At 42.8% G+C, this 144179-nt stretch overlaps 2 protein-coding genes across 5 annotated transcripts; one reads left to right on the forward strand and one right to left on the reverse strand.

Moving 5' to 3' along the window:
• Positions 1-11055: 11055 nt before the first annotated feature.
• PAMR1 (peptidase domain containing associated with muscle regeneration 1) lies at positions 11056-65765 on the reverse strand. Of its 4 annotated transcripts, none has more exons than XM_041481199.1 (12): positions 65693-65765; positions 55967-56143; positions 55084-55212; positions 49177-49291; positions 44587-44804; positions 39436-39543; positions 20963-21133; positions 18105-18317; positions 16512-16578; positions 14197-14429; positions 12535-12830; positions 11056-11592 (listed from the first exon to the last, which is right to left on the reverse strand). In XM_041481199.1, exons 1-12 carry the CDS (start codon positions 65763-65765, stop codon positions 11056-11058), a joined length of 2337 nt encoding a protein of 778 aa, XP_041337133.1. The 4 variants fall into 4 exon arrangements, with proteins under 4 accessions (XP_041337133.1, XP_041337132.1, XP_041337134.1 ...); XM_041481198.1 differs by having other exon boundaries at positions 20963-21163; XM_041481200.1 differs by lacking the exon at positions 20963-21133.
• A 31132-nt stretch (positions 65766-96897) lies between these two features.
• On the forward strand, positions 96898-98216 carry FJX1 (four-jointed box kinase 1). Its single transcript, XM_041481232.1, has one exon. The coding sequence runs from the start codon at positions 96898-96900 to the stop codon at positions 98176-98178; it is 1281 nt and encodes a 426-aa protein (XP_041337166.1). The 3' UTR covers positions 98179-98216.
• The last annotated feature ends 45963 nt before the right edge of the window (positions 98217-144179 follow it).

Consider the following 144179-nt stretch of genomic DNA (forward strand, 5'->3'; position numbering starts at 1 on the left):
AGCTGGAGGCCAAAACTGTGTGAAACATTGTACTGAGTTGGCAAAAGAGGAGTTTAATTAGTGGATGGACAATTACAGAAATGATGGATTTGACAGATCCAGCCAGTATTTTCAAGAAATCATGCAATTAATTGCTCTAAACAGCAGGCATTATAACACATTCTGCTGGTGAAGGGAATTAAATCCCACAGAAAATGGAAAGGTATTACACGAGAAGGTACTGAAGATGAAGGGTCACTCGTTAGCACTGCGCCCTCACCCCACATCCCTCACATGCACAGACTGCTTTGGAATGGACACAACTCTTCACAGAGACAGCCCAACACTGAGGTTCTTGTTAGTGTGGGATCCATGTCCACACAGAGTCCCAGCATTCCCACTGTCACCTACACCACGAAGGAACCCACATGCCAACCACACTGCCTCTGAAAGATGACAGAGTTTTAATGTTACTCTTCTTAAACTGAAAAACTGTGACCCTTTAAACACTGCTCACAAATTTACAGTTTTTAGCAGTCTTCATTGGGGCAGCCTGTAGATCAAGGGGAAACAGAAAAATGAAGAAAAGAAAATTAAATGTTATAATTTGCTAGTACAGCAATATAGTACTGCTTTGTATGCTGACTTCTTAGTGCATTGTATACAAACATCTACATGTATGTCCACGGAGAAGGCTGTACATACACGTATATACACATACATACCTTTATCTCACAGAAACCTATGGTAAGATAAGGCTTTTGAAAACCTCAGTCATTTTTTAAAATTGTACTATCTCCCTTCATATATCTAATCCAATAATATAACCTGCTATTTCCAAAAAGTTCAAAATAAATAAGCACCTGTAGATTTTATAGGAAACGTATTAATCCCTGTGTGTCTATAAAATTATCTGAATATGTATAAAAATGGAGTTGCTGTCTAGGTGATAACTTCTTTTTGAAAAGCTGTCTCAAGGCCAGAGTGAAGCTTGGGGCCATGAGAGCTATTGTGTCATTTAAGGATCACGAGTTATCTTCTGTAAAGCCTAATTGTCTTTTACTGAAATTGATGAGAGATTTGCAATTGACAACAGTGAAATGAGGTCACAGCCACAGCTGATATGACTAATTACTAAGCTACATTCACTCCATCTGTCCCACAAAATGTCTAAGAAAGTGCATAGGGTAAAACATCTCCATCCTATGCTGGTGCTCATCAAATCCCGCGTAAAAATAACAGTGAAAGCACTTGGAAGATTTTATCCTCTAAAGTATCTAAACATTTGTGCCAGAAGAATTACTCAAGTTTCCATGTAGAGAAATTTTGTGGGTAAATTACAGAATAAGAACTCAGATGACAAGAAATGTGTGGGTGTGCTTGTTGTATATATTGTGGCAGATCTTGAAAACCCACTCACTCTTGTATGTAGGTGCCTGAACCCTACGATGAAATGCCAAGTTAGTTTTCCTGACTCACCTAGGTGTGTCATGTTGTCTCCAGGCTAGATGCACAATACATGCTGGCAATCTCCCTTTCAGGCTTTGTCTTGACAATGCAGCAAATGGCTTATGACTCCTGCTCCAAGATCCAAAACCATCACAGCTGCATGACTAGAAAAATAATCCTGTGTAGTAAATTAATTCTTAATGTTCAAATTTGTTAAAAAAATTTTGGCAGGTTAACTTGTATTCACAGAGCTTTATGCCAGTAAGGTATTTATTATTTGTGCCTCCTGTGCTAACTTATGTTGACTAATAACCATCCATCTACAGCTAGTATAAAACCTATGTGTGTTCGACTGCTGAGGCTAATTTTGAATAAACCAAACCACATGCTCTCTGGTCTGGACCAAACTTTTATTGTTTGGTGATCTGGCAGCACAGACAAACAGTACTCCTGACAGCAGAACTGCAGTTTCAGAGACAGCGCAACTTGAGATGAAGATAGGAGTATCTATAGACAAATGTAGAAACAACCAAGTTTAGAGAGGAGGAATGGACTTCAGATGAGATTTTTTGGTTGTTTGTTTCCTTCTAAGTAAGATACTGATAGAGTCAAATACCAAGGTGGGGATCTCTGCACCTGCCATGCAGTTTATCTGCTAGTGTGAACAGAACGGGAGCACTGCATTTCATATTACACAAACACCATTTATATTGTGTACGTAGAACTGAGAAGCACTATTTCACTAACCAAACCACAACACTAAGCAATTACCCAGACTTCTGTCTATCCAAACACAGTAATGTTTCATACTCTTCCACTTCACTGATTTATTTTGTTTAGCAGGGTGCATACACACACACACAGACATAGCAGCACAGTTAACTGTGCGCAACAAATCTGAACAGGTGACATCTCTGTGCTTTTCATAAACCTTGCCTGGGACCACTCTCCAGAAGTGAGACCAATGGAAGTGGAAGAACCCACATTGGTATTATCAGCCCCTGCAAAACACGGTGATGACACTCAAAGTGCCCACTGGGAATGGCCACTGGCTCACACTGACTCCCCAATCATGCCCACGGACTGAGAGGCTGCCCAACCAAAGGCTGCCCTGAGGCTGACCTGCACGCAGAGGGCTGAGCTCTCGGCTCACACACCTGCTCGGCCTGTTTAGGTTGCTTCTATCGATGCAGTGATAGTGTCTCCTAGTGGCTATATTCCTGAAGGAGCAGACCCTAATCCAAGCTTCACACCTGAAAATCCCGCTCTTTAGAGGCATACAAAATACAAACACATCTCTAGATTTTTAGAGTATCTAAACCAGCACTCTGAAAGTTTGTTGTTTTTGGGGTTTTTTTGACAAATAAAAAACCAGCAAAACAGTAGCAAGGTACTTTTTTCCTTTAGTAAGACTAAAGAGAGAGATAAGTGCCATAATAAAACCATGTGAAGCAAGGACTTTGCTCAGAGGTCTGAAAGCAAGCATGGGCATCAACCGATCAGAGTGAATCTCATGTAACCTTTAGGTCCTATCCAGACCCTGTGAAAGCAAAGGAAATGCTGAAATGCTCTGCTTTGTTAAATCTCCATAGATCAAGCCACCTGTTGAGCTCTACACCAGACACCAGAGTCTGTGGGTATGGACCCACGTCCTGGGATCTTTGTACCACGCTAAGCACTCGTGAAAGGCGATGCCAGCACAGATCAGGAGGCCAGGTCTCCCAGCAGCATCCTGCCTGCAGTCACGGGCAGCAGAGGATGTTTAAACAGAAGATAAAAACAAGAAACCTTGAACTGTATCCATACTTCGTGCTAGCCCTTCCTCCTTGAACAGGATATTTTCCATTTTCAGCACCAGCTAAACAACAAAAATCCATCTCAGTAATGAGAACTGTATCAGGAGATTTTGTGAAAGAAAGACTAAACCTTCAATATACAGACAGCGTAAAACAAAACCCCACTAGCTGGAACTACAGTAAGGTAGACCCAGAGGGCACATGGGTCTGATTTTGCCATGTTGTTGAATGTTTGCTTTCTCATTTTCTTCCAATTGAAGTTTCCCATTGCTGACCATCCTCTTGGAATTTCCATACATGGATAAGTTTAACCAAATAAAATACTGAAAGAAAAAGAAAAGAATGACCGGAAAGGCACAGGCAAGGAAATCTTTCCTACCAAATCCTGTCTGCAAGTGGCAACTAACTCTTAACAACGGAGCACAAATTTACCTTCCTCTGTATATACATCAGGGCCTTTTGTTGTTCATTAAACAATCTGCACACACCTGACATCCTCACTTCGAAGATTTTACATAAGCTTCCCTGTTAGAAGAGTAATAAGTCACTACAAAAATTACTGTAGCTGGAGCAGTTTTAACACCACAAACTAAAACCTTTATATACTTCTGATCTCAACTGACAAATCTAGCTGAACATCCCAAGAGTGACTAGAGATAAATATGGAGTGTATCCCTTTGTTCCCACCTCCAGTAGGTCCTTTTCCATGTACCTGTGTGTGCCTGAGATAGTGCCCGTTGCTGCAAGCAGAGCAGTGTTTCTGCCACCATTCTCACATTGTGCCAGTGCTGGTGGGAAGCATTTCTTGAACAAGGTCCAGTCAATATTCACTTTCCCTGATGATCCTTTTGGTGCCTCAGTTTGCTGACCTTTATGCCAGAGTGAAAGCTAATCTCTACCCCAGCTTTTCACTTGAGGGAAGATGATAATTCAGTTTTAGAAGAGGTTTTTACTGGTAAACATGGATTGACAATTGAAACGCTTCCCACTCAACTTCTTTTTCCACACCTCCTTCAGCTGTCACAGACCGCTAACTGAATCATACCAAACAACAATTTCAGTTTGTCTTAGTCTAGGTAAATTTCCTACAAGGTTTGAAAACAAGGCCTAAACTTTTTGTTTCTTTTCTCACCCTGACAATTTAGCTCTGTTCCATAAGAAAAACATGCATCATAAGCATGCATCTACTGAAGCCTTTCTGGTTTCGGCACTCTGATCTTTTGTAGCCTGCCTATTCAGTCAAATTCTTTTAAAATCACCTCTCTTTCTACACACATTTAAAACCTCCTTTCATCCAAATTTGGCAGATCTCTCTAACACAGCCACCTCTTATTAAACTCCTGTACAATTGATCCCACCTTCCACCACTAGCCCAAAACAAGCACAGACCTCTACAGCCACCTCATGTGGGAATACAAACAGCAGATGACTGCACCATCCAGAGGAGAGTGATAGCTGGGGTAGTCCAAGGATGCAGAAGGGAAAGAGCTGCAACCCTTTCACCTCTGAGCTTCTTCCTCATGGCTCTGATAATTTGTTGACAGTATCTAGTTAAATAGAGGAAATGCTACATAGCATTAAACTGCAGCACTGCCACCAAAACAAAAATGTACAAATTCAGTGCAGAAATTCTCTGCAAAGGTAAGGCAATAGCAAATGATAAATTAATGACTTCTCTCCCTGTGAAAATGATAAATTAATGACTTCTCTCCCTGTGAAAAGCCGAAGAGACTCACATATTTGTCCTCTGTTAGACTAGGAGATTGTCCTTTTCCCAAAGCAACCCAAACCAATACTTTCTAAGCTTCCATTCCTCCCAAGGCAACTGCTTGGGGGCCGCTGCACAGACAGCCAGCTTCTTCTTCTGACCAGGTAATGGGATACTTGTGTGCACACCCTCCCAGACATGTGTTGGGTTATTTAAATCAGCTCAGCAAGTCTTTTAGCCTGTGAGACACAAAGGCAATATAAACAGAGCTTTCTTTTGCACTCTGTCCTTAGAGAGTCCTATCTTGAGCAGATCATGCTGATACAACATGACAACATCCAGGGATAAAGGGGAGGCTCACACTAAACGCAGTCTAATACTAGGTAGTGTTATAAGAGGGCAAGCAGAGATCAATGAAATCTTTTCTCTCCTACAACCAGCAAGTCTGTAAACTGAACAAGCCCCCTGCCTCATCAGAGAGCAGTGAAGTGGGTGACTCCTGCAATCCGAGCATGGGTAGGGACAACGGTTTCCTTCCAGGGGACACTACCAGAGCTGAACTGTGTTTGCTTTTCTCTAAAGCCTCTTGTAGAACCCTTTGCCCTTCCCAGTATTTTTCTTGCTAGAACTTTAACGCATTTGGCACACAACTGCAAAATTGCACAACTCCTCAAGAAGTTGGATTTGTTTGTTGCCTTTTGAAGGGATGGCTGGGGGGACAGGTTTTCGATTATTTTTGAAATAATAATAATAATAATTATTATTATTATTATTAACACTACTGTTAAATTTAGGAAGAAGCTTCCCCCTCCCTTCTGAGTGAACCATTCACTTGCACTCTTCTTTCACAGGCAGGTGGTTTAAGCTTGATCTGCCCTCCAGGGGTTAAATAAAGAAGTGATGGGAAGGAAACCCAAGACCTTTTCAGTGGTTCATATTTGAAATTTTTTCCCTCGCTCTCTTCTATATGTGGATCGTCTGCTTCTCGTTTCTTCTAGCTCCCTAATTATTGTGTTAGGGAATGGCGAGGGGCAAGGATTAACAATGAAGCAGATGACAGGAAACTGTTACCAAAAGAACAATGCCGGGCATCTCCCCCATCCTCCCGTTCCTCCCACCGAAGAGATGTCCCCCTCACCCTTCTGTCGATGCCATGGTTCCGAAAAAAACCCTGTCTTCTCAAAGGTCCAAGGGATTAATTTGGACAGCAGGGCGCGAAGGAGGTTGGTTCTTTGGTATAACCCTCGCTCACGTCTGGGAAGGAGCACGCAATTCCTTGTAATCCTGGGGGCTCCGCAGGGCGAGGATCCGGCAGCTCCGCTCCTCGGCTCTCCCCCACCCCGCCGTCCCGGAGCAGGCTCTCGGTGCCCCAGGGACCGGCGCTGCTGCGCCGCGGCCGCCCAGCAGTGGCCGGCGGGGCGAGGAGGCGCTGGCACCTGGGCTGCGATCCCCGGCGCCCTCCCCTCGCCGCGGGGAGCGTGTGCGTGTCTGCGCGGCTGTGTGCGAGAGCTGGGGGGCGACTTCACATCGGCGCGGCGCTGGCTGAGGCTGGATTGGAAGGTTTAGCCCTCGAGCCGTGGATTTGCAGTCAATCCCTCTCTATTTTAGGCACGGGCTGACATCACGAGCCGTTGTTACTCCTATAAATCCCCCCCAACAGCTCCTTGGCAGCAGCGGGGGCGGCGAGCCCCTCGCAGGGGGAGGGCCGGGCGCCGCCGACCGCGACCTGCCCCGTTCGCCGCGGCCGCCACCGCCTCCCGGGGCAAGCTCGGCACTCCGGGAGCCGGCCGGGAGCCGCGGGAAGGCGCGATCGCACAGACACATTTTTTCTCACGCGGCCCCGCTGGGGTGTCCGGCTGCCGCCGCACACCCGTACGTGTCCCGGCGAGCGGGCCGGCGCTCGGCCGCAGCGGGGTCCCACAGCCCGGCCGAGGGGCTGCGCCCCCGCAGCCGCGGCACCTGCCCCGCCGCGCCGAGGCGGCAGCAGCCTCCCGGGAGGCCCGGCCCGGCCGGCCCCTGTCCGAGCCGTGCTGTCCCACCGGGACGGCCGGGGCTCGCTGGCGGGACCGAGGGGCCGCGGGAGCGGGGCCCGCGCCCGCAGGGACGCGCAGGGTGCGGCGCGGGGCCGTGCTGCCCCCTGCCGGGAGGTGCCGGCCCCGCACCGCCGCGGCCCGGGGGAGCGGTCGCCGTCCTGCTTGTGCCTGCAGCCTCTCCCCACGCCTTGTCCGGGCCCGCCCCGCGCCCCTACCTGCGCCGCCCGCTGCCGCCCCGCCCCGCCACCGCGGGGGCGTCGCGCGTGGCCGAGGCCCGGGGACCCGGAGCCGGGGGTCGCCCAGGGCATTTTTGCAGCGTAGGGCAGGAAATTTCTGTCCGGTTCTGTACCCACACTCAGGTGCTGGGGCACAGAACGCTCGCTCAGACACCGCCACACACCTTCGCTCCCGTTTCCCTCAGCTGGGGCTCTGCCCGCCAACCTCAGTGCTGTCTCTCCATCCAAGTCTGACCAAGCTGATGTCCCGTTTGACAGGGAACAAACATTTCTGCCACAGCTCGTTCCCTCCGCACTGAGGAGGTGGCACGGAAAGCCAGCAGCCATGCGGAAGCCCCCTGACACCGTAAGGAGCTGGGAGGCTGCAGGGATTGCAGAGCTGAGCAAAGCCTGCCTGACCCTCCGCACCACTCCCACTCCCCCAGGATGCTTTTCCTGCAACTAAGCCAATTCCAGTTACTTGCCCTTAAAAAATGGCAGGATGCAACCTATCACGCAATCCCCAGTCCTAATCAAATACACATTTTTTTCTTGTAATCTTACCATGGACGTAGGCTTTCAACAGAAATCTTTTACAAGGGCAATTCTCTGAGAGTAACTGAGGGTGCCTGAAAAGAGCTTGTGTTTCAGTATGTCCATTTCCTTTCAGTGCTATTTTTCAGCTAAGCACCCTGACTTTTGGAAATAATTTAATGCAGGCCTGAAACATACAAAGGAAAAACATACACTCGTTGCAGGGAATAGAATGCAGAGAGTGTTTTGCTCTCTTCCCATAGCAATATCCTTATGGCCTTTCCAGAATGCATAGCTCTTTTTCCTTGGAGGGAAAATGAGCTGCTATCCATGTTGTGCTATTTCACACCCTTTCTCCGACAGATGGCACAGATCCTCACCTGTTTAGAAAGAGATGTTTGAAATAGTTCTACATCTTAAAAATAGAGTCAAGCTATCAAAGATATTAGCAATTCCAGGTCACATGTTGCCTTTTTTCAAACATTTATCCCTATTTTTCCTCATTATTGGCATTAGATGCTAACACCTGCATAGTTCTGCTCAGTCTGTAAACAGGAAACTACTATGGGTAAGCCTGACAGAAAGGATGGACAAGCTGGTTTGTAATTCCTGGGAATACTCGACATGGTACAGGTGCTTGGATATGTTGATGTGACTGCTCACTCATACATGTGAATACCTATGTCATACAACCAGAGAAATAAAACATTATGTGGGCATTTAAAGACAGCCAGATTTGAATCTAGGATCCAAAAATTACTTTAAGTCCAGAAATAGAAGCAAATGCTGCAACCTCATCCTCCTCCTGTAAAGGGCTGTGCTAAAATCTGAATCTGGGGTTGAGAGGTGTCTGGCTATTTTCTTGCTTCTGCTTTCTTTGAAGAGCATCATGGCTGTGAAGAGAAGGGTTTGAATAGTGTTGTGCATGCACAGCTATAGCAACCTCCTGAGATTTTAATTCCATGAATTCCTACAAGTTTCTCTTCAAGAATGTACTTTTGTGTGATATACAGCTAGTGAACAGCTATATTGTTGCTGTCCAAGCCCAGAAACTTTCAGCTGATTTGAAGCCAAATGGGGATGGGATTCAACACTGAGGAGCAGTTAGAGGATCAGTAAATATTCAAATATGGTTGATCTTTAGAAAAAGGAGAAGAGTGAGGTCTAAGGCTGGAATGAAACCAGACTTTTGCAGATCTGTTTGGACTGGACAAAACCTAATAAGAGAAAAAAGCATTTAGAACCTCATCTCAGTTGTAGCAGTGGAGAGCAATAATACTATGGAAAGAAATGCAGTCGTGGTGTCCTAACTGAGAAGAAAACCAGTTCACAGGTCTTTATAATTTCTGTTTGCCATTAAATAATACAATAATTATTTAGAGTGTAGAAACTTTCGTTTAATGTAATCATGAAAGAGGTTTCTCATTTCATTCTTTGTAATGGCTGTTAGGAAGAAACACATGTTGACTTTCTGCAAGTTTGTGCTTCTCCAAAACTGACACCTAATTTACTCTAACCCATTCTGTCAGCAGGGGAGTACCACACATTCATTGGCATGTGTTCCTCCCGGCAGAGGAATGAAACACATCATGTTTTTCACATTTAATTCAGGATTTTTTTTTTGTTGCTGTTGCCATGCACTTTGTCAGCCAAGCATAATCTCCTGGCAGGAGAAGACAGACAAAGAAGATAAAGAGAAGCAATATATTTTAATTGTAGCCCTTAAACTTTTTGATTTAAGCAACATCATATGCTCCCATTGCCAGTGAAAACAAGGAAAGTGCAAAAGCATACACAACAAATATTTCTGCCAAGAAAATAAAAAAAAATTACATGGAATGATGTCCAAAACTAATTGTCCTTTTAGCAGCAGTTTTCAGATTCAAAAGTGGGTAGAAACTACTGAATGCTGAGAAACTTGTAATAAGATTTTACAGCATTAGAGAATCAGAACTGAAATCAGGCTTGCTAACTTCAAGTTGCCATAGCCATGCGACAGGCAGAACACAACTTCAGGATCTGAGTCCTTCTTGGTAAGAGCACTAAATCTTTTCATCAGTTTCCCAGCCTTCAGATCCAACTATGGCTGTAAGCTGTTTTGGGCACTGTAATAATGTGAAGGTCCTAAAAACTCCAGAGTGTCCTATATATATTACCAAGAAATCATTATTGATGGAAAACAGTCATTACTGTCTCTTTTCCCCAACTTTTGTAGGGTTGATCCCTAGTCTTTAGCCATGACTGAATAGAGAATAGAGAATGATTTAGTGGAAGAGCAGTGACTAAGGACCATGAGGACACCCAGGTGTCTCCCTGGACAACATGCTCAGTAGGAGAATCTTACCCTCTGATGTCAAACAATTCAGCCTCAGTTCAAGAAAAGTGCTTGCCCAGTGTGAGACCTGGTCATTGTTCTTCACCCTGAAGAGCTACAGAGGAGTAGTTTTACCACAAATGTATGGGAACTAATGGGAACCAAAAGTTTTTCTAGGGTTTTCATAGTTCTATGAAATAACCCACTTGGGGAAAATGTATTTAAAATATGTTTCGTGTTTTCATCTGTTTCGAATACAAGGTGAAAGAGAACTCCTCGGTACATTTCACTGTAGTGGTTCATGTACAATAGTAGGAATGGGTGTATTAAGAAAAAAGAATCTTGTTATTTATATATATAAATAGTCCTTGAGTTTTGTGCTGATTCTGCCTTTTAGTGTTCCTGAAGAGTCCCAAGTAGGAGTGACGTGCAAAGAGACAAGGGCAGTAGAGAGTTCCAAGAGTGTGACACAGATAAAGCAAAAATGGATCTAAATAATGTCAGACATGAGTATGTAGGTTAAAAAAACAAACCATGGTTTATTTAAATGTGTAAAGTACTTGGGAGGGAAGAAGATTACATTGTACTATGGCAATACAGACAGCACATACCACAACAAGCTCATCCGTCATAATGAATTCAGGCTACTCTTCCCAGACTCTTAATCCACTCAGTCACACAGATCTTTGGGAGAGGCTCACCATCAATTTCTCCAGGGAGCTCCACGCTACAGATTAATTTCAGACAGAATTTACTGTCCTGTTTCTGCATGTCAGACTCAGGAGCAGAGCACCATCCTCCCACCAGGGGAGACAAACAAAATATGGCAAAACTTCTCATGCACTAAGACCCTCTGTCATGGGTTAAGCAAAAGTAGCCCGATGAAATATCTGATCCTAGGACAAATTATCAGGCTGCCTGCCTTAACCTTATCCCAGATGTATCTCATCACTGGGATGAGAAGCCTAAAGTAGCAGAGACTGAGAGAGATATTATACTATAAAATGCCATTTCCAGACTCAGATTTTTATTTCATGTTCTTCTCAATCCAGTCTTTGAAGGGAAGAGCTTTGGTGTAGCCACTGTAGAGTTCTAGGCTGCAAGTTTTATCATAACCCCAGCTCACTAATCCCATTAGGTGCCACCTTAGCTCAGGAGATGCTTTTCCTGGCAAAGTTATGGCAGCAATCCCACCAGTTTCAGCAGGGCAAATATTAGAAAAGGCTGTGTGGTCTTGTTTGGCACAGAACATGCTGTCAGTGATGCTGACTTGTATCCCATTATCCTCATACTGTTGTTCACACAACAGTGAATCCACCATCTGAACAACTCCCATGCGGATTGTGTCATTCTTGTATCCGTGATCTTTAATGTCAGCCAATACCTTCCAGCCAGTAACCATTATCTTTAAATCCTCTGTGGATGAAGTCAAGTCATGAGAAGATGACAAGCAAATGGGTTGAACACGACTGCTGATCCTGGCTTTGTCCAAGAGTTTTATGACAGCTATATCAGAATCAAGTAATATAGGGTCATAATTGGGATGCACTATGATGGCAGAAATCTGGAGAGGAAACAGAGTAGGAAGTGTAGGGTTAACAGCAATGGCAGGTCAGCTGCACTCTTTCCATACTACTAAAATACATTTTAGTGTATCTTCTTGCATGCACTATGGTGTTCTTTCACTCAAATGAGAAACATGCAATACATTACGTAATATTGGAGCCAAACAGTTACTGCTCATGTCCTGAATGAAATGCTGTAAGAACAGATAGGATTCCTATAAGAAAATACTGTAAAAAATACAATGTATTTTCTTACAGGAAAAGAATTAAAAAGATGGGATTAGAGAACGAAACTAAAAAGGGGTCAGAGGGAAAGAATCAAGTTAATTATTTTGGATAAATTCCATTAACTAACTCAGACACACACCCCACACTTCCCCCCAAAAAGAGACACACGTACCCAAAATTGCTGTTTTCTCATTTTGACCTCAGCCTTTCTAGTTCTGCTTGAAAAAAGCAAATCACTCTGGTGAGCCCAAGGTGCTATTTTTGGAACTGGAGTCAGACATAAACTTCTTTCAGTTTAGAGCTGTACGGCCTTGGGGCTGAGAAGTGAAATGTGCTCATGGCATCAAACCAGGATTTAGAGCACAAGTGTTTCCCTCATAAATTGTGCTAATCAATTTTGACAGTAGCTGGCATCTCTTTTACTTTTTTACTGGCAATATCACTCAAGACATTATGGCCCATAGAACCTGAGCTATTTTCTTAACTAAGGGTGAATGTATGAGTTGGATGGCTTCGAGGAATTCAATGAACTACAGCATGTAGTTCATATGCCTTCTTATGCCATTCCACTTGAGTCTCTACAAATGCATTTCAAAGAACAACATGCAAGAGAGTGCCTTGCCCAAAGGGTCACCTTTTTCTCCCCATACAAGACAGATGTGATCAGCATCTACCTGTGCTCATCATTTGTCACTCCTGTCAGGCTTACTCACCCTCAGGTTCTGGATTGTTTTTTCATCCCTGTCATCGTCTCTGTAGAATTTACCCAGAACCACCTTGAGCTCTGCTGTCTTGAGCACGATGGTCTTGCCCAGGTCAGTGACACAGTGGGCTGCCACCACCACGGTGCGCTCATTCACCAGGGCCCCGCTGCAGATCAGGATCCAGGCCCCTTTCCGAAGGCTGTTCTCCTTCACCCCGCTGGCTGTGCGATAGATGGCTGCTTGCCATGGCCACCTCATAGAGGTCACTGCCTTCTTAAGGGTGATGTTTTCTGCTTTTCCACAGACTGAGGAAACATGAAGCAAAAAGTAGGTAACACTTTCTCCCCAAAAGAATCTAAGCATTACTCTTGATTCCTTTCAGAAGGACCAAAACAAACTAAACTGCAGTGATGAATATGAAGGACAGTAGTCTAATTAGCCTCTGTCTCTAACCTGCAAAATTAAAGGAGTATTCGATATAGCTTTTTAAAACAATATTCAAGTTTTCCACTATTCACTGAATTCCTGGGTCAAGTAGGAATGTGGATTTAGCACTTGAGCAGGTGAATTTTCACAATAACCTTATTGAGTTGCACTATAATGAGATGACTGCAGAAAAAAATGAAAAGAACACCCCTGATTCTTGTTTATCATACAATGCCATAAAGCCATCAGTGCACTAAAATTCACCCTAGGCAGTCACAGAGTATTTTTGAGGCCTCTCTTGGCACAAATCTTTGCACAAGTCAGTTAATGCCTATAAGAATACACTTGCCTTGCGACAAGAATGTTGAAGCAAATGCATCTAAATCAACAGTCATCCTGATGAAAAGAAAAACCTCTTCCTTGTTCTAGGAATGTGTTATCCATGCTTGGACCTGGGGTAAAACCCCCTATATCATGAAAGGTTTAACTTCAGTTGAAAGAGTTACATTGCATTGTGGCATTTTTTAGTCTCCCTTAGGAGTCTTTTCTTCCTGGTATGTAGTGTGTGCATGTCCATAGTGAACACAATACTTTTCAAAATACATCATATGATATCAAAGTAAAACCACAAACAAGAACAATTAAAATTTGTTTGTTGTTAAGGTCTACTTTTCACAGTTTGCTTGATGTCAGTAGTGGGGTTTACCAAATCTTGTTACGTTCTTACCCTAACTTACTTTGTGCACTACCTCTAGATTAGATTTTATCTAGACTTACAGGTTGCAGTATGAAACCTTCCTTAGCAGGGTTTATTAAAGGAAGAGCCTCTTTAAAATTGCAGACTTTCCCTTCTATTGCTTAAACTTTGATGTTTTTGTCAGCTGTGTGCCAAAGTATACAAATGAAAGAAAAAACCCATTTGTAGTAAATAATTCAGAAAAATATGAAGTGGTAGTAGAAAGCTGTTTCAAATCAGGAGAAAGACTAACTATACCTCTTGCTCAATAAAAGAGTAGAAAAATTAATGGCTAATTACAGTGCTGAAAGCCTGATCACTTTAACATCAAGTTCTACTGGTGGATAAAAAGACACATATGTCCTTCATGCTTTATTGCTCCTTTCTCCCAGCTGGAAGTATAGGCAGCCTACACTGCTGTGACTCCCTAAATATCTAACATGAGCACACATCCTGTTCCCTCATTCACCCAAGAGATATGCACATTTTTTTTCCCCTTAGAGACTCACTTGGAATACACACAGGGGCTCTCCCACTCCATTTTCCTGTCTTCAGGCAAGTCCTCCTGCTGCTGCCCAGGCGGCGGTAGAAAGGAGAAACGCACTCATACTGGAGCTGAGTGTGCAAGTGCTGGTACCCGGGGGGCAGTTCTCCAAATGGCAGTGCTGGCTTCTTGGTGGGATAGATTTGAAGCTTTTGCTTGCTGAATGCAGAAGAGTAAAGTTGATGCAAAGGTGTTTCTCTATTTCAAGGCACAAAGAACACAATAATTATAATATTATAAAAGCAATCACTACCGTAACTTTATCACCAGTTGTGTTAAGTATCATTTAAAATCACATGAGGTTTGCTCGTAAAAGAATAAGGAAAAAACATAATTTCAGCATAGTTTAGCAATACTCCCATTTACATCCCAGCTATTTTATTTACATATATGTGCACATATATATAATTACACATATGTTTATACATATCCTATTTGTGTCTCTTTTTCATTTTACAGTTTCTGAATTGAAATCAATTGCCTCTGAATGTGGAAGTTTATTCCATTCACAAAAGGACTGAGATACCATTTTTTAAATAAAGAAATTATACCTGAATTTGGCATTGTCATAATTAATTCTCAGTAGAGGGGAGATAGATACATCTTTTCTCCCGTGAATATTTTAATAGACAGTATTAGGAATTGATTCAGATTAAATGATGTTGCTAAAGTTGCTTGATTTAGCAATTAACAGAGATAATTGCCTCACCACAGAGATTTCATAATTTCATAATTGCTAAGCTTCCACTTAGAAATTGTACTGATTAGCTGAAACAGGGCACATAATTAAGAAATAAATATGTGCACCAGCATAGATATGGACCATAAGCTTGACTACAGTTATACTTAAATTTTTATCATTCAGAATGTGTCCCTTGCTTTAATGCTTAAAAGAGCCTATCTACAAAAATACCCCACCCTTTTTATGCTTGAAAAATTCAGCAGGAAATTAGTTTCCCTTGAGATTTCTGGTACTGCCTACATCCAGAAAATACTTTTTTTCTTTTTTTCTTTTTTTTTTTCTCGTGATGATTTCATTTTTTATCACAGAGAGACACAGACACCTCCATCATATCCAATCTGTGAGGCGATACATACATAAGAAAGTAAAGTTACAAAGAACAAGAGCAATGGCAAATCACTTGTATTTTGGAAGAAGGATGAGAGCTGCTGTGGTCATACTTAGTCTGCCAGGGTACCATTCCAAACTCACAGGTGACTTGCAATATTGCATAATCTAGACTTTACCTCACTATTGACCTATGAAATGGAGATTCTACTTCAAGGGATTAAAAACAGTCCACAAACATGAGATGCCATCATCTCATAGCATCTTATGGATGGGAGGGCATGTATGTTCATATCTGAAACATAAAAGACCTGTATTCAAAAATTAATAGAGAAATTTAAGCAAGAAAATTAAGTAGCCATTAGGGGCTTAAATTGATTAATTTACGCCCCTAATGGCTACTAAAGCCTTATGTCAGCTTTACAGGGCCATCTCTACAATCATACATCACAGACCTGGAGAGCGGCAGAGTCTCTAGGCATCTGCTACTGGCTGTTGCCAGAGACAGGATATGGCTTGAGCTGGACCTTTATTCTGACCTGATATGACTGTTCTTAGGACCAAAGATGAGGACAGTTCTTGCACTGAATTGAAAATTAAATTAGTCATGTACTTCAAAAATAACCCTGAAGTGAGAAATTACTACTTGGACGAAAATGAACCTGAACATTGCAGCATATCTAATTCTGATGGGGTTTATTTCAAGAAATCATCAGAAGGGTAAGCCTAGGAAGGATCTAATCTTTCATTCCTTCCTCCCCTCCTACTCTACTTCCTCCTCTCCCTCATACCCAGCCTATATAAATTGTGCTGTATTGCTTTGGATGATGAAACTTACTGGGAGCAGTTGTATTGCCATACCCTCTGCTCTCCTTGTGCTCTCCCTGTGCACTAAGATGGCACATGTTCATATTTTTCATCATTAGCCCCAAGGAACTGTTCTTAGACTGTTCTTAAGCTTGCAAACAGAATTCCAGCATCATCCTGTAGTTTGTCTGTCTCTGTCTGTGTATTTCTTCCTGGCTGCCTCCAGCAACTGGCAACCTGTGCTTAATCAGAGCTCCCCTACCAGCAGATCTCATTGCTCAATTATCAGTAGATTTGTAGGAATCACTGCTCAGGCAGGCTAAACACATGGAGTGAAAAGGAGAGGAGGGGAAAAGCAATCACATTTTTTTCTCTAAACTGTAGTTGACATATTGCATTCTCACCTTGATTGAACCTGCATTGGAAGCACTTTCTGTCTCACCAGGTCAGAGATCTTTGGCTCCCTGCAGGCTAGAAAAGATATAATGTTGCACAGTACTTTTCACATTCACAGCTCAAGTGCTATGGTTCATACACATTTCCAACCTTTCCTCTCTCTAATGATAGTGGACTGAGTTAAGAAAAGAGGCAGTTAAGTTACGTGCATTAACGATCCTAAAACCGAAAGCCTTGGAAAAATACTACTTCACAGCTCACAAGATCTATCCCATTTACAACAGTGGAAGCTACTGAACTAGTGTGCATTGGCACTTTCAGGCATGGAGGAAGATTTTTCCATCATTCAGCATGTCTGAATGCCACACTTGCACCACTATGGATGATCAGTTTTGTATCAGAGCAAACTTTTCCAGTAATGGAATTATATATAAAAATACTTCATTTCCATCTGTGTAGCCCCACACAGCTAATTGGCATACAGAGAAAGGCTGCAGGATATTATGGACTTCTAGGAGTCTGTTTGTGCACTTATGGAAGGAATTGGAGGCTCTGATCCAAAGGAACACTTCAGAGTTACCTAAATATGTGTAAAATAACAGAAAGGAGATCTAAGATTTCTATTTTTGCATATTCAGTTTACTTACTTTAAGATTAGGATAAAATATTCAAGTTCAATTAACTCTGCCAGGGTCTCCTTCCTGCTGCCCTGAGTGGAAGAAAAGGAATCTTGCAGGATGGATTTTATTTGTATGCCTGAGCAGTTATTCTCTCTGTAATTTAACAATATCTAGTTCTTTGTGATTGATATATGTGTTAACCATTATGTCAGTATCACAGTAAGCATCAATAAAGATGCTTTCCACAGATGACTACATGTTTCAGAGAGAGATTATTTTCATCTAAAACAACAGAATAAAGCAAATTGCCCAGGGGACAGACATATTTCCTTATATTGTCATAATTTCAGTTTTTAAAAAATCCGTATGTCAAGAAATTGTGTTCATAAAATGAATTTAGCAGTTCCCCAGCCCAAATTCATTCACTCACTCACTCACTCACTCACTCAGGGTTTCATACACACTTAGTAGAATAGCTCCAGGTTAAGAGCATAGGATTTAAAGGTGTGATGCAGTGTTTTGATGAATACATATCATTTAATCATATTGTATAGGCTCTGCCTTTTGCATTCATGACTGGTCCCATTGTTTTAAAAGGATTGTGAAAGGACAGTTATTCCCTGTGACAGCAACTGATTGTTAACGGTCTCATGAGACAATTATCTCATTCTATTTCAATTCCCTCTTGATCTTCTTTGATTTTGATCTTACGCAGGTTCAGTCCTAGAATGAGGATAATAAAGGTCTTAGGGAACATCCCTTTCCCTGTTTAAAGATGGAATCTTCTGGAATCATTGGCATCTTCTTCAAGTATAGCAGCCAGCAGAGCTGGCAAACTACAAAACTCAGTATCAGGTATCAGCCAGACAGCTTACTCTTAGCAAATATGATCATTTGTTGAGTGCAAATGATATTAAACACAATCCAGTAAAACCACAGCAGCCTGTGTGAGTAGTGGTAAAAAAGTTTGTAAAAACCAACCTTTTATGCAGATTGGTTGCTTCCCTGACCATTCTCCATCGTCTTGGCAGGTCCTTTGTTCATTGCCACTAAGAACATATGAGTTGTTACAAAAGAAAGCAATGACTGTGCCAATTTTTGCATAGCGTCCATTCAAGAGCCCAGTGTCTTCTACTACTCTTCTGTAGCCATTGAGTGGGCCACCAGGATCTGAGCAGTTTTTTTCTTCTAGCACTAATGACAGGGGAAAAAGAAAGTAACCATTTTATCAGGTTCACTACATAATTTTCACCCATCAAATTGCTTGGCATTTCATTCAGATGTTACTAAACAATCTAGACTTTATTAAAAATGCCTTTTCAAGACCCATCTGGGATCCCTGTCTTTGAAAATGTCAAATATTAAAGAAGAAATTCAATATAGAGATGTCTGTTTATAATACACACTTCAGTCTCACTGAAAACATAAGATTCTCAAATTGGTAAAAAGTCTCAAATTGTTAAAACTTTAAGAAGTAGCTGACAATCCTGAAAAAGAACCTTGACTTTCCATGAGTTAATGTCCCATTAATATTAACAAGGCTTCTTCAATAGCATAAAAGGCTGCACTTAAACTATTTGCAGGAAACAGGTCCTTGGCATTCTTTTCCCTTTTCTGTATTTTCAATACTTCACTGCACTTGGATAATAAAACTAGACTACTTAATCTTCCTTTTATGTTTGGTTGCATTTTGTTTTCTTAGCACTGACAGAGATATCTTAATAATCCAGGGAAATACAGGAATTGAAAAAGAGAGAACGTATGTATTTACTGACAAGAAAAATTTAATATGAAATGCTTACTCATGCTATATTCTGCCTATAAAACCTCTTTTAGTTCCTCCTTCCCAGTATTTTCCACTTATTTTTAATTCTTGTTATGTTTTTGGTTTTTCTGGGTTTTTTTTCTCAATAAACTCAGATTTTTGGCCTAAATCTGGAGGACAGTATTCACTTTGTGATACTAGAAGATGATTTTTCCTTTATTTTTAGCTTCTCTGCTCTTTCTATTTAGCAGCTGACAAAGTACCTTTATTTCCCCTTTGGATTTCACCTCAGTTTTCTTGTCAGGACAACACTAACATGCAATTCTGTTTAATTTCTCTGCCTGGTGTCTCAGTGTATGATAACCAGTGCACATCTAGTTCAGACAGCTGGTGTTGATGCTGCTCACAGAGGGCCCAGAGGACTGGGACATATCAGTTGACCCAAAATTACCTCTTCATATCAGTGCTTCAGACTTGGTTGCCTGCTGAGCCTCAGTTCACAAAAGCACCAACATATAAACACAAAGCACTCTGACATTTATTTAAATTACTGTGAAATCAGCACAGTTACAGTGCAAAGGTATGGCCCTCTCCTGTCACAAAGTCATACTTTGTGCCACCAGACAAAGCCCAGCTCAGCAAAGCATGTGAACACACAGCCAGCCATAACAATGCCACTTCAATGAAGAGCATGTGCTTTTAAAAGTGAGTATAGCATTCAAGCCAAGTCTATATTTCAGTGTTTTCTTTACAAGCATTGGATTTTAGCAAATGCTGAAGGCTATGTATGTATTTAAATACTTTTCCACGAGTTATATTCAGTAAACAAGGATTTCTGAACTTCGTCTCCATTGGAAGAAAGGGAAAAGCAGAGCCCTTTTCATTTGGCTCCATTTTCCTTCTGTGTACCTCACAGGCTCTCTCAGTTGTGAACCATAAGTGACTGATAACTTGATAGCAGCTAAAGACTACAGAGAATCCCCCACAGAATAATGCTTTATTTGCAAGTTGCTTTCTGCACTGATGGCTGGCCTGGAGGCATCATCTGATCACCACAGTGCATGTTTCCAAATGTACCAAAAGCTTCACCACGTAAGTCACTTAAAGCCTTCTCTTATTTCAGTGCTTTGACAGTAATGGTCTTCTTCCTTAGGCTCAGGGTTATGACCTTTTTGATTTATTAAAAACAAAGAGAAAACATCTGGGAAGGAGAGACCTAACACTTCAGTGACTGCCAAGTCTAGAGACAGCTCTTTCTATAGATCTTTAGTCAGGGCCATCGTGCAGCAGGGACTTGGCATGATCGTGACATTACATTTACTGCAAGTGGAGACTTCTCTCTAGACAGAAGAATACCTATTGCTTGCTCTTTCATATTAACTCATATAAAGCTGTTCTACAACACTCTCCCCAAAATGCACATTGTTTTACATAATACACTTATAAAACACTTTATCAATTGAAACAAACTATTCTGCAATACGGAAATGAAATTGTGCAGTGCAAATCAGCTAAAGGAAATTTAAAGTCTCTTTGGATGTCAAGAAGGAATTTTACAGGTGAACCAATGTGAATGGTAGGCAAGCCATCCTGCACAGTCAGAATGAATGGAAGTTTCTTTTTTATCAATTTTTGTCTAGGATGGGAATTGAAATGAGTCTAGTGTTCACACAGTAAGCCCCTATTCACCTCCACAGAGTGCACCAGGCTTCTGCAGAGAAGGTGCCAGACACACAGAGTAATGGAAGTAACTATTCATTGTTGCACTATGACCCTCACTTGGCTTTGGTCCTAGACATTTTCTCTCTATGTGTAAGAAGCATACATGCCTAAAGACCTTGAGGTTATTAGTTTTCAGTAAAGTGATGTTTCAGTCAGACCTTTATATAAAAACATCTTGCAGGCTGGGGTTCCAGCAGAGTAAAATAATAATTCCTACTGCTTCTTAAAGACAGGAAGACAAAAGGACATGTCACAGACCTACCAACTTTCAAGCGAGAAATTGATAGTCTAGTTTCATGGGAATACATTGGCCAAAATATTTGATAAGAATTAAAATTTAAAGTGACCTTACCACATTCAGGATGATGTGTTGACCAAATCCCATCAAGCTGACAGTAGGCAACACGGCTGCCTTTTAAGCTGTAACCTGCGTTGCACTTGAAGTAAACCCGGGCCCCGTATTTAAAGTCATCTCCTTCCACAATACCATGAGCGGGAGCACCTGGAGTCCTACACATCACCACTGACAGTTCAGATATTTCAAAAAAATCCACTTTATTAAAAAAACAGGACTGTGTTAGGATGATTCTTTACTTAGAACATAGAAAAACCAATTACAATGGACACAGGAGTCAAAATTAAAAGACCAGTATATGCTGATCTTTAGAAAGGTGTTTAGACGTCAGCTCTACACACACTTACATCCCACTCTTCAAAACCTATCTAGGTCCATTAGGTTCAATAGGATTACTCTGAAGTGTCACATGATCATGTGCATAAATGTTTGAATTATTAGGGCTCATTTGCTCAGAATATTAATACTTGAAATACTTTTCATCTTAAAAAGGGTTTTGAATGAACTACCATGTGTGGTCAAGAAAAGAATCTAGATCCTTAAAAGCCTTATACTAAACTTCTTTCAAACACCTCTTTACATTTTATACAGATTTTCAGATAACATCTCAGAAATTATAAAGCATCATTATTTGTGTAAATCAAACATTAACATAATTACATTAAAAAGAAACCTTGATATTTACTAAACTGGGATTTTTACCCTTTCCATAGGATATTGGGAAAATGCAGATGATGTTCTATATAACTACTGCAAGTAGTAAATATGAGATTAAGCATCAAAAGCAAGATTTCTCTGACAGCATCAAGCCAACCATGGGTCCACCCAGCACATAAACTTGTCTAATTGTGGCCAACAGTGGATTTGAAGGAAGGACTATAAAATCAGAACAAGCATATCAGAACAAGCATGTAGAATACTTTCCTGGTATAATCTGTCAGCATTCAAAAGTCTGAAGCTCAAGGACTACCTTGAACTACAACAGTATTTTTGGCATAACATACCCTGCCGATATTTTTTTAACATTTATTCGTCTTAGTATTCTCTAAACTCAACGGTATACTTGGTGTCCACAATATCCTGGTGGCAATGAGTTCTACAGACTAAGTACAAAAAGTGCACTACCTTTTTTAGTTTTGTTTCTAGTCTGCCACCTGGTAATTTTATTTGATGCTGTACTTTCTTCGTTGTGAGAGGCAGAGAATGTCCATGCCTTATTAACCTTCTCCAAGTCACTTTTTAAGGCCAGCTTCCTGTGTGTAGAAATTACGTGTGTATTTCTGTAGGTAATATAGGAAACACATGGTTTATTATCTACACAGTTACCCGTCTCTTTTGCTTTGCCTGGGCTATTCATTGTGAAAAACTGCATGGGAGAGGATTCACTGCAAGACATAGATATGCAGATGTGTTTTTTACCTGCCACCTGTGGTACTCTGCTGACAATAGGTAGATGCTAAAGAGATGATCCTTACTTGATGCTTTTAGAAGTTGACTTTTCTGTTTTGCCTCATAGCCAGTTGCTTGCTAACCTGAAGGCAAATTTTTATGCTGAAAACTTTCAGAGGAAAACTTTTCTAAGTCCTCTGCTCTGTAATTCTTACATAGAGCACGCATAAATGTATCCATTTATATGGATTGTGGGCCATCCAATGATTCACATAAAGAAAGCATCAAACCATGAGTTGGAAGAATCATTTGTGCACTAATGAGCAAAGGTCTTGGCAAGAAAAACTGTCTAACAATTAAGCATTAGAGTGGGGCCTGGACTATTATGCTCCTAATCAAATCATGTCCATTTAGGGGAGGTCAACATTTCCTCTTGGCTACAAGTATTCTTCATTAATGTCATCATTAGCAAAAGAATATTGAGAAAAATTTAAAAAAATTAATTCCTAGCCTTTGATGTTTCTCATGTGAAATATAGACACACACACACATATATATATATAGGTGGATATGTGTCTATATAAGCATGTAGATAAATGAAACATAAATAATGGAAACATAGAATTTTTAGGTGTTTTAAATTCTCAGAACACTCATCTTCCCACTCATGATCTCTGTATTCCCAGTCACTCCCTCCATATCTTTCTCTGAGCAGCAGTTTCTCTACATTTGTATTTCTCTCTTTCAATGTAAAGTCACACTCAGCTTGTCAAATGAGAAAACTAGACCAACCATCTGTGCACCTCTCAGACTTCTACTTTTTATCATAAATACAGGTTTTCTGTTTTGCTTACAGTCCAGTTCAACTCTGCAGAACAAATATTTTGGTGCTTTTGTGTTCTAGGTCCATCCTGGAAAAAAATGTCACCAAGCTACACTTGCTTACTAACTACAAGTATCTGTTCTTGCTCACTCCCTAAGTGCTGAAGAGATTTAGTTTCTCATCCTTTTGATGTGTTTGTTGCCAGACTTTCTTTAGATTCTCTGTGCCCCTGGGAGGCAGCTGGAACAACTCTGGTTTTATTTATTATGTAAATTCAGTATTTCATACACAGATTCATTTAATACTGAACTGTGGCCTAGAACAGAGGACATGGAGGCTGAAGGTCATGAGATCTAATTATAGCTACAGAAATGTGGTCACAGGTGGGTTTCTTCATATGCTGTATGTGACAAATGAGAGCACCCCTTTCATCACAGGGATGTTACAAGCATTAGCTCATACCCACTTGTGTCAGAGCCACTGTATGGTTTCTGTGATGGCAAAACACCTTAGCATTATTAATAAATATGTCCATTTTGTTACCCATGCCTCTAGCTACTGGTTTTCTGTTCCTTTGTAACACAGGGATGAATTTGCCACTGGAGACAGAGCCACTCCATTAATTTTTTACTATGGATCATTTTGTACGCTCATTCTTTCTCTCTACAAATTAAATGGGGTTTTGAATCTTGAGATGTTCCCTGCATCTCAGTCCCACAGCTGAGCTCTGTGTTTTCAGTGATATTATCTAGTCTGAAAGTCTCATACAGTTACTCCAGTACCTGCTTTTACTGATTTGGTTTGAACTCTATAGGTTTTTATCTTCTTCAGTTTGACTTGCCTTTTATCTCTTTCACCTAATGTGTTTCAGGGAGCTCTTTTGCACCTTTTCCCTTTACTTGTGAACACTTCAGGCAATGGAGTTTTGAAGAGTTATTATGAAGGGAATCCTAGTCCCCATGTGTTTCATCCAAGTCTATATTGGTTTTTTGTGGATAGCTTCCCATCAAGAGTGAATTTGACTGGTTCTTATATCTTTCAGAATGGGCAGTGTATTCCATTGAATTTTCAGACAGCCTTCTTTGTTTGAGATATTTTATTGAAGTCTTTCAATATTCTCTCCTGGTGTACAACTAAATCCAACTCTCCAACAGACATTTCTCAGAAGTCAAAAAGAAAGTAAAAGAACATTTTGTAAATGTCATTCATACCTAGCTCTGCCCTCTGGATACACATTAGTCATAAAATCCAACCAAATGATGTGACCCACTTCTCTTCAGGTTCTAAGCTTTCTAAGGTATTTGATATGATTTCAGATTCCCTTGCTTAGGCAGGATGGTCCTTATCCTGCCATCTACTATTTCTGAATATCACTCCTCCTTCTGTGCATGGTCCAACAGAGAGGGCTGGACCCCTCACAGCTCTCACTCATCTCCAGCCACCCCCATCTCAGCTGTACCTGTGCCTGATCTACCCTGACTGCTACAGCACAGACAGGGCTACGAGCTGTTTGGACAGCACTTCCTTGGGAAGCACGTGGTGGGCTGGCCAGGAGCACTTCATGAGCTTGAACCATTCCTAGGCCACTGGTTAGACTGCTCTGCTCCACATGAAAAAAACCCAAACATTCCTACTGCCCTGTGACTCTGGCTTCCTGCCTTTGGGGCAACTGGACATGTGTCAAATGCTCGACCTCTGCACCTTCTTCTTGGACCAAACCCACCAGGAACACAGAAAATGGACTGGTGTCGACAGAATCTACTGTGAGGTGGTAATGTACCGCCAAATATGAAAGACATTCATTCAAGTTCTGTCAAAAAACATCTGAGCAGCCCAGAGACTCCATGAGGGTCAGGATGATCCCATTCTTCCTGCCGGGATGTCATCAGATCTACAAAGATCCTGGTGAATTTATATCTAGAAAGGTGAAACTAATGTTAGGGGAAAATAATGCTGAAAGTGACTAAGAGCTAAGAATAACCACCCTACTCATGCAAAAGTTAAAAACTATAATGATTGAAAATGTAAAAAGAGAAAGGATAAATTAAAATGTTTAAAGGAGGACAAAGAAGTATATTCAAGCAGGATAAAATTAGGAACAGGATAATTCTCACTCAAAAAAATTTATAAAAGTCTCCTTGACAAATGTTGGAAAGGCATAGTAGGATGTAAGTAGAATTTTATGAGACTTATCATTTGAAAACTGAAACTCCACCTAAAAAAAAATGGAAGAGAAATGTAGAGAACAGAGCAACACCAGCAAACACATCATGAGCAGAGAGATTTTTGTTTGTTTTAATTTTTTTCCTTATTTTGCTACAGTGTTGTTCCACAATTAATCTATACAGCCATGTAGGTAATCTTTGCCACTTTAGGTTTTGAGGTGAATTTTGGCTTGATACAGCTCTGTACAGCTCATAAGAGAGGAAAGTAGGAAGGTGTATGAGAGGGTGGTTACAGGCTTCTCTGGCAGAAATGCTCAGTTGTTGATAATAAAAAACAGAGCTGCCTCAAGTGTTTTTATCACAAACTCACACATTCCTGATAAAACTTATACTTCTTGCCTCTTACTTTGGTCTCTTGGGAAAAAGAAAACAATATCTGTCCCATATGAAACATTCCAATGGCATCACATTTCACAGATAACTTTCCTCAATCTGAGAAAAACTTGACTTGAGGAACAGTAAGTTCCTGAATTTTTAAGTAGAATATTCTATTATTAATAATAACAGTACAAATTCCTTCCCCTTTTAAATTATATGTAAGAGACATTCCTTAGATCAGAATTATCTGCCATTTAGAAATAGTCTTTGGGCTCATTTTATCACCAGTGAGATAAATTAGATGATCTCTTGAGCTACACTTTTCTCTCTCCAATATCCTTCAAATCCTGCCTGATGGAATTATCATTTGTTTTTGTCCCAACATCTCTTCATTAAATGAACACTAATTTTTTCTGCTGCCTTCCTGTCACCCACTTTGTTAAATAATAGATATCCCTTCATACATATAATTTATTATATCTATATTCTGCACAACCTTTCAATAATATATTGCATGCTTGAAATAAATCTCATTTCTCATTGCTGGTACTAATAAAAGGTTTATATTTCCCTTTTTGTCCCTCCCTGAAATTAGGTGCAAGAGCTTGCATGGAGTTTTGCTCTTAATTTGCTTACAAAATTTCTGAATATTGCTACTTGCATATTCCCAAGTCACAGTTGGCTTTCAGGCTGACCCATGCTAATGTATATAGCACATTTTGCCTGTGTAGTATCGCTCTGAACATTTTTTATAGAATCACTGTATGGTTTGGGTTGGAAGTGATCTTAAAGATCATCTAGTTCCAAGCTCCCTGCCATGGGCAGGGCACCTGCCATTAGACCAGGTTGCTCAAAGCCCCTGAACAGTCTGGCCCTGAACAGTTCCAAGGATGGGGCATCCACAGCCTCTCTGGTCAATCTGTGCCAGTGCCTCACCACCCTCACAGTAAACAATTCCTTCTTGATAGCTAACCTAAATCCACCTTCCTTCTGCTTAAAGCCATTCTCCCTTGTCCTATCACTATGTGCCCTTGTGAAAAGTCTCTCTCCAGATCTCTTGTAGCCTCCTTTAGGTACAGGAAAGCTGCTGTAAGACCTTCCCAGAGCTTTCTCTTCTCCAGGCTGAACAACCCCAGCTCTCTCAGTCTGTTCTCATAGGAGAGGTGCTCCAGCCCTCTGATCATCTTCCTGGCCCTCTTCTGGACTTCTAACAGGTCCACATCCTTGTTGGGGGCCACAGAGCTCTTCTAGGTGCTTGTAATGTTGCTTTTGCATAAGCTGTGCTGGTGTGTTCAGAAGGCCAAACACTGAAAATGGTCACAGAAACTGCACTTGGTAACCAGCAGGGGAATAAGAGCAGCTTCTGCTGTTAGGAATCCTAGCACCTTTCTGCAGGAAAAGAGTGTTAGGGACTTAGGTTGGAACCCCTGGGGCCACCATGCTACCCAAACCAGTCTAATGACTGTCAGAGAAAGCCTGATAGACTGAAACTGAAGAAATTTAAATAATATCCTCAAAAAGAGGACATTTTGTCTGGAGGAAGCCTAAATTACATTCTGTTCCCCAGTGAGTGCTGTCATTACCCTGCATGCTGCTAAAAGTCACAGCAGCCCCTGAGCCAGAAAAACGCCTGCACAGGGATCCTGGGCATCAGGATTTGGATCTGAGCTTCGGATTTTCGTGGTCTCACAGCAGTGGCCAACAAGTGCTCTGGAGCTAGAGGAACTAGATGCCTGAGAAACATGGCTCCAAGATCCTGTTGCTGGAGGGAGCACAACATGCAGAGTATGGAAGTGACTTTTTTTTTCCTCTCTGTGATTAAGAAAACAAAAACTAAAGGAAAAATCCAGCAGATAATACAAATTTCTTTGAAATTTACTGTTATGAAACCATTCTAACAGAAAACTCTCAGCCAGCTCCACCTACATGCACTTCATACAGCTCACTGGTATTTGCAAAGGCTGCCTACAGCCAAGCCTGCTAAAGTCAATAGTGGTAAATCCCATCATGTTTGCCATTTTGACTGTAAGTCTGATTTGATCACATTCTTTTCCTTGGTTTAAGTTTTGTTTAGAGGGCAAGCCTGATTACCTGAGTATCATTACATAATAGTAATATCTGTTTTTCCAAAAAATTTTATAACATTAGTATATTAGAATTTTACTACTGGGGAAGATACAGCATGGAGTTATCAAGTGATGAACCTGAAGGCAGTGAGTGATTGGCAGAGCTAGGAACAGTCCTGTCATCTCCTGACATTCTTACTACATTTACATTTAAACTGACCTGACTTTGTGCAGGAATCATCAGTAATTATTATACCATTTAGTAATCAACATACTATTCTCAGCAGCAGGGTTTTGTCCAAAGGTGGTGGAGCCATATGGGAGCAGATAGTTCAGAGTGTCTGAACATAAAGCATGTGAGTTAAGGAGGGACCCAGCCATGAGCAGCTCAGCAGTGCTGGGTATTGTATTGTATTCCCTTTGCAAAGCCCCATGTGTGAAGAGCTCTTCTGAATTCAGACTTACACAATCTGTAGTCTTCACTCTAAACAGAGCCTGTTTCCTAATATTGGCCTATGAGCTCTGTTGGCCCATGTCTCTGATGTCAGTCCAAATCTCTGATACCATTTATTCCTATGCTTATCCCTTCTCTCCCCAGTATGCATCCACAAGGTGAGGACAGCCCAGGTTCTCACGAGGTTTGCCGGCAGAGAAGAACTGCCATAGGGGAGGACTCAGATGGTTCTCCTTTTGCAGCTTGGCATAGCAGCCAGAGATGGTTAATGCTTAACACAGAAGCCCACAGAGACTAACTTTAGCCAAAAGCATAAGGATATTGGCTGTCAAAATATTTTTAGAGTGGCTGTATCCTCCAAGAGGGAATGAGGTGAGGGATTCCTGGAGGTCATGGCTCTGAGTGCTCAGACCTCCTTTTCTACTGCTTCTCATAAGCAGTGCACAGGGCTTTCAAACCAGCATATGAGTCTGGCAATGGATTTGATAAAATAATCTGCTTTGGGAGGTGTCAGCCTATCCTGCCATCCTGAGGCAGCGTGGCTGTGCACTCTGCTCATTAGAGACCTTTTTGTACACACACAGGTCACACACAGTATGAGGCAGGAACCCTGACTCCAGACTGATTCTTTAGGAGTCCCAGTGTTCTTGTCTGGCTCCTGTCTATGTTCAAGCTTCTCTGCATGCTGGGATCATGGACATATCATAAGTCTGCCAATAGCAACATAGGGTTTGTGAGGTGCTGTAGTGCCTCACAGAGCAAACTGTGTAAATTGTGGTGGGAATGTCTTCTCTGTGACACTGCTGACACTCTTTCTGAGCCAACAATTGTTTCAGCACAGGCTTTGTTTCTACAAGGAGCTCAACTCACAGTGATTTTACTTACACTCAGGAAAGAACCTGGCATCTTCTGATGCTGTTCTCAAGAACAACTCTCAGCTCAACATCTCCTGAATAAATGGAGCAAACACTGCAGGATCCAGCATAAAGAAACTAACATTCTTTCACCACTTCCCTGAATGTCCCACCTCTCCTACACTGGAGAGCACTGATGACTAAGAATCCACATCAAGGAGCCCAGCTGTTCTGCTCCAGATTCTGGCAAGAGCTGGATGTGAATGGGAGCCAGAGAGGCTCGATGGCATCAGCTTTGCAATGTAATCTTCATTCTTCCCCACAGCAGGAACAGACTGCTGGGAGCTGAACAGCTTTGGAGGACAGGTGGTCTTGGTCAGGACTCTGAAGAAAATGCTTTCTGGGGGTGGTGTGTATTTACACGGGCTGTGTCTGAGGGGGCTGGTGATGACTAGAATGCTCGCTTGTCTTCTTTGATTCCACTCAAAACTTTTACTTTTTGGAGCTGACAGGCTGTGCACTTTAGATGAAAAAAGAATGTGGCTGTAACTTTTAGGACCAGAAATTAGATGGGGGTGAGCAAGGAAAGCCAAGAGTGCTAAGGTTTGGATTGAAAACTAATTTTTTTAAAGCAAGACTCTCATAGCATAGAGCAAATTATTGGAAACACCACAGCAGATCCTGTACAGGAAAGGGCATGGAAACTAACATGATAAAAAGGTGCTCACAGGGATGACAGTGTTTCCTGAACAGCTCTGCTCTACTTGGTCATGCCTGTCACCACAGACTCAGCAATAAGTGGCTGAGGCTCTAGGCAGGGCCCTCAGAGGTACCTCAAGTCTCTGTGTTACCACAAGCACTTAGCCAAGTCTAAGCTCCACAGAAGTGCTCATGTCATGGTGATTGCAATAGCCAAAAGAGCCACTTCATCCCTCAGAAACTTGGCCTTCAGTATCAAATACAAGTCCTGAAGGAGTAACAATTATTCCCCAAAAGCGTGAATGTGCATTACAGTAGCCTCCATTTAGGTTTTTGGCAAGGGAGGATTTTTGATAAACTCTGCTCTCAGTCACTTGTGTTTCAAAAGAGAGGAAACACTCTAACCTCCTTCATACCTCTTGTGATGTCCCAGGACACATCCTCCCAGCTCCATGCCCAGCTCCAGCCACAGCTCATGCAGAAGTGCTGGGACAGGCTATTCATTACAAACATCTTTGGCCTTAATTTATTCCCCATGAAAGAGTCCTGGAAGTTCAAATCACCTCTCATTGTTGCATTTTGCCAGTCCTCACATTAATCTTGGAAATGTCAAAGGAAATCATAACAAGAGCAGTTGATCAACCACCTCCAAGAACAAGAGGGTAGGATTCCAGTCCTGCTCTCTGGGCCTCTTTGCTTTTGCAGTAGTTCCACTAGCTAGGAATAATTACACAAAATTATGACGTAACCCCTACTGAAATCCAAATCTTTTCATTCCCTTCCAGCCAATTGGAAGTCGCCCCTGATGTTTTCTAACTCCCTGCCTCTGTGAATGAGACCGTATCCATGAGAAAATATGCTTGGATCACTCACTGTGATTTATTCATCCGGAGGCAATTTGGAGACTGTTGCTTACAATTAGCCACTTGATCTTTATCAGTATTGTTCTTAGCCCTTAGAAGGTTGTGTCTCTGGATACAACCTTTCCGGTACTTGGATGGCCTATTTAATTATACAACTGGACCTGTTTGTGCATGGGATACTGGAGTGAATTAAATTCTAACAATCCTCCATATTCATTTTCTCTATCAGTATCAAGAACTTATATTTATCATAATTGTCTAATGTCTCCCTTGGAAAAAATCACAATATCATCCTGCAGGGGAGAGCACTGTCTGCTCAGGTGGAAGATTATAGGGCAAGAAAGAAGCAGGTATGCTCATTATTATATCAAATTAAAATGAGAGAGTAAATAATCCTGAGGTGTTTCATTGTGGAGATGTCATCTTTCCAAATAAACAGGGACAAGCCCAGTGGGTGAAAAAATGTTTCTGAAGGTGCATTAACTGAAACAGGAGAACAATATATAATGATATAGATTCACTTTGGCATAGCTGACAGAATATTTCATTCAGCCTTTTGCAGGTATCTGAGCTGAATTTCATACAGGAAGGAAAATCTGGCATTGCCCATTTTAGAAAAAGAGATGGAAATTACCAAGCGTTGAGATGAGAGTACAGGGAAAAGAAAATGAAGGGAACCAAAAAGCAGAAGAGTACTAAGGAAGTAGCAGGGCAATTTGATTGGCTGAGAAATGCAGTTTCTGAGCTCTTGAAGAAACCAAAGTGGAAAGTGGGAGTCATAAGAAAGAACAAGTGGGATTCTGCCTGGTCAATTTTGTCATCATTCCTGCCTCCTGGGGCCATTCTGCCTTGGCAGTGTTTTGCATCACCAGCAAACAGTGAGGAAGACAATGCAATGATTCCCATGAAGGGAAGTGTGTAAGGTAGTTGCCTCAGAGATGTTTGAGTGCATAATCCTCAAGGAAGAAAAAAGCCTTTTAATGAACTTGGAGGGAGGGGGAGGGAAAGAACAAAACTCTAAGCATCGAAGAATGCTGATTATTTCAGCAAACTTTCCCTGTAGTTTTAAGGTCACCTGAAGCACTGCAAGAGCTGCAGTCTACGCTTGCACCCCAGAAGTACAAACAGTGTATCAGCAGTCTTCAGAGAGGACTGAACAGAAGGGTAGGAGGGGGAAGAAAGAAAAAGCAAAGTTGTATTTTGGGAGGGTTCCTGCAATTGAAGCTTACGACGACGTGTTTTCGGGCCATAGACACTGGAGAGAGGCCAAGCAGGAACAATTATGACCTATTTTGTACTTTTCTTAGGGCTGTGTTTTGTTTTGGGAGGGTTAGCAGTTGCATACAACCCAACACTGTATTCTGGAGAGCTAGGTTTGGTGTTGGCATCTATTGTAGGGTGTGGGTGGTTGTTGAGTTTGGGGGTCTCCTCTATGTCTTTGGTGCTGTTTATGGTTTATTTGTCTGGAATGTCAGTGGATTATGTTTATTCTTTGTCTTTAGTGGCAGATCCTTTTCAGAGACTTAGGGGGATTGGTTGTGATGGTGTGGGACTTGTTTTAGTTCTTGGAGGTAGTTTTTGGGGGAGTTTACTGAATGCTGATGGTTTGGGGTGTCTGCTGTTGATAGTGGGATATGCTTTCTGTTCAATCAGATTTTAGTGGTGTAGCTGTGTTTTATTCTTGCAGGGTGAGGATAGTTTTGGTAGGGGCTGTTACTGACTTTATTTGTTGTTTTGGAGCTTGTGCAAGGGTTATCTGACAGGGTTATTCAAGCGGTTTAAGGGTGGAAATGAGAGAATAGTAAAATACCAGCTTTGGGAGTTTGAGATAGAGGTTTATGTCCTTTTTTTCTGAGGTGATTTGTGGAATTCTAAGAGGTGTAGTCTTCACTTATTCGTTCAGAAAACCAATATTTTTTTCTAAACTATTAGAATATTTTTAGAAGTTGAGTATTTTGTTTTTCTAGGGCTCCAGTAAGAGGGAAGAGGATTAGGAGGGTGGTGAAGTAGGTGAGGGAGGCTAGCTGGCCAACAGTGATGAATGGTTTATATAGGCAAAGATCCCAAATCTCTAATCTACTCTGGGCCCTTCTCTCAGTTCTTCTAACTCCAAAAACCCCAAAAGTTACATCTCCTCACACACAGCTTGGAGACAGAAAACATCTCCATCAGCAACTTAACTGTGTTCCAGCCCCCCTGCTCTGTGACCTTTGCAAAAGGTGGGGGTGAGCTTGAAAGTTGCCAGTGATGCAGACTGGTTTTTGGGCTGCAGGCAGTCATTCTGTGCTGAAGAGCTGGTTTATGCCATGCATTAGAGGAGGCTTTTCAGAAAGACTCAGCCTCCTAAGTGATTCAGTGGAAAAATGACAGGCAAAAGTATCTTTGTCCCATCCAGTGTGGCAAAAAAACCTGAGATGTAGCTTGATCCAACCTGTCCTCCTGACACTGATTCATCCTTCCATATGGCAGGTCATACTAGGGAGAATCCTATGGATGGTTTAATCTCTAAGATGTCTTAGCAGACAGAGGAAAAAGTTCAATATTGTTTTGGGTGGGCAAGTAGAGATTGCCATGAATATATTTAATGTAGTTTAGAAATACACCTCTTTTCCTATGGCAGGCCTATCCTTGGGCAGATTACATTTACAACAAGACAATTTCTTGTTTATTTAGATGTTGGCTATGCCTGGGGCTATGCTCTGGGCAGAATACCATGGGGTTTTACCAGATATGTTTCACTTTCTGAAAAACTACAAGAATTGTCTGGTTAATTGACACTGAGGAAATAATAAAGCGACAAGAGGAGTTGTCAGTAAAGCAGATGTTCTGTCTCTGTCAGCCTTGCTGACACTTACTCATTGGAGTTTCAAGACACTATGAAAGTATTATGAGATCAAACACTGGTAAGTGGTATGAGCACCTTCCTTCCAGGGAGTGTGCAACTTACTCAATCCAACATTCTTACTGAAGGGCCAGTCTGAGGGAAAGGCCAGTCCTAGGGACCAGGTTTTTGCAGGTTGATTTACAGCAGCTGTTGTTCAGTGGCTGCTTCAGATGTTTGTAGCAATATCCACCCTCATCCATTAACATAATTTTTCTCTTAGGTGTTTCTGTCCTCCTATGAGGCATATCTTGGCTGTTTGTGTAACACAATCTGCACAGCTTCAGTTTATTGCTCAGTGAATTAAGACAACCCAGAACTGATGTTATGTTATCCTAAAGCACCACATAGTTTTTGGCGGTTTGGCAGTTTCTCTGTGAGCATTTCCAACATCCTTCTAACCAACGGAGAAATCTCCAGAAAATATACTGAAGTGAAAACTGGGAGCAGAAATCTCTACCTCCATCTCAACACAAGCCCTTCAAATTCCTGCACTAGGCACTAACCAATACAGATTGCCTTGTAAGCACATGATTTCCTGGGGCAGTGAGTATGTTGTGAGGCAGGATGTATGTTTGCTAACATCCTAGCAAACATCTACACAGCATACAATGTTCTTCTGATCAGCTCAGTGAAACAAGAGAGGGCATTATGCCACCAGAACTGAACTCTGAAGTGACTTATTAAAAACCTCTCTATATTATGTTGCCTCTCAGAGTCAGTTCCAGGAAAGTTCTGGAAAAGAGCCACCTCTGACCACCATTCCGTGGTCACACTACAGAGCTGCTGCATGACAGGCTAAAGAGTGGTGCTGTGTTAAGCTTCAGCCTGTAGCCCCTAATGGATCTTCAAAACCCAAGAACTGCCAGAGTGAGTGAAAGGTTTTTGTGTGGGTCTCAAGGCAGCCCTTGGATTGTAATAGTGAAAAAAGGCCACTAGCCTCTACTCCTTAGCAGCTCCAGGTATGTATGTCCTTCAACATCAGGAGCAGGGTTTTATTTCCCATCCCATACACATACGCCAATAGGAAGGACAATGGAAATGTTGTGGAGAAGGAGTGGCATTAATCTCAGCTCTTTGACATAGCCACACAAAAAATGTGACCTTGACACAAGCGAGGAAGAACTCTGTCCCTTTAAAAAAATCTGTAACAAGCCATTTTCCACTGTAAAATTCAAGTAAAGCCCAACAAACAAACAAACAAACAAACAAGCAAAAAACCACCAAAAACCAACAAACAAGCAAAAAACCAACCAACCAACCAAACAAAAAAGACCGATGGCAGTCCTCGGAGCAGGGAAGTTAAGAGTCATATTTCTATTTGGAACATTTTCCCTAGCTGGAATAGGACTAATTTCCAGTACAACGTTGCAAGAAAGGGCTCAGGGGTTTTTATTTAATTATACCTGGAGTTCTCCATTGTAATCATGCAGTGTAGGTAAGGTGTAAAACATGTGAGCTGTAAATGGTGAAGTGATTATACACTGATATAATGTAATTATACACTTACACAGTGATTATGGCACTCCTTGAAATCTGTTACTGAGAATCTGACATAATTTAAAAAAAAAACAAACCCTCCAAGCATTCTATTAGAAAACTCCACATTACATATCTAAGGTTAGGTAAGAAAACTAGGTTCAATGCCCAGAACCTATCCCCAGTGCCTCATCCTAAGCTCTGCTGGTTTCAAACTCTGTCTAGATTATGCCTAGCACTGACAGCTGGGCTCCTTTTTCCCACAGCAGAACAGGGGGTGAGGTGTGGTTGGTGGGATGTTAATGCTTCCTCCCTGTTTTAGATATAAGGAGGCTCTGATAGGATGAGCACGTCCCTAAAAACCAGCCCAAGTCACAGATGTATGGGGCCAAAAAGGATGGAAGTGGATTATATCAGCTGTGAGGAAAGGCCTGAAAGCTATATTCAGAGGCCTGTTGGCACACAGTAAGGCCAGCCCTAGCAACATCAAAGGCTACAGCAAGGAGTTAGTTTATACAGTTTTGTCAGTTGGATTAGACTCTTCATTAGGATGCAGAACAAACCTCTCCTACTTGGCAGACAGGAGCAAGAAACAGAATAAAAATGGAAATCAGATCTGAGCCCTGAATTCCCCATTCAGTGAAGCTCTTCTTATTTGCGTAGGAACTCCAGTTTGCCTGGCTTTGTTTGAAATAAAGGTAACAGGAAATTTCTGGGCAGGATGAGGTCAAGGTCTCTTGCTTTGGGGCCAGCAAGCCCTGGGAGGACTCTTGAGTCAGAACAGCCCGTTCCAGAAGAAGGACAAGCAGAGGGCAAGAGCATTTGCTATGGGGTACCTCTACAGCTGCATCCTCAGCAGGCAAACTCAACAGGGAGACTTTGAAAAAGACCTTTCTTAGTTTGAGTTGAACAAGTAGTTGTCACACTGCATAGAGTCATGGACATTCTGACACTAGAGTGGATGGTTTTTAGCAGGCAGGTTGTGCACTAGTCAGCTTCTTACTTTTCCCCTGCGTCTTTTGATGAAGTTGCTGGTTTGTCTCAGTGTGTTTGTATGCTGGGAGAACAAGATTATCTGATTTTGTGGGTTCCTAATGCCTCTGACAGCATTAGAATATACAAAGGTCAAAAAGAAAAGCCTGAGTTTGCTCTCAATCATGTCAGCTTGGCTAAGGGGTCACTGGGAGGTTATGTAGGTATACTGCAAATTCACTTTAAGGTCAGAAAGAAGCCCAAGTATTTAAAACAGGAGTTAGTTTTCTCTACCTACTGTATCATGATAGCAAAGCATGTTTATCTTTAAAAAGGTATTTTTTGCTATCCTTAGGATTTGTCTTTATTATGTTTGATCAGAAGACAGGAGGTTAGAATTTGTTTTACAATTTCATATACATTTTTATTAATAGTTTCAGGAGCAAAATCAGACATAGTTATATAAAATATTTCTTGCACTGAAACGGGACTGACTGAAATATATTAGCAGTTGTCAGAAAGATAAATGCCCACGTTTTGCTCCATGCTGTTGAAACCTTTAAATCACTATTTTATCCCTTCAAATTGCAAACAAAATGCTAATTTCTTCCTGCTATAGTAGAAAATAAAAGAGACTGCTAGTTGTAAGTAATCTGTACCTTGGATTATTTTATTAATATTGCAAATTGTAAGTAACAGAGCAATTAGGGTTAAATATGACCCCAGAAAAACAGCTTGACCAGTGCTGATCATCCTGCTAAATAGATGGAATTTAATTTAATGGAGGAAACAATAGGTTCCCTGTGGTTTATCTAATTAAGGTGATTTCCATAATTCCAATAGTGATTCCCACATCTTTAAAATTAAACTTGGTAACAGACAAAAAGATAGAGCTGCATTGGGATGGTAAGGGATGAAAAACATTTCTGATTCTGTCATGAAATACTCATTGCTAAATTTGTTTAATTTGGCCTTAACTCATTCCTGAGATAATCCCACAGTCTCTCTTCATCTGAACTATGTCCCTTGGATTTCTTTAAAACCCTCATATCTCCCTGGGTACCTTCTGTTGCACCACCTCAAAGCTTCTACATGCACTTAACATTAAGGGGCTCTAATTTTCTTCTCTCTTATACCTATTTTTCATCCATTAACTTTAATGGGATTGCACCTGATTTCAAGAAAACCAGACTGAAAAAAAAGTCAGTCTTATAGTGCCCAAAGTCATATTCCATACTTCAGAAGTGACTATTTCATGACAGTTTTCTGCAGAAATAAATTTATTTCCCTTGGCTCTACCTCAAAAGACAGCACTTTTGCTGAAAGACCTAACAGAAAGAAAGATTCTGAGGAAGATTCTGAAAAATCTCTCTTTAACATTTAAACTAAAAGGCTGTTCAGGAAACTGCAACTAGCTTTTAAAGAATTACAGCCATAGATATTTTTCCCAGTTCTTCCTTTTGTTCTTAAAAACCCAAATCAAACTTTAATTTTCTGGCTTTTGTCCCCATACATTGGAAAATACTTAGGATGCATTTTGGCAAAACTGAAGGAAATATCTTAAGAAAAAAAAAATTACTTGAAGCCAGAGAAAAAAAAATTTGCAATGATGCTTTCTAATTGTGAGGTTTGCTATTCACATAGAAGGCAGTAATATAGGTGCTGGAAAACAATATTATGCCTAGCATAAGCAAAGGCAAACATATAGCCACAAACATCATAATGTAACAGAATCTTATCCACCAAAGTTGTTCTTTCACAAATCAAACTACAGGATTCTCATCAAGTTAAAAATATTTCTGTATATATGTTTAAGTGTTGCCTCTCTTTCATCCTGTTAGTACCTGCACCTTTCATTGCTTACAGTGACAGAAATCCCATCCTATTGTTTTTCAACTATCTCCCCTGTTGTTTGCTCTGTAGGTTGCACGGGTGAAGCTTCTACACTGGAATTACAAAAGAAAGTCAGTAAAAGAATATGAGCTTCATTCTTTGCCCTGCATTTACAGCAGAGCCTGCCAAAACTAGCGCTGAGGTTTGCTGGAAATGTAATTATCTGAAATTTTGGTTGGTTCTGAATCAGACAGGAATCTTTCCTTTTTTTTTTCTCACTCCGTTCTAAAGGAGCAGAACTAATCTTGCTGAGCAGTTGCAAAGAGCCCAGGAGTTTCCAGTCCCTAAATGACCTGCTAAACAACTAGTCACAGGAAAGAGGCTGTTAGCAGAAGAGCCAGACACTCTTAGTCCTGAGGTCAGGAACTTCCACTTTTTAGCACCCTCTTCCCTACAGAAAAAAAAACCCCAGGAATCTGTGCAATCTGTTCAGAAACAAATTTTTTTCAGGTTTATGGAAAAGAGGAAACAATCTCTCCTCATGTCTGAGCTACTACTGGATGCGTAGAAATTAAAAGGTCTTTTACTTCAAAATGATTCATCAAAGGAGGTATCATGCCATTATGATTTAACTCCCCTGATGAAATAAAAGACATTCCAGGAGATAAATCCACTCCTAACAATGGCATACATGGGGAAAAGATTTTGAAGTCAAGTTTGGTGCATATTGGTTCCTTGACATAGAACTGAAAACTCTGCTAGGAAGCAAGGCATTGTGTGCCTTATGGCCAGAGGAATGCCACAGCAGGACAGAGTAAGCCATGCTTTCTGTCTTGGGCTAAATATGGTCCCAAGTGGATTTCACCACTATCAGTGAAATCTTCCAGGATCAGCTCAGTGACTTTATGTATTGCAGAATGCTCCTTTCAGCTGGCATAGATGATACAGCTTTTATCACGGTATATATTGCAAAATTCATACTCCCTCATGCTCTTTTGAGCCCTGTCAGAGGAAGATTTTCTCATGCATGAAAAAGTAAATAATTGGAACAGACAATTGATTTGCATCCAGTAATTTTACAATTCACTTGTCAGGACAAAACCAGGTGTATGACTATAGGTACAGATATGAGCAGAATCTACCCTTTTCCATTTGTTTTGATCCCAAGTCTCTTTCATTCATGCTGCCAGAATTCTACTTTCCAGGGGACTGTGAGGAAAGATCAATTTCCTGTGACTAACTCAGTCTAGAGCATTAAGCACAGGGCTCAGGTGGGGTATGTGTTTCCAGTAGAGAACAGCTGATGCACATAGTGGAAAGCAGCAGGCAGGGATACTTCTGTCTGATAAGGCTAATCCATTGCAAAGATTTCTTGCATGCAGTTTCCCAGCTCCAAGTCTGTTTTACCTTTTTACACATTGACATAAAGCTCCAGAATTACTGAGTGGAAATCTTGATGAACTGCAAGAAACATGTCTTAAAAAATGCCACAAGAAACTCAGCGCATTCTCTGAATCTATGACTGACCAAACCTACACACCAACAACATTCCTTATAATTAATGCATCAGTGACAGCCCTGGAGGCTGGTCATGCACACAGTGCCTGTACTCACAGTTTTCACAGCGATTCCCTGTATAGCCAGCCAGACAGGCACACTTGTAGGTGCTGCTTTTGTCCAGAATGCACGTCCCATCATGAAGACATGGAGATGAAGAACAAGCTGTAAAAGAAGAGCAAGAATGCTCATGGTCTCAAAAGCAAGAATAGGATGGGGAACCTACCTGTTTTTCCTCATGGTGGCTGTGTCTTGGGGTAAATTTCATATTAACATGGTTAGAAGTTATAAAGACACAGTAAAGGGCCTGATGCATGTCAAAAAGTCTTCTGCCTTTACTTACTAGAGGAGGGATCTAATAAGGATAAGCAGTTCCTTTCCCAGCATACATTACTTTTACAATTTTCCTTTACGTACAGTCAAGTGGTGAGAAAAAAATAATTTACATCAAGTTCAATTATTGTTTAGAACTTAGACTAAATTAAAGAAGTCTAATAGCAACCTACATTTTCCCTGCCATTCAACCCAGAATTTAGGGGTAAGTTCTGGGATCCATGGTTTTTGCAGGTTTTTTGTGTCTCGGACCATGTTGGTTTAGATTTTGGGAGTTGCTTTGTCCCTAGGAAACTCTTGCATGTAACAATCTAGCAGTGATACACATCAAACTGTATACAGCTTGTATACACCAGCATAACTTAATACCAGACTATGTAACTGTGCATTAAACACCAGCAAATTCCATTGTGTAATAAGACGCACACATTTTTTGGTGCCTGCTCTAAGAGGAGATGAGTCAATAGAACTATTATGGTTTAACCCCAGCTGGCAGTTAAGTATCATGCAGCCACTCACCCATCCCACCACCTCTGGTGGGGAGAAGAATTGAGACAGAAAAAATAAACCCCATCAGTTGAGATATGAACAGTTTAATAATTGAAATAAAATAAAATATTATAATGATAATAATAATAATAGGAATAAGAATTACATTGAAAGGTAGAGAGAGAGAGAGAAATAATGCTGGAGAGAAAAAAACTATCCACAACACAGTTGTTCACCACACCACTGACTGAAGCCCAGGCCCTCCCCAACCAACTCCCCCCAGTTTATATGCTGAGCATATTCTGTGGTATGGCATATCCCTTTGGCCAGTTTGGGTCAGTTGTTCTGGCCATGCTCCCTCCCAGCTTCTTGTACAACTCCTCACTGGCAGAGCAAGAGAAACTGAAAAGTCCTTGATTTAGAACGAGCACTATTTTGCAATCACTAAATCATTAGTGTGCTATCATACAAAATCCAAAGGACAATAAGGCCCTGCGAGGGACTCCACTTGTCACTGATGTCCACTGAGCTGTTGATCATTGAGCTGTTGATGACCACTCTAGATCTGACCATCCAGTCAATTGCTCATCCACCAAACAGTTCACCCATCAAATCCATCTCTCTCCAGTTTAGCCAGAAGGATGTTGTGGCCATGCCCAAAGGTCCTATAAAAGTTCATAGACATGACAGCTGTAGCCCTTCCCTTGTAGTCCCTCCACAGTAGAAACCACCTAGATTGGTCAGGCAGGACTTGCCCTTGGTGAAGATGTTCTGGCTGTCCTGAATCACCTCCTTGTCCTCCATGTGCCTTAGCACAGCTTTTGGGAGAACCTGTTCCATGAACTTCCCAGGCACAGAGGTGAGGCTGACAGGTCAGTAGTTTCTGTGGTCCTTCTTTCTATCCCTTTTTTAAAATGGGTGCATTTTTCTCTCTTTTCCAGTCACCGGGGACTTCACCTAACTGCCATGACTTTTCAAATATCATAAAAAGTGACTTGGCAACTACATCAGCCAATTCCCTCAGGCCTCTGGGGTGTATGTCATCAGGTCCCATAGACTCATGTATGTTGAGGTGCCTCAGGAGCAACACTGATCATCTCTTACAGTGGGAAGGACTTTGCTGCCCCAATCCTTGCCTTGCAATCCCTCAGCTCAAGGAGTGTGGGAAGAGAGGTTGCCAGCGATGACTGAGTCAAAAGAGACAGGCTCTGGCCCTCCCTGCAGCCAGACCTGCATGGCTCCATGTTTATGTGGCTGCCCTGCCTGGGTTATCACCTCCTTTCTGGTGTGTGCAGAGGACATGGCTCCTGCCGAGGGGACATCATGGCTGCTCTCCATCCCAGGGGGTGCTGACCCCTGCCTGGGCTCTGCTCTGCAGCTGCAGCAGGACCTTGCTCTCCCTGTACTCAAGGTGCCATGAACTGCTGCACACCCTGGCTGCACCCTGGGCTGCTCTGAAAGGCCTGAGGGTACAGAGGCGTGCTTGTTCTGGCACTGTGCAGATCTCCTCAGCACCTCCCACAAGCTGCTCAGGTGTCTCCTAACTCAGGAAAAGCCCCCATGTGCCAGGATCTGTCACTGCCACCATATGGACCGACCTCAGAGCAGCTTCTCTCAGAGAAGTTTCTTATTATCCAGATGGCATGAGGTAAGAAATATATAGATGCCACATATAAATTTCTCTGGAGGCTTCATGTGGTGATGTAAGAGCAAATTTATATATGGCCAGGCAATGAACATCTTCCATGTCCCATTGAAGATTAAGGCCTGAATAAGGACAGTAACTAGTTTGTTAAAAGAAAATACATATGTGGCAATTGTACTGTATACAACTAATATAAAATATCCCTGAGAAAGCAAAGGAAAAGTAGAAGACTCTTTACAGACTGATATTTTTGTAGTCACTGGTTAAAGCTAGTGAACTTTTATCTTTGTCCCAGGTTTGTGTCCTGATTCTGGAAAAGTAAGCAAGTCAAGTGAGAATGCCTGACAATAAAAACCACTAAATATTTTTTCTGTTTTAAGGAGTCTTGATTTCCTGGCTCGAGTCAAACAAGGGACGACACTATAAACATTTAAAGCCACTATGTTATGTCCACTAGGTTGGGTGTACAGAAAGGAAAGCGTTATTGAAAGTCAGTAACTATCTTTCATCTAACTGGATCCAGCATATGTCTAATCCTTAAGAGACTCTGATAGCTCCCCATCTGGCCTCCCATGCTTCTCATCTGAATTCTGTTCAGTGACTTCTAGTCACTCATGCCAATTACTGGTTCCCATTTCACACTTGGCATGGGATGGGACCTAGCACCTGCTTCCAGACTAGGCAGCACAGCAGGTTGTGTGGTTTCATCCTTTAATAACTATACACACTGTGACCTTTCCTAAAGGAGATATAGGCTTTGCAGCTTATTTTGTATCAATCAAGACCTTTCTGGAATTTGAACCAGTGATCCCTGTGCAGTGAGTGCCCCTGCTTCAGCAAACTATGGCTTCTAAGGCAGTACAGAGTTCACAGGAAGGGGAGGCAGAAAAACAAGGAATTCACTTTTGACATACTTCTTCAGTCCTTTCCACTACACCACTAAGATGCTGGGGGACACCAGATCACCTTCATGTCCTAGTCCACATCCTGTGAGCACCTCTGTCGCTACTGCTCTCACCTGCAGCATAAGGAATTGCTTTAGTAAGCCCCGTGAAATCTGTTCTGGGGACCTTGGCTCTGCCACAGTGCTGTGCACAGAGGGAAATTTCAGGGCAAATGCTTCAGTTTTCAATGTGCTGCCAGAGCTTTCGATCCTGTGCTGCCCCCACTTTCAATTCTATGCTGCCCCATGCACACTCTATTCTTCCCTTAAATGGTCCTGCTGGCCAGGTTAGCGCTTCACATAAAAAGACACTGGGAGTGTTTGAAAAGGCTTTCACTGCACTACACATTAGACCAGAACAGCCTCATAATAAAGTGCACAAATAGAGCTCCTCACAAACTCTGAGAAGCCCTTCACAATGTGCTCTGTGTGGATTACCACACTTGCAGCCTCACAGCCTCAGAATAATTACCACTCAAAAAGGGGCGGAAATAAAGTGCTCAACAATATTCAAATACCGAGTGTTCCCTGCTGGGCAGAGAAAACAGAACCAATTCAGCTTGCACCATATGGAAAATGTTAGTTCCCTGAGTGTAGGCAGCCCTTATGCAACATAGCCCACGCCACACTCATTTGTTCTATATCACTTCTCCTGCTGTAAGCCCAGGCAAGCTATCAATAGCTAACTACTCCTGCTAACAGGTACTAAAGGTGACATCTGAAGAACAGGGCAGGCTGAGAAATGGCATAGGAGCTACATCCAGAAGTATGAACATTTCAGATTTCTAGATACAGCTCTGATCATTGTTAAGAGCTAGGTTTGTGTATTTATATAAGGGTTATATAAACTAACTAAATTTCCTGAGCCAGATATACTCTGGATGACCTCATGAAATGTGGGTCACCAGGGTGTACAGAAGGCAAGTTATGGTGAGTCACAGAACCTGCAGGGTTCATCTATGGCAAAGCAGCACACTCTGATTAGCCTTCTGTGCCAAATCTATCTGTAGATAGATTTGACCAAAATTCCTTACATAGCTAAACAAGGAAGATCCAGGATGAGTGTGGAGGCTGCTGCAAATCCAATGGCAAAATGACAAGCCAGCAACACTTGCAGTGCTATTTTGAAACTATGGAAAGCAAGGTAGGGAACTGAAGTACTGAGTAGTAATGAAACCAGTAATTCTGGAGCCCCACTTCTGTCATTCATAACACTGAGATCATCACAGAAATGGGAAACGCCTCTTCATTTTTTTTCTTAAAGAAAATAATTTGTTCTGTGTACACACTTGGGGATTTTTTGTTTGTTTTGGTCTTGGTTGGTTGGATTTTTTAAAAATTCCTAATGGTACATGAGCCAACACAAGAGTTCTGTCAGGGCATTTTCACTGAACTATCCATAAGACTTTGCATCAGGTTTTTGCTGCTTGAGACAATGAGTCTGCTCCTGCATACAGCAATGAGCAGTTCTGCCTCTGCAGTTACACGTGCCCCTTCCTCTACTTCCTCTGTGCTCTTAATTCTTAAATTCAAACAGAAAAGTCACACAAAACAGCAGCTTTTCTCTGCTGGCTGATGTGCTTGTTCTTCACACAAGTAGAAGGAATTCACTCTTTTTTAGAAGAGCCTCACATTCACATGCCATCTGACAGCTTTTGAATCTTCCCCACACTGACTTTATGTAAGTTGCTGCTGGCAACACAGCATGAAAGTTTTTAATGAAGCAAAACAGGCAAAGAGATTAGTGAAATTGAATTAATGAGAATGAGTGGCATGTTCCACTTTTAGATTAGGTTACCTGTAATTTCTTCAAAGACAGCATGAAATCCATCAAAGTTCTTGGATCCATCAGACTGGAAGAGGACATGGAGTGAAGACCCAGTGCTTCGGATGGGAGGTGGCCTCTCATTTCCACAGAATTTCTTTATTATTTGACTGTCCAAATTGTCCCCGTCACGAATCTCCACATAGTCATACTGGCACATATAATCAAACTCCAGGCTCAGCATGGAAAATCTTGGGGAACAAGGACAAACAGTCAGACTGCTTACCTGTGTACCCTGAATACTATTTATTTGGGCATTTTGGTATTTAGGGCCTACCCCCCTCAGTGAATCAACAAGTCCCTAACCACACAAAGACCCCTCACTCATCTCAATTTTTTCATCATCATGCCTAGAAGCTGGCTCAACTCTATACAGTTGCTCCATGAGAACATTCAAGTATCAGAACAGTGAAGTCTAAATTGAAGTCATACAATCTATACACGTACGTGCATTAGGTTCCCTAACCATAATACAATGTCAGAACATTCATCCAGGCTCAGGCACTGCAGGGGGCATATTTCTACTGTTGTTGCTTGCTAGAAAATGTTCTATTTGCCCTAAATAAAGTTCCAAGTACTGAAAGTTACAGTATAAAATAACAAGCTTCAAAAGCTGTTTACATTATGATGTTCAGAAGTCAGCAATTAGGGATACAAGGAAAGCTTGGGGATGTAACAGAAGCAGAAACAGCCACAGAAATGGAATCAAAATACTACAGCACGTTTTGCATTAGAAACAAAATGGTAGTAAATCCCCAATGTGTGGCACTTGCCCGTCTTTTGAGAGCAGAAATAAGGCACAGGAATTAGTGCAGAAGGGAAATACTTAAAGCCTTTTCCCACAATGTCTGTCGTTTCCTAGCTTCGATCCAGCCACTGTGCAAGGCTTTTGTTCATTAACAGCCATGCTATATGCTGCCATTGGAATTCAGGTGGGCACAGAGCCAAAGCACCCCACCAGAATATGAACGAGAAACAGAAGGAGAAACACCAAGTGCCTCTGGAGAATGTGTAATGGTCAGGGGGGGCTGGGCTCAGCCTTGGTACAGCAGGAAAATGAGAAGAAATGGGCATGGGAGAGGCTGTGCTGCTAACTGTTCAGCAGGATATTTTATAAATGAAACACATTATGTACTCGATCTTCCTTAAGACTCCTAACACTGCAGATGTGTATTTAGGATTAGGCTTTATCTCCCACATTGCCTATTTCAGTGTGGGCCTAGTGGTTTGCAAAAACTGCATTTTCACACCAAAGAGGTGAGACAAATTTTGGATCTGCTCCTGGACTTCACAGTCTGAAGGGAAGAGAATTCTGGAGCCTGTTTCATACTATTCTTATCTTCAGACTCAGGCACCCATGTTAAGGAGGCCTCCATGTTCCTCCACCTTCCCTTGACAACTCATGAGCTGACTTAAGAGGCCTCTTCACTGAGTCACCTTTGTTCAGGTCATATGGCTGGTTTTTGAACATCAGGAGTACACTATCTACAGAAAAATGACTGAGCAGTTGTAGGAGGCTGCACCAGTGGAGCAGAGTCCCTCATTTTTTTAAATCATCTGATGGAAGGTAGAAGAAAAAACAAAACATCTGCTTTAAATATGCATTAGAGAGAAATAATTCAACTTTGCTTTGCATAAAATGCATGAGTTGAATTCTAGTTCTGTCAGGTCTGTCAGAGACATCCTCATACGTATCAGGTTATACACTACATTTTCAAAACATTCTTTCACTGGTGAAATATACCCCAGGGATCTACCCTTATGGAAGTTACAGAGGAATAAAAATTAACCCATTCATCTTTGTCACACTTATCAGGCTACACTTTATCCTGACCCAATCCTAAAAATACCTTCTGGTTTTCTGAACTGGTACATTTCTGATTAAAATTAAGGATGTGTGCAAGTACAAAAGGAAAATTTCTGGAATGCCCACCATATACTGGGAGCAGTATTATTTATAGGTGTAAAGGTAAATTGTGTCTTGATGTGTGTCCCTGAACAAAGAATGTCAAGACATAGGCACAGAGAATGAAAGAACCATACACAGAATACTGGTTTTAATTGTTTGCTTTCTCTGTTTTAAAAAATGATGAAAACAGAGTGGAAAATGTGAAAGGCATAGGGGTTCTGAGTTGCATTTTATTTCACTTGGCAAAGAAGCAGATACACTGTACTGATGACATGGGATCCTGTGATTAAGACTCAGAATTGGCAGGTCAGGAAACCTGCCAAAGCTTTTAAAAACCTCCTGGCTATGGCCCAGCTGACAGGATCCTTTACAGACCATGAGGTCTATTGCTGTTTAAGCCTCAGGTACACACAATTCAACAGACCTCAGTTTCCTCACCAGTGAAAACATAATTATATAATAATTATCTTGGATATTATAAAACTCAGCATGCTAACTTTGTGCCACAGGTCATCAGATAAAAAATGGAATGAGAACTATTGCCTTGATTTCATCAGTGGCTGCAGTGGGCATATATTGGCCAACCCCTCTGAGGAAAGCCTCTAGCCAAAGGACATCTTTAAAACTGCATCTCTCCTGAGGCACTAAAGAAAAGAATTGAAAGTTGTGAGCTACTTCCACTGTGATATGACATCCTTGACATGACTCAGGCTGAGTCATGAGGGAGCCCATACAACACAACCCAAAAAAAAGCCCCAAGGCTGGGAAAAAAAGCAGAGAAAACAAACTACCACCACAACATGGACACTATTTATCAAAATAGCTCTACTGAGCCAACCCCTGAAGGACTGCATGGCACAGCTTAAAGCAAGGGAAGATTTATCTGTGCTCCTGGGAGTTTTACTCTTCCTGCCCTATGCAAGCAAAGACAACCACTTTGTTTGCCTTCTGTATTATGCTGTCCCCATCCCTGCCCTTCAAGCCAGGGTGGCAGCAAACAGGATTTGTGCACAGAGAAAATGAAAAAAGTTCTTTTGTTGGCAGTTGTGCTGATTCAGCACAGTGTTGGCTGTTAACACTTCACCCAGAGATAGGTGCATTCAATAATTATATGCATGCACAGGATCCATGTCCACCCTCACACATCACATCCCCACTACAGCAAAGACAGGGTGACACCTGTAGTGCTTGAAGCACTTTTTAAGCCTCCCAACTGACAAAGCCCTTTTCAGAAATGTAGAAAAATATAATCTCCCTAAGCTTGTGCTGTGCAAATCATACACCTCACCAACAATATATCTTAAAAAGAAGGCAGGTACAGTCCATGCTGACTGACACTGATGCAAAGTTGTTTCATGTGAACAGAAAACTCTTCGTCACAGCATTCTTCCTGTGTCTGCTACACAATGCTATCTAGGCAATAACAGGTCATAATTACACAATAGGCTTGCATTTGCAGATCTGAAAAAAGTGCATTAGTGTGGGAAAACCACAAGCTCTTCTTTTCAACTGATCTGTTGTTCTTCCTCCCATTAAGCATCTCTTCAAACATATTTAAACTGTTTAAACGTATTTTAACTGTTTCTGTATCTAGCATAGTTCTTTCGCCTGGGCTCCAAAGTCGGTGAAATATTGAAGGGCTAAGCTATTCTTTTTATTCTATTAGATAGTGTGTTTCGAATACCATCCCCTGCTATACTTCCTGCTGCATGTGTGAGCACCCTGCTGTGTACATTTGGAAACATTATTAATTACACCAGCAAGAGGCTCTCCTGCACTAGGCAGGAACTGTGAGCTTGACTCATTAGGGGTAAGCATACACACCTCAGAGGAGGGATGACAGGACAATAGGACACAGGCTGTGTGAGGGGAAGTTTAGGCTAGACATTAGGAAAACATTAAACACTAAAGGAGTGATGGGGCGTTGCAATGAGCTGCTCAGGGAGATGGTGGAGTCACCATCCCTGAAGGTGTTTAAAAAAAGACTGGATGTAGCACTGAGTGCCATGATTTAGCTGATAAGGTAGTGTTAGGTCACAGGTTGGACTTGATCTTCTCAAAGGTCTTTTCCAACCTAGTTAATTCTGTGATTCTGTGACTTGCAGGAGAACCAACCACATCCTCCAGACGTAGGAATGGTGGGAGGAATAACTGAGGCTGATAGAAAACAGGGTTGGTGAAAAGACTTAAAAAAAAAAAAAATCCAAAAGAGAGGGAAAATGAAGGCTAAATGCAAGGTAGGACTCATGGACAACTCTCTCCTTGCATGAGACATTATATTAAAACTTTCTTACATCTTTTCTTCAAAGAATGTCTTAGTTCAGCCTGGTACAGCTTAGTTCAGAAAATACTGGGTGCTTTGCTGTCAAGGTCTTGAAAACAACTCTAAAGAGACACATTGTGCCCAATGCCTGAGAAACTCTCTTCAGCATCCATCTGTCCTTAGCGGGAATTTAAAGCACAGCACTGATCTGTCCAGAGCCTGTCCATCACAAGCCAGACCAGGGGAAAGAGCTGTGGTACCAAATGCAAAGTGCTTGCAATACCTTCACTGCCCCAGGGTTCACAGCTGCTGACCCTCTTTGACTCTTGGTTACCCACACAACCCCATGTCCACCTGAAATCAGTGCTGGCTAAAAGTCAGTAGGACCCACCTTAACTCAATGTTAAATCCAGCTTGAACATGGATAGTCCATTCACACCGTGCATTCAGTGGGTAACCCTCCAGCAAAATCTGACCTCTGGAAGCCCGAAGAACCTGCCCACACCCTGGGGAGAAAAAGAAGAAAAAAAATTGTGTGAAGGACCTTCAAGAGACATTTGAAGAAAATATACGTAGAAATAACACCAGAAGGAGATGACAGGATGGCATACACTCTTTCTTACAAGGCAGTATATAAAATACTGGGACAGCCACACAATGGTTGTAAAGAGTTATGACTATATTGGAATATTGTCTAGGCTAAGAGTACCCCCGGGAAAATTGTAGTTGATTGCTTCTCCCTGGTTTGCAATGCAACTTCATGGAACCATTTCCTGCAGCTTTTGCCTCTCTGTTAATTAGCCCACCTACACACCTGGCTGATGCTCTAGCTCAGAACAGTTTTGATGGAGCCCATGCTGATATTTGCAACCACTGAAGCTGAGGAAAGTGGGAAAGTGACAAAACTACAATGAACACTTGAATTAGCTCAAGTGAGCAAAAGAATGAGACCAAAAATCTGTTGCACCCAATGTCATGGTTGCTAGTCCTTCATACGGAGACTGGGACGAAAAAGAGCTGATATATTCATAGAGGACAAGTTTGTCCTCAGGATTCACTACATCATCCTTGCATGTTAATGCCACCATGCCAATGAAGATATATAAACATCACAGCTCCTCTATCATCAGCGTGACACTGATGACTCAGTGTGACACATATAGAATATATAGCCCTTATCTCTTCTTTCAGGTTCATTCTTATCCTTCCTCTAGTCTTGTTCCACTCTGCCTCTGGCAGTTTTTCACCATACTATGGAATGTACTTCAGCACCAACAGGATACAATTAAGTACTCCAGTCATTTGTGCCCAATCTAAGAAAACCATCAGAGGACAATGAGCTGAACAAACAGCAGACAAGGTCACACCAGGGGAGCAATATCTTTTCATGACAATCCTGCAGCTGTCCCTAGGCATCTGTCCAGGGATAGTTGTCCTAATTCCTCATCCTGAATGCTGAACATTTTTAGCCCAGAGAGTTCTCTCACCTTCAGTAACCTCTCCATTTTCCCCAGCCATAAAATATGGCTAATTATATTTTCCTCTGTGGAAGATGCAAAGTTGTTTAGTGATTTTTGCAGAGCTTACTGTGATCTGCACATGCATGTTCTAGCCAAATGCACAGTTAAATCACTATGTATCAGAAAGAGCTAATTTTTTGTTCCTACTTTCCTGACTGCATCTTTCTGAGTGGAGTCTTGCACATGGCTACATCTCCTGGTAAGCCTTCTGTTGCTTTGCTGGAGTATGTGGCTATAGCTGTAAGCCAAAAATTGCAATTCAGTCTAACAGCATCTCTCTAATCAGGAGAGTCTACACACCGCAGATGAGGATAAGCAAAAAGCTGAATGACCCAAAAGACCTCCACAGCAATTCTCTCACATCTTTTTACCTCTTCAGTCCGACAGAAAGCTCTGCTGCTTCCGTCTGTTTCCCTAGAGAAACCTTAAGCTTTTAGCCAGTAACCCAGGATGAATGTTTCCTACTGAAACAGAGGGTTTTAACACTTGCCTCCGGGCCCTTCCTTCCCGAGGGAGAAAGGGTGACAGTGACCTGATTTGGTGAAGGACCGAGCATCTGTGGTTCCCATTGATCATAGTGTCTGGAAATCAATCCTGCTGCATCTGGTCTATGGGGAAACATGAAGACTGCAGGTCAATTCCTCCTCTTTCTTCTTAAGAAAGTGTTGCTCAAATGAAATACCCTTTGTTCATTTACCCTCGGTTACCCTTAATTAAGCAGGACCCAAAGAAACAGAAATCCTGCTCAGAAGAGTTCCTCAAAAGTGTTTCATCCTCTTCTGTGGCTCGCTCAGTTCCCTCTGTAAAAGGCGAGGATTAATGAGTGTGCCCAGCAACCACATTAGGATTCAATGAGTACAGCAGGATCTGCTGTGGTGAAAATGATAATGCTCCTTCCCACAGCAAGAAACAGGCCCTTGTGCTGCCATTGGCTCCTGCCTCAAAAACAACCTGAGACAAAGCTGCTAGAAATCTTCAGAGGGTTTGACAGGGGGCTTGGACCACCTCAAAGAAAGTTTCCCTTTCGTCCTGAAGGGCTTTTGAGTTTTCGATGCCTTTAACAAAGGAAAGCCAAAGAACTGGTGCAAAGAGATACTTGTATGCACGGCATACTAAACACACTTCTCTGTTTGCTGTGGTACAGCCTGAACTCTCTGGACACTGGCGCCGAGGAAGTAGGTTTGGCCAGCAAAGCAGGTGGTCCAGAGACTAAAGAGGAGCTATTCAGTGACCCGCTCCAAAAGAACGTTCTCAGGTCTGCTCCCACCCTTCTCTGCATGAAGCACCTTTGCGATCACATCAAATCTGTGCTCTTTAATCTCCAGCACTTCGAGAAGTTAGGCTGACTCCCCAGACCAACAGTTCAATCATATGTTGATCAAAAGGAGTCTTTTCTCTTCCTATTCTAAATCTGCAGGAGACCTGGAAAGCCCTCAAAAATAATTTACATCATAAACACAAATGCTGGCAAATTCTGCCTCATTTACAAAAAAAATAAACCACTTTGGCAGAGTATCAACATCCTTGTTCCGTTCCTGTTCCTGAAAAAAAGGCAGCTTTCAGGGCCACAGTAAGATTTCCTCCAAGGCTTGTTACTAACAGAGAATAAAAAAATTCAGGAGACCTCTGAGTTGTAGCCCACAGAGACCCTTGGGTCTATGGAGGGAAAGGTCCTGAGATGACCTTTGGTAAGAACCCATTATCTTCTGTTTGAGTGCTGCACCTTAGATGTGACGCTCCTTGACTGAACAGAGGAGAAAGACAGGAGAAAGGTTTCTGCTATTCAGAAACAGGCTGATATGGGAAGGCAGCTGTCACTTGTCACAACTTGTTGCTTCCTGTTGGTTGTTGGTCACCAGTATTATGTGAAACAGTAATGTTCAGACGATTGTTTTGAAATGTTTTGAAACTTGTAGTTTCAAAAACTACAAGTACTCTTGTCTGGCACAGGGTCCACATTTGGGCGGCAGAACTGAGAACAGCTGTTAGAAAACACCACTTTCTCCCCTGCTTTGATGGAGCATGTGCCTTGAAGTGACATTACAACTTGGGGCTGGCAAAAACTGTTGGAGCGCAGGGTACAGAGGAAAGGGTTCTGCAGGGCTGGTTTTCTACTGGTTTTAGAGCCTGATGTGCCTTTTGGGCCACGATGATTCAATCCAAGAGAAGTCCCATTAGGAAATATCCTAGCACCCAATTAAATCTAGTCAGCGTGCTTATTTCCTAATAGCACTCCTTTGGCGACCCTGTATAATTTATCTTTTTACCAAATGATCTGGTATCCTTTGGTGGTTTTTCAGCCATACCCATGCTTCCAGCTATGCCAGCGGATACTATAAACCTGACAGCCCCATGGGCCATCCCGTGGTACTTCTCCCTTGCCATGGCCCTCTATCACCGCTACTTTTGCTGGCAGCTCCCACAAACCTCTCCCGGAGGCTCACGCTGAGCTGGCGAATGCACTCAGCCCCTGGAGCGCTGCCGGAGGCTAGGCCTCATTGTTCTCCCGGAGGTGCCCAGACCGTGCCTCACAGCTCCCCCGGCCGTGTGCGGTATCAACAGGCACTGATCCTGCCCGCAGATCCTCCGCGTCCCCCGCGCTCCCCTCCTGCCGCCCATCCCGCGGGATGACCGGGGCCTCACGGCGCGGCTCCCGCGGGCCCCCGCCCGCCCCCTACCGCCCGTGCGGCGCCGCTGCCGCCGGGGCCCGCGGGCGGCCGGGGCTGCAGTGCCCGGGGCGCTGCCTCAGCACGGCCCGGCAGCGCAGGGACGCGGCCCGAGCGGCGCTCGCTCGCTCGCCCTCCCGGCCGGCCCCGGCGCCGGGAGCCGCAGCACGGCGGCAGCGCCCGCCGGCCCCGCGAGAGGGAGACAGAGCCCGGCGCTCCCGCCGGGAGCTGCCGCCCGCCCGCGCCGCGCGAGAGGCCGCGCCGTGCCCCGGCAGCGCTGGCGTTGGCAGTGTGGGACAAGTAGGCAGGTTTTTACATCCCGTATTACCGTGGTGGCGCCTCGTTGTAATTCTGGGATTTCTTGGCCCTCTGCCGCTGGCGAGGCACCCAGGGCTGGCTGCAAAGTTTCAGCTGTGATGCCGTATGCAGTACCAGAGAGAGATGGCTCCTCCTGTGCTCTCCCAGATGTGGTGGGTTAGCACATCCACGGCTCCAGCAGCCTGTGCCCCCAGGCATTCCAAGGCTACTTGCTGGCCACCCTCCAGACCCAAAGCCACATCGCTGGCAGGCGCAGTCCGGCACCCACCGTGGTTATGGGCTGCTTTCCAAACATGCAGTTTTCTCCATGCCGGAGCCTACCATCAAGGCCAAAATCGAGATAGCCGCAAAAGGGAAACTCAGGATGTGCTGGCATCACAGCTCTCCTCTGTGTCCCCACTTTAAGAATGGAAGAGACAACAGCACTGTCTAACCTTCCCACCCCACCTCTCAAGCACCACAGAAACACGTGAAAGAGAACACAGCCTCACACTGCTGTCACACTGCTTCCCTTAAAAGAGCAAGTAGTAAGAAAAACATTATAAGACAAAGCTGTCCAAAATTTCAGTACTGCAAAAATATCCAAATAGTCCTCTGTGTGAAGGTGTATTTGCTTCAATACAAGTGGGAAGAATAAACTGAAATATACTGTAGGCAACCAGGCAGATGGAGGAAAAATTAGATGAGTTAATGACTCTTTCTTGGCTCTTCTGTTAAAGAAAATTCCAGAGAAGCTCTAGCATGCACCTAGAGAAAATGGGACTTTAAAGTGTTCTCAGAAATCACGCTGTAAATGGCAGGGGACTCAGTTGATCAACTTCCAAAGCCTCAAGGTTGAGTTATCTCTGTTGCTGAAACATCTTGATTCCCCACATTCTGCTATTTGAAGCAAGGATTTAATTTTATATGCTTTCACCTTCTGAAAGGTCATGGGCAATGTTGTGAATGCAAGTTAAATTGCTTTAAAATCAGTGGCTAAGAGGACACAAGCCTAAGGTATGTAGCACAATGGACAGAACAGAGTAGGGAAATCAGACTCTGCTTTTATCTCTTCCAGCAAAATATGAACAAAGAGACAATCAATAAAAATTGAACGAGAGCTTCACCTTCACTGGTGGAAAATTGGTGAAGGAAATACCTGTCTTAAACATTATACAGTTAGCTGATGGAATTCATTATTGAAAGACAGAATTGGGATTAACAACTTAGCAAAACCAAAAAGCAGAAGCTTTTGTACACTGTCAGGTACAAAACCTTTAGATATTGCTACCAGGACCTGAAACAACTCATTGTTGTGACATAATCAGAAGCTGCAAGTTAGTGTTTTTTAGAGGCACCTTGAAGTGTGCTGAAGATGTGTGGCAGGGGAAGGAAACACTGGGATATCCTTGGGGTTGGCAGGGGCTGAAGGAGGACAGAGGGCAAGCTCTTTGATAAAGCTGTTGTCCTTGTAAATGTTTATGCTTATGCTCAGCGGCTATGATCCAAGAAATGCAGATTACAGAAGATTTCCAGAGTTGTGGTAGTTAAAGTTTTAAAATAAACCAAACCTGAACAGACACTTAGTAGGGTTCTAACCCACCATGACATGAGTTCCTCTCAGACAAGCAGTGTGAGAGGAGTTTTTTTCCTAATTGTAGATCTGCTTACTGCCTGATTGTGTTTGCCTTCTCCTGCTTGTGCCCTTTGCAAGAGTTGCTGTGCAGGAATAGCTGGAAAGGCACAGCATGGCCCTGGCTCTGTCCCACCACTCCCTGTCCCTGACATCCCTCCCTGCCCGTGCAGGACACTTACTCATGCAGTCCCCTCCGTACCAGCCAGCTCTGCACTCTGCACAGTAGATTCCCTTGATGTAGAAGTCGTCAAGTGTCCCTCCCCAGGAACCATTGCGACAGGACTTGCAGTTCTCAAAGATGGTGCAGCCTAAAAAGAGAGCCACTGTGTTAGACAAAAGCCAAGGTGGATTGTCCTGCAGGAAGAGGAGCAGCCTCTCTGTCTTTTCCACAGAAAATGCCAATGACGTTAATGACTGCAGAGCTGCTGACAGCTCTCCCGCTGGGAACCATACCCAACCTCCACGCCCTAGGCAGCTCAGACTCTGAGATTTGGAACCAAACTCCCAGTCTGACTTGCCCAAACTTCTAAATCTCATTGCTCCAACTGTAAATGCCTCTCTTAGGAGTCTGAATGTGTGTGCTGATGCCACTTGGGCCCAGCTTAAATGATTCTGATGACTTTTAAACTGGTCCTAGCTCCTCCTGCTCTCTCCTCCTATCACCTTTCACCTTTCTTTTTCCTCCTTGCTTGTGGGACTTCCAAGTTGTCTCTCCTTTTTTTGCTTTGGGGATGCAAATCAACCAAGAGTACCACCAAAACACTCCTGGTGTGAAGCCAGCTATAGTGTCACCATTTGGCAGCTTCCAAGCCTGCCCAAGACATCCTGGCAACACTGCTAGTAGAAAGTGTTGGGTTTTTTGGCCAGTGATGCTACCTGCTTTGGAGGAACCTTGCCAAGTGTCTTGCTGCTGTCATCTGAGTGGCAGATGAAGTTCCTGAGGAAATGCAAGACAATCTCATGCCTCAGTGAGATGTGCTTTTTCACCACTGCCCTGCCCAGCATCTGCCATGATGCCTTGGCCAAAGATTTGGTGTGAACACAGCATAGCCACAAACACACCTGGGTGGATTAAACAGGAGTCACACTCGTTCTCCTCATTCCTGCAGCAGGGAATGGTGTAGCCCACTCTTTCTTTCTGTCCTGGGCAGATGCACTCGATTTGGTCGTATTCACAGCATTCCCGACACATGATATTCCACTCGGCTCCTGGGCAGTTCTCATTGATCACTGTGTACTCTGCAGTGAATGGAGAGGAGGACACACAGAAACAATCCATTATCTGATCAGGACTGGCAGGATCTATTGTTCAGGGGTTTGTCATGAATCATGGATGGCATGAGGCTGGCCAAGGTCTTCAGCCCAGAAAAACTCAAAATGTGTGGCAACATGTGCCTGAAATGTCCGTGTGGTTTGCATGTCTAAGGAACACGCAGGAGTTTCACAGTACCAGCCAGAGGAAGCAAACAGACCAAAGGGAAGGAATATATTTGCTTTTTCTGCAAGGCCTTCACACTTCTGTGGTGAGAAAAATAGCTTTAAAAAAACACAGAGGATGATATCACATGAGAAGGTTTCTTCAGACTGCAGGACTGATTTAAAGCACCATCTATAGTATAGATTATTTAAACTATGATAGCATGTTCTTGTTGTATTTCTGCTTGTGAATTTTCTATTCTTGAAAACTAGGGGGCTCACCAGGAAAGGCCACTTTTAAAGTCGGATTTTAGCTGGTTTCACTCCCTGTTTTCACCCAGAAGTACATGCTGTTACATTTCACTTCACTGCTGAAGGAAGTTGTTTTTAAAGGTTTGTTTTGCCTGGCATTTCTAATATGGTAACATCTTTCTGTTATTTAGCATAACCTCATATGATATCTAAGCTATGCTGGAAGTACCCTTTTAAGAAACAACCTTAGACTGTGACTCAGGATTGCCACAATAAGTGCAGATCCTACCTTTCCCCACCAGTGTGCTGTCTAAATTCTACAAAGAGAGATCCAAGGAGTGCACAGAGATGTCAGCATGCCTTCTAAGCAGCTGACAGCACTGATGACTGCTTTCATGGAGTTTGATAGTAAAAAGAGAGAGCAGACTAGAAAGATGACACATGAAAGAAACTTAATGAGACTAGTTCTTTTTTCCCCTTCTATCCTCCTCTTTTTTTCTTTTTTTTTTTTTTTTGTTTGTTTGGTTTTTTTTGTTTGTTTGTTTGTTTGTTTTTTTTTAATCGTGGTTGGGTAACAACCTTTTTCCTTGTGTATTAGACTCTGAGTAACAGGGCTGCCTTGTCATGAAACAACCCCTTTATCTCTAAGGTGAAACACTCCCATCCATGCCTGTACCTGTCTCCCTTCTCACACAACTGTTTTTTTGTTTCATTGTCACTGATAACCTAATTACTGTGCCTGCTGGAGCTCCCTACCACTGAGCCTTGCTGCTCTGTCTCACTTGACTCTCCATGACCTCATGAAGCCTGGTTGCTGGAAGCTTATCTTCTCCCCTAATGATTTTTACTGACTCCATAAAAAAGGACCACCAAACTGTTTCTTCTTTTTTTTTCCCCCCTTTGGCTGGGAAATGAAATGCAGCCCTTTGTGCTTCTCAGAACCGAGCCTTTCCCTTGTGCCTGGTGTACTGACCAGGGAGAGTCCGCTGCAGCTCTAAGTTTAGGAATGAGGCTGCTGTTTGTGCCGAAACCTTTTCATCCCCCCCTCTCTGCCCCATAGTCATTCCAAAAAGAAAAAGCTGTTCCTTCCATCCAATAAGATTCTGTATTTGTTTATTCCAGTAGTGGAATCTTGCACTGAAATAATCATATTGTTCAGCAGTTACAGACTCTTTTGCCTGTAGGTCTTGACACGCTTTACGAAGTTCTTTTTCCAGATGGGAAAATGAAGCACAAGGGAGGTGAGGTGACTTTGCTCAAGGTCCCAGGGAAAAACAATGGTAGAGTTGGGAATTAAACTCATGACTTTTAATTTCCAGGATGGCAGTCAAGCATCCTGGCCAGGCTGGCGCTTCTTAACCTATGGCTATTATTCCCTTTTAATTAAGCCTTTTATCTGTGAATTGTATCTGATTCAGATTCCAGAGAAAATTAATTACACACCTCTAATTATCTCTGTAGAACTGACACTCAGTTTGATACATCACACCATACAAGGCAGACAATAGCTGTGTCTCTGGTGTATGAGGTGGGGGTCTCACTCCTTCCTGAAGCAGTACTCTTTAAAGTCTGACTAAAAAATAACTACCCAACACTCAGAGCTTTTGTAAAGCATCCTTCAAATTCTCATTTTCTTCTAACTCAAGATAGAAATCTAATTTATCTCAAGCTTGCTAAAGCCTATTAATAAAGTGGATATATTATTCAAGAGAATTTTTTGTCTGCAAAATGATCCAAATATTCACAGGCAAACTTACATTGGGATGACAAAGGAATGTCTCCATCCTTGCAGGAACTCAAATCTGGCAAGATAAGGCTGTGAGTAGCACAACTTTCAAGTTAGCACCAAGAGATGGGCTGGACCATTTAGGTGACATCAAGAGGTCCCTTTCAACCTAAATTACTCTATTCTTCCCTAAAATATTACACATGTATTTTTATGCATGTAGAGAGTGTGAATGTGTGCATATGTGTATTTATTTTCATATGTAGAGCTTGTGTACACAACAGAGCCAAAAAGCAGAGGCCACGCTTATTCTTGGTGGATCAGATGTGTGTATTTGTAGAATAAGTTGACCTTGAGGTAATATTTAGTGTTAAGAAGGGAGCGGCAGATCTTGGCCCTTAATGAAATGTAAAAATAGACTTGCTGCCATCTAAAAATGCTGTTTGCTCACTTCTTTTGTCTCAGCTTAGACAATGAAAATAAACTGTCTTTTAACTTACCAACAATTTAATTCCCTTTCAGGTTCTTGGTTTCTGCAGTTTGGGCAATTTATATAGCCTTGACAAGGAAATATGTGGATTTGAGATTTTTTTAAATGGCTCTTCTAGGATTTTCTTCACAGGAAATCATGGAATGTACTCTTTTGAAGTTCTATAAAAGCTATTCTTTAAAGAAATATGATTGAAGAGTTTATGCATCCCTTTAATAATAGCAGGATCCTTTTTGTTTTATCTCTGGGTACTGAAAAAAAGGCAAATAAAACCTTTGCCTCACAAGTTTAAAAGGGATATGCAGAGAGTCACTTATGTGTGTAAGCAATGTTTGTTTGTCTGGCTGAGCTCAGCCTGTGCTCCATGGAGGCAGAGGCATAACCCTGCTCTCCCTTGTGTTTTTGGGGATGGGCAACCACTGGCAGCTCCCACACACGCACTTGGCCATTATTACCCAAAACAGAAGAGAATGAGGCAGAGAAAAGTGGGAGAAGATTTATTGACTGAGTAAAATGCTGAAAGCAAGGCCTTGGCCAGCTGTGGCAGAGATAATTGTCGGGTGTTTTGTGAGCTTTACTTTGATAATCTTCCAAAGCAGGCAGTCTGGCTTGCAGGCAGTGACTGTGTCTTTGATTTTGGGACAAGCCGGAAGAAGCTGCTTGACAACCCATGCAAAATATTTAACTGCAAAGAACAAACAAGACTCTGGACAGGCAAATAAACAGTGGATTAATTTATGAGATTTTAATGATGGAAGAAAAGCCCATTAAATCCAGGCATAAACATCTCACATGGAAGCAGCTCAAGACCATGGAAACCACGCAAAAAATGCCTGTGTTGGGAAAGCACGCAAACATCCAGGGCGTATGCTGGTGGGAAGACCTGCTTGGCTCAGGAGCCTGGCACAGCCCAACACAACACTTCACCTGATGCTTTGGGTTGAGCCTGAGCAGGACTGTGAGGTGGGAGATCAACATTTTCGAGTTCAGATGGCAGCATATTCATGCTTGCTACCTACATCTGCACCTAGCAAGACCTCTTCATCCCTACAGCATGTCAGATCCTAGAAGCTGTCAGTTATTGTATTCACAGGGGCCTCCGTGGCAGGGAGGAATGATGCATCTGACTCCATGTTCTCAGAAGGCTAATTTATTACTTTATAATACTATATTCTATTAAAGAATACTATACTATACTGTACTAAGGAATACAGAAAAGATACTTTCTCAATGCTAAAAATAATAATAATAATGAAGACTCTTGACTCTTTCCAGAATCCCAACACAGCTTGGCCCTGATTGGCCAAAGAGTCAAAATGACTCACACTGGAGACCAATCAAACAATCACCTGTGGGTAAACAATCTCCAAACACATTCCACACAGGAGAAGCAAATGAGATAAGAATTGTTTTCCTTTTCTTTGAGGCTTCTCAGCTTCCCAGGAGAAAAATCTGGCCAAAGGGATTTTTTTAGAGAATGTGAATGCCAGTGATGGATTTTGGAGGACACCAATTGGAGGCGATGCTCCCAATGTTCTCTTCGTTGGCAGTGTCAGTCCAACAGCAATTCACCTCAGTGATGCTGCTGCCTCCCCTCATGCCCAGGGCTGAGATCAGACTTAAAGCTTTGGTGATTCAGGAACAGATTCACAAGCACATTGTTGCCTCAGGGGTGGGTCAGGCCACATCATGGTGAAGTGTCAGCTTCAGCTGACTGATCTTTTGCCATAGTGAATTTGTATATCATAGATACCTCGCTATGGTATGGAAAGGGATTTCTGCTCTGAAGATCTGAGAGCTGGGAAAACTGAGTAGCTAAGAACTAAGGTGAATTGAAGCAAACCCAATTATACCAATTATCTTTTGTGTCTTCCACTTCTTTGGAAGAATGAGGATTTTTTTTAGAGTACAGTCACTTTGAGCTGATATAAGCCCGTGCTGCTGCTGAGATGGGACATTTTTCTCCCTCCTCTCTCTGATTCCCATTCCCAACCCTGTATTTGTGCTGACAGTAGCTGCTATGTTGAGGGATCAGACAACTGATTGAGCAAAAAACCAATTTGCCATGTCTGTCCTTGAAGAGAACTTCCTATGCTGCAAGTCCATTCTGTTATCCTGCAAAAGTTTTCCTTCCATGCCTCAGTTTATCCATCAGTACACTGGTAAGCACTACTTAAGCTCAAAGAAATATTATTTCAAATTGCTTTGAAAAGTGCCATTTGCAGTAACAGTGCAGTGTAAGTAATACCAGATACAAACAGATAGATACATTTCTAGAATTTGAGTCCATGGAGGATGACTTTTTGAAGTGATTATTTAACCAGTTCGTGTTCCACAGATGAGAACATGCCCCTTTGTATTTGATTTCATCTTTATTTTTCAACATACTGCTCAACAACAGCTACTGTCTTGAAGAAACAAGCAGCTGAATTTGAAGGAGCAATTTCTTAAGGCTGTTAGTAGGGAATGTTTGGCCATGTAATTATTCTGAAAGGATTCTTTAACTTCTCATCAAAGAAAAGACAGTTTCAACAGAGATGAAACCTAGTAGCAGCTTACACTTTCTTTAGGTCCATCTCATTTTTCTGCTCTTTCTTACTTGGCTCTACTGCCATTGCACAGATATGCAAGCTGAGCCTCACCCCGCAGCCATCAGGTGTGTGGACACTGACAACAGGAAATGCTCTGAGTGCAACACTGGCTGAAACTGTGGCTCCATTGTGATGAATAGTAAAATTCTCCATTTGATTTCAGTAAGGCCAAGAGGAAGACACCTTGGAAGGGAAGAGGGATGTTCCCTTTAAGAGACTTTTACTGGGGCTCTTGGAAAATGATGTACCCCAAACCCTTAATAATAAAGGAAAGCGCAGGTCTTTATTGTTAACCTTTTTGCCTCCGATAAACTACTGTGCAAATTATGTCTGTTTGTCTCTTTGATGTGTTAAGAGGATGAAAGGGATAATGCTGTCTCTAAAACCACTTGCTTCTCTCTAGAAATTATGTACCTATTACTCTTTTCAGCAGCTGGACTAATTAAAAGAGGAGCTGAAATACATCCCTGTTTTAGTTTTACTCAGTGTGCTTACTTTATGGTCGCAGGCCTTTGCTGAATAATTAGACTGCTGCATCTACAGAGGCATCCTTTTCTGCCTGTAGTGTGTGCTTTCACACAGTGGCAAGTGTGCACAGATATGCAAGCTGAGCCTCACCCCGCAGCCATCAGGTGTGTGGACACTGACAACAGGAAATGCTCTGAGTGCAACACTGGCTGAAACTGTGGCTCCATTGTGATGAATAGTAAAATTCTCCATTTGATTTCAGTAAGGCCAAGAGGAAGACACCTTGGAAGGGAAGAGGGATGTTCCCTTTAAGAGACTTTTACTGGGGCTCTTGGAAAATGATGTACCCCAAACCCTTAATAATAAAGGAAAGCGCAGGTCTTTATTGTTAACCTTTTTGCCTCCGATAAACTACTGTGCAAATTATGTCTGTTTGTCTCTTTGATGTGTTAAGAGGATGAAAGGGATAATGCTGTCTCCATTGCTTCTCTCTAGAAATTATGTACCTATTACTCTTTTCAGCAGCTGGACTAATTAAAAGAGGAGCTGAAATACATCCCTGTTTTAGTTTTACTCAGTGTGCTTACTTTATGGTCGCAGGCCTTTGCTGAATAATTAGACTGCTGCATCTACAGAGGCAGTTAGCATCCTTTTCTGCCTGTAGTGTGTGCTTTCACACAGTGGCAAGTGAGGAGAGGCAAAAAGAAAGGATCTCTATTGTAAAAAAGAATCAAAGATAGTGGAAGAACACAGGAGAAAATCTACAATACTAAGTGGAATCTGCCAATTTAATAAATGCAAATTAATTTGACTGTCTTTTTAAAATACCCTTCTCCTTTAGTTTCTTCTGAGTATTTATGACCTGGCATTTGTGTTCTTATTGACACTGTGGCCTTGTGGCTTCATTTGAGAAAAGCTGTGACAGGAAGAAATAGCCAGGTTAAGACTCTTCAGAGGTTGCCATATCACCCTTCAGGCTTCAATTCTCTCTGAGGCAGAGGATCTTATTCTGGGCAGAAAAGTTATACTAGTATGATCAGGAAGAGAATTTGTCTTCTCTGTGCTGCAAGACAAGGAACAGGAACAGGTAATGAATGTAGAACTTTTGAGTAAGTGACAGCATTGATGATGTTAGACTTCTGCAATAGGAGAGAATGTTTGAAAATCTGCAGAGAAGAAGCAGCTGCAGTATTGAAATGAATTCATGACCACATAACGTCAGAATGTGCTCGTGTCCTAAACGTAGAGCAGTGGTGCTGGACCTGTCTTGAGGACTTGCCTCTGGTAAGGGTGTGAGACCTGCAACATGTTGACAACTTAACTTGCAGTTAATGTTGCCCAGATAGAAACCGTCCACACAGACTGCAGCAACCCTCCTCAAATTTTAATCCTTACAGCTCCCGTGGAGTGTGTAGTCCAGCCCTAGCCAAGGACTGAAGATGCTCTCAGTCTGCCAGGCCTCTGTCCCTGCTGATGGCTTGCCTCCCTGCCCTGTGGCCTTCCTTCCAGTCTGCCCCTCACCATATCCCTGTTCTTGCAGGAGGGAGAGGGGCATCCACATGCCCAAGGGAGGTCCTGCTGCTGACAACTGCATTGTCCTGTAGTGGTCAGGGTCCTTCAGGGATTGTGGAGAGAAAAATCCTGGGCACTGGCAGGCTTGCAGGGACTCCTGGGAGCTACTTGAAGAGACCTCAGGGTCAAAAGTGAGTAACCCCAGCATTCTTTCCAAAATAAAAAGCAAGTTTCTTTGCCTTTGTCAATGCTAGGAACCTAAACATGTGAACTGAAGTAACCCATTTGCTAAGATTGAATGCATCTGGATGTGTCTGAGTGCATCTGGCCTTCACTTCTCTAGACAGAGGCTGGGGGGAGGAGGGGAAGAGAGGTTGGGAAGGGTTTAGATAGGCAGAAACACACAAAAACACACATATATTTTTAAGGAAACATGAGTCACTTGCACTCCAAGTTTATTCCAAAAAGTAAATTCCCAGACCGCCCTGACTCCTGCCCCCAGCTCTCGAGGCAGGCCCTGTGCAACTGGGTGTGATAAATATGGATAAAAATTGGATACATCTGTGGGGAGGAGACAAAACGCTATTTTCCAACCTGCCCTGACATGTTAAGGCCACTGCACTTCTGAGTCACTCCCCTGTCTCTGAGAGCCCCTCCTGCTGTGGCTGGAGGGGGCTCCTGGCCCCCTCATGCTGCCAGCTGTGTGCCAAGCAAGTGCCAGCAGCTGCTCCACCACCAGCAGCAGGGCAGGGGAGGCATGGCAAGCAAGGGCCGGGGGACAGCTGACATCCATGTGTCCCACAGGCTCTTCTCACACTGCTCCTGGTGTGCGAGGAGTGGGTGTTGGGGGAGCCAGCACCCTCCCTCCAAAGCTCTAAAGCTCACAGCCCTTGTGTCCCACAGGCCATTGTTGTCCTTCCTCCTGCATCCCGTTGTCCCTGCTGCCGAGGGGATCAGTGCTAGATTACTCTGCAGATCGGAACTTTCCACGAGAGAGACGTGCTGCCCCTGCAGCAGGAGGGGCTTATGCCCACCCAGCTGCCTGACAGCCACAGCCTGTGCCCAGGGATGCTCTGCCACTGGCAGGGCTACTTCTGTGCCACTCCAGCACATGGCACATCCATGGAGCCACCTTGCCTGGACAGTGTGCAAGGTGGCACGTGTCTGAGGGATGGGCCACTGCAGGGACAGGTCAGTGCATGTGGCACAGAGGTGGGGAGAAGCTCTCTGTGCTTGTGACCCAGGGGGAGCTTTGGCAGGAGGCCAGCCTCCCAGGATGGCTGCAGGTGCTGGTGGCCAGCCTGCTGGGCAGATGACCCTGTCATCACCTGTTCCCTGTGTCCTGAGGGCTTGGCAGGGAAGGGCACTGCACAGGCAGACTCTCTGCTGCAGCCCCTGCTGTGGGGACCTCTGAAGCACCATCCTTGACACCGGTTCTTTACAGTCTTTGAGATCTGAGTGCCTGCAGATCTGACAGCTCCCCTGGTAAGAGGAGTCAGCAGTACTGAAATATGCAGCAGCTTCAAGGGTGGGTGACTTGAGGGCACCTCACTCCCAGTCCTTAGGGCTGCAGCTCCCAACAAAGCAGCCCATGACAGCTGGCTGCTGCAAGCAGGTCTGGACACCTCCAGGTGTAAACGGCCCAGGTTCGTGGCCATAACTACAGCAAATTTGCACTCAACAGTAAATGCTTTTTGCTCAACCTTATCAAGATAATACTTGCTGGTTCAGCAGAAACTGGGATGGGGCTTGAGTATAAAAAAAAATTCTTCTGCTTTAGCAAGGCTTTCCCTTCGAGAGAATAATATTGGAAGAGCTAAATCCCAGATTGGAAACAATGTGTGGGTTTTGTTTTCTTTTTTTCCTTCACTTTTTTCTCCCTTGCCTTCATTCTTGGTGTTGGGGCTGGAGAGGAAAATCTCTGTCTTGCCAAACTAAACAAATTACGCTTTACAATTCAGAGACTTAAATGCCTCTTTTTATCATCATTTCCGTAGCACTGAGTGTTGAGAAAATAAAAGGAGTAATAAGCAAAGTGATTGCATACCTTTTTCTTAATGGCCATTGGCAAACAAATTCAGCCAGTTGTTCCTCTTTAAGGCTATTAAGTTTGCCTGAAAATCATTCCTGGGTAAACCTACACACACACACACACACACTCCATGCTGACAAGAAAAAAAGTACATAAAGCAGAGCCCCTTCGTTCTCTTATTGCTGTCCCTGCAGATCTCTCTGCTTCCCATGACAGCGCATGAGATCAAACCCCTCTGACCACACTGAAGGAAGGGGGCTCATTCGACCGTGCCGGGAACACACACGCTCTCTTACAGTACCTCTTGGCAAGCAGGAGATGAGCAGGAGCTGGAGAAGAGTGAGTCCTACAAGTGTCCAGGGTGCTCGCTCCATACTGCCCAGGCCAGTGCAGCGGTGTGACTGCTCGGGAAGGGAAAGCAGGCAAACAGCTTTTACTGGGACCTCACCAGCTCCAGGCTGCGAGGGATCTCGGATTTCAGACCTCAGCACGCTCCCATCCTCACCAGAGGGGAACTACCTTCAAGAGACTTCTCAGGCGTCCAGAAGCACACGTCACCCCAAACCTCTCCAACTGCTGCCTTAACCCTTTCTGGACTCTGGCAACAGATCCTTTCTGTGATGGCTTTATTGGCTCAGTGCTCACAACAGAGATAGCAGCTTTCCTTATGTAAAGAAAGCTGTTTTAAAGCGGGCAGGGAGAGAAATGCCGATATCTCTCTATATGAGCCATCCCGGTTGCTGCGGCTGAGCTGAAGTTACGGACATCTCCAGAAGGAGGCACTTTGTCCTTGCTCCCGTTGGGCTCGTGGGGCTGATGCATCCCGGGGGGTGGCAAGGCTGGCTGTGGGGTGGGTGCAGAGAGGCATTCCTGTCCCACACTCCCGCAATTGGCAGCCTGGCCAAGTGACATGGTTCGCTTTACTATGTGCTTAAAATAGCCGTGCATTTTTATGGTGGGGCAGATGAATGAATGAGGCTCAGTAAAAGTTCACTCCACAGTGGATGAAAACCACAACACACAAAAGGAATCACTTGGCATACGTGTGCTTGTGCTAGTCAAAACCTTTTTACTGTCCATTTCTGCCAGGAAATGCAATTTTGGCAAAATTGAAATGTTTTGTCAGAACACACTGATATTGAGGAAATGTTTAATCCAAACAAAGGAGACCATTTAGTTTGGATTTTATCTTTGTGTCATATTTTGTTTTGCCTTTTCTATTAGCACATGCTACTGACTTTTTTTCTGGTCTTCAACCCATATTTCATGGTAGCCTACTTAATTTTCTCTAAAATTTTTCTTGAATAATTTTTAATACTTTCCAAAGGATATGTTTTTTACCTCTAAATCATACTTTCTCAGTTTGATTTCTATTGCAAAATTTCAATATTTACATATATTATGAGGGGGGAGAAATTGAAAAATGGGCTTTTGCTTTGGAGTAGGAAATGGAGTAACCCAAAAAGCTTTAACAAATACCTACAGTTTGTAAAACTCAGGCATGTTGAACAGCCTCAAAAATTTGAGAGCCATTGCCAATGGAAGACTTGAGTAGTTCAGTGCAGTGCAAAATCCCCTTCACCTTCAGGTGGTTTTTCATGGGGTGAATTCCTTTAACCAGACATCTCTCTAGTTTAGGCTTGTCTGTCTGCCAACCTTTTGACTTTACACTGTGAACAGTCTTTTCAGGGTTCGTCCACCTTCCAACAAAACACTACCAAAGTGTATTTTTTTTCCCAAATCTTTAATACTGATACAAACCTACCACTGAGAATACTAATAGAAGAAAACCTGAGATGGGTGTCAAGATTATGTGCCATTATGCCACATAATCCTGGCTGAGCTAGCCTGGCTGCTGCCCTGGATGCTTTTCAGTTCAGGAGGAGCTCAGCAAAGCTCTACAAGTCCCACTGGGCCTTATTATGGCTCAGTTACTACGTTCTCCTGAGCCCTTGGTGGACATCTCTTGCCCCAGAGTCCTGAAACTCTGCCTTGGTGGTCCCTTGCTCCTTTCTGATCATTCATGTATATGCTCTAAACTCCTTCCTGATTCCAGCATAGAGCTCCTCTAACAAGCATTTCTGGTCAGTGGCAGGAGGAAAAAAATGGAGGATCAAAATGAAGCCCCCAAGAATACATGAAAACTGTGAAAACTGGAAGCTCTTACATCTTCACAAAGAAACACTAATCTATTTTAAAGCCTGTGGAATCATGATCAGTTTATTTCTTAGCCATTCTTTCCAGTAAGCAATTAAATAATTTAAGGTAGTAAGACCTTTTTGGACTGCAAGTTGACTTACAGATGTCTGAAGCTTAGATATCTCTGAGGGGGACTGCTCATGGGGATGCAAACCAAAATGTGGGTTTGGTATGTAAAGTGAATAGAAATCACAGCACTGAATGAGGCTGGACACAGGGAAGCAGAGTTTTAACATCAGATACAGAGGATTTAACACATGGTTTCATAAAGGCAAGAACCACTGGGGAAAATATGCCCACAAGGGCCACAACTATTCATTTGAGTCAATTCCTGTGGTGGGACATTCAACATGCTAGAAAAGAAATAGGTGAAGTTGTGTGTTTGCAGGAATCAGCTCTGCAGGGACACCTTCTGTTTTAGGGTAGAAAAGTGGTCCTTCTGTGCTAAGGAGGTGTGAAGTAAAGGGTTAACTGGTAGATTTATGGCATCCTTTTTTCCTTTCTTTGTCTCTGAGGGAATGTAATTATGCCACCAGACAATACAGCCACACTCAGCATTACTCTACAGTGCTTAGCTTAGCTTGGCACCTTGCAAAATCTTTTCAGTTGGTGGATCCACTGCCTCCTTAGAGAATGGCTCAGCAGCCAAAGAAGAGAATTCAGTCATAAGCCCACAAGTTTGCACATGGCCAACTTACACAGGTTGTCTGTTGGGATGTAGCCTTAGTCCCAGGAATGACTATGGGCAACTTACACAATGCTCCTGAATGCCCTGCTTGCATTCCTATTAAGAGGAAGGGACCAAACTAGGCACAGTGCACCAGTCAAATATTTCAGGTTGTATGTAATCCCCCGTGAAAGAAAGCTAAAAGCTCTTAACCATGTGTCTGTGCTGCTGAGGAATCTCACTTTAGCATTTGGCTTCAATGCTGTATCTGCCTTACCGTTGAATGTAAGGGTTTGGAAAGTACATTCCACTGAGGCTGAGTTGTAAAAGAGAATGCTGCAAAAACTGATAGAGTTATTGTGTATTAATAATAACTTCCAAGTTACTATTATAACCTAGCAATCCATTTCAACCTAGAGTAAAACAAGACCTTTATAACTAATAATTGACCACTGAGTGAATACTTAATGTGCAATTAATATCTCCAGCTCATGTTTCTAATAATTTGCCATGAAATCTGAAAAACATTGTGTGGTCCAACCTGCAAAAACAGAAAGAATGCCATTATTTTATAGTGGGGAAAAGTGACATGCAGGGATGTGAGCTGAGGCACATATTCTGAAAAATAGTGGCAGGTTCCAACAGAGTGGGACACAAACTTCATTCCATTTGGTACTTGTAGCTCTGGACTGTCCTGCTGAGAGAACTCAGTGAAGAATAATTAAAGATGGATATATAGTTCTGAATAAATTCAGTTTGGACTTGAAATAAAAATTATTGCTTTTCAGTCTTAAAAATTTTAGTGAACTTTTTATTTTCCCCCAACCTACTGAAATCTCTTGTTTCTATTACTGGAATGTTGCCAGAAAAATTTCTGCTTTTGTGACTTCTGCTCAAACGATTCTGTCCCAAATGTTCTTGATCATCGTCCAAAGCTCCAGAGGTTATGCTCGGAGGAAGTCGGTGATTTTCAACGTTACACACTTCTGCTACTACAGAAGAGATGCCTTCACAGGACCTCCTTCTTACAAGAACATTTGGAGCCCATTTCTTTTTTACGGGCAATATTCCCACTTAACTAGAGGAGTCTTCTGCCAGAGAAAGAGTTTGAATCATCTGGACTCAAACATGCTCCTAAGATTGTTGGAATTAGGTGTTGAACTTTACTGACTGCCCAATAATACCCATCCCACTCAAACAATATATGAAGAAACCACTGGAAAGATATCGTAAAAGAAAATGGACCCATTGAGAGAGTGGAAAGGATTTGTATCTCAGGGGGAAATGAATTTCAGATGAAACTCAGATCTGGCACTTCAGGAGTAACAGCAAGAGAGGTTAATGAAAGATTAGCACTAATATTTTTCTTTTCCCTTCAAAGCATTGTTGACCCATAGGGAGGGTCCTTTTAGAGGAGAGATTATAAAGTGTTTGCATTTAAAATAAAGCTTCTAAATGAAATTCCAGACCTTACTGGAATATCTGAGGGACATTTTATAAGTTCCTAGGATTATCAAGATTATACTTTGCCCTTTGGGCTTCAAGTTCTGCTGAGCATGTGCAATGCAAATATCCAGTGTTCATGAATAACACTGGAATTGTGGCAGCCTACCCACACAGGCACCTACAGATGAGAGCCTTTTGTTTGGCTTTTTCTGGCCTGAGCTCTGCAAAATATTCCCATCTCTCTGGAGGGTGTTAATCCTGTGACTGAAGCATTACAATCCAGGAGAGCTAACTGAGTGTGAATAGAAGTGGCCAAAAGAGGTAGGAGTTGCAGTGCCAGCACACAATACAGCCCTTGACCTAATGGCACATGTAAAGAAAATGATAATGCTTTAGAAAGCATTTGTGTTTGATAATCTATTTGTTAGAAATATTTTGTTAGGAAAATTGAAACAGTTTAAAAGTTTACAATTCCAAATATATTTCTGGACAGGTCAGCAGAAAAATGTGGCCAGAAAAATATGACTGCTTAATGGCATCTATCAAACATGCCTTTTTTTCAGTTATTATTGCATGTCTTTGTCTGGATGGTTTTTTCAGTGATCCTTCTGTGTTTCACTTTTGTATGCAGTATATGATAATCTTCACCATAGCAACATGTAAGAAAACAAACAGGTGGAATATTTGGCTTGAAATTAAAACTAGCCAGTAGGCAATCCTACTTAACAATCAGTCAGACACTGATATTACTCTCTAAGAGGATAATTATTTATTATCCTTTGTGGAAATTAACAGCTTTTAGATTCAATCATTCTTGTATACACATTTTTGGTTTGAAGGTTAACAAATAAGGCTTTCTAGTTTAATGAATAAAACTTTTAGTCTGTATAGCAAATTCAAACTGGTCACCAAAACATGACACACAGAAGATTAGGAATTGTTTTGATTTTATATAAGTTGGACTTATGATCTTGGGTACATGTGAATCAGGATGGAAGCCAAGAAAAGAGTAAGGTTTTGGGACAGAAACCTAACCATGTTGCACTAAGAAGGCCAGCTGCAGCCTGAAGTCCAGTCAGATGAATGCATGCATGAAACAAAGGTCAGAAAAATATATGTGGGAAATAACTGGTGGAAGGTCAAGTTTTCATAGGTGCTCAATATCTGATGTTTCAGACTGTAAATGTAGAAGAACAGCAGTTCTGGAAGTATGCTTCACAACCTGTGACTGTTCTGTGGCTAGGTAATGGAGATAATGGAGTGATGTAGGATTTGAACAGTGCTGTCTAACAAATTAAGATCTTCGTCTGAAGTACTGCTTTTTTGTCATCTCCTTTTCTCCCTCCATTGATCCTCATAAAAACTGAAATTAAGGATCACTTTCTCTGTCCCTGTAGGTCAAATTTGCCAAAATGTCCTTAGGAAGGTTCTGTGAAAACATCTATCTGGGAATAACAGGGAAATTCTAATAACAAGGAGTAACAAAACCATTCACCCTTTATGCAGTTGTTTTACATGTCATACAAGTAAATAATCATGAAGTATACTATAACACACCATTTATTTTCCTGATGCAACTTTTGAGAGTTCTGCTGTTCATCATTTTACACCATCTCACACTAATCAGTTCTCAGGTTTTTTGTACTTCTCTCTAGGTTGACTTGACCGACCTTGACAAAAAGGGAGAGACTGAAATAAGATGACAGAGATGATAAAAAGAAATATATATAATGATTCAGAAAGAAAGAACAAGATTACTCCGACTAATAGATGAAGTGGCTGAGATCTTTCAGACCAGTAGTCTGTTCTGAGAACAGTTGGACAAGGTCACCGGGGGATTGCACAATTTGATCTCATGTTATAAAAAGATATACTGCTGAGAATCCCAGACCAATGTGCAGTCATGTCATCAATTTTCATTAAAAAAAAAAAGTCATTGCCATCTTTAGCTACTGCAAAACCAAGTGCTGAGAAGCAAGTTGCTGAAAAATATAATTTTATCCACTTTTTTTGTCCCTACCAAGCATTGATGTGCCAAGTTGACAATCCTGATGGTCCTGCTCCTACACAGTTATCCTCCATGTCATCCTTGTCATCTTTGAACTCTGGTGTGCCAGACCACAAGTGCTGTTTCACTTAAAAGCTTTCAAAAAATTTCCTAACAATTTTCCTTTTATTATTTTTAGGCAGTGATATTGGGATATGAATCGGATTATATGTTGTTAAATACTGTCCCTCAGTATTTAACCTGTGCATAATTTTGAAGCACAAATCCCATCCACTGCCCTTCCATAATTCTTAGGGGAAAAATTGATTTGCGTCTGTGAAATCACCAACTGTGGCACTTTTCAGAAATGCAGCCTCAGCAAGTATAGGATATGTTTGTACTACAAAATCCTCCTCTGTGTATTGAGTACCACAGAAAAATGCATCTTGACATAATTCTGCTGCTTACATAGCTATATAAACTGGGGAGGTTTAGACAACTTATAAGCTGTTACTGAAGTAAAAATGCCCTGTATACAAAAAGTGTGAACTAAAGTGTTTATTCAAGTTAATAGAAGATCTTGTGTAGCTCGTAAGATGTCTGTTTAAAATATCCATGGAGATACTACACATTGCTGATCACAATGGCATTGTAAGCTCTGACCTTAAGTCTTTAGACTTAAGCATGTGCCTAACTTTTGTTACATCAGTAGTCTCTTTGAGTTCAGTGGATCTAAATGACTCTTTTCAGTTCTTGAAGCCTAAAAGTACCAGTGGATAGCCATAACTGAAACTGGGAGAAGTGACAATGCCAAGGTGACATGGAAAGTTTTCTGCCCAGGTCCTGGGGAGGCTGGGCTTCCCTCACCTGCAGAGATGAGAGGCATCGCTATCAGCACTGCAGGTGCTGCCCTCGGCCCTCATTTTGCAGTGTGCTGCCTGCTTTGTACAAGAAATAGAAAGAAATAGATTCCGTCAGAGCTGATTTCTCTCTGGGATTACCACCAGACTAGCACCAGAACCCTGCTTCAGAGACACTGGAAGAGTGACAGGAATTCTAATTTCTGAATCCTTCAGCATACATTGTTAGTAAGTGTATCAGAGTTTTTAGCAAGTATTTATGTAGAAGGCTCCAGGATTAGAAATCCACACTGCTGGTTCACTTTAAAGATTAAAAATCTCAGTTGAAACAAAAGTAAAAGATTTTTCCACAGCATTATTGCTCCCCTTGGTTTTTAGCATTCAGTGGTGTGCAAGTTGACAGAGAAGGTATTGATTTTTACTACTTTGAACATTTCTTCCTAGAATGGGAGCAATAAAAAGAACTAGAAAAGAAATAACAGCAATTCTTGTTTTCTCCAGCAGGGCTTTGATCTTACAAGTTTGAGCAGTAAAATAAAGGACTCTGTCCTGCTTGAAAATCCACCTTTCTCCATCTTTATTATTATTTCTCCATCTTGAAGCCACAAGAGTGCATGTCTGATGGCAGCACAGGTTTAAACTTCCTATATGACACCTTCACGAACTCCTATTGCACTATAACACGGAAAAACATTCAAGAACAGAAAAAGTCTGTACAGAAAAATCTGCTTCTAGTAGTTTTAAGATTAAAACTACTGCTGCAAGATTATTGACTTTTGTGGGGGGCTATTCTTATATATTTGGTTCTGCCCATAATACCATTGTTTATATTCAGTCACTGTTTTCTGTGTGAAGAATCTCTTGGCCATTGACATTTGGTTTCAATTTCTTTCCATGTATTTTTAGTCAAAGGAAAACGTGATCCAAAGCCAGGCAGATTGTGCTGATTTGGGTGATTTGGGTTGCCACTCATCAGGAAGCACAATATTGTCTGCTTCTGCAAAGTGCATGTGCCAGAAGGGCGGCAGGATCTGGCCTTTGGTGCCAGCCCTGCTCTGCTCTTCTAGCAGAGTAAAGCTGCTTTACATGTTTTAGGATTTTATCAAGCAAAATAAGCCACGTGGACCTCGCTGTAAGCAAACAAATGGAACAATAAATATGCGTGTGAAAGAGATCTGCATATTCCCAGCTATCTCGAGTATATTTGGTATTATCCTCTTCCTCCCTGTGGTCATAACTAAGGTGGACCCACTGCTTTGTTTTACAGCTTTTCTCTTTGAAGTATGACCTATCAACTGCAAAAAGAATAAGAAAACAAATCAAAATGCCTTAATAAACAGTACTCAAAAATAAGTTGGTGAGACTTTTTTTTTACCCTGTGTGTAGGCACAGAGTAAAGATTTTAATCAGTTTAAGATTCTTTTATAAGGTCACAGTGCTCAGTGTGATTAACTAGATATGAAATTTGGCAGGCAATACATTCATAATATGATCTAATAATGTTTGGTAGTGTGGAGAGGGAAAGAAAAAAATTGGCTGAGAGAAGATTGCTTAAAAGTTGGCAACCTTGCAAATACTGTAACTTCTCTATGGAAATCTCATCAGAATGATGAGCCAGCCATCTTTTCCAAGCTTGTGCAGAAATTTTCCTTTCAAAATATTTGTGCCTGAGAGATAATGGATGACTTCTATTACTGGATGGCTCCTGCAGTGCACTTTCAGGACTAACCTGAAGTATCCCCTGCTATTTCATTATTGGACCACAAACTGCTTTGCCAAAAGCCTCACTCCTCAATCCTTCCCTTTTTTTCAGGCCTAGGGCTCATAGATCTGCTAGAATATTGTCACATAAATGCAGCCAGGCCAGACAAGATTAAGTATCCTCATTGTATAGCATTCTGCCTCCAGAAATGACCAGATAATTCCTTATTACTTCAGCAGATAAAACCAGTAAACTCATTGGGATAACCTTTCTAGCTCACAGTTCTATCTTGTTCTCTTCTAATAAAGGCCAACTCAACTCCTGAAGTGTTTGTGGTTTAGTAATTATGCTTCTTACCTCTTGCTCTCTCTATATATATGTTTAATTCCTCTTTAAAACATGTTAAGGTTCTGGTCCCAGAAATGTGTGGTGGAATTGATTGATTATCTAACTTACTTTGCACCAAGAAAAAAATTATCTAGTCAGGTTTGAACTTCCTACATTCTTTTTCATTAAATTACCCTTTGGTTCCCAAAACCCAAGACAAATAATTAAACCATACCTCTCTAACATTTTCTTTCCTCATCAGGTTGGTATCTTTTGTTAAGACAACACTCACCGGGTTTTTAATTGCTACCAATAGACAAGTTTAGTATTCTTTACCCTGCTTCTTCCCTTTCCATCCTTTAGTTCCACACTATCCATTTGAAATGCAGTGATTGGGATGAGGTGAGTATCCCACAGGGGTCATTCCACTGACTAGATCAAAGCATTGCATCCCTCTCTTGATCCTGCTCTGCCCTGTCCATACTTGCTGGAGTGTTGGAATGCAGCTGCCACTGTAGCCACCACCTCTTTGGTCTGCCCAGAGCAGGATCCAGCTCATTTGCCTGTTCTTTCTTTATGTCTCTCAGACAATTTTGACCCATAAACTTTCTTTCTGAGCCATGTTGGTTTAAATTTATTTCTGTCCTTCAATAAGGCACCTCAGAAGAGGCTGCAGGGAAGTCTGAGCTATGACAACCACCCATCCTCTACCCACTGCTTTACTCTCCTGCAAATTCACTGGTTTTTTGTCTTGCAATGCCCCTTACTATTCTGAGCCCAGAGGTCCTCCCAGCACCAGCACTGTCCTCATCTGCTGCAGCCTCAGATGGTTCCTGCTGAACTTCTATTTTCACCTATGCAGTCCCATTGTTTATGATGTGGATCTCCTATGCAGCCCTATTGGTATGAGCAATCGTTGTGAACATCACCTACTTTTACCACAGAATGTTTTTTTTAAATATGTCTTCATGCCCTGCTTCCCCATAGGCCCAAATATGCAGGCATTAGGTCCCATTGCAACATCACTATCAAGTGTCTGAAATTCTTGCACCAAAAATACTGCTTACGTTACAAATGAGAAATAATAGCACTACTGTCAGTAAAGAATGATTCATCATTCTGTAAGGCTTTGGCAATGTGACAAAGGGAAAATATTAGGAAAAGAGAGTATTTTCCCAGTGTTCGTAAAATGTTTAATAAAATAAATATGATCTCCCTAGAGATCACGGGCAATGAACATCTAATTTCAGCCTTTACAGGAAAGTGTCACTGTTTCCTTTATTCTTTTTAACTCCACAGAATAAGGGATGTATTTATAGAAGATTATTATCTAGATAGAGGCTTTCCCAAGAAAGATATTTACCATTGCTACATGCTCTTTTGACTCTTCATTAATTTACACATGTTCTCAGTATTAATTGCCAGACAGTTATTTGGTGCAGCCTTGGGCACACACTATTCATAGCATCATAGAATCATGGAATCATAGAATCATAGTATATCCTGAGTTGTAAGGCATCCACAAGGATCACCAAAGTCCAGCTCCTGGCCCTAGACCAGAAAAACAGACTATGTGCCCAAGACTGTTGTCCCAAAGCTTCTTGAACTCTGCCAGGCTGGGTGCTGTGACACTTCCCTGGGGAATCTCTCCCAGTGCCAAATACCCACTGAGTGAAAAACCTTTTCCTAATATCCAACTTAAACCTCTCATGATACAGCTTTATGTCATTCCCTCCAGTTCTGTCACTGGTCACCAAAAAGAAGATTCTCACTGTTGGAACCATTCTTTAGCATTGCAAATTGCCTTCAATTCACCCATTTATCTGTTGTGTAAAATAACTTTTAATTTCTGAAGCACAGAACTAGATTGGTGATGAGCCAGGGTGACAGTGAATGCCATACCACACTTTAAGAGTGCTTTTACTGGAAGCAGAAACCCTGCTTTGGAGCAGGTGCCTTAGTCCCAAGCATGAACCCTGGTGTCCAGACCTGCTCTGCCATGGAAAGTGGGGCTGTAAGCATCCATACAAGTGCCGGCCAGAAAAAAAAAAAAAAAAAAAAGAGGTGCCACTTATTCAGACTTACTGATAGCCTGCCTAAGGGAAACACTTTGGGAGGAAGGGCTGGCTAACAAGTATTCATGAGCTTCTCCAACTTCTCTGCAAGAGAGAAGTGAAACATGCTTAACATCAAAACATGAGGACCAGATGTTGGTGGTGGGCTGTATAAAACTGAGGAATTCCCAAAGGGCAGGAAATCTTAGCAGGTGAGAGGATCAAAGAAATGTTTTCACAGCAGAAGGTCTTCTCCTAATGTGTGGGAATAAGTAGTCAAAGCAAGCTGTTCTTCAACACGGAAAAAAAGAGAGAGAGAAAAAAAACCACCATGACTGAAGAACAAAGTAAATTTTCTTTATTGCTCAATTCAAATACCTGTCAAAGAAAACTAAGATACATTTTTTCTACTTTGTTCACTACTCTTCTTTTTTATGTTTGCTTTTATTTAAGTATATCATTGTATTTCACAAGGTTTTGCATTCACAGGGTTTACTTTCTCTGTCACAGAGATATGCCATTATCTCAAACACCCTCCAGGCAGAAATGCCAGAAAGAGAGGCTCCTACTCCTCTGCTGACTGGTTTGGGCAGCTGCACCAAAAAAAGGCAAACCCATCCTGTGGTGGAGCATACACAGTCGAGCAACCTCTCAGAGTGATGCTTATCTTCATAAAGATAATGTTTGCATTGATAGGTCCTGAAATGCTTTTTTGAATGGAGATGGACTGCAATATCATATCAAGATCATAATCTTTAAATTGGTTTAAATTGGTTTATCAAATCAATGTGAGGTTTAAAAAGTTTTCAGATGTCTCCAGAAGTGTGGTTATTTCTGGCATATGGGTTTAGCTGTTGGGTTTTTTCCCTTATCCTTTGCTTTTTCTTTCCAAACTCAGCCTCTTATCCCTGTGTAAGGGAAGGAAAAGACAAGACCAAAATTTCATGGCTAATGATATAGCAGAGTTCACAGGTGGAGGAAAAGTATTGATCAGGCCAAGTGATATAGCTGGAAAAAACAAACAAGCTTTCAAGCACACAGGCATAAATGAGCCCAGAAGCTTGTCAGTTTTCCCCAGCCGTGTAACTTGGTGTTACAAGAGCTGTTTCCCCTCTCCCTGACCTGGTTTGTATGGATCCTCTGGGGGCACAGTATGGAGAATCTGCTGGGAACAAGGGAGCCCAATGAAGTGTCCTGGCATCCCACTTTATAAACTGGCACAGCCTTGGCTGAAAAGTGCCTTGTTGCACTGAAATCGCTCTTAATTCAATCTACAATAAAATCAGTTACAAATTAAAGCATCTTTTCATTACATCCAAAATAGATAATATTGTCTCAAAATTTATGAAAGGCAAAGCTGAAGCTAGGGAAGGAAAACTAATTTGATATTCATTAGGGAGGGACTCCCTCCTGCAGACTTTTCTCTCTGCCTTTCCCCAGCAGTTCATTTCAGCCTTTCTCCATGCCTACCTGGCAGGGGTAGTCCTGTCCATTTGCCTTTCCCCTCAGATTTAATCCACAGGAAGGTTCAGCTGGGCAGATAACCACCGGCCTCAAGCCTGGTTTCCCCTTGAAGCCTTCCAGAGAAAGCAGGCAGGTCTGATCCCTCTCCCTGAAATCCATTTATTTCTTTTCTATCCAGGCAAAATCCTTATTATTCTTCATTAAAATATGGGTTGTTCGAATTTCCCTGCAGTGTACCAGGTGTTATTTTCCACTCTCTGACCACTTGCCCATGCACTGTCCTTCCTTCCACATCCTCTCACAGCCATAAATGTGTATGACTTTGCATTGCACTGGACCTCACACATCACAGTAATTGTACATTAACAAGTGTGTTTGATAGTAGCATCTCTGTGAGATAACCCCACACATCTCCTGACTGGATTTTGACTGAAAGAAGACACAAAAAGAATTTAACACTTCATGGCAAATGAAGATTTGGCATTGCTGACTGTGAATATCTTTCTTCTTAACACACTCAAGTAAGTATCCTACTGTGACACCTCATAACAATAATGAATGCTTTCTCACAGCTCTGAGGAAGGAGGTGATGATTATAGCTCATTTTTTACTTGAGGAGCTGAGACAGATGGGCTGACAGATTAAGTTCACAAGTGTATTTGTCAACATGGTCCAAAATTAGATGCTTAGACCATTTTTTTTTTTGTTTGCTTTTAAATTCTATTGTTTCTTCTGAAGAGCACCAGAGCAGATTCCCAGTGGCTTCCATTACTGCTGTCAGTGACCATCCTTCTAGTGGTCAAATCTTTGGATGCCAAGTGAGGAATCCTGAAAAACCAAATTCAAACAGATGAAAAGCTTGTCTTAAGAAACCCAGATGAAGTGTTTGGGTTTTCTGTGCCACTCTTTAACAGAACTGTGGATAAAATCTGCTGGATTCTGCCTGTTAGAGCAGAAGGCATCCTCTCTTTCTTGTATTCCCTGATTTGATTCTCCACAATACTGTCTGCAGGCTGTAAGGCAGATGTCTGACCACTTCCTACCCTTGGTTAAACACCATAAGGCAACATTATACAAAGCTCTCTCCCTTTGTGTCACTCTGTACAAGATAAGCAAAGCACTTTGTAGAAATGCTCGTTTGGGTGATGCGCCTTTGTTCAGGGCTTTCAGTGCTCCCAGGAAACCCTGCTGTCTGAGCAAGTGCTGTTTTGTTTGCATTCCATTATTTTAAACATTCTGAGACATTTCAAGCCCGGAATGAGCTGCAAGGTCGGCTTCTCAAGGCTGAGGGTGAGATACACAGCTGGGCTGCCTGTGACTTGGTGACTCTCCAGCCAGAAACTTCTGCCTTGACTGAGGCACCTTTCTGACATTTTCTGGGATATAAGGAGAAGCAGAAAGGAATGATGGCAAAAGGAAGTGCAGGGTGAGTGTGTGATGTCCTTGTTCCTTTCAGAGACAAATAAGAAAAGGCTGAAAAATGGGACATTTTCTCCCTCCTGAAATACCTCCATGCTCTTCTTGTTTTTAACCTTTCAAGCATCAGAAAGGTCAGGACTTATGAGAACTGCTTTTCCTTGTGGAAATGCAAGGATATCTGTGTTATTGGCTGTATGGAGCAGACTGAGATGAGTCTTCAGCAAACTGATGTTTTTTTCCTCCAGTTGTCTATAGTAGTGTTGCATTAAACGTACTAACAAAAGCCAGAATTTTAAACAGTCAAGGTATAATTTACTTTTTTTCTAAGTTATTTGTGCCATACCTTTATCATAGATGTCATAATCCTATTCATTCTTAAGCTGTCCAGAGGGTTTATCAGGAAAAAGTGTAGAGACAAAATCTGAATTTTTCATGTGCAAGGTATCTGCTGAAAAGTTCTCAGAGAATATCTGTAAAATGCAAACACTTTCAGGCTTTCTTTACAGATAGAAGAATGCAAAGCAAAGACATGGGTTCCTCCCTTTGTATCACCTCCAAAGCTGGGAAAAGCTGTGGTTAAGTCACCACGGAGGTATTTAAAAGGTGTGTAGACAAGGTGCTTCAGGACATGGCTTAGTGGTGGAGTTGTCAGCAGTAGGTTTATGTTGGACTTGATCTTTTACAACCTAAATGATCCTATAATTCTAAGAGTTTTCTGATTTCTCCTGCTCTGGGTCTGTAGGCTCCTTTCCATATGCAAGAGGCACACAGCTGGTGTAGTGAACACCATAAGTCTTTCAGCCTTCAAAAGATGTTCATCTGAACAGTAATACCTCTGATTCCACTGTTATTTCAAAAATCTTGGGTTCCATTTCCATGCAAAAAGTACCAGGGCTACCTCAGGGAATGGTGCCAGAGGGATCCCCAGTGCTCCTTGAGCAGCGCTGCACCAGGGTTTATCACAGACAGAAGCTGTTCACGTGTGCACAAAGCAGGCAGTGGGTGAGGGGGAAAACACTGCCCTGGGTTGTCCTCTAAAAGCTGCTGTAACACGAGAGCCCTGGTTCTGAGCAAAGCTGTGTGAAATGTGCTCAGCTGAACACAACATTGCATAGGATGTGTGTTACACTCTTGAGAACTTTGGTCCAAAAGGATCCCTTTGTCTGGAAGGTACCTGGCCCCAATTCTGAGGAAATTTGGATGTAATAATGAAAAACATAAACTGCTTTTTTTTCTTTTTTTCTTTTTTTTTTTTTTTAACTTGGAAATTGCTGAAGCTGAGGGAAGAGAAATCCATTGAAACAGAAGCCAAAGAAGAAGGTTGTCATTATTCTCATTTACTCTTTTACCCTCTCCTCATGATGCCTTGCCAGGACACACACTGAAAAGTTTACTGGGTCCCTGAATGAAGGAACACAAGTCTCTCTTCCTGTACAATGAAAGCAGGTATAGTTCAGTGTGACACCAGGGAGAGATACTCAACAATGATGTCTTTTGTACAAATGAGAGGCTTTATTCAAGAGGAAGATGGCTGTGATGCTGATAAAAATGATAATTTGTAATTTCAATATGATGTTTTTCCTCCAAAAGACCTCACAAAGAAGGGCATTCTTATTCTATCATTATAGCAAAAGGGAACTTTTACAACAAGTAATGAAGGAACTAGTCTAAGATCAAACGGTAGATTGTGGGAGAGAAATAACCACTGTCCTTTTCCTCTCCCACATGTTTAGCCTGCCCTGGGAAACATGATGAAGGTAAGAGTTGCTTCCTCAGTCTGATCTTCTGAGGGAAGAATTAACCCTCATGAGATATCATCTTCTCCCTCTTACTTCTGCTGTTACTCTTCATCCCCTCCTGCCAGCCTGGCACGTTTTCTCCAAACCCTGAGCAGCCTGGACACGGAACCAGCATCACTGAAGAGGGCAGGTTTGCTGTGCTGTCTCTGCTTTGCTGCAGGGCCGGCAGTGCTCTGAGCAGTGAGCTGCACAAACCTCTTGTACACACACACGCACAGACTCAGGCACAGCTCACACCACACACACTGTGGCTCACAGCAGCCTTGGTGTGTGGGAGTAGCCTGTCCTGTCCTCAGAGCAGCAGATGTCCAGGCCATATGTCTCCTCCTTAAGAATCCTCTCAGCCTGGGACAGTCTTACAGCAAGGTAAGGGCAAGGGCAGTGAGGAAATGCAATATCACCTTACAGGAGGAGAAAATTCCAGTCTGGGAAAAAGATGCTCAGAGCAGCTGAATAAGAAACAGAAACAGATTCAGGTGTTATTGCCATTGAAGGCTGAGAAGCAGCCTTGTGATGTCATTTTTTAAAATTAAAAAACAGCTAAACCTGATCCATTTTTTATAAGGAAATATGTCTTTTTCACAAAGATGACTTCCAACTTCTTGTACATACATCATTAGGAGATGGCAGCTACAGGAGCCTGGAAATCCAGGTGCTGAGCTTTGCAGTGCAATGTGCTGCAAGGGAACAGCCTGGCAATACTTTACACAACAAGTTCACCTGGTGATTCCATGGAAGTAGCTTCACCAGTTAAGCCTCATTATGGCAGATGCTGTGCATGCACAGGGAGAGAATCCTTACCCAGATGGGTTATGGTCTCTCTAACGTAGACACTTCAGAGCTTGAAGGCATAATGAAAGGGGATGTCTTGTCAAGGATCTCAAGGGAGTTTTGTGGCAGAAGTGCAAACACAATAAATTCAGATCTGCTGAGCTAAGGCCTGTGTCCTGACTTCAAAAGCCCCTGCCTTTCACTGAGCAATTTCAGACTACTTTTTTCTTGTCTCTCCTCTCCAGATGTTTACTGGAAACTACTGTGGCATGGTGGTTAGAGATTCAGATCCACAAAGGAAATAAAAGAAACAAGAGAAACCTCCTTTGGGCTACTCCGGATAGAACTCAGGAGGTTTATGTATGGAAAATAGCTGTTTGCCAGGGATTTAGGGGTTGAAGGGAGACCTGTGAAGTGTCATCACTAGGGCCAGCATAAATGGAACAAACCCGAGCACATCCTGAACAGATACATCATTTTCAACAGAGCTGTCAATTAGCACAGAGCAAGTTAGATGTCACTGGAGAAAAATCTCTGCTCTTCAGGGAAGGGAGGAATCTCTCCGTGACTCAAGAGCAGATGGTTTGGCAGCAGCAGCACAGCCAACTCCTAGCACTGGACTAACAAATTACAGAGGTATGCTCCCTCCTTTGTATTTACAGCACATGACTGGAAAAAGGGCTCAGGAAAAAAGGATAATGTGAGAAGAACTCACATGTAATGTCAGCTGAGTGGCCAGAAGGGATTCTCAGGAAAGCCAGCAGCCTGCAGCAGGATGCTGCCTGTCTCCCTCTAGCAGATATACACTTCTGTTGGGTATAGGATCCTACCTTCTCACTCGAGATAAAACACAGCATTATAAAATGCTGATATTTGCCCCTCTCTAGTTCTCACTGCTTAAATTAATGCTGAGCCTGTGTCTTTAAGCCCCTTTTGTTTCTTCTCTTGTTGCCATAGCGTTTAGTGTTTCCATGTTTGAGATTTCCTTTTTTTTTCCTTCCAGACATTACTCCATCAGCACAATTCCAGACCTGGGATTCCAGCCACTTTTGGCTAAAGGGAAACTCATTTTTGTTGCTATAAAAATATCAAGCCATGTAAATGCCTGTGGCTCAGATTTAGGTCCTGTGTCTAGGAATAGCAGCACAGCTGAGGGTGAATAAGAGAAGCGAGGAAGAAGCAAACATCTCTCTGCATCTCGTCTCATTTCTCTAGGTCTACCTGTCCTTTCAAGGACAGGGAGAGGAAGAGACCTTTGCCATTCTCTGGCACAGCAGCAATCCTTATGCTTTTGTCAGGGTGGTTTCTAGGGTGGGAGATGCTTGCCTTGTGTATGAGCCTCTGGTTGTCTATCTGAAAAACAGAAGCAGTGAATGGATATTTAATTGCCGTAGTAGTGTCTGCTGGTACAGGGATGGAAGATATGAGCTAAGCACAAAGTACCAGTAATATTCAGCTATTTCTTACGGCATTGTGAGCACTGCTTTCTGCAAAACATTGCTGTTGACTCACCCTAGCACTCAAATTATTTAGGCTGTACAATGTGTCAATCTGTTACAGTGCACTACAGATTGAAAGAATAGGATAAAGTGCTCTGGGGAATACAGCATTAAGTTTTAACTAGCTTTAAGTAACCGCTACTGCTAATTATTAACATCATACATTTCACTAAATTGCATTGAAATAAGAAAAAATTCTTATTACTTCAGTAGCTTAATTAGCTACTGTATTATGTCATATTGTAGTATATCAGAAGCAGCAGTACATGCTAGCCATGTATCGAGAAATTACATTAAAAATGCAGATAATTTTAGAAATGGGGAAAATTAAATTAAATTGGAAGTAATTTTTTTTGCAAACAGAACATTTTATACAGTGCTTTTTTAATTTTAACACTTTTTTCATTCAAATTCTATTTTTGACCCTCATGAATTTCAAGGAGAAGAAAATCAAATCTCAGTCCTGGGACTTTTCATGAGATTAAAATAAGAAATGTGGTGCCAAATGCAAACAATTTTCCTGGTTTCTACCCACTTGTGGTTTTTTGTAGTTTTAGATGAATTTCCTGAATGCTCATGGGTTATGTTGCTCAGGGAAAACCCCTGAGAGAAAGGAATTTCAATAAAGAGCTTGTTGGCCATACTATGGTGATTTATTTTTATTACCATTTCTTGAAGCAGTATCTTTTTGTGGTTTTCCTTCTTTTTTTTTTTTTTAACTTTGCGCATGAAAGAATGTTTCTGGCAAAGGGGAAACAGTAAAATCCTCAGGGTGAAAGTGTCTCATTTGCAGTGTCTTGAGAGTCCAAAAGAAAAGAGGGCTAACAATAGAAGCAAGGCTGAGAAGTTGGGTAAGTCATGGTTAGGGAAGCAAAAAATGTTGATCAGCTGTGGGAATCCCCAAGCCTCACTGCCAGAGCCCTGTGCAACAGTGCAGGAACTTGTTGCTGCAGCAGTGAAGAGCCACTGCTCTGAAAAAGCACAGGCAAATGTTCTGGCTTCCCTGTGGAGACTCTTCCCAGAGGCTGATAAGGCTGGCATAGCACAAAGCAGGTCTGCAGCAGAGCAGGAATTATAGGTCCATTAGTTAGGCAGCCCTTGCAAATGAATGGTGGACAATACCTGACCTCTGCAAAGGGTCTCTAGCTGGGATTTCTGTTATCTGAACATTTCCCATCACTGTGTCTCTCTAGCTTTGCTAGGATCCACAGTGAAGCCTATTAAGCTATCAACCAGAAGCACAAGTAGCTAGTAAGGACTAGCAGGTAAGGTAGTCTGGATCTTCTTTTCCAGGTTCCCTGGCTATCAGAGAATATGCACATTTCTGGCCAAGTCAAATTAAAGCCTGCAGTAAAAACCAAGGGGGATGTAAAAACATTTGCACAATCAAGATGTACATTCAAGCAATATTGTCTGATGTTGCACAGCAGAACTGCAATTGTGACAATCAAACCATGGCTTGAGAGGGGAAAAGCTCAAGCTGCATCTAAAATCCTAATGAGGATTTGAAAAGATCCTAAAGAGGATCCTAAATAAAGATCCTAAAAAGGATCCTAAATAAAGATCCATAGAGGCAGATTCTCACAAAGATTAGAGACGTACAACCACATTTGGAAACTTCACATTGGAAATCCCCAGCTCAAGCTTCTTATTAGCATAGGGCTGCTGACTTACCCCTGGTAGGGGCAGGGGGCAGCTGTGGATTCATCTTCTCTTCCCTGAGCTCCCTTCTGTACATGACAAGCTAAAAATTATTTTTTGTTCTTACCACCTTGCCAGCCAGCCCAATTGCCCAGCTAATTGCCCCCTCAACAGCCAAGTTAATACACAAGCGAAATTCAATGTTTGAATTTCCACCAACAGAAATATTTTGGAAATTTAATAGCACAGCTGTTCTACTAAGGCTGCCTGAAGAGAACTCTCACCAACTTTTCTGGAGCAAAGATTTATTTCATCTTCTGCTGTTTTATTTTAAAGGTCCAGATCCAGATGATGTCATCTTTTTGCCAATTACACTCCTGTGTCAGCTGCATCCAAGAATACAGAATGTCAAAGTTTCTGAGCTCCAAGAAATGTCTCAGCTGGCACTTGACTCCCCTTGGCTTCTGAACACTGAGTACATGTGCACAGAAGGCTTTTGCTATTTCATCTCAAGTCTGACATCCCAATTTGTAAAGCTCTCATCGTGAGCACTGATTTTGATTCTGTGGTTTTAACTTCCCCACTCACAGTGATAGCCACAAACACAAATGTCCAGCCCACAGCTGGACAAACACATCACATGATGGGTGAGCAGCTGGCTCACAGGGTGGGCACAGAGGGTTACAGTGAATGGGGTGACATCAGATGGTCACCTGTCACCAGTGGGGTTCCACAGGGCTCCATCCTCAGCCCTGTGCTCTTCAGTATCTTCATAAATTACTTGGATGCAGGACTTCCTCATCCAAGGTGGGGAAAAAGTCTCATAGAGACAAGTTTTGAGAGAACTGAGCTGTTTGCTGCTATGTTGGTATTCAGACCATCAAGCCCTACTAAAAACAGCAAATCATGGAATAACTTGTGTTTAATTAGAGATTCTTAGTGATCCACTGTCAGCATCTAAACAGCTTTTGACATTTCAGAGCATTTGACCATGAGCAGATTCAACCTTGATGTTTGAAGACAATAAAGCAAGTAAGATGGGTGTTGCACATTAAATATTATTTTGTTTCCCAGTCAGAATTCATAACATGAGCTCATCTGAGCATGTCACAGCTGTAGTCTAAATCAGAGCCTGAGCATCATCCTCACATTGCATATTTAACTTAGTAAATATTGTGCTTTCTTTGGTTTTGGCAGCAGGAGGCAGGAAGTTCTCAAAGTCCTTGTGTGGGCTCCTGAGTGCTGCAGCTCTTGATGAGAGAATATACAGAAGGAAGGTCCAAGGTCTTTATACAGACTTTGTCCTTGTCCTTTGTTCTAGCAGGCAGACAGAGAGCACCAAAAGTAATTTGAGATAATTGTTCAGGTTGCCTGGCCATACACTGGCATAACACAGCAGCACAGAGCGTGGAGGAGGTTCATGGTGATGTGAACCCCTACAAAGCCAAATTGCCCCTTGTTGGTGCTTAATTTGAGAAAGCTGTAAAAAGGCAATTAGAGAAATGCAATGTATTTCTTTACACTTGGTTCTGCTCCAGAATAATAGACCATCTGGTATGGACTTTGTGAAGGGACCTGTAATGCCTGTATCTGCCTCAGTGGCTTCAACATCCCAATGGCAATTTTAAAGACAATTTTAAGGTAAGGACTGGAAGGCAGGGTGGGATACAGGTGGGTCCTGGTGATCTGAACAGAGGAGCTGAAACAGCCCATGCAGTTGCTTGTCCAGCCCAGAAACACCCAGTACCAGCTCAGCTCCTCCCTACCACCATGTGCCGCTTCTTGTGGGACAGATTACATTAAGTCCCATCTCTACTGCCACTCCATATCTGAGGAAGTTCAGATGTCTATTCAAATCTATCTCAAAGCTTAAAATATACATATATATATATATACTATATATAAATATAGTATATTTTTTATACATACACTTTCTGTATGATGCGTTTGTTTGTTTTTGCTGTGTTCTCTTATCTCCCTGGTCTGTTTTCTTGTGACTAAGTTGAAAAACAGCCCTGTGATGCCTAACAAAGAGCAGGAGGAAGAGAAGAGAGTTCACTTCAGTAACTCATGACTGTGTTTATTTTTCTCTTCTTTGAGGGATTTGTTTTATGACTCTCACTAAACTGTTTACAGAAAGTTCAACAGCTAGGCAGAAAGTCACTCACAAGGAAACTGGGCCAAATTAAAACAAAAATGTTGGTCAGCTTCCCAGAGGAAAGAAGGTTTTTCTCTGTTATGTCTGTTGTGTTCTTCCTCTCCGCCCACATACTGGAGAAGTTCAAATGGGATAAAATGGGAAACTGGGTATGGATGAAAACTGAAAGAACTGCAGCTGGTCTGGAAAAGAGTGAAATTCATTTATCCCTCAAAACTTCTGGCTTTTTCCAATCTTTAATTTGAGATCAATGGGAAGGACGCAGACCTACATAAACCAGAAGTTATGTGAAATTACAGTGTATAGCAACAACAACAAAAAATTCTACTGCATTGACTTTCTTGAGAGTCCACCAGCAATTTCTAGCTCTCAAAGAGAGCTCAAAGACCTCATTAGATATTATCAAGTAACTTATCTTCACAGCATCCTGTTCTGCAAGTGGAGAAACTGCCCAGCTAAATGTCCCACCCGCTGTTGCAGAGGGGAAATGCACAGGGCCAACTGTAGAAACAAACACCTACATCCGCTGTCTTGCCAAGATATTGGATGGAAGAAAGGTTAAGGGAGAGACTCCTGCTTTTGCATTTCATTGTTCCTTTGTGCAGCATATGGCATGCACCACATGGAGCTTCTTACACTGCCCATAAATTGGCTGCCAGGACTCCTGAACCTGCCTCAGGGCTCTGAGCAGGACGAGGAGCACCTCTTTGCCCAACGAGGTGGAGGAGGCTTATCCTACAGAGCACATGGAAGACATACAGCCTAGCCACAGCAGAACTATAAATTATCCTTATCTTGCAGTTTTACAGCCCAGAGCTCCAGCCACTCAGCAGCCTTACTCTTCCTGCTGTGCTGTTTAGCAGCAGCCACAGACTTTGCAGCCTCAAGAACCAAAAATTGCTTTGGGCCAGTTAAGCTATGCAGTAACTGAGAGGCTTTCCTGTTTGTAGGTAAACTGGATTTCATTTAGTTAAAATACATTTTGATTCAAAAGAAACCATCATGGTATTTTTAATAAAGTTCATGAATATAAAAATGTTCGTGGCACTTAGATATGGGGCAGATTTAGTTTCTGAGTATAGTCCTTAAAATTAGAAGGGTCCTTTCAGAGTTCCTTTTAAATCACAAGCAATAACTATTGCTTGCTTCTGACCTTTTATTTATTCCCTGAGAGAATGCTACATAAATACCAGATAAGTAAATATGTAATCAATAAGACATTTATTGAATGTTAATCAGGCTTAGAATTTTAAATGGGTCACACTAAGATGTAGAGGGTGCAACAGAGAAAGTTCTCAATGTCACCAACCCTAATCACAGAAAAATCATGAGCTTGGACCTCCAAAACTGAGTCACCTTCATGACTTAGATGTGTGTATGTGTGTGTGTTTTGATTTCTGCTTCATGCCCTGTCAGACATAAGAGTCCTGACAAGGAGCGTCTCCACTGCACAATGAACAGTGATGTATGCATCACTGAAGCTCCAGAGACACAAACCCCTAAATTCACTTGAGCCTTAATTTAGGCTAATCATGAAAGTGTGCTAAGAACTGAACCTGGGCTCCTGAGCTCAGACAAGGAGCATCATTACTGCAGCTAGACCACATCCAACCTAGCCTTGAACAATTCCAGGAATGGACCAGCCACAGCTTCTTTGGGTGACCCCTTCCTGTGCCTCTCCATCCTCACAGTAAAGTATTTCTTTCTTTTTTTCCAATATAAACCTACTCACTTTCAGTTTAAACCCCTTCCCCCTGTGTGTACTGACACACCCTTGCAAAAAGTCCCTCTCCAGCTCCCTCGTAGGCCCCCTTCAGCTACTGAAGGGCCCCAACGAGGTCACCCCAGCTCCTTCTCTTCTCCAGCTTGAACAATGCCAGTTGTCTCAGCCCATCTTCAAAATGGGAAATCTAATGATCTTCATGTCTCTCCTCAGGAATCTCTCCAACAGTTCCATGTCTTTACTGTGACAAAGACTCCAGAGCTGGACACAGAACTCGAGGGGAGGTCTCATAAGAGTAGAGAGGCAGCATCACCTCCCTTGACCTGCTGGCCATGCTGTTTTTGATGCAGCCCAGGACATGATTGGCTTTCTGAGCTGAAAATGTCTTCTTACATCAGGGTCTCATCCACCAGCATGCCCAAGTCCTTCTTGGCAGGGCTACTCTCAATCTGTTCATCCCCCAACCTGTGTTGATGTTGGGGCCTGCCCTGCTCCAACCAAAGTGTAGCACTTTGTACTTGGCTTTGCTGAGCCTCATGAGTTTCCCATTGGCCCAATTCTTATCCAGGTCCCTCTGGTTACATCCCATCCCTCAGGCATGCCAACTGCACTGCTCAGGTTTCAAGTGTAGCCAGGATGTCTCAGAGTCACCAGCTGAGGGCCCTCACTAGGTCCCCATCTCTCTAACCTTGGTTTTTCATCCCACAGCTTCTCACAGGCAAGCTTGGCATTATTCCTCTCCCTCTTCAAGTCTAGTTTAAAGCTCTTCCACTGAGCCCCACTAGCTCCTGAATGAAGACACTCTTCCTGTTTTCAGAACAATGAATCCCACCTGATTCCAGGTGCTATGTAGGCTATCCCCCTGTCCAGACCTCCGACATTTTGGTGGTGACACCAGCCCCAGAGCCATGTATTTCATAAACTGGGCCCATCTGTTTCTTCCAAAGTCACCACTTGCAACTGGAAAGATAGGTGAGAACATAACCTCTGCTCCATATTCCCTTATCTGTCCCATGGCTCTGAAGTCTCTTTTGATCCCCGCTGAATTGTGTTGTGACTTCATCAACCCACCACGTGGAAGAGCAGTAAGAGATAGACCTTACTCTTGCTTGAAGTCTGAAAGTGTCAGTCAATAACTCGATCCCAACAACAGGAATGTGTAGAACAGCTATTACAACAGGTATTGCAGCCACAGTCAGTGCTTCCAGCAGAGACATCTGCTGGATAGAGTGAGGAGGAGAGGAAATCTCATCATGAGTCTCTTAAAATTGGATAAAACAAAGCCCTAGAGAATGTGGATAAGGAAGAGCCCTCATGAGAGAGGAGGGAGCTTCAGTGTGACCTGTTGCAAAAGACTATGCTGTCACGTGAGATGGAATTGTACCTGTCCCCAGAGGTAGAGTTGCTCCTCATATGTGTCTGGAGGTTGTATCCTGTATCTTTCAGGATGTTGCACATGTTGATGTGTACCCTGCCTGCTGCTGTACAGCCCTAACTGCCTGAGTGTCAGGCCAGGGATGCCCCTACAGACAAGCTCCGGGCTCCCTTGAATGCCTGGTGTGGGTAAGAGGCAGACAGAGCAGAGAAACCCTGCACCATGCAGGCACAGTGTAAGGAGACTTCCTCTGGCAGGCCCTGGGGGCCAAAGGAGAGGGACTGGGACACTCCTGCAAATTTCTTACTGCATCACGTGGCAGCTGCATGTAGGGGCGGAGGACACCTTCAAGGAGGGGAGAGGATGGGGGAAGAAAAGCAAATGTCCAGGGAATTCACATTTATTTTGTCTGTGTCTTCCCCCTTCAGCACTCTTGGCAGCTGAAGAGGGTCCTCTGGCCTTGGAAAGAACCCAGCTGCCTCTCCAGGCAACACATGAGAGAGAAGGTATTAGGGGGCTGGAAACTCAGTTTGCTGTTTAAGCTGGTCCTTTTCTCTGCTTCGCTTAGAGACAACTGAACATCTGGCTTTCCACTGGCACAGCTGGGGGTTTTACCTTAAGACTAATTAGAACAGTTTCACTGGCAGTGGAAAAGCTGCAGTTTTTTAGGACATGTTGAAAATTTTAAGGAGTGTCCTGGGTGTATTTTTGCAGTAGAAGCTGAATGTTATGACTTCTTTTTTTTTTTTTTTTTTTCCTTTCTGTGACAATAGTAACTCTACCTTTAGCCTGACCTTATTTTTCTAGTCAAGTCTGGCCCACTTCAGTTTTTAACTGGGCCTATTAGAGATCTAAGTGCCTGGAGAACACATTACAGCGATGATATTTTTTATAGTGATGGTATTTAACCCCTGGCACAGCTTACCAGAAGGTGATGGAGGCTCTCTGTCTTTCCAAACCATACATACTTCTCCACATAAAATCTCATGGCTTTGCAGGAGGGGTCAGGAGGAAAGAAGGTCCATGGGCTATAATCCAGGTGGTTTGATCTTCTTTCTTCTGGAAAGACACTAAATTGGAGTTCCCCTCTCTGTTCTGTTCTGCTACAACAGGGCAGGTTCCTAGAATTACTGTATTAAATAATTGATCTGTATTGAACAATATTCTTCACTCCCATGTTTTGGCAGCCAGAAGGAGAGAAGTTATTGATATAACTGACATAAATATTGTAGGCCATGGTGTCATAGCTTTCAGGGCACCCTACTTGAAAGCAGAGGCTATTACCTAATGTGTTATTTATCCTCTCATGGGGTAATTACCTTTTCTCTCCCTAAATCAGCTCAGCAGTTTCCCTTCAAGAGATCTTGAACCTCGTTACCTCCTGATCTTAAAAAAAGGTATATTTTTTAACAGATGCAAATGGCTGCTGTTTCCCTCCAGAATGGACTGTATTTGAGGGTGAGTGGTGATCTCCCAGAATTGTTCTAATGTGCATGCTGAGAGTTTCAGTGAGCAGCTCACCACTGTGCAGCTTTGCCAGTTCAGATCAGCCAAGGATTTCCCCCCAAGCCATGAAAAGCAAGGCCATCATGCCTGATGTTGCCCATATGAAAAATCTTCCCAGCTTAATCATCAGCTGTCTGGAGAGGCTGGGTTGTATTTCTATAATGGATGCTGCTGACCTATCAATTCAGTTTATTTCCTTCATGACAGCTCTGCAGAGTCTGCTTGTCAGAGACCCTGAGAATGTCAGTCTGAGCATAACACAAATGTCTTTCCATTTTTTCTGCTCACTTTTAATGGGGATGAGAAAATATTCCCTAAAAGACTTTGCATCATCAGGTACCTGACATATCTTATGAACACTTTCAAGATCCAGGCACAAGAGCTCAAGCACTTCCTCATTTATTGCTTTGATATTAAAAACAGAGAGTCCCAGAGCACAGGGGAAATAGGTTCCATTCTATGTACAGAAATTGCCTAGCTTCATATTCTGCATGGTACATCAGGCTGAAAAAAAGTCCACAAAAAGAACAAAATAAAACAAAACAAAAAAATCCTTATATAGTCCTATATGTCTGAGAGCTTTTCTGTGAAATCAGCTACAGAGTCAAAGCAACAGTAAAACTTCCAGATTTCTCTATTCCAGGCTGAGACAAGTTTGTAAATACTTCCAGAAATTGTCAACACGCCTGCAGGGTAACATCTCTAAAGTACACCTCCCTGATATGAAATGCAGAGCACCTTAACTTCTTCATCCCTCCCCCAGTCACAACCAGCTGCAAATCCTGCCCTTCAGTTGTTGGAATATCTCATCATGAGGAATGCATTTTTTAGGCTGAGAAATCCAAATCCACCTTGACAGAGCCAGTCAGGCATACATATGGGCTATGCTGCTGATAGGTTTGTACCAAACACTCCCAGTGAGAGAATAACCTACAGTGACACTAAGCAGATTTTTGCACACTAACTTGTCGCCTGTATGGCTTATTCCAAACTCCCCACCTTTCCCCAGGAGAAACAAGCTGCATTGGCACTAGCAGTGTTTGAAGGTAACCCCAACAGGTACCTGTTGTAAGTAGCTTTGCAGGCACAACTCTTCACCCCTAGCCAGCTAGTCTAAGTAACTTGCAACAGGAAGAATTGAAACACACAGGCTACACTGGCAAGAGGATCTGAGCCTGCAGCAGAAAAGGAGCCCTGCAAATCAGCCAGTGTAGGTTACTGGGGTGGGGAGAATTGACACTGCTCTGATGGAAGCTCCTGACACCCGCATTTGCCCTAACCCAGAGACTCAAAATGCAAAGAGAGGAAATGTCAAGAGACAGGAAAGTGCAGCACTGAGGAAGCAGGGGCATCATTTTTCTCCAACCTGTCTGAAGCAGCTTTCACAGCAGACACAAGTCCCACAGGTGGAGGCACATTGTACCACGTACTCAGTGCCCCTCTCCCAACAGCAATCTCAATAGGTCCCTTTAAAAATGGCTCTCACTAGTTTGGGAATTCACTGGCACCAACTCACTGCCAGGAACCAAAGGTGCTAAACAGGGGTGGGAACAAGCTATTCATGGACAGTTGAGGAAATGCTGGATAGAAAATAGAGGTGTTTGGTAACCTGACTGATAAAGAAGAAAGAGTGCAGATAGAGCTGGAGAAGTACTCAAGGTACAAGCTGTATAAAAATGAAATGTAGAAAAATATGCTGGAGCAGAATAAAAGGACTCTATTCCCATCCCATCCTGGGATCCTGAAGACCAGTGTAAAGTAAATGAAGGGCTTCGTGTGTTGTGCTAGTTAGAGAGATCCCCATGAAGCAGTAGCTCAGGCTCAGCCCCTGCAGTCTCCAGGAAAGGAGCTCACAGCCCTGATGTGGTTTATGTGGCAGTCACCAGACTCAGTAACTTGGCATTGAGATGTGTTAGGTGTGGCTTTGGGTGTGCAGTAAAACCAATGTTGAATAGAAAGTGTCTGTCAGTACTCAGTGAAGAGAGAGAAAATTTCATGAGCCTGGGAATTACTGGAGGGGACTGACTAATTTTGGTAGTCCAAAAAGGTCTGTGCTGGGAAATAACTTTCATGCAATGCCTCTGAAATGTGGGGGCGGAGGCATTGTACTGAAGCCTTGAGCTGTGGGAGAGTATCACTCAAGATATGCAATGTTAGCACAGGCCAGAACTTGCCTGAGCCAGAGGGTGCCTACTCATGGCTGGAACAGTCCTCCCTGCAGCAGGCTACAGATGCATCCCCTCTGTCAGCTGCAGCCCAGCCATGGAGGAAGCTCTCTCCTGCCCTGGAGAGCACTGGTACACCTCTGGGTGCTTTGGAGGTGATAACAGATTTGGGCTCTGGTGCAATGGAGACTTGCTCTGTGCCTGGTTTGCCAGCCTTCCTTGCCCAGCAGAGACTGTTAGCAGAAGCAGGGCCACTTACCTCCAGCATAGATACAGTGTCCAGAAAAACAGAGTCAGGTATTCTGTGAGCCTAGCTTTGCCAGGCAGATAAAATCAAGTTAATATAAGAAACAACATGGGGAAGCCAGAAATTATTTTGTTATCTTTTCTCTTGCTAGAATTCTGGGCCTGGACAATAGCCAGCACTCCCTTCCCCAGTACAGGGCTGTGAAGCCTGGAGACTTTCTCCTTTATCTCTGAGCTGCTCATTGCAATGTCTGCAAAGCACTAACAAGACATCTGATTGACCCAAATATATCAGTGATCACAGTTTCAGGAATGCTTAACATGCTGTAAATTGAACAGCTTGGCTGATGTTTAACCCTCTACCAATTGTCTGGTTTTAAAAATATTGCAGCTTGTAGGCAGGATCATTAGCTAGAGGGCTGGCTCAGCTAAACTCTGGCTTGTACTCCTTTTAAAGAGTGCAGTTAGGAGGCAGAGTATTTGGGGGAAGTGATGTTTTCCCAGCTATTGATTTAAGGGTGTAGTCACAGTATAGCCTGTTGATTAACTGTCTAGCTTACAAGAGGCAAGCTGTAATTGAAATTAATGTCATGCATAACTTGGAGGTTATGTTCACCTTAATAACAGGAAATCTAGTGTCCTTATCCATGGCAATGGTTCTTCTCTGGGGAGAAATCCCAGCGCAGACACTGACAGCTGGATGCTCACTAGAATCATAACTCACCTGAAAGAAACACAAATTCATATAAAGCAAAATACATATCCAAGCTACATATGGAATAAAATTGGTTTTTTTTGTTTTCAATAATTTTCCAGCAAGCTAGTTTTCTTAAACCTATTTCAAGCTACAAAGTGGCAGAGAACAGAGGCAATTCTGTGTCATTTCTTTGGTAAAAATACTGTTGGATAAAAACCGTTGTTCTTTGTGGTGGGCTAGCTCTATGCGTGTGTATAACTGTGAGTTGTTAAAGTGTATTAGCTGAGTTTGAATGGTTTTAACAAAATTATGAAAAATAAAGAGTTTCCTAATTCTTATATTAAAAGACAATAAACTGTATTTCATCCAGCCTGGAAGACTTGAGTGTGGCTGAAAAACGGAGTTGTGATACCTCAGGAGAGCAGGAGGAGTTTAAGAGATGAGAAAGTGAATTTTTTTCTTTTGCAGTAGTTAAGATTCTGCATACAGTGGTTTTGCTGCACTGATCCAACCTCAATAACTACTTTGGAGGATAGCCACGGCAATGATAGCAGAAGGGAGAGGTGTTTAATTCGTTCGGCTCACAAACGTGTTCCTTGCAAGAGAAGTCCCCGCTAAAATACTGAAAGAGCAGAGCTAAGCATCTTTGCCTTGAGAAGGCAGAAAAATTGAAATGGGGAATAGAAAAATAGCTACTCTTCTAAACACCTCACAGGGACACAACTTGAAAAGAAAGGCTGGCCCCGTTCCTCGGGGAGGATATCCCGTGAGGGGGTTAACCCGAGAGGGTTAAAATGCCAGGAAAAGCTGGTCCGCAGACTCCGTGACACACCTGGTGCATGAGCACCGCGCAAATCCCGGTGTGCAAGGACGCGAAGGGCGCTGCCCTCCGCGCAGGCGGGCCCCCACCGAAGCGGGAAGAACTCCGTGGGGTCTCACCAAGGCGCCTCGCCCACGGTCGCCGGCGGCCCTGCCCGGCAGGGAGCCCCGGCATCACGCAGCGCTGTGCGGGTGGGTCCGGTTCCGCTGCCGGGCGGACAGGTGTCTGTCCGGGTGCGCACCGCGCGGTGCTCGTGTTTGCAGCCATCCCTTTGTGCAACCACCTGCCGGCTCCCGGCCCCCGCGCGGCCCCGAGGATCGGGCTGGGGGTGCGGGGTGACGGAGCAGAGGGGTGCCGCTCCATCACTGCCGCTGACCGCGGCGCGACCCTGCCGTGCGGCCGTGGGCGGGAGGCGGCGCGCCCGGGGCTCCGCGGCCGCCCGTGCACCGGCGCGGGGGGCGGCCCCGCTGGCGTGCGTACCGCCTTCCTCTTCCCCTTCCCCCTCCCCGCTTTCCTCCCTCGGTGTGCAGGCTCCTTTGTGCTGCCTGCAGCGGCGAGGAGGACCGGCGGGCCAAGCGCCCGCGCCGCAGCGCTCTCCCTTCCCGCGGGCGGGCGACCGGCTCGGCTCCCACGCCATCCGCGACCCTTCCGCCTCCTCGACGGGGCTCTCCGCCTAGTGTGGGGCCGCCAGCCCCGCCGCGCGGGCCATCGCCGTTTTAAGCGGAGGGCCACGCCGGGAGACGGGGCGGGCCGGGCGCGCCCCCCCGGCTCCCCCACGTGGTGCGGTGCCCGTGTCTCCCGGCCGCCGGCGGAGCTGGGCGCACACGGCGTGGGGCAGCCGCCGGGGCTCGTCTGCTCCCGCCGCCGCTCCCCGGGCGGCAGATCCGGCCCGCGGCCATGCGCCAGAGCTGCGCTGAGCGGCCGAGTGGCGGGGCTGCACCGCCGCCGCGTCCCGCGGTAGCGGCGTGAAGCGGCGTGAGGATGAAGCGGGCGAGGCGGGCCGCGCCGGGCCCCCTGCCCGTGCTGGGGCTGCTGCTGCTGGGCGCCCTGCCGGGACTCTGGACGGTGCTGCTGCGGCGGGAGGCGGCCGCGCTGCCGGAGCCGCGCCCGCCCGCCGGGCAGTCCCCGGGGCGATGGGGCTGGGGGCGCTCCCCGGCGGTGCGGGGCGAGTCCGGCGGCGGCGGGCAGAAAACTTTTCGGACGCTGCTGGCGGTGCCGGCGGCGGTGACGGACCGGGAGGAGCGGGACGGTGAGGAGCGGCTCGCTGTGACCGACTCGCAGCCGCCGGCCGACGCCGCCTCTCCGGTGGAGCGGGGCATCTTCTGGAGCCGTGAGCTGGAGGAGCAGGTGCCGCCGGGCTTCGCGGCGGAGGAGGCGGCGGCGTGGCTGTCGGCCGCCCGCGCAGCCCGCGTGGCCTCGCTGGAGCGGGGCGGCTGCGGGCGCAGCTCCAACCGGCTGGCGCGGCTGTCGGACGGGAGCCGCGCCTGCGTCCGCTACGGCATCAACCCGGAGCAGATCCAGGGCGAGGCGCTCTCGTATCACCTGGCCGGGGTGCTGGGCATGCAGGAGCGGCTGCCGCCCATGGCCCTCGCCCTGGTGGAAGCCCGCGGGCGGCAGTGGGAGCCGGTGCGCGAGGAGCTGCGCGGCTCGCACTGGGCCGAGGGCGCCGTGGTCAGCCTGACCCGCTGGGTGGACAATCTCACAGCCGTGGTGGCTCCCGCGCCCTGGGGCGCCGAGGCGGGCGCCGGCCGGCGGCTGCAGCCGCTGTCCGCGGGGGAGCTGGTCGGGCTGTCGCCGTCGCAGCTGGTGGAGCTGGTGCAATGGAGCGATCTGATCCTCTTCGACTACCTGACGGCCAACTTCGACCGCCTGGTCAGCAACCTCTTCAGCCTACAGTGGGACCCGCGGGTGATGCGCCGCGCCACCAGCAACCTGCTCCGCGCCCCCGACGGCGGGCTCGTCTTCATGGACAACGAGGCGGGGCTGGTGCACGGCTACCGCCTCCTCGCCATGTGGGACCCCTACAACGAGCCGCTGCTCCGCTCCGTGTGCGTGTTCCGTGAGGGCACGGCCCGGCGGGTGGCCGAGCTGCACCGCCGCCGCAGCGCTGCCGCCGAGCTGCGCCGCCGGTACCGGGCGCGGGAGCCGCTCTGGGCGCGCCTCGGCTTCCTCTCCGAGCGGCAGGCCGAGCTCCTGCAGGCCCGCGTCGACTTCGTGCACCGCCACATCGCCCACTGCCGCGCCCAGGCCGCCGTGCTCTGAGCGCCCCGCGGCCGCAGCGCTCCGGCTTTCCTCTGCTCCCGGGCAGCGAGGCTGACTAGCCCGGCAGCGGCCGCGGGCCGGGGCTGACCCAGCCTGCCACCTCGGTGCCCCGTAGTCGCTACGACTGCAGGGGACGTGGGAAGTAATGGGCTACCTGCCTGCCAGGGCTGTCGAGAGGAGCGATTAATTCGCTTTGTCAAGAACTCTGAAGATGCAGACCGCAATCGCTGTAATTACAGCACACTTCCACTCCAGGACTCTGCCCCCAGAGTTGGGAACATGAGAGGGTTCAGCATCTTCAGTGCTTTCCTTAACTCTCTTTGTGCACTCGCCCTCATAAGAGACCCCGTAGGAAAGTAGTCGTCTTTTGTCTGGATTGGGGTCGAGTAACTTGTTTCCTTCCAACGAAAGCAGGCGGAATTTTTTTTTATATATTATTTCTTTTGCAACTGCATATTTAAGTATGAATGTTGATGTTCATAGACCAAGAACTGATTGCACAATAGGGGAGCCCCTAACTAGCGAAACTGCCCTATTTATGAAACTTGTTTCCTGCCAGTTTTCTTTAACGAGAGTGAACCTTTCCACTGATTGTTAAATCTTGTTGATGAGAAGTGTATAGGAAGCCCATATTCTTAGGTTTTTTGTGGATTTATTGGGTTAAACTGTTCTGATTCTTAAGGGTTTGTTTGTAATCATCATAATTTCATCTCACCAGTAAAGTAACTGACTAATGGGTGGCACAAGAAGATCTCCCATTTTTAAAAAAAATATTGCTATGTGCTGAGACTTTGACACAATAGTTAAAGTGGAGGAAAAAACTGTTTCATGCACTTTACTTTGACTTTTTTAATATTTTTTTTATAGAAGACCTTTTTATTTTACAAAGTCTGCCTTTTATGTACATTATATATGTTCATAAACTTTTCTGTAACATACTAAAGAAACTGATATTTCAGTAAAGTGTGTTAATGTTTTGCCTTCTGTGGCCTGGATGTTTGCCTGAGCTTTGACAGGGAAGCATGCATCTCCTCGAACTTACCTGATGGGTGATGGAGGTCACCACTTCACAGCTTGTCACTCCACTGTACAGAATGAACTTTTGCTCATTCCCTCTGAGGCGAGGAGTTAAGCTTTCAAACGCTACTCTCATTCCTAGGTGTCCCTGAAAGGGGAAAAGCTCTTGGAGTGGCTAAAGTACTGTGAGTGCTTCAGCTGAATAGACATTTATCTGGTTTTCAAAGCCTGAAATGGACTGCGTGGGCTAACCCCGAGATAACTGAAGCAGTTAGCTTCAGCAAACTGACAGAGCTGGTGTGGGCTAGCTGCTGTTAGCCCTTTTGGGTGCTGGGACTGGATACCAACCTGGTACAGGTCATGTCAGCTGTTCCTGCTCCAAAGGCTTGTCCAGGGATGGCAGTTGCTTTCAGTGGTGTTCATACTTTCTTCCCATTTTGGTTATCTTTGCAATGAAGAGATTGAGGCAGAATTGAAACAGGAAAGATTTTTAGGCATGCTGAAATAGTTGGTGGGTTTTTTTTTCCCTGCAGAAGTTTTTCGGGGACAAAGTAGTAGCAGTGGGCGTACAAAATAAAATACTGGCATCTCTTGCTAGCTTTTTTAAATGTACCAGTATTCATAGAAGAGGCCATTGTATGGCTCAAAATAACAGCCGGAATAAGGACAAAGGATAAACTAATCCTTTTTAGACCCCAAATGCCAGTATATATCCTGCTATAATCAAACAGCAGCATAATCTCTTCTACATCTGGACAGGCAGCTCTTGATGAAGGCAGCAGCATGCCCCAGTGGCTGCTGTGCGAGTAGGTGCTGTTTTCAGTGTGGAGCACTAACCCTCCCTTGAACTCAGAGAGGGCTGTGCATTCCTACCTGCAGGAGGTCTTTGGTCTATTAATATTCATTATTTAGATTAAACTTCACATAAAGACAATTTTCGTTGGTGATTACAGTGTTGTTGGGGGTTTTGGGGGGTAGTTTTTTAATAAGACAACAGTTTTACAAACAAAAATAATGGTTGATTAATTAGATATGTTAGATAGTGCATCTTTGTGTATGAGTATTTATTTCAAAATGTCCCAGCAGCCTGCAAGACTAGCTTTCATTCAGCTGCTGAACTGTCAAGGCTCTCTATTGAACTTGTATTTATAGTTCACTGCATTTATCTCTTCGAACAATGCACAGAATCCCATGTGACATTCCCTTGTCATTTACATGATAATACACAACTTAACTGTAATTCTTAATTCTTCTTTAGCATTGCTTTGTAACTCAGTGCAGCAGTTTCTGTCACATTCACCTCATGAAAATATATTTAAATAATAAACTGCTGGCATACATTTTAAACCACTGTGAAGAGCAAACTGCTGTGCCACAAGCATCTAAGGTTTTATTTCTGTTTAAGTACTTCTATAATTATGGCACAACTGTGGCTTTGATGGCTAGTGAGAAGTAAATCTTGTTTGCAATGTCTTTAGAGCCAGAGCCTAGCTAATTACCTCTTTCAAGAAGAAGAATCATGATTTCCTATTTGGTGACTGGTGACTACCTCAAGTTATATGTAAGTTTATATATAAGCTACATGTTCAAAAATGGTGTAGTTGTAGGTTGGTGTGAAACTAGAAATTTCCAGTGCCCTGGGAAATGTGTTCATTCAAAAAGGATGGACAAAACTAGCACAGATGGATGACGATGCTTCATTCTGTTGCTCTATTTTATTCTTCTGGTGCAGATCATCTTCTGTAAAAGCTTTGAATTATCATTATGTTAAGGCAAACTGAATCTTTTCTGTGTGATTTCTTTAAGGCAAGCAGTGCTTTGTAAGTTAGTGGTCTCATACACTTTTTGCACGTATTTTAGCTGCGTGTGCTGTGTTACATTTGATTATCCTCCTGCAGAACCAAGGGATGAAACTGTAAAACTTGACGTGGTGTAATTTCAGTGGCACTCCTCTAATTGCTTACTTCCAGTAGAGTTTCCTTTGAGTCAGAGTAACGAGACAGGCAAGGAAGGCTGAGAACAGCAAGATTTCAGGACGTGAAATTTGCGAGTAGAAGGTTGTCAGTAGTGGGATGGGCAGGTTCTGGCTATGCATTGCCAGCAGCTCAGCAGCACTTTATCTGAGGCTCAAGGAATTGTCTGCACAGCCTGTATCTGAATGGGTCTGCAGGGCTTTAGGCCTCACTCAGCAGAACACTTAAGGATGCCCTTCCCGCTGCTTTTCACAGGCTTTCCATAAAGTATGTGTTGACAGGTGGGCTGCACGGGTGCCTAGGTCAAGTGTGGCCTCTTGCACAGATTTGAAGAGGCTGGGTGAGGGTCACAGCCCAGATGTGGTCTGGGTCTGTCCCAAGTGTGAGACAGGAGGTGCTTAACTAAGTAAAGTAGGTAGGAGACCTAGGTGCTTAACTGGTAACACAAGCTTCTGGGGGGAAAAAATCAAACCAAACAAAAAAACAAAAACAAAAACAAAAACCTCCAAAACTAGCAACAGAAATTTAACTGTAGAGGGAAAAAATCAAACCAAACAAAACAAAAAAAAAAACAACAACAAAAGAAAAAAACAAAAAAAAAAAACCCAAACAAACAAACAAGCAAACAAAATACCCCGCAAACAAAAATCCAACAGCAAAAAAACCCAAAACAAAACAAGGAAAAATATCTAGAGAGGTTGTATTTCAATGCACTGCATTCAGTTCCATATTTCTATATGCTTCCCCAGTTAAATTCAGAATGACTCTCCTGTTTTTTTCCTCATTGGAATCTGAGGAGGCTTGTAGGGTTAGGTGATTATTCCCAGCTTGAGTTCATAGACACTGGGACAGTGTCTCCAAACACTAGCACAGTGAAGGGAGGACCAAGTTCACAGTTTCTGAAAACTAAAGGATATCAAAATTGCACTTGCAGTGGCTACTGCACCCCCAGGATGTGCCAAATAGCAAAGCCTGTGAATTCAGTGGAGTTCCCACTTGGTGAAAAAAGCAAGAATGTTGTTTGCAGCACAATCTCCTTTGCTTCTCTTTGCTTGCATCTGAAGTAATTTCCACTATGGATTTATTTTCAGTGTGGATTTCCCTTTGAGAATTTCCTTCACAGCTTGGAAAGCTCTTCCCAGGTGCAGAGTTCCCTTACCCCTCACACAAAGCAGCTGCCCTGGGGATGGAGCTGTGTTGACCTCTGGTGCCACACTTCACTGCCCTGCTGAGGCTGTGTCAGCCCATTAAAGATTGGGGAAACAGCTCAGGGCCAGTGGAAGACAGTGAAAGTATAGTTAGTAACACTTAAGACTCACTGGTCATACAGCATGCTCTTGACATCACCAGTGTATTCTTTTACTTTTCCTTTGAAGTTTGATGCCTTTTTAAATGTTAATAAACTTAGAATTATCTCACTGACATTACTAGGTGGTCCAGGACTGTGAGATAGGAGATTATATTAAAACTTAATCCCATTTTGCATGTTATTCCTACTTTGCAACCACAGCATGAAATTTAATCACTCCTTCAGAGCTGTGCTGCCTGGGTTAAATGTGGCTAAGCTCCTGGGAGAAGGGGCTGGGCTGCACAGTAACAGTGCCTGCTGGGCACCCACAGAGCTCCTGCTGCTCTCAGTGACCTAAAAAACCTTTTACCTTGCTGGCTTAGGTCCTAATACAGCTCTCCCTTCTGAAGCAATGCATGCTTATCTGACCAGAAGTTAACTTCCCAATGGGGTGATTCATGTATTTTATTGTGAATCAACTGGTGTTTTAACAAACATTATCAGTCCCACATTCAGGGACTGTTTAATCTGAGTGTACTTTGGGTATGGGGCAGAAACAAGGTGGTGCACCCGTGGTGTGTTGACACCCTCGTGTGCTGTGGCTTCCATTGCCTGCTCCAGTGCTGGATGAGTTTCTGGGAAAAATGGACACACACAAGCCTGCATGAATCAGGGCTGCTGCTGTGTGCAGCCGTGAAAGGAGCTGTGCAGATGAAGGAGACTGATTCCATCTGAAAGCAAAGCAGTGCTGTACTCTGGTACAGGAAAAGATCAGGAAAAGAGCTCTGGCTGGAGTATTGAAGGATGAATAACAATGATAGGACTGAGAAGAGGGTCTGACTTTGCAAATGGATTGTCTGGTTTTGCATGATTCTGCTATTCAGCCACTGCCTGTGGGGTTTGGGTTATGGGGTTTGTGTGTGTGGCACTTGCTCCATTTCTGCAAGAAAACAAACAAGGGAAGACTGACTGCAAAATTCAGTGATTGCTGATGCAGGGAGAATTGAGCAGACATCCTGAAGACCCTTCCAGTTCCTATCCCAAGGAGGGATACACAGGTAAGGGAATTTCAGGTGGAATACAAACAGCATGCAAGCTGGTTACAGGGACATAAAAGATGGGGAGATTTAAATTGTACTGCCAGAATGTCACCATGCTTGTCCAGCATATCTTTTTTTCTTTTTTTTTTTTTTAATTTTTTTTGCCTTTGACTACTTCTTATAAAACACATTCTACTGGATTGACACCAAAGACTGGCTTGACAGTGTGTCACTTTTTAAAGATATATTGAGGCACTTTAAAGCAGGCAAATTCCATCCAGATGGTGGGACCAAGCAGCAAACATCCTTTGATGAAATTGGATGGCTGCAGAGATAGTGTCCTCCCCCTCAGCCCCTTTCTCTACCTTCTGTGACAGGTTTCTTGCAACAGTCTCTGAAATAGGCCTTTTTGAGGCAGTCTGTGTCACAGAATAAGGAGAAAAATGTGGAAATTTTTGGCATTTCCAGTATGGAGGACCTGCCTTTTCCCTGTGTAGACCATTGGCAACTAGTGATCTTGAAAGAATAGGCTCATTTTCAAAATCTCTCCTTAAATAATTTTGGTCTCTGGTGGATTTCAGCCTGTGTAACACTATGTATCGTCAATGATTTTTTTTGCCTTCTGCATTTTATTTAATCAATATTATTTGCCAAAACTCGTACTTTCCCCGTTCTGAGTTTTGAGCAGCTCACCAAAAACTCTCTTTTGATGCCATAGAATCCATTATGTAACCTAATATCCAAGAATGTAACAGTTAAGGTTTACCCAAATTATTTGGACTAGAGGCTGCTGTCAACCGTGGGGCATCCTCAGATTTTACACCTGCAGCTGTGTGATGGTGAGGATTAAGAGGTTTGGGATCAGTGTGGTTTTGTGTGAGTGAGGCCGGAGTGATCTCTTTGCTGCTGCCACTGGCTGCTCCTTATGTTCCCCAAAAGTATGTGCAGGAGTTAAAATTACTCTTGGTCTGTATGGTCTGAGTTGATTTTCCTGTTTTTACTAAAATGTAGCTGAAGGGCTTTGTTCCCAATAGTATCTCCCAGAACTCAAAAGGGAACTGTTTTAAGTGTTATTGTCCATCATGTCCTGCCTCGCACCACCTACCCCTCCCTAAAAAACTCCCCCTTCTGCCAAAAGCCTTTTCCCCTCATGGTGGAATTTAAAAAAAATGCATTGCAGTGAAGCCAGACAGGCATTTACCTCAAGTGATAGCAATGCAGTAATGCCCCCAGTAATGAGGTAAGGAAGAAACACATTTTTTATCAGTATCTCCAACCTCAGCACAAAAGAAGGGAGGTATATTTCTGCATAATGTATGTTTCAGTCAGAAAAGTCATCATTTTTTAATGTCCCTGTTTTGCCAGTTTCCTTTTTGTGTCCTGCTGTGGGGTAAAGGGCATTAATAAACTATGGTTTCAAGCTGCTGTTGTGAATATTTTTTAGCCATACATGATTTCTTGTAGGCAAGCTAGAAGTTTGCTCCCAAATTTATTTAAGTGATTGCAGTTAGTTAATTTGCTTTTGTTTAGCTGGTTCACCTTTATCACCCCTAAAGTTTTCAATGTCCTTTACTGTATTCAAACTAAGGGGAGGTAATTGCTTCCTTTTTTATTAAAACATACAGGATTTGCTCATCAGAAAAAGAGTTACTTTTTTTTTTTAACAGTGCAGTTCAAAATAAGGTGGCAGATTATAGATGAACATGGATGCATGCATCTGAAGGATATTAATGGTATTATTTCCTTTCACATCAGCTACCCCGCAAGGCAGCTGCACAGTGGAGTTATTCCAGGTTTTATAGCCACCAGAGATCAAAATTAAACCCTCTGTTTGTGATTTGTTAAATGCAAGTAACACACTAAAGCATTTTCTGATTTACAGCACTGCAGGCATAAGAACATGAATTTCCCTGCAGTTTGGATGCAAAACCTGGTCATGAGTATATCCACAATGAGTGTTATTTAAGATGCGCTTTTAGAAACAACAAGGGGAGCTGACAGTGGAGCCCCTTGCTCCTTCTTTGCTGACTAATCCAGCAGATTGCTGGGATCCCAGCTAACCAGAGCTGACTGTGAGAGTCAGGATGACAGGAGGTTTTGAGACCTCCTCTAGCAAGAAATATTTCAGGTTGTGCTAAAAATGAAGCCATCATCTTCTAGCTCATAAAAACAATGAAGATGAGTGGTTGGAGCTGGTACAATTAAACTGATGCTTCTGGGTTGCCTTCTGTTTTTCTGTAATCACAGAATCACAGAATGGGTAAGGTAGGAAGGGACTACTGGAGGCCATCTAGTCTAACCTACCTGCTCACACAGGGTCCCCTAGAGCATGTTACTCAGGATTGTGTCCAGACAGCTTTTGAATATCTCCAGAGAAGGAAACTTTCTTCTTTAAAAAAACAAAATAAGTAAGTACCCCTCCTTAGGTTTCTATTAGTGCTTCAGGTGATTAAAATTAAATTAGAAATGTAATTCACTTATCTGTGAATAGTCCAGATAGTTATTTTACTTATATGTTGTCCTCCCAGTCAAGGTACACAAACGAAGTTTTGTCAATAAAAACCAGTTTTTGTCAATAATGAGTCTCCAGGCAGTTTCATTTCCTAAACCTCTCCAACACAATCAGGGCAGTGCAGTAACTACAATTGGTATTCCTTGAAATGAAGCTATTCCCTTACAAATCATTAAAATTAATCATGTATTTTATAAAAGAGAATATTTAAGAATTTTTCCTCATGAATCTTAACAAACAGGCTACAATTTTCCCCCCCTTTCAGACTGTCAGGTTTAGCTCCTTTATGCTGAAGGCAGAGTAGACAGCTGCTTCATGTGACAACATCTATTTCCGATTAAACAGCACGGCAATCCCGTCTGCTTTAGCAGTGCTTTTGGTGACATCAGGAAGGTTGTCTCTGATCAAAGAGGCATAGGACAGGTAGGCTACTTCCTGAAGTATGGATCTAAGGCTTGGTTGCTTCATAGGTGATGTACTGATGCTTTGTGAGTGTATGGATAGTTTGGGTTGGTATGTAGATCCCTGTTGCATATGCATTGTCAGAAATTGATGTGAATATTGACACTAGTGAATTCAGGTGTTAGAGAGATTCTATTTTGCACTGGCAGAAGAAAACCTTTAGGATGACCACCAAACAACCATTTCCCTTTCTCTTCCTTCACCTTCCCCTTCTTCAGCTGAAAATAGATGTTTGAGTCACAGAGCAAGCCAAAGCAAATTCAGGCAGGATCAAAACAGGTGGCCCATGAAGCTGCAAGGTCTGTGCTAACTCCAGTGTAATTCTGTGTCAGCAGAGTGGCAGCTGGTGCAGAGGATGGAGCTGGGCTTTTCCAGAAGCAGTCACCCTGTCTGCCACTGCACCATGTCACAGCTCTGTGCTCTGTCTGACCACTTCATCAGCTGTGCTGGGGGCCAGGAACTGGGACAGGCACAGCTCTTATCCTACACAAGAGAGAAACCTGACACATGATCTCTAGCAGGTACCAAGTGGCAAAAAAAAAAAAAAAAAAAAAAAAGTGCTCTAGAATTGGTGCTTTTCCCTGCCTGGATCATTTTCAGCACTTCAGCAGCTAAGGCTGCTCTTGAGACATAGTTTGACCTCAGAGGTGGGAAGCAAAAGTAGAAGGATCCATCAGGAAGAAGGGAGACATCCTGCAAGTCAAGGCTGCAGGGGTGAGCAGCTCAGCTGAAGTTTGCCAGTGGAAAGGCTGGAATAGGGGCACAGCCAAAACATAGAGGTGGGATGGCTGCCTCTGCAAGAGGCTCAGCAGAGTCCAGCCAGCAGGGAGGAACAGGCTCCAGCCAACTCCTCTGTTCTGATGGCATTGAAAATGCTTAAATCCATATTATCTGGAAAGAGAACTAGAGTGTATTGATTCCTCACTTTGTTCAAAGTGCTCAACTCCTTTTCTTTACCATCCAGATAATTTTTGCTTCTGTCCACACTTTGCTTCATGTTCTCAGATGTCTCTAATGTTCACACATGCTGGTGCATGTTATACAAGTCTGCCTGCCCCAGGGTCATGCTCCCTCCTCTTTGCTACTCTGCATTAGGAGGACCTACCCACACACATGGTGCCCCAGAAACACCAGCTAGGGCGGTAAGAAACACATGACATGCTCTTTTATGTTGAAATGCAAATAAGTGTTTTCCTCATTGCAATTTTTCAATCTGCTGTCATTTTAATGATACCCATCCATTTATTTCAATTCCAGCAACTATCAGTATGTTCAGAGTCACCAAGAGAAATTTTTTCTCGGAAAGAAAAGTATACTCACTGAAAAACTTTAAAAATTATCCTGCCTGATGTGAATTACTCACAAAGCTTGTTAATATTTCAGTTCTCAGTTTGCATAATAGCTGAAAAATATAGGTGTGCCAGATGGAGTCTTTTGTGCATTAGAAATGACAGAATTTTGACTTCTAACATTTCAGATGTGCATACATCTTTCTGAAATTGTTGGGAAAGGGCATATTCAAGAAAAGCATTTCCAATATCTCTGAACAAGTGCTAAGAATCAAAGATATAGCATGGATGCATAATAAAGTTTAATATTCATGCTTAATGACATGGACCATTCAGAGACAATAAATTTGGTGGTAATATTGATGATATGCTTTGTACTTTTGCAAAGCATTTCATGCTGGATTCAAAGCATTTTATGAGGATGACTTGGGCATCACAGTGCTCTTGTGGCATGTGTCTTACTGCTCTCGTGTTACAGAGAGAAAAACAGGTACGAAGAAACCATCAGAGGATGTTGCATGAGCACCCAACTTAGCAGAAACACAAGGCCAGTGGTGGGTGAGCTCCAGCACTGAAAGTGGAAGTGAGCAAAGGCAAACCTTGCACCCATGTGGCCAAGACTTGGGCACAGGGTTTTTTCTACCAGCCATGCTGTGCAGGCAGCAGCACTCTCTCCCTTCAGCAGTGCCCTCAATGCTGCTGGCTGGCAGGAGCCTTCACCATCTGCCAGGGGCAGGAGGGGCCCTTGTTCAGGGCCCCTCTGGGGACCCACTTCCCCAGAGCTGGCAGCTGGCAGCTCAAGCTGCCTGCGCTGCTGCCAGGAGCCAGCAGAAAGCTTGCTCCTGGTGCTTGGCTTCCCCTGCACCTCTGCCCTTGACGGAGCAGCACAGCCACGTTGAAGAGCTCCCCTTGTTTCCCAAGAATGCCAGACAGGTTTCAGGGTAAACAAGAGGGATTATAGATACAAGCTTCATCCTTGCATAATTGCAAGTAAAAGAAAACTGTGACATCTTTGTCTCATGTTTCTCCCAGAGTCCTTGTGTGACACATGCCTTGAAGGGCACAGATGTGAATTCAATGGAATAACCCAACTTCAAGTACTCCTCAGTATCCAGATGAATTATTTCTCTTCCCCCCCCATATTTAAACCACGTCTTTCTGTTCTTAATGAGCACAAATGTGGCATCAATGTCTCACATACCTACATCTGTTGTCTTCTGGGATCCTGACCCTAGAAAGATAGCTTAATATACAGCATTAAAATATGCTATAAAATCCATGAGGTTTTACCCAGCAGTGCTGTATCAACTGCACACATTTGCTGAGAAGACTGTGCTCTTTGTGCCTGCCTTTGCTAGCAATCAGTTAGAGAATCTTTGGATGCAGTATTAACAGGAGACCATGAAGAAACTCTGTGCTGGTGAAGCCATTCAGGTGAAGCTTTTCCTCTCTTTGTACTGTTGACCCAGGAATGCCAGGCTTACAATGTTCAAATGGCAGCTTGCACAGTGGTTAGTCCAGTGTGATGCTCTCATCCCTCTGGGCTTGTCTCTGGGCTTCTTGTAGAGGGCGGTGTCCACTCCCACCTGCCATTGGCCTGACCATGAAGTGGGTTTCCTTCACCTCAGCAGGGGCACACACAACCCCACAGCACAGCTGATTCCAAGCCGTTCCTGGAAGAGCAGAGCTTTAAAGCTGAAATTTGAAAATTTGTGATTGGAGGAGTCAGTGCAACACTATATATCAGCACAGAAATGTTCACTCACTGGGCATGGTAATGACTTGAACAGATTTGGTATTTCAGTGCCCTTTTTTTCATGTGGATGTGGATAGACATTCAACTGGGAAATGGTTTTTCCACTGCCTTGCTGTTGGTGTAGGAATTTGCACTTTGTGCAGATCATAATGACTGTAAAATTAAACCTTACAAGAAATGTATAGTTTAATGCATTTTACTCATACTCTATTTGTATAAATAAAACCCTAGGGAGAAAGCAGAAGAAAATCAGGCAATTTTATGTTGTTGACTACTTAATTCAATCACTTCATAATAACTGGGTCTGAAAAAGAAAACCAAAACCTTTATTAAGACAAAGGAATGAATTTAAATCACTAAACAGAGCTGAGGCTTCTGTAGATCATCAGATTCCAAATACAATTTTATCACAAATGTCACCTAGTATTGGCAAAAATTTCCAGCATTTGGGAACACAGGAAGGACCTTCTTTTGTTTTAAACCACTGCAGCTTGAAAACTGATTTTCTAGCTTTCTACCAGTAGAAGTCAGATCAGAATTATGTTTAGAATATTATTAGTCCAAAATATAAGTGTTTGATAATGTTTGGTAGGTTTTATGTTGTTGTTGTTTTTTTGTTGTGATTTTTTAATGTGTTTGTTTATGGGGTTGGGGTTTTTTGGGGTTTTGGGGTTTTTTTGGTGGGGTTTTTTTTTTTTTTTTGAGTGAGGTATTGGGTGTTTTTTTCCTATAACTACTTTTTGAGACTAACTTGTTTGAATATTTGTCTGTTGAAAGCTGCTGATGACTCTGTTAGTTTGCATTAGACTGTGAGTACTGTCTGCTGAAATAAATCTGGCATTCATATTCTCCTCACAGAGCCTCAAGTTTTGCTCTATCAACACTTTTCTTAAGTTCACTTCATTAAGAATTCAATATGACAGGTTTGCACCTGGGGGCAAAGCCTGTTCCCTTCCCTCTCCTCCTTCCCTAAAACCCCAAGTCTTTAATTTTCCTTTGTTCAGGATAAAATGATATGTAAAGTATGTGTTGCCATGGATGCAAAACTGAGAGCCTATTGATCCTCCCCTTTACCAGGTAGATTTCAAGCAGAATATTTAACATCAGAGGGCACTATGGCATGGATTCCCAGACAAAGACAGATTGGGGCAGGAAGAAAATACTTTAAGATTGAAGTTCCCATAGCTCAAAAGTATCTGGTGAAATAAAGCAACTCTTATGCCCCCTGGGGAATCTGCTGGACTTGTTCCCCATGTGCTCAGCAGCATTCCTCTGCCTGCACTTGCTCCCCTCCTCCATGCATTCCCACTATGCCAGGGACATGGTTCATTCCCCTTTCCCCCACAAACCCACTCAGATTTGAGCTGTATCCCAGATAGGAAATTTGTTGTGCGTGCCACAGATGGTGCAGCAATGGTGTTTCAATGCCGTGGGAGAGCACTGGGAAGGTGAATGTCTGCGAGTGCTGCCGGAGGATCCCCCGCTGCAGAATAACCCATCAGGCTCAAGCTGCCCATCCAGCTAGGGCAAGCAGGTAGGGAGAGTGGAACACACTGCCACTCACAGCTCAGGGACTTCTGCAGACATCACCTCTGCTGCTGTGTTTTCCTCTTGCAGCGGATGAGAGCAAGCACCTGGATTTTATGCACGGTACATGGGGTAATGTTAAGCCACTGTAAGAGGCAGTCGTCTTACAAGAGTGTTATCATGCCAGCAAGGACACAGTCGGGCTGTGGTATAAACAAATACATTGAAAAGTGGTTTACGATGTTTCCCTAACTTTATTTCAACCTTATTTTTTTATATCTATTGTTTTTGCCATGGCTTCATACCCTTTCCTTTCAGGAACAAATTGATGTACTTAACTGAGCATCAATTTTCCATTGTAATTACATTGGACTGTGGCCTCCACAGAACTCCTCTAAAATTGTTGTATTTAATTTTGTCTAAAGAGTGTAACATTGCTTCCACCGACTTGCACCAAAATTGACTCATTTTGCTTCAGATTAATTTCTTCCCCTCAAGATTGCATTATTATAGCCTGCACTTGTTCTTCATCGCCGTAAGCACACGCTTTCATCCAGCCTGGGTCATGTGTTAAATGCCTTTTCAGGAGGGTTTATATTTTTTATTGCTGGGCAGTCTCTGAGTACTCGTGGGCAGAGCACCACCAGAGCCCTGCTCAGCAGTGCCTGGTTCAGAGTAGAGGAGGGCAGAGGTGAGCACCAAGCTGAAATTGGCTTCTCATTCAGGCAGCTCGATGTCTCTGTTATTGGGGCAGAGGAAGGTGAGGGCATCTGCAGGAGCAGCAGGGACCATTGTTTCCCTTGTTTCCAACAATCATCCCGTTGTAGGGCCCTTGCTCCTTTGTCATTCATATGAGCCACTGCTGTAGAAAGGCACTTTCTTTTTTCTAACTGAAAAGGGCTTTAATAAAGCTATTGTATTTGATCACTGGCTAAGGAAACAATAATTTAGCATAATAGAAAAAGATCATTAATGTTCAATGAACCTAACACTCTGCTCCAGTTTTTTGTTGCCCTAGAGAGATGGAGTAAACTCTTCTTCCTTAATTGAAGACTAAATAGAGTACATTTCATTTTTCATTTCCAGCACTTTTTCCAATAGGCTTGTGATGTTTGCTAATGTGTGCTGAAAGGGGTGGACTGCCTGGCAGCAGCAGAGAAATTGGGTGGGAGGGTTTAGAGCATATAAAAACTCGCTTGTTCTTCATCAGACAGCTCTCTAGGGCCTTCAACTTCTTTCTTGACAAGCCTAATTTCTAAAGCCCCTAAGGATCGTGCCAAGGAGATGCAGTAGTCCATTACATTACAAAATAGAGAGGAACAGAGGACAACGCTCATGTGCCCAGATGTCCCACAGCCATCTCTCCATGGGACACCTATGTCCAGGGACACTGCTAAAACTGGGGTCTGGCTAGCATTTTAATTGGAAACGTAATTTTATATGAAACCAAGCTGATGAAAGCTTACAAGCATAAGGTTTGCACCACTGCGGCTCTGGATTCAAATCCAAAGCCCACTCCCAGGAAAGTGCAGCCATTGTTCTCTGCATTGGAGACAGCTAAGGGCTGCCTCCATCTCTACAAATCACTTCAAACACTTTAGCATTGCCATTTGCAGTCACCTGCACTCACATCCCCTTCTGGAGGCACAGCACAGTTTTTGAGCACTCCCCTCACGGGGGCAGGAAGCTGCCTCTGCATCCCCTTTGTCAGAATTGTTGGCTCTGGCTGCGGCGGCCGGTGTGGGAGTGAGCTCTGGCCACGTTCACCTGTGTAAGATGAAACACAGGGCAGACTCTGCTGTTTCAGCTCTGCTCAAGGAGCTTGCTGAATTAAAATGCCTGAGCTCAGCTGTCATGAAGCAAGCAGAAAAACTGTGGCACAGCTAACAGCATCAGTGTAGCCTTCATTTAGTACAATAAAAAAGGGCACCGCTAAAGACTGGTTTTCCCCTGGAGTTTTCCTTGATGGATTTTGCCATCGGAGAATGCACCATCCTCATTCCCTGATGTGCAAGAACAAAATTAGAGGACACAACAATCAGCAGTAAGAAGCAAACTGAAGCAGCCTGGGTAGCAGAACTGCAGGAAGAACTTGCCCTACCAAAATAATAAAGGACTGAACAATGCATGTTGCTACATTGCCTGATGCTCGGGACGGACATCACTGAGAAGAGCCATGCCAATTGCAGTGATAATTAACAACAAGATTAACGATAATAGCTTGTTCCGAAGCCACAGCGAGTGATGCAGAGCGGGTTCGCTGTCCCTGAGGAGTCTCTGTGTGGGCACAACTGGGTGTTGGAGCGTGCATTGCAGACGCCACATGTTTAAGGTGCAGTTTTCGGGGGTGTCGGGCTCTGCTGGGCCATGGATTCGCCCCAAACTCTGCCCACCAATCCCGGCAGGCCAGCGATCCCGTTGTAAGGCCTGGAGGCCCACGCTGGCCCCACGCCGCAGTGAGAGCACCAGGTGTGGGGGATCGCGGTGGCTCCTGGCCCTGAGGCGGGTCTGAGGCAGCGCTGTGGCCTGTGAGGGAGGGAAGATGTCACCATGGACGGCAGTGGGTGCTTTCCGTGAGGGGAACAGCTGGGAGCTCCTGGTGTAACATATTTGTGCATGTAGCTCTTGATAACCATCAAAGTGATTTCCTGGATGTCTGTGCCACCCAGCCAGCCTCTCCTGAGCACCACCAGGCCACTGCCATGTCACTCCAGGAGCAGCTGAGCCTGCAGGCCTGCGCAGTCAGGCGGCAGCTTAAGGGCTGTTCCAGGAACCTGCTGGCACCGGGTGCCATCACAAACCTGGTAGGTCTCTGTAATGTCTCCCAAGAAGTAGCTTGATGGCTGCTTTCCTGGAAGTCAAATGAAAGGGCAAAGCAGTGGCAGACTATTAAAGTACTAACTAGACATGGGCAGGGAGGATACTTGGATGAAGCTCCGGGGATTGGAAGTTCATTACTCAGCTAGCTGACAGTAGTGTTCATTAACAGACAAAAGAGTCAGTGGAAGAAGCTAGCACTCCCTCTGTTCTTCCATGTTCCTTCACTGCTGGATGCTTTGGGAAGTTCCTCCTCAATCCAGTGCTAGTGAGGGAGGGGAACGGAGTGGTTCAGGGTGGGCTGTTAGCAAAATATCAATCCTCAAGCCTTCAAGTTGCTTCCAACTGTAACAGGCGGCTGCTGCCATGTGGTGATTACTCTGGGTAGTGCATGCACCATAAGTGTTGCCTCAGCTGGCAGGGTTATCAGAAAGGCTAATGATGAAGGGGTTTTTTTCTGACTGCTAGATTAAATCATGGTGCAAAAAACATGCTGTTATTACTTAACATATTTGGTATGTAAAACTGGGGTTTCATTCTTCAGGATTTATAAGAACAGCTCCTGTTTTGTGCCCAGGGTCCATTGTGACTCTAGTGGGAATTAGGCCTATTAAACTTTTTCTGAGAAATGAGGGCTGTCATCTAGGGGAATTGAAGAAACATAACATAAAGTCTTCATCTAGGGAGTAGGCTGTTGTCTTTCTTTAATGCTTCAGGTTACTCCTGAAGATCACAACTTTTCTTTATTTATAAAGGAGGTGTCATATCACAGACCTGTTCATTCAAGCAAGATTTCTGTGTAGCTGTGGGTGTTCTTGTTTGTCCATGTCTACATTTAGACATTAAGCAAACCAAAAGCTCCAGAAACTCAGGGAGAAACCTGGCTAGCAGAGTTGGGTTTTTTTGGAGGAGGCAAGGATCCCTTGTTATATACTGTGCTTTGGTTCAAGATACTACTAGAAGATTGCTAGAGCCTTTGAGACAGCCTCAGCTTCTTAAAGTCTTTTCTGGAATTTGGTTTGGAACAAAGTGACCTCTGGCTAACTTGGTGTTGCAGTAAGATTACTGACAGCCCTTTTTGATGCTGCATGCCTCCTGGAAGTTGTTTATAATCTGCCTTTGATTCATGCTGACTCTTACTTATAATGTACACAGGTTAAATTAATTGAGTGTTACTGATTTATATTTACCCAAATTTAATCATTATCCACCCATCTCCATTACTGATAAGATAAATAGTTGCTAGCTAAAGCTTTAATTTCCTTAGAGTACCATTTGTCTTGAAATGAGTTTGCAAGCTGGTGTTCATCATGTGTCCTCTGACACCTTCCCAGGCAGTTAGTGCCTGGCTGCACCATCGGTGTGAGATGGGTTGCGACTGAGGCCACTCAGGTAAAATTTTTGTGAGTTAGATGTGTTCTGCAGGACAGCATCCACATCTATGTGTTGGGAGGCTTCCTGCTGAGTGGAGTGAGGGTTGGTCAGGTGGATGCCAAATATGATGGATTTGTCTGTGCTGGAAAAGCTTTAACGGCCAACATGTTTTAGCACTGGGATAGATCACAATATCTGCGATGTGGGTGTGTAAGCCTAAAGGACTCGCCTCCTGTCCTAGCAAAGAAGTGCCCCTGCATGTTGTCATTGTGCCCACTTATTAGTTTATGAATGCTTCCTTCAGGAGGACAGTAATGCAGAGCAGTTGGGACAGTATCTCATCTTGCAGAAGAGCCTTACAGCAAGGGAAACCAAGGTTGCAGTGGATGCCTCCCACTGATCAGTGGTCAGAGCTGTGGAGCTGCCAAAGTGGAGCCAAGTCACAGCTGAAGCTGGAGTCAGGTTGAACTTGTACATAAATCTCCCTGATTTCATGTTCAGTGTCTGCAGTGTCTCTTGAGAAAGGGAAAAGTGTTAATGTTTTCTCCCTCCATCAGTCACTTCATGGGAATGTTAGTGAACTATTGGGATTCTTCTTGGCTCATTTAAACAATTCTGTTTTCCATTTTGAGTATTGCAAGCCCCTCAGGATAGTTGACACCAATGGTGCTTGGAAAAGAGTATCTATTTGGAAGCAATTCTGCCAGCACAGCATCTGTTAGAAGTTTATGGTTTCCTTTGCTTAGCAACTTGCGGCACCTGTGTGAAAACATTGTGGCTTTTGATTTTTATCTCTTGCTGCTATTTATGCTTGTTATGTCACAAGCTGATTGCTCAAGAGATAATTGTGCTGTCCAAAGTGGAGGATGCAGTTCCTAGCAAGTGTAGTGATTGGCACTCCAGAAACATCCTGACACTTAGGGTGAGAAAGGCAGGTGAGGATCAGGGGAAGTTCATTCATTTCCATGCACCAAACCCCAAACACGTGTGAAATGGGATTCTGTTTTGTGACTGTCTGGTAAATGAAGTTTAGAAGGGCTCTTTAGAAGTGGGATGAGTACCTTGAAGACAAAAAGTCTTGATGTAATAGTAATTGGTGGTGTGGCAAGGGCGGATTCACCCGCACCAGAAGGAATTCTGTTAGTGCCAAACAAGGTGCATCCAAAAAACTCCAGACTATTGGTTCTGTTGTTGGAAGCTATCAGTGCCAGTGGGGGATGATCTCCTTTCCCTCTTCTCATTGTCTCCTGTGGTACAGTTAGTACCACAGTTTACAGTGGTACTGTTAGACATTTTAGTCTGATCTTTGCCCCACACTCACTTTGGAAAACTTCTGTACCAGCACTGATTCCCATCAACTGTGCTGTGACAAATCCCTACAAGGTTGAAACCATGGGTAGTTATGGCACCTACACCACTTCTTTGTTTCCATTGGGAGTGGAAGCAAGAACCCAAGAGCCTGATAGCAGATGATGCCTGTTTGATGTAGCAGCTTCTTTTTCGTGGTGACCCATAGTGGAAGGATAAAGCAAACAGCAGCATATTGATGTAAAAATTCACTACTCTTGTTAATACGTGGTCTGGATTACTGGGCAGAAACACAAAGAGAACCTCCAGCATTCTTCCTGCTCTTCAATGTGTGAGCAAGAGGGAGTTTGTCAGGAGTGATATCTATGAGGGGCTAGATTTGGCAAGGAGCCTTAGCTCAAGTGTCACATCTCCCAGATTTGGAGTTATTAGGCAGCTACTGTAATACCAAATGCTCATCTGATTTAGGGCCTAAACTTCCCATGCTATGTGTAAGAACAGTTACTGCCTGAGAGGATGATTTAGGAAACTCAGAATGTAGATCCATGAGGTCGACAGATGCTTAGGAGAAATATATGGCTTAAGCTTTATCCTTTGTCTTCCGTGCCAAAGAGAACACCTGTTTCATCTTGGGAAATACAGCAATGAACCCTTTTTTGTATTCCAATTAATTATTTTTGCAGAGAGGAGGAGACCGTGAGATATTGAGTCCTGTCCAGAAGGGCCAGCAGACCAAGCACTGGATCACTTCTCTTGAAAGGACCTGGATCAGGTCTGTCAAACAGACAGCATCACTGAGCCTGACCCTTGTTGGAATGGTGTCAGCTATGCAAGAAAGGCCATCATGAGAGCATTGTTTAAATTTGTTTTACATGTGGCCTGCCTGTGGCAAAGGCAAAAGAATGGTTCAGTGGATGAATTAGATGGGAAACAATGTGCAAGGCTGCTGCCAGGCTGTTTCCTCTCTGAGACTTAAGCAGTCTCCTTGCTAGAGGAGGCAAAAAGAATATCTAGAGTATTTTGTTGGTAGACACTAAAATGTCTTTAGGATTAGATGGGAGCTGAGGATTGACATTTTGGAAGTCAGCATTTGAATCAAGGTTTAGTTATCTAAGCCTCCCTCTAGCAAGGTGTCAGGACATTTCTTGGATTCTGTTCTGTTAAATGCTAAATGTAGATTAAATCAGAAAATGCTCCTGGAAAACAGCTCCATTAGACTTTGCCTCAACTCTTTCATTTGCCAGCAAGCTGCTGCCTCTCAAATAAGAGCAACAATTTTTTTTGCAGGGAGTTGTTGAAGCAAATTAAACAAATATTTTAGGTATTCCTAAAGTGCCTCACAATTCACATTTTCTCTCCTGAAGTGTGAATCCTTGATTGCTTCCCTAATTAGTACTTTTTAAATCTCTCTACATTCCATTTATAAATAAATCAAAATAGATATTCAGAGTATTAATTTATCAGACACTCAATGTGTACCCTAGAAAAGCAAATTTAACACCTGTGCATACAAGGAATGAGTGCCCCCCACAAACTCCTGAGCCACTGACTGTGTTGGTGGCAGTGGAACATCCAGGATCATCTCTTGTAGCCCAGCTTCATTAACAAGGATGCAAAAAAGCCATGAGAAAAATGAATTGCCTATGCAATTACATTTAATTTTCTTTCTAGAAGGTTTCCCAGTTCACTTGGCAGCTATTCTTTCTTCCTTTTTTTTTTTTCCTTCGCCAATTCATGCTTTCTTTCATTTTTTTCCCCCATTCTTTCTTGGTCCTTTTGACTGAACAAAAGCAGTCCCACAAGGGCAGGCTAATGTATTCATAGTTTTGCTGCAACTTGGCTGATAAAATAAGCTGAAAAAAATGCTGCCTCCTATTGTTTACTGAGAATCTTTGTTGTGCTTTGTAGAGCTGAAATGAGTGCTGTCTCGTGCCCTCTGCTCCCCATCCTGCCAGAACAGAGCCTGTTGTGTGGAACCTGTTCAGGCTGGAGATGGTGGGAAGGCTAAAGGTCAAGTTCACAGACCCAAAAGTAAGTTACAGAAATGATTGCTTGTTCGAGCGTTCGCTTGCTTGCTGCTCCCTTTCATTCTCCTTGATCTAAGCACAGTGTATTGTTAATGCCTATGTGAACATTGCATTAAACTCTAATTAAGCCTGCCAATCAAAAAACTCAGGAAGCAGCTTTCTAATGTGCCTAGTAGTAAGTTGTATTTTCACCCTCAATTTTCTGACTGCAAACATGTAATGGGTTTGTGAGGGTTTATTGTTGTTTTGTGTTTTGTTTGTTCATTTTTCTCTGAACTGCAGACAAGTACTTAATGAACTTATACCCCAATGTTTACCTTAATGACTAAATTTCATTATAAAATTGCTTTGAACAGCATCACATGAAAGGTCCAGACCTTACCAGGCTTCAGCTAAGGTCACACTGAAGGATCACAGAAACTTCAGGGCTGTTCTTAGCTCCTCATGCAGTGTCAGAAAACATGCTAGTGCTAACATGATTGGGACAGGCAAATATGACAAATCATTCTGTAAGGCCTTTTTGTAAATAGGAGAGTATTGGAGTACTGGATCCTCTAACTGACATTGGAGCAAGAGCCACCAATAGTTACAGCTAGTGTAAATCCTAATTTGCAAACCAAAATCCAAAAGTGGAAGTTTCAAATGATGTGGCTTTGGACTTTCCCCTGAGGCATCAGGAGAGAGGAAGCTGGAGGTCAAAGCCACCTTCTAGTAGTATCATTTTATAAACAACCCTAAAAGAAGAGAGGTGGTTCCTAGTCCCCAGCATATTTGTCATATAAAACATATTGGTAGGCTTGACCTAAGAGTATTTGGTACAAGATTTTAATGACTGTAAGGAAAAACAGAAAGTGTTTGCACATTACAGAAAAAATCCCAAACCTCAGTCAGTAATTTCCTTTCAGAAAGACACCAGAAGTTTAGGTGCCTTATTTTGATATAAATTGAACAGGATAACATAATAGCATAAACCAGAGACTAGAATGAGACTAGCCAAGTTACTCCAATAGGTCTTCCCCATCTCTAACACTCAACATCTATTTTCCTGTGGAGCACAATGGTGATTTCTGCTGTTTGGAACTGCTGACTCTTATACTTCAGTGCTTGTGAAGTTTGCATCAAGTGTGGAAATGGCACAGCATTTGCAAGACAAAGCTAGGTATCTGAAAGGCCATGGAGGAAGGTTGTGTCTGCAAACATGCTGCTCCTAGATAGGTTATCCTGGCTCATGGACCTTAGTAAGAGATCTCAAAATACTTAAACTTTAATGCTATGGTTGGGGAAGGCTGACAGCTCTGCTCTAGCCTGACCCATTTCTCAATGTGCTTCGGTGCCTGCCTAATTTTTTTCCCCTTCCTTTCCCTGCTGTAACCCTTATGGAACATCTGCCCTGGCCAGAAACAAAGGGACACTTGTTCTCTGGACACTTTGTCCTTGTGTCCTTGTCGATACTCTCAGGTCCTGAAATCCTCCTGCCCTTTGTTCCTCTGCCACTCCCCCCCACAACTCTGTAAGACTTGATTAAGCCAAATGCTGAGATCCCGCAGGTGCTGTAGTTATTTTTAGCATTAATGTTAGAGCTCTGCAAAGGGTAGAGGAAGATTTATGATTTTATCGCCTACAAATCTCGTGGCTTTTCGTATCTCTTCTACAACTTGGATGGATTCCAACATTCCCCCAAATACTCCAAATTGCCTTTTATTTCTTTAATTAAAGAGCTGTGAGAGAGAGCAGTTTTGCCTCATGACTGTGGGGCAGAGTGGGTCCCTCGTCCTTTCTGAAGTTCAGCATGTTCAGCTCTTGTCTGCAGACATTGCAAATCTTCATCCTGGAAAGAGCCTTTTTAGCATTTTCTGTGGGAGAAGCTGTGAGCTGGGAGAAGAAAGGTTGCTCAAGCGTCTGAGCGCTCAAACACAACTTTCATACTGGATGCTTGTATTATTTTCTACTTTGATGTGTTCCTCCACTCTTCAATTTCCTCCTGTAGCTGACATATCAGTGCTTGACTTCAGCAGGTTCTGAGTTTGTACTTGTGGAAGAGTTGGGAAAGAATTATTTTTTCATTAAGAAATGTCAAGAATTAATTTGTGTCTCTCTTCGCCTGTGCCTTGAATGTTGCTCTCTTTCCTGAGCTCTGCACATTCAAGCATGGCCATGGTGTTTCAGTACAACCAGGACACAGCTCTCTCCATGGATTTTTTCCCCCAAGTCAGGCATGCCATGCACCAGAGCTATTTCCTGGTATACCTAAGTCTTACATCCCAAACCCATGTTTACACCCCACTTAAAGTGAATTTGCTGCACCAGGGAGGCAGATGGAATTACCATATATTTTCCAGCATGTGTTTAGCCATGCAGGTGTGCCCACTTGTGCCATCTGGGAGCTGTTGCTTTCTCCATGTCCTCCTCGGGCTTGCAGGCTTCCTCCTCCCCATACACAGGGGGAGCTACATTCCTGGATTGTGGGGGCACAGAATGTTCCTTGATGAAAAATCAGGAAAAGTTGTATCTAAATTACTCTGCAAAATTTATTTTTGGTGCAACATTCTCTAAAACCTTGATGATTATCAGCAATGCCTAGTAATGTGCCTTTGCAGTGATGCTGTAGGCTTTGGGAGATTTGGGGGGTTTTGTGGCTCTGGATTCGGGAGGAGTTGCTGTGTTAGAGGACTCCACTTCTTCCTCCACACACGGCTGTGCTGTGGTGCCAGCCATTGTAGGGCTAGCCAGCTAGGGGTGTCTCCAATTATACATTTCCACATACAAACATGAAATCAATATGCTGAAGCAATTAACTAGACTTCATAAACTTCAGCTGGCAAGCTTTCTGGAGTCTGTTCAAAAAGGCAGCTGCTTTGGCTGAGAGGGAAGTGAGCTTGGGGCATTTCTTTTGTTTAACTGGTGAGGAGGACACAGGCAAGCTGAAAGGGAAGAATATTTAATTACTTTGTTTCAACCTCAACTTGAAAAAAATTTAAAAAAATAATTTGAAAAACATCTCTGTATCTTCAATGTTATCAGTGGGGAAATTAATCTTTTCAACATCTGAGTAGGATTAAAAATTTGTCCTTACTCCCTACCATCACAATCACCTCTTTTTGGTAGGAATCAGTGAGTTAATTCTGGTAACTTCTGGTTTTCCAAATGGTGGTTCTTTTGCCCGAAGAGCTGAATGAGATGATTGCTCTTTTAACAAGCAAACCAAAGCTGTCAGGCTCCTTTTCCCTGCAGGTGACTATACTTCATATTCCTGATGCCAGATAGTATTTGACATTTAATTTAGGACCCTCAGTGCCTGCATATAAAGCTTTTCTACGATAATAATGATAAACTGTTCAAGTGTTGGATTTGACAGTCTTTTCTTTCTCTCTTCTGGTACATCCCCATGCCCACTTTGGGCTGAAAGATCTGACTTGAATTAAGGAGAGGAGGAGACTTAACCCTGATATTCTTTTTAATGAATTGAGAAGGCCTTACTTGAAGATAAATACCTACATATGAATCTTATTCTATCTATGAGGTCTTTCACTGCCTCATTCCTAAGTTGGCAGGCAGAATTTATTCAGAGGAGAAAGAATGGGTAAGAGATAGGGTCAGCAGAAAGACCTTCTGTATACAATTCATCCAATTACTCATTTTCTTACAAAATAGCACATACTGTACTATCAGTGGAGAATTTCCCACAGAAAAAAACCCAGTGCTAATAGTATCCACAAGGCTGTGTTTCTACTGAGGAGGAGATAGTTGGATTTTTTTCTGAAATCATGTTTAGCTGCATCTGCATTGAGGGTGCTCCAGTGAATCCTGCTGGGGAAAGTAGGTCAGGTCAGTAGCTCTCAGAAGCAGAGGTTAGTGATGCCATGGCAGCTTGTCCCCTTTGGGGAGCAGGGGCTGCTCTATTCTGGAGAGAGCCACAGAGGAGCAAATGACAGGGACAATATGTCTGTCTTTCATAAGCAGACAAACTTGGAAAGAGCTGAGGTGGTGATGCTGGGGCCCAGGCCATATCAGTGGCGCATTGTCCTTGCAGTTCCTCTCCCTGGTGCACTTCCACAGGCACTCTGCAGCAGCAGCATTTGAAGACTGCAGTGTCAGTGCCTCAGGATCTTGAACATGTTATTTTTATGCATAACATACACATGGTAGCTGTCCTACACTCTGACTGCAGAAGGCCAATTTACTCAGTGGTCTTTCAAATTACAAAAGGTGGCACAGAAACAAATCTTGTCTCAGGAGATATACAAACACAGTGGAAAATGAGCTAATTTTTTTCTCTTTTTGCCTTCCACTATTTAAAAATGCCCTGTTACTGGGTTCAACACCAGTGCTCTGTCACTTTTGTTAGTTGTGTGGTGAGAAAAATCTGTGGTGAATCATGCTTTTAATGTGCAGATTAAAATATTATTCATTCGTGTGTTGGAGACAGCCCTGGTAGAAAGCAACTGGGAGGTGAATTCTTACAGGAATATATAAATTGCTTTACAGGGTGTCTGGAATCTAATGTGCTTCCCATGAAGAAGTTATGTACACAGTCCTATAGCAGGGACTAGAAAAAGTAGATAGATAGGATTGGAAGTCTTTTAATTTAAAGTGAGAGGGTATGGCACAGTATGGGGGAATGGATTTTCTCTGAGCAGAACAAATATTCTACATAAGGTTTTCAAAATACTGCCTGCCTGCATGAAGGCCCCCAGTTCCTTGTGTCACTTCGAACCACACACTTCCTCTGTAATGGTGTGGAGTGCACTTGTTTCTCTCCAGCTCTTAGCAGTTAATAAGATTGCTATTTTAAAAAACCTAAACACCCAAAACTCAAAACAAGCAAACAAAACTCAAAACAAGCAAACAAACAAAAAAACCAACCAAACAAAAAAAAAACCACTAAAATTGTCCTGTTATTCTTGGAGAATCCTGTGGCTACTTTAGGATATGTGTGATGGAAAAGTTGTGTAGTTGTTTAAGATGTGGTTAAAGCACAGTGAAGAGACAGCTCACACAGAGGGGCTGAAAGTTCACTGTTGAAATTTAGCTTCAGTGCATATGTGTATTCTTGAGATGGAGAATAGCCAGTGGAGATTAGCCAAGATCCCCACTGCCAGTCTATTTCATAAACAGTCTGCAAACATGCTGCTTTTTTGCACATTTTTTGTGTCAAGGTTGCTTAGCCTGCATTTCAGGCCTTTTAATGTCTCAGCAGATAGACTTGTCTGGGGGCTGCCTGGCAGGTCTTGCCTTGCCTTGCCCAAACCTCACTCAGGAGCTGGTTTTAAGCCACCACCACCCTTCTGCAGAAGCTGTTGTGTTGCATACTTTGTAGTTCTCTGGGAAAACAGCTCCTGACCATGGCTCAGGCTTTTAGAGGTGACACACCTCTGAGACAGCAGGAGAGGCTCTAGTGAGAACAGGAGCTGAGGCAGTGGGGCTTGAAGGGGGCTGTCTGCAGCAGATTGTAGCCACTGCCACAGCCATCCCATTGCTGCTGCCAGAGCAGAACACAGAAACCCACAAAAAATTCAGATGGAAAGATAGTCCAGGAAGCATCGAAGTCTGCCCTTCCCTCAGGGCAGGATCATTTGTGAAACAGATATTTGCCTAACCTTGTAATGCAAACCTTCAAACTCCACTGCCTCTTTGGGAAGTGAGTCCAAGTCTGTTACTACCTTGAGCATTAGAAAGCCTTTCCTAATATCTTTTTAAAAATATTCCTTGCTGTAATTTAAACCCACTATTATTAGCTCTTGAGTATTCCTACCACTACCACCTTCCATTTTTCATTAAGAATAACTATTGCAAGTACTTATTCCTTATTAATAAGTGGCTTGTTCAGTGTTCCCACTTGCAAAAGTGCTTCATACCAGAAGCTCTAACATGAATTTCAGATTAATTCATTAAGCAAAGTGGGGGGAGGGTTAGCGGGATCTGGCTGAAATTATCTAGAATAATTAGCTGTGCTATTAATATGTCAGGCACATAGAAGCACTATATGATAGTGCCATTTATGAAATGACAAAGCAGAAGAAGACATTTGCCAGTTTTTGGTGGAATTGTGCAGACAGCTGTAAGATTTTCCTTGCCTGAGTGGGAAAGGCAGAAAAGTAGGTGAAGGGGCTGATGAGTTGCAGGAAAAGGAAGCACTGGGAGGGTTACCTTACCTCAGGAACATAAGTGGATCTTAGTTCAACCGTCAATGGTAAGAGAAGTCATCAGAGTTCTAGCTGTTTGAGAGGCTTAAGTGAGGAAACCATCACACTTTTTAGTGAACCTAAGGGTAAAAGTTACAGGAAAATAGACTGCAACTTGGAGAACAAAGGTTAAGTGCTATAGAAGACTAAATACACTGAAAGCAGGTCCAAAGAAGTAGCAGATATGAAAATAGTTGTGAGGAGATGCTAAGGGCACAGAAGAATAGGGACTGTGGGAAAGATAGTGGAGAGTTTCTCACTACCAGACCAGGTGCCCATACTTTTGTTGCAGCTGCTGTAGAGCAGAGCAGGGAGCAGCAGGGATTAGGTACAACTAATCCCACACTGCATGGGTTTGGCATGTGCATGTCAATGTTTTGAGTGTTAATTATAACTGGGCAGCCTCACACTGCAGGCCTGCTGGGCAGAGCTGCTCGGAGACCATGTGTTTCTTTATAATTTCCTTGTTGAGGTTTATTATTTCACAGCAGAGAAATTAGAACCTGGTTTGGGATGTTAAATAAACAAATATGCTCTAGCAAGACGCAAAAGTGTCAGTTGAATATGTAGATAACTAAGAACTCTTCACATGTGTTGAAAAAGGACTGTTGTTCATTATTCCTGCTTTATACTGGCCCATCTATGTGGCCACTGCAAGCAAACAGCCATCAAAAGGTGAAGTGCACACTGTGCTAAGGAGGTGCTGGGCTATTGTTAGGGACATGTTTCTGGGGGAACTAAACTGTGTGTTAAACAGATGAACTTGGATATATGCAAAAGACTGTTCCTGAAATTGCTGAGAGGAGAAAATGTGGTTTTAATTGCCTGCTTTTTACACTCATGAGTGTCTGTCTGGACAAGGAACAGAGAAGTGTGTTTGTCCTATTCTGTCAACTGCCTGAAAGAGCAGGTGGGCTGCATCTTCCCTCTCTCATGGACTGCACAAGGTGTGAAGCAACAAAGAGAGGAGAGGGTCAGGAGAGAATCAGGAGACATGAACTCAATGTCATGTCAGCCATAAACTTGATCTGGCCCTGGACAAATAATTCATACTGGGTTCCTGTGTCCCACTCTGTGTCTCACTCCTTGTATTATGTGACCTCTTGTTCTCAAGTGAAAGATTTCTTTTTGTAAAATACAGTGGTTGAAGTCTTACAGGGTAGTGTCTCAGAGATCCATGGAATTGAATATAAGCCTCCCTTTAAACAGCCAGATTTTTTAAAAAACCTAGTAGAACTGTTAGAGCTATGTTTAAAAAAAATCCAAAACAAATGACTAAAACAAGGTAAGTCAGCTGTCCATCTGTATTTTCCTCTTTGAGCACCCAACAATTATACTGCAAGGGTGGTTTGAGAGCAAAGTAGAATTTGATGTCCTGATTGCTTGCTGGTGCTGCTATGTTTTCATTAAGGCTTTAATGTGTTCTCAGGGCTTTTGGACAAAGGCTGAGATCTTTCTCCCTTCTTTAATTCCCTTGTCCACTGAGGGGCTAAGACCCCTTTGACAATTTTGTCTGGCACTTATGGAGAGCTTAGACCAGGGTGGATGTGGCATTTAGTATCATGTGTGGATTAAAATATCTCCTTGACACCAGTGAGGGTTGTTCTTATCCAGAGAGCAGGAAGGGGACCCTTGGCTGCGAGAGGCAGTCGTCCTTCACAACTTTTGCTGGCAGCTTTGCCCAGTGGGGGCTCTGCAACATGGATGATGAACAATGCCAGGTATGGATCTGGTGAAGAAGGGGAATCTCCTCACCTGCTGCTGACATCTGCTCCAGTGATGGGGCACAGAACTGCTTCAGCAGGACAGACACAGCTCTTTCAAATATTTATTTAATTTTATTTTTACATTCTGTTATTACTTTACGAGCTGTCATTGTTTTCTGAGGAACACAAGCAAGAGAAAGCAAGTTGCCTTTTTTTCCCCCTGATTTTAAAGCAATAAAACTTGGAAGGTACTTCAAGAAGTAGAAAAAAGGCACTTTACTAGCTTGAGGGCTTTCTTCCATGACATGAAAAAGATGGATCCTTTCCAGGAAGGTATCACTGCCAGACTTTTCCTAACAAAGATTGGGTTTATTTCTCATTCTGGAAAGTCCCATTTAGGCAACGTAAGTGGAAAGACTGCCTGCATTTTTTCTGTGCATTTTGTTGTAGGTGTGAGTACTCTCTAATTTTCCAAGACAGTGCTGAATTTAACCATGCAGCAGTTGGTGAGTAATGTGGCAGTCAAAAGTTGTTGGAAGTTACAGTAGTTTTACAGTGGTGTTGGAAGTAGGTAGCTCTAAAGTGTAAGACATGGTGCTGTCACATTGCTGCCAATTCCCTGATTTCTCAGGAAGCTGCATACAGTGCCTCCTGCAAGACAGACATTAAATTTAAATTCAAATTGAGTTTGGAAACACGTGGTTATTCAGCTATCCCTGTGTGCAGAGAAAATTTGAAGGTATGTGCTACGTGAGCATCTGCAGCTCCAAAAACAATTAGCTGATGAGCAGATACCCAGTGAGTGCCACTGAGAAATACCTCCACCTGACTCTGTCTCTGTTTCTTATTTTTTCATTCTTCCAAATGAAAAGCTGGACAGAAAATAGTGTGAGGATTGCAAATTCTCTCAAGGCATGGCCCTTACTTAGAGTAATCAGGTTTTATTTTGGGAAGAGCTCTGTGCAGAGGGTATTTTTGGCATTTGGTTCCAGTTACCTAATTAAACTTCTCGAAACAACAAGAAGAAAATGCATCACCTCTGAAGCAGACCAGAACTTTGGAAAGCAGCCAGATAAATTGACTGGGAACAAATAGAGAAATTCCCATTCCTAGTTTATAAATTTTAAAACCTGGATATGGTAGGTCTCCAGTGATTTGTTGCTGCTGGGCAGACAGGGCAGGACAGCTCCTGGCAGGAAAAGAATGTCCCTTTGTTCTTTGCTTACCTTTCTACTTTTCAAAACAGCAGCCATTCAGATACATGTCTGAAGCTCCTGTCTTGACTTTTATTATTAGATCTTCACATTCATTCTACTACCCTGGTAAGTTTTTGCTGGAAGATGCTTTGTGAGAGCAGCTGTGAAGAGAACTTTCCACACAAGCTTCCACCAGTATACAACCATGTTACTTAGAAACAAACCTGTAGCAGAGAAAGTTACATGCTGTTACCATTCTAGGTACCTTGCCTGTCCGTGCAGGTCAACCTGTGCCAGTTCAGACACTGCCTGAGCATACTATTTAGCATGACCTGTAAAGGGTTTTATTTGTCTGTGTTGCAATTGCAGTGAGAAATTTTAGTAGTACACCTATCAAGGTCACCTCAACACTTTGTCCTAAGCAGTTCTGAATGGATTATATTATTACCAAATAACAAGCATTTTGGCTGAAATTTTCTATTTAATCTCACCATGTTATTATTTTTGTCATCTGTTGTGGTGTCTTTCTTTAGGTTTTCTAAAGAAAAGCCTACTGTCTTATTAGTGAGTTAGTAATCCCTTTGTACTATGACATCTTTATGCTGTTAGTCTTCTCTGGACCTATCCTCCCCCCACCTTTTAGAGTGGTGTCAACTCTTCATCTGTATCCAGTGTGCTAAAATTAGACCTACACCTTCATTGTTATTCAGTTCTGTTAAATGTCAATCCTTCTGTCTGTTACTCAGCCACTCCCTGTAGACTTACTATTGGTTTCCATGCGTTTATCTCCTCCCTAATCTCCTCCCCTCCCAAGCTGTCAATCTTCCCTATCCCTTACCCTTTTCTGCAGAACCCTCTCTGCCAATCTCTTGGTACTCAATGCCCCATTTGTTTCTTTGTGCTATTCCCCTCCCATTTTCCTTGATAGGTCTGTAAAATGTTAGTCCCGCCTCAGACTCCTCCCTAGCCATGCCTTCATTGGTTAGTTCCTGAAACCACGCCTCCTAGTTGTGATATATAATCCTCTGTATACACCCTGGTCAGCATCTAGGGGTCGCGAGTTGTGGAGGTTGAGGTGGTGTCGTCCACCTAATAAATCATGCCAGTTCTACCCCAAGATCTGTGTCGCTGTTCTCTGTTCCTGTGCCAGATCACCGGTAGCTGGGATCTGCAGGGCTCGCAGGGGGTATGTCACACCACTGTTGTTGCACAGCCAGGACACTGTAAAATCATGCACAGCGACAGTCATCCAGAACAGAAAATGTCCAGCCTTTTCCAGCAACAGGACTAGAAGGAGAGCACTGCTTTACATTAAAACAAATGGGCAAACACATCTTGGCAACTGCCTTCTTAGGAGATAGAGTGTCCTGAAAGCTTGTTAGCGAGTTCAGGGATTTGGCACAGGGGTGGCTTTTGGGATCAGGAGTGACCTTTTCCCCTTGTGTGAGAAGTTGCCCAGTTTTAACCCATACTGTGTGTATGCAGCACTGATTACCAAGTTTTCTTGATGAACATTAAGGTTTTCTGTTCACTGAAAGGCTAAACCTGTCCCCTCAATTACAGCTGACCAGCCTGCTGAGAAGCAGAGCAAGTGAAGATAGACAGGCTGTGCATTAGTTAGAGGCAGGAGAAGAGATAGCTCAGAAGCAGTCAAGCAAGTAGAAGGAATGGCAGGACAGCCTATGCCTGAGAAAGTGTGCCATGTCCTACATCCTCTGGAGAGGGAACCCATGGCTGCTGTCAGCCAGGATCTCAGCCTGCTCTGCTGCCAGAGCTGGCAGCCCAAATCTCCCTCTCTCTTTTGGCATGTTCCTACTGGGCAATCCAGCTAAAATTACCCAAGTTTTCCCCTGCATTATCTGCCTGATACAACTTCCCATGACATGACATGACATGACATGGCATTTCAAAGGAAGCAGGAGTATGGGGTGAAGAGGCTGCACTTCCCTGCAGACACGTGTCGTGTAGAACTTGCTGGCAGCTAGTGCATTTGAACTCCACTGGCAGCTTGTTTTATTCCTTCTCCAGCTGATCAATACAAAGGCCAACTTCTGTTACTCCTGTAAGGTGATATGTTGGTCCAAGTAAAGGAGGTCTGTGAAGCAGGGTGGTAGGCAAATCATTGCCATTGATCTCCAGAGGTGACAACATGAGATCATTTTAGGGTACTCTTGTTCTGTGGGTACTTTTCATAATTTCTTCTTGCAGTTAATTTTGATTTTGACTCACATATGAAACAAATGTAGAAAAGATGTTAGAGAGACTGCAGGTAGTTTTGACCACGGTAGACCTACTCTGACGTTAATGAGGTTAGAGAGCAATGAAAGTTACTAAATCCCTTCATGTTTGTCGTAAAGGCCATACTCTATGGAGTGGATGGAATAGGCAAGGAGAAAAAAAAATCTAATGATGCAATTAAGGCAATTGCACAAGTTGGTATAGGGATTTTCTCCTTCCCTCTTCTGAAAATCCCAATGGATGCTAGAAAAATATCTCCTGATTATCCTAATATTTAAACATCGTAATCCTCTTTTCACATTTCCAAAGTGCTCAGCCCTCTCAGCAGCTTCTCAGAAGCTCACACAAAGATACTCCTTTCATTTGTGACTCGGTTCTTAAAGTGAGAAGGGGACCCTGTTGGGAGGTTATGTCCTTTTGTCCTGAACACTGAGTCCCTATGTTATTACTCCTTTGTCCTTCTGTATGGACCCTGAAGAGATGAGATTTTACCTCACGTACTCTGCACAGCTCAAGTTCATGTAGGTGAAGGAGGAAATTAGATCAAAGTTTCTATTTTGCTAAGTCTATGTTCTCTGTCTGTACAAGGCACAAAGATGGTCTCTGCCCTGAAGAGCACTGGAAGCCACTCTGAAGAAAGGTCACACTCCTTTTGTCTGGGAATTTTTCCCTGAGTTAGGTATCTTTGCAAAATCCACAAAACTGTAAGGATACCGCACTGTGCTCTTTGTGGGGTGACCTAGGAATGGAACTCCAACTGCATTGAGCGAAAATGGTGGTGCGTGCTTCCTTAGGTATCCACATGGAATGTATTGTATCAGGGTCTGGTAACACCAGTTTTGAGTTCAGTTTAGAGGAAGTTTTGGATAGGAGGATTGTGTTAACAGACTTGACAGAAAGAGCCTTCTCGCCTGAATTTCTGGGTTCTGAGATGGCTTTTCTTCCCATAATGAGGGAAGTAAGATGTGCATTTTAACATTGTTGCACTGGAATTGCTGTAGTCATGCTACTTTTTCCTGAAAGTTGCCCAGTTTGGACAGCCTCTCACATACCACGTCCCACCACTTACCTGTAGATAATGTGGACAGCAGCTTCTCCAAATTTCAGTTCATTGTCGTGTCTCACCTCACATCTTATATCAGCATTTTTTCACAGAGAAGTGTGAGGTCACAGGAGCCAGAAGGCATGCTGTTTCCTCTGCAAGCTCTTGCTCTTCTTCCAGAGGAGGATCTGAGACTGTGCATTTGTAGGACCTTGTGAAATTCCTGTGTGAGGAAAGGTGAACAGAGTGTACAGGCACTGGGTGGAAACTCCCCTTTATGGACTAGAATAAAGGGAAAAAGATTTCAGGTGTGCTCATTATGTTTTATGCTAAGCAATTTGGCAATATTTGAGTCAATACAGGAACTTAATTGTAGAAAGAGTGTTGGTAATCTTCTTTCTCTAGTAGATTCTCCTTTCCACAGTGAAGAAGAATGTTTTGTAGTTTATCCCCAGGATCTTCTGGATCACAAGACTGTCTGTGTCTTCAGGCTTCCTAGGTAACAGTGAAGATCTGTGGGATTTTTGCTTTGTTTCTGGGGTTACATCAGGGTGTGGAGCCTGCATTGCCCCATAACCTTTGGGGCTAGTTCTGGCTATTCATTATAAAATGCTAAATATGTGCTTGTATTTCCCTAGGTTGTTTGTGTTGCCATCAAATGCAAGTGCTTTACTGTACAAACAGTGTGAGTTAAGGGGAGAAAAATACTTCTTGTTCATGTACCAGTGGTATATGTATGGTCCTAGTATCAAGGTCTGAACTTGGAGAACACAGGGCTTTTCTTTGCTATATACATATATGCATATGCAGGTAATGTTTAATTAATTGAAATACAAGGGACAAGCCAAAGTGGAAAAATGTGTGGAGAATATTATATTCTGATGGCTTTCGAAAGATGTCCTATTTTAGAGGTGTGAATTTATGCATTTTGTTTCAGGCTCCTGTTCAGAATGAATATTCATCAGGATTAGCAGCATCTTCTGCATGAGAGGTATCAAACCAGGCTGCCAGCGTAATGAAAGCATTCCTTTTGTTCTCTGGTTTAAGACTCATTCTGTCAACTCAGTACATCTTTTAAAAACTTCCTTTTTATTTATTTGATAATTGCGATGCCAATGACCGCTAATTTGCCTCTGGCAGGAAAAATTCCCCTCTGTCAATCTAGTGAAAAGAGTTTTAGTTTGGCATTGACCCCGTGCTTTCATTTCCACAAATATCAGGACAGAGACATATTCCTCAAAGTCCTTTGTTTAGAGATAAATGCAATAAATTTAAAATATGTTTACAGTCTTGCATATTCTGCTTTACATGGGGAGTGGGGAAATAAGTGATAAGAGAAAACTGTTTATTCGTATCAGTGACTCTGATGAAACTAGAAAATCAGTCTCAATATTAAGCTTCGTGTCCCTGGACCTTGTGACCCAGCACAGAATATACTCTGACAAGGAAGAAAATCAGTTTAACAGACTTTACTTCTAGGACCATGCTGAATCTGTAACTGCTCTGTAGTTTTTGAACATTATTTGTTTTGTTCATTATTTTAGCTTGGTGTGTTGTCAAGGTTGTGACAATCTAAGGACATCATTAATCCAAGGTTTGTAGAGATAATGTCTTGCATTAAAGCAGCAAGTACAGCTGAAAAAGTCAAAGATGCTTTCAAACACTCAGTCAGCACTTAATTATAACTAGTGTGCCCAAAAGCCTCTCTGCTTCTCCCAGCTCTACTGTTTGGTCTTATCTGAGACTGTCTGTCTGATCACAAACCCTGGTACTTAAAGGCCTCAAGAACCTTGCTGATTTCTGCTGGCTATGGTACAGACCCTCCCTCTGCCCACTCACATATTTTTTCCAGGACAAAATGAACAAAATGGATTTTTCACTGAACAATTTTTTGTAGGTAAGGTAGGAAGCCTTGAAGCAGTGAAGAAATTATACAGTTTTGCTGGGAAAATAGTCCTCCATCTTGCTGCTGCAACTGTTTAAAACTACTTTTTACCATGAGCCCGTTTTTTAATATTAGTTTTGAAACCTTCCCAAGTAAAATCAAATTACTTTAATGAAGTTAAAGGTTTTTTAAATGAAGGGGTTTTTTTATTATTTGTAGCCAATTTGTTAGTAATTGAGATATGAAGTTTGGAAGTTGCCATTATCTGGTAATTGACTATGCCAGTTTAGTTAAGCCTCTGTAGCTTTATCTTGTCTCGCCCCTGTATCCCCCAGACTCGAGCCATGCATTAATTCCTAGATTATATTTTTTTCCCCGGAATCTTTTCTTCTTTGCTCCCAGAATATTCTGTAGGACTCTACATTTGGTGATGTTATTCTCAGTAGGAACAGAGACTCAGAGGTATCCTGAAGCACTGGTATATTATGGATCCTGTCACATTGCAGGGGTTTGCATTCTTCTGGGTCTGCTAGTAGATCGGTGCTGTATCCTAGGAACTGCAAGTGCTGAATTTCTAGAGGATCCCAATCCTTTTTCCAGACGATGACTCACTCAAGGAAGGGGAGAATGAGTTTCAGGGTGAAACTCTCCCCTTGAAGGCACAACCCAGTGTGGACAATCCAGTATGCCTTCAGTTCTGAGGCCATGTCAGAGAGTACAGCCAAAGTCCAGTTACATGTTTCATCTACACTTTATCTGCAGCCAGGCAGTCCAGTGAGGACAAACAGTGTAGGCTTTACGAAAAGAGGTTTTTCTTCCTAATATCTGCAGGTTACCTGGTAGGGTAAAAATGTATATTCAGCAGCATCAATATTGATAAACTCTCTGGTAGGAGGACCAGAATGCTCTCCACCTTGAGAACCTGCAGGAAGCAGCAGCTCCTGCTTTTCCAACTGTGGTGCTGACTGGACTCCGTGTCCCTGTGGCAAATCTGATCAGCAGAAACCTAAAGACAACCCAACACCTGCCTTCAATGAGCTAGCCTTGCTCAAACCTGAAGTAAAATAACATATGGCTTACTCTTTTTCTGCTTGTATCAGCATTTAATATGTTCATAAATGCCACTAAGTATCCTGGTTGATAAGCCATGACACGAGTAATAATGCAGGAAGTAGTCCAATCACAAACTTAGATGCCCACATATTGTCAGTGGTTATGGAGGGTGAAAAGCCAAATGTCTTCAGCCACTTAATACACGATTTCTGGTGTATTGTACATAAAATTCTTGAGTGCTGCTGTGAAAGAGTGCTTTATCATCTTTATAACTCAGATGACAAATAGAGACACCCAGCTATTCAACACTCACCTATAGTCCAGTAAATATATATGGCTTTCCTGCCTGCCTGGGCACTGTTCACTCATATTCAACTTGCCTCAACCAGGACCACCAGATCCCTTTGAGTGGTGCTGCTCTTCGGTGTGTTGTGCCCCAAACTGTCTATACCTCCAGGGTTGCCCCATCCCAGGTGCAGAATTCAACACTTGCCCTTGTTAAACTTCATTCAGTTGGTGGTTGTCCAGAGTGAAATAATTTTACAGAGGACAGTGAGACTAACAGCTTGAACTAACTGTTTTTCTTTTTATTCCTCAAAAATAGGCATGTCTGCTGATCACCTTCCATTAATAATCTTGTTCTTAGAGCTAGCCTTATCTACAAACAAACACCTCCCCTCTCCCAGCATTGTCCTCAGTTATGTTAACATTTCTGTATCTGTCTTTGAATGTGTTTTTCTTTCTGTTTTCTGAAAGGGAACTGTTATGCCTTCATACTTTTTTATTGCCTGCTCACTTTGGTGCTGAGTATTAGGCAGGTAATGTTTGAGTTGGATAAACTACCATCCAAAACTCACAGCTGAATTTCATAGCTCATTCACCTGAAGTAGGTCTCTTGTGACACTTCTGATTCTATAATTTTGGTCTGAGCCAAAACCACAAAGATGTTTAGGAGAAACTGTGGTTCTGAGAAGGAGAGGAGAAGCCTATCCAAACATTTTGGAAATGTACAGTTTCTATTTTCCTTGAAAACTTTAAAAGCCTGTGATGTGGTTTCTGCGTTTTTTCCCGAGCCTTGACTTTTCCACATTAATCATTTTAGTCATCAGTTTGTTTTCCTTTGTTTTCCCCTCAGCAAAAGCTTCATGAAACCCTTGCTGTTTATTGTTTCAGTATTTGTTGCAAGGTGAGGAAAAATTGCTCTGTTTTGATCAGAAAGCAACCCAAGTGCTGGATACACATGTATGAGTCAGGGCTTCAGGTTGCCAAGCCAGAACTGTGGAGCCTGTTCTTCACGTGCAGCTCCTGAATTGATGTTTAAATTAGTGCTAAACCCATACAATGGCTGTGCACATGCTTGAATATCTGTTGTTGTCTTAGTGTGGAATTTAAACAAATTTTCATGCAGTCAATCCAAGTTATATAGGTAGGGTGAGTACATCTTGGTACTGTATAGGCTCTTGGGAAGAGAAAAAGAGAGGTTGCAGTTCAATATCAATATTTCCTGAAGGCTTATCTATTTCAACTGGAAACTTATCATCTTAATAAAAGCACTTTTAATTCACATAATTCTTTTAACTCAGTCCTCCAAAACTCAACTCTGACAAAATTTAGTTCATTGGACATTCAGTTCACTCGTGTTGCAGCAGTAAAAGTTGTAAGAAACTCAAAATTGAAAGAGCCCAGCAAGTCTGCACTGGAACTTTAACTTTTCTTAATGCTCTAGGGAGAGGTTAATTCTGCTCAATCACCTTTTATTCACCTGCAGCATAAAAGGAACTGCAGACACTTTAATATCTGAATTGAAAGGTTGTTGAGTCACCATTGTATCTCTGTAGGCTTTGTTCACTTGCTATTTTGCAGCTGCTTTTACCATTATTCACTGAGTTGCCACAGAAATCTCTGATAGTGGTACTAAGAGATTTTTATTTCCCTAGCAGTGGGAAATAAAGTGCTAATCCAAATCATTACTGCTAGCACCAGGGGGCTTTGCATTTAAAGTGCAGGTTGTACAGTAGAATTCGTAGCAGCAAGGGACTGCTCCAGGCGTTTGGGAGTGTATACTGGGTTATGAGTGTGAAGGTCTCTACGATTTTGAATTAGACTTTATAGGACTTGCATGAAATATGCCTAGTCTGGGACTTGACCCCTTGCCTACTACCATATTTTAAGTCATTAATAACTTGATAAGTATTTTGTTGCAGCTTTGCATTTCTGCTGTATGAGCTGAGCTGGATTTCCTCTTATGGGCAAGTTGTAATTTATGACTAGTACCAGATCAAGTTGCACTGTCCTGCTTATCTCTCAGAGGATGTCATGGAAGAGTACTATATATATCTATGTAATTTGTTATATTATATGAATTATATTTGTTATATTTATTATATTATATTTTGTGGAAAGGTATATAAGAAAGGCAAGTACTTAATGGATCCTGAAGTACCTTCTACACTTTGAAATGGCACACAGCCGGGAGTGCCAAGGAAAGCCAGAATAGGTGTTTGTTACCTTTACCATACCACATCAGAGTAGAAACCACATGGTTTTGGGTCGTTAATTACTTTACCATGTGACCATCCAGTTTCCAGTACAGAGGCATGGGCTCAGCTCTTCCTGTGTAATCGCATATGGTGCACCAAGGCCCCCATAAGTTGCCACATCATAAAAAAAATTAGCAAAATAAAATAGTCTGAGGGGACTTTCCCAGTGTTCTTCTTCCCAGTGTTTATGAAGAGAGGAGCAAACCAGAGTAGCTGTGTGCTACACCCGGTTATCCATATGGCTGCAGGGAACCATAGTAGCAGTGTTACACAGTAAGTTCCAAAGATACTTGAAGCCATTTTTTCCTGTTCAGATGAGTAATATTGTATAAAAAAGACACCATTCTGATCTAGAAGTTTGATAATTAATATATTTCACCATCACATTTAATTTCATAATCAATTTGTACAACTGTGAGAGCTCAAAGCATGTTGTGTCAAGTCAGACAGGCCTTCTACAACCTGCTTTCTGACAAAGCAGTCAGTAGCTTATGCAGGAGCTGGCCTGCTCTTTTAAAAACCAAAGGAGCAGGTCAGTACATGCTTTAAACCTAGAGGCTCCAGAGTAGTCCTACCAGTGTCTCACTAACTGGGCCCTAACGTGTTAGGAATTTGGCTTCCCTTAAGCTGTACAAAACATTTGATCAGGTATTAAGCAAATTTGCAGCTGGCGCCTAAAAGCAATTGATGATGCACAGGATTACTGGTTTTATTACTCAAAAGGGAAGGAAAATGATTTTTAGAATGGTTTGTGGGTTTGGAGGAGAGGTAGAAGAAACAAATATTTTGTATAATTTCCTCTCCATTCAAATAAGTCCATCAATGGGATTCTTGCAATGATGATTACAATTTAAGCTTGAGTGTCTCTGTGAAGAGGCTTTACAGAGCAAAGTCAAAGCAATGAAATGGATTGCCCTTGTGCTCTGTGGATGGATCTCTCTTGTGCTCTCCTCTGAGTTCAGAATTAAAATGAACTACAAACAAATATGACACTGTTTCCCTTATCCACTTTTCCTGTGAGAAAGTGAAATAAGAAAGACACACAGGATAATAATGAAATGAAAGCCATGTTTTTAGAATTCTATCTCTCATAGCCAGTAGTCTTGTGAATAGCCTCAGAGAGGGGGTTTGATTTCTAAGAATCTATCTTATTCTATGCTTGTGCACAGGCTTTGTGTTTTACTTTGTATCTCAGGTCTTTTGCAAGCCTTTCCCACCTACAAGGGTGAAAAACTGCAGGGTGAGTGAATGAATATATACAGCCGGATTTCTGTCTTTGCCCTGATGGATGATGAAGAATTAGCAGCAAGACCATAGTTTATATAAATGCCTAAGTAACAAGAATAAAATCATCTGTCAGCAAAGGTGTCTTAATGTAATGTGGTTCATACTGATGTCTACAAGGCTTCAGCTGGCCTAAAAGATGGTCTGAGCTTGAAGTGGTCTGAGCTGTGTTGAGCTATGCTGTACGTTTAGTTTCTTAGTTATGCAAAGCATGTTAAATTGCACACCTGCTTTGGTTTATGTGCCATAATTCCTTTCCAGATTGTCCAAGTACTTAGCAATCAATGCCTGCTTAGTGCAGTTCTGTCACTGTTTTCTGGGTGAAAACAGTGGAGAGCAGGGAAAAAGGTGTTTTTCATGTGTGTCCACTCCAGTCTGCACAAATCCTGTGTGATTGATGCAGTTACCATCACCTGATACAGGTAATCTTAATTCCTTCTGTAACATATATGGCTTTGGAGAACACTGATTCTCTTCTGATACTTGCTTTAGACCTCTGGTTTTGTTGACTTGACTGGAGTTTGTTCTTATTGCAATGGATTGTGAGAAGAAAGAATCTGTCCCTATGTGTTTTACAGCATTTGCAGTTTAATTTAAACCCTGCTATGAAACAGAAATGGGATCTCTGGAAAGCTTGGTATCATAAGGCTTGTGGTGTTTACACACCATCTGCTTCAATACACAATGGATAGCTGATCAGCTCTTTTCTGTAGCAGCAGGTAACATGGTGTTCCTGTGAGTGGATAATATTGGTCCCAATTCTCTACTAGTGTAAGAGGAAAGAAAACAGGCCTTAGGTCTTCCTAAATTGCTGTGATCACATATTGTTTTGTGACCTAAATGCAGTAATAAAAAGCATTTGGCCTGTTAGCTCCTTCATGACCCAGTCATCTGCAAGGATGATGCCCTCAGCCATCAGGCTGTAAGATCTTGTCTCTGCTAATGATAGCAGGGTAAAGACTATCCTGTTGCTAAGTGTTTGGTTCACAAAGTAGAGTTTTCTAAAGTGCTGAATGTAACACCCTTGACTTTCTTTCTCTCTCTCTCTCTTTTCTCTCTCTTCTCTCTCTTCTTTTTTTTTTTTTTTTTTCTTTCTGCTTGCAGAGCTAAAATGTGGAATGTGGACAAGAATACTTTTTTCCCCTGCTGTTTTGTTCCAGCTTTCTTTGATATCTGAAATTCATTTTTGAGAGAAGCAGCTCTTAGAAACTTGTATGAGCCAGTAGGGACTGGTCATAACATTAATGTTGTAAAAACCTTCTAATTCAATTTGTGCCAAAAGATGCTTGTTGTAAAAATGCCCAAACACATCTAAAAGCAGGCTGAAATGGTTTGTTCTTACTATGTGTTATGCATCCATTAGCTTTGTCTGGCCCTGTGCTTTGACTTTTGATTATTTGGAAACCAGTTTTTACACTATATTCTTTTATGCCTGTTAAGCACATTTAGACTGGAGTGGGAAAGAAAGCTTCTCATCCTCAGATGTGATAAGTTCTTTACCAAAAGACATGAGAGAACAAGATCCCAATGAGTTCCAGCATTGTTGTGTTTATTAAAGGAATTGTGTTCTTGACTCAAGAAGGTGGCAGAGAGAAATATGAACTGGTGGACACAAAATGTTTTAAATGGCTGTGTTATAAAGGAAAATTTAGCAAATAATCTTCTTGAAGTCTTAGGTGTTTGTGGGTATGGGTTCTTCTGCTTGCAGTATTACTTTCAATTTTATAGCTGTAAATCTAAGGAAACCCAGCTAGATGGTGACTCATTGGTTACTAGTATTATGTATCACCTATATTCAGTCTGAAATATTTTCCCTTAAAAATGAGGAAATTAACAAGCACAAGATGGTGAGAAACAAGCATTGTATATGATGCTTCCTACTACTTTCTATTTTTTATCTTTTTTTTTTAGCATCTCCATCCTCTTATCTGCTTATAGAATATATGTGCTCAAGTCCATCTGCTAAGGTTGCATCTGAGAAAAAATTGAGGCTCATCTGAAGAACATCTGTTGTGTCATTTAGGAATCTTTTTTTTCCTAGACTGATGTCAGCTCACCAGCAATATTTAAGCTGCAAGCTTGTAAGCTGACCTGCTGAAGGGCTCTTTCTAGTTTTGGGGCTTTTTCCCAGATTCCTGCAGGACTTTTAGAATGCCTTGCTGTTCTGCACTAAAGAGCCTCATTTAAATTTGCAGGGACACTCAATGTTCTCAGCTTCCCCAAGGAAACTGATAGCATTTATAGACCATCAGTCCAGCTGAGACTCAGGAGAGATGCATACCTTTCTGAAGAGCCACTCTCTTTACCTGGATGAAATCTTGGATATCTTTGACTTGTGGATAGACTGAGTTGAATGCTGCAGTGAGAATGAGTTGGTGAAGGTAACCTTGGGATGGAGCACAAGCAGATCTTCCCACTAGATCCTTGTGGGACTCTTGCTCCGGTACCATATGTTTTAATGCCATTTTGAGAGTAGAGCCAGGGAATAGGAAGGAGTGCTAACTTCTTAGAAGCTAGTGATGGAGTGCTGCCTCCGCAGAGCAGCCCTGCTACACTTGTTGGTGCTAATTAGTTTGTGTCTGTTGAGCTTCCTTATGACACAGTCTGTTCTAATTAACACTTCCCTGTAGATTGCTGCTGAACTCCACATATCTCGTCCATTTGTGAGACACATTTCACCATCCCAGGGAGACAAATTTATTTTGTTGACAAAGGTGCTGATAACACTATCAGACTGCAGTTTAATATGTGTCTCAGAGATGGAGAGAGGTGACGAGAGAGCCTGAGTGGGAGAATGAGTTAAAAATGCCACTCAGAATTGCTGCTGTAATTTGTCTACCAGGTTGAATTGTTTGAGCCCCTGTATTGGCTACAAACAGTTATGGTCAGTGTTTATTCCTTCCATCTCTACTTCTTTATTCTATGTAATAACATTAAAGGATACAATAGATACAATCAATAGAATGAGATGCTCAGAAGTTATATACATGTACTATGTATGTATTTGTAGCTAAGCACACTATACACAAATCTCTGTCTCTCTATAGTCTATATATATAATTTGCTTTAAGAAAAAATCAGGAGATACTCTATAAGTTAAATATAGGCCTTGCAAATAGAATATAGCTGAAACTACTGCAAAATTTAGATCAGAGGCAGCAACACCTAGGGACCTTGCAAAAGGTTTTAGAAATAATTTGCAACTCAATATATGAGACCTTTTTTACTTGGGCTGTGGCACCTGTCAGTGAGGCTAGCTGCAGCAGAGAAAGGAGTAATTGCAAAAAGTTGTCTGGCTCCATATGTACAAGGAAACAGAATTGGACAAGGAAACCTGTGCTATTTCCAATGCAGCAAAGAACTCTGGAAATTCTGGAAAGCCTTCCCCTGCCACCATAACTCCTCCTGCACTCACAGCATAACCACAGTCTATGCAGGCTGAAGCCTTATCTAAAAGTGGAAAATGCTGGCCAAGGATTGGGGCATTTGGTTCCTTCTACTCAGAGTGGGCACCAACTAGAAGGCACCACCCTTCTAGTTTGCATGATCTACTCTATGTGAAAGTCCATATTTTGTAGTTACAACCGTTGAAGTCAGGAGCTTGTTAGTATGAGTCCTTCCTGAGATCAGCTTTTCCTTGACGCTTGTGGTCTTCTCTGCATCTTATATTGCTCCCTTCTGAGTGGCTTTATGTTTTACTACTGTTCTGTAGCATGCAAAAGCTTATGCTGGAAATGTATAAGGCAATTTTTATGCCTTAATGGCTAACTCAGAATGAGTTGACTTCAGTCCTCTCTGCAACATAACAAATTTCTCATCCCATAGCGTGGTTTGCTCTAGGTGTTGGCAATGTCCTGTACTGTGGTATGCCAGAAACTCTACTTTCTTACCACATTTTCTTTTTTCCTGGGTCCAGTTAGTAATTATTCTAAGCATCAGATATATCCCTGAAAAAGCTGAAGAGACCAGAGTAAAACTAGCAAGAGGCTTGAACAACTGGTGCAACACATGTAGAAAGCTTGCATGGAGTTCTCTGAATTTTTCTGATATTGATCTCTAATTCTGTTTTTCATGGCCATGGGTTGCTTTTGCAGCCCCACTTAGAAAGACTTCAATTTTGTATATCAAAGATGATCTCTGTTGTTAAAGTAACTTCCAAAAGTGACTTTGGACACCCATTCAAACCTGGACTGCCTTTGGGGAGTCCAAGCCAAGCTAAAGCTCTCTTCCTTGCAATAATGAAATGTTAACAGGAAATGTAACAGGATCCCAGCAGAAGAATAAATCATGGACCAGAACAATCTGCTCACCTTACACAGACCAGTACTGAGTTAATAGCTTTGCTTTGCCACTGGGGAGTGGTTATCCATTGACTTCCCATCTGCCTGTCTTCTGTCTCAGCTTGGTTAGAAATGGCTTCACATGTGGGTGGAAATGGAGATTTAACTAATTTCAGTCAAAAGGGTTTTTGCAAAGAATATCTTTGAAGAGTAGCTGTTTAAACAGGAATCTTCCTGTTTTGAAGAAACATTTTTCGATTTCTGTTAAAGTTTTCTTTTTGTTTAGCTTGGCTTTGCCCTTCTGCTTAATCTGAAAGGAAAATGGTAAATTATGGCAGATGTTGTGGAAAAGTCTACGCAAGGCCAAGCACGAAGTCTTCCTGGGATCATGAAAAGGCAAGTGGTTTGCTTGATTTGACAGGCAAGTAGTTACCCTGTGTTTTACATCTCAAAAAGCAATATTGCAGTTCTCAGCCTACATATAATGATGACGTCATTTTCCTGTATAAGCCATACTTTGCTTTAGTAGTAAGTGGTATACAAAAAAAGGCACTAAATAATTGGAAACTTGAGCAATAACTTCTTTGCAGTTTGCAGGTGCAAGAATACCGACCTTCAGTGTTTCCTATGCCAAGACTCCTCATGAAACTTTCTATAGCCTAGCTTTAGAAACACCACTCTGCTCTTGCAGAGCTGATCGGCTTTCCCATACTTGGAACAGAGACCTGCTTCCCTTCATGCTGAGGTAAAAACAGTGTAATTCAAAAACTAATGAAAGGTGTCCCCAGATGCCATAGGAATATGTAACAGGAGATTCAGGCTTCTGTTTTCACTTTAACATTAGGAACATCTAATTAAGATAAGCAGCATCTTTGGCTTTGAAGCATCATGTTCATTAATCCTTTGCCTGCTGCTGTGCATTAGACACACAAAATGCTTCTTTAGCCACTTTGTGGCTGGAAGAGCAAAACTGTTACTTCAACCACTTTTTTCCATTTTTCACATACTGGTCCATTGCTTGTTTGTTGCATTATCCTAATTTCAGTGCACTTGTGAAGAAGCACAGGCATGTGACATGAGGTTAGGGAAGGGTGGATATGGGAGCACAGTCATTCAAGAGATGTTGAGACATTTCAGCAGGATTGACATATGAGGGCCTCTCACAGGGCAGATAAGCTGAGTCCTTTTCCTCTTCTCCTCTCATTTAAGAGAAAATAATGTTGTATAAATTTAGGCAATTTTTCTTTTGATCTAATCTCTAGTCAAGCAATTCATTTTCAGAATAAGCAGCTCAGTAATCACAGCTCTCACTGAAAGCTTCAACATGATTGTGACAGACTCTCCTCCAAAGCAGTACATGTGAAGTGGCCTGTTAATTTCTTATTGTATTGATTTAATGGGGCTAGTTTTCTTTAGGATAGTTTGGATTTAACAGACATCTTCATGCTTGTATTTTCTACTAGCATCTTCAGTGGACTTGCCTATATGCTACAAGCTTCTTAGACACACTTTTTTTTGCATGTTAATTAAAGGGGAAATAATATCAGAATCATTCACATGTGGCAAAAATACCAAAGTAACAATTCTTTGCTCTATGTCATATGCACAGCTTGAGGCACTTTCCAGATGACATATCTCATCCATTTGACATACAGAGAAATGGAGACTGGAAAGTTTTGTTAAATTTCTACAAGTAACTGTGGCATAAGCCAATTATTTGAGAGTTCCTTGGCCACATTCTCAGGGAATTAGCACTTTTCTTATAGCTGCATGCTCGTGGTTTTGTTGTTCACTACTGCCTTTGAGGAGCAGCGATTTTACAGTAGCTCTAGTTCAAACTTTGGCCCACTAAGGACAAAAATAATTGAAGGGTGTTTACAGATGCCACAGCTGGTCAGTTTTCTTCACAGTGAAGAAATCTACTCTGTTTGTGGTAGTGTTCTCCAGGTGAAGAGCTGGACAATTGTTCAGAGCCACAGGCAGCCAGGCAGTGCATTGCATTGCTTTTTGAAGAACAGCAGAACACACAAGACGTGCAGCCTTGTCAAAGGGTTTCAGAAAATTCCTCAATGCAAGTCCCTCTGGCTTGTGTGGCCTATCTTCCTTTTTGATGTTAATTGTTTATCAAAAGCAGCTCAGGTGTCAGGAAACAACAACTTGTAGTCTGCTGTGTTCAGGCCATGCCTACATCATCTTTGAAGCAAC

Source organism: Pyrgilauda ruficollis, unplaced genomic scaffold (assembly GCF_017590135.1).
Source record: "Pyrgilauda ruficollis isolate IOZ18807 unplaced genomic scaffold, ASM1759013v1 scaffold55, whole genome shotgun sequence".
In the NCBI taxonomy this organism is placed as follows: Eukaryota; Metazoa; Chordata; class Aves; order Passeriformes; family Passeridae; genus Pyrgilauda; species Pyrgilauda ruficollis.

Bases quoted from the DNA above. Each gene is read 5' to 3' on its own strand.
- PAMR1 (XM_041481198.1), bottom strand. From the start codon at position 65,765: ATGGAGCGAGCACCCTGGACACTTGTAGGACTCACTCTTCTCCAGCTC. The intron at 44,805-49,176 runs GTGGGTCCTACT...TTGTTCCCCAAG, and splicing joins GGATTTAACATTGAGTTAAG to ATTTTCCATGCTGAGCCTGG. The intron at 18,318-20,962 runs GTAAGGTCACTT...CCCTGTCATTAG, and splicing joins AACACATCATCCTGAATGTG to TGCTAGAAGAAAAAAACTGC.
- FJX1 (XM_041481232.1), top strand. From the start codon at position 96,898: ATGAAGCGGGCGAGGCGGGCCGCGCCGGGCCCCCTGCCCGTGCTGGGG.